The sequence below is a fragment of the Ictalurus punctatus genome, chromosome 5 (assembly GCF_001660625.3).
Source record: "Ictalurus punctatus breed USDA103 chromosome 5, Coco_2.0, whole genome shotgun sequence".
Lineage (NCBI taxonomy): Eukaryota > Metazoa > Chordata > Actinopteri > Siluriformes > Ictaluridae > Ictalurus > Ictalurus punctatus.
The window spans coordinates 16,666,235-16,810,413 of record NC_030420.2 but is presented as its reverse complement, the minus strand read 5'-3'; the positions used below and the strand labels follow the sequence as shown (position 1 = coordinate 16,810,413).

Below are 144,179 nucleotides of genomic sequence, written 5' to 3'. Positions count from 1 at the left end.
ATTAAAGGCTGTGTGTTAAAGTGCCAGTGCACTGTGTGTAAAGGTCTGAAGTGTTGGCATGTGAATGAAGCATGAAGAACATTAGCATGAGTATCATGGCTCTATTTAGCATTAGCACCCAACAGTTTCATGCTCTGCATTCAGAATTATGAATACAATCCTTATCTAACATATAATACAGATTTTGGCCTAATTACAGAACTATCAGCCCAAAGCTTTTGCTGTGTGTTTTTGTGGTGATGAAAGTTGCCTGAAGGTCCTCTCTCATCCACAACAGCATCTAATCTCAAGTGGGTGAATCCACTTCTGCTGACCTCTGACTGTTGCATGTTTTGTCATTTGAGTATGAATCATCTGACAGGGTCTCTACCCTTGGCTCAGATCAAGTCTGTGATCAGACGTACCAAGGAGACACCCAACATCCATCCCATGTACAGGGATGGCATTATTCGCAGGAAGATGGGCCCAGTAATCTTCCACAAAAGTAATTCTCAGGATCGCCTCATAGAAGAGCTTCAGGGCAAGCTGGGAATTGCTCGCAAGGAACGCCCCAAGAAACTACCAGATGATTGGCTGACCGAGGGAGTCATTGTCATGTCAAATCCCAAACGCTCACGAGACGACCACAGCAGGGAGGTGGATAAGGTAGATGTGTGAAACTACTGGCAGTTCAGAGTACACACATTTGCATACATTTTGAATACTCTTCATTGACCTCTCTGTTGACCTGTCACCACTTTTTCATCAGTCTTTCTCTATTGACCTTTTGTCTTTTCCCTCCTGTATTCTTTCTCTGTCTGTTTCTCTTTAGATTATTATTCCCCCTGAGTCTCCTATTCCTCAGAGAAAAGTGATGCCAGCTCCCCAGTCCAGCTCCCCAGCCCCTCGCCTCCCACCCCCGGCCATGGATCCAAAGTCCAGGCCTACACCAAAAGCTGCACCAGTTCCGCCTCCCCCACCTCCTACACACACTCCACCTATTCCTGCCCCCTCTCAACTTCCTAGAGAATCCACACCTCCACCTCAACTCCATGTAGAATTAGAGCCTCCACAAGTTGAAGTTAAGCCCCCTTCTCCTGGGCCAGTAGAGCCTCCTCCACTCCCAGCAAAGCCTGCACCAACACCACCTCAGTCACCTCCACCTGCCCCTGTTGTCCCTCCAAAAGTGCTGGTGTCTGTGGGCTGTCAGACGGAGTACAATCCCTTCTTCTCTGCAATGCAGGTGCAGGCAGGAAGCTCCCACTTCAAGGACCTTAGAAGTGGGGGTGCTGAGGGTGTACCCCCAAATTTCAGTATTAATTTAACTGAAAATAGAGCTGCAACTACTAAAAAATATAGATAATCTCAAAGAAACAGGCTAATACAATTTAAGATTTAGTATTTAGTAGTTTGTGTGTCAGAGGTAGTTTTCCTCATATACCACAGTGATTTGTCATCAGTTAAAATTTTTCATTAATTTATAGTTGGATCCAAGTATTGTCAGGATATTGGCACAATTTTCTGTACTTCTGTACACCACCGCAATGTATTTGAAATGAAGCAATCAAGATGGCATTGAAGTGTAGACTTTCAGGTTTAATATAAAGGGTTTAACAAAATTATTGCATTAACTGTTAAGAAATTAGTCATTTTGTACATAGTCCCTCAATTTTCACAGGCTCAAAAGTAAATGGACAATTGGCTGATAAGCTGTTTCATGGCCAAGTTTGGCCAGTTTCCTCATTATTTCATGGCATATTAAGGAAATAAGTCTAGAGTTCAAGATTCATTCCAAGTGTTGAATTTGCGTTTGGTAGCTGATCATGGGAAATCTCAATATGCGGTTCAAACAGGTGTCGATGCAAGTGAAGGAGGCTTCATTAGTTAGATAGCGATAGAGAGATAGCAAAAACTTTGAGTGGCCAAATCAACAATTTGGTACCAAAGTGGATGATCGCAGAATTCTTTCCTAGGTGAAGAAAAACTTCTTCACGACATCTGCCAAGTCAAGAACGCTCTCGAGGAGGTAGGCGTGTCGTCAAAGCCTACAATCAAGAAACACTTTCATGAATGTAAATATCGAAGATTTCCGGGCATGTATGGCTGCCAGTGGAACTGGGTCACTCATGTTTATTGATGTGACTGCTGATAGAAGTTGCAGAATGAATTCTGAAGTGTATGTTATATTTTCTGCTCAGATTCAGTCAGATTCTACAAAACTGATAGGATGGTACTTCACAGTACAGATGGATAATGACCCAAAACAATACCGCAAAAGCTACCCAAGAGCTTCTTAAGGCAAAGAAATGGAATGTCCTTGAATGGCCAAGTCAGTCACCTGACCTCAGCCCAATTGAGCATGCTTTTCACTTACTGAAGGCAAAACTGAAGGCAGAAAGACCCACAAACAAGCATCAACTGAAGGCGGCTAGAGTAAAAGCCTAGCAAAGCATCTCAAGGGAGGAAACTCTGCATTTAGTGATGGGTCCATGTGTTCCAGACTTCATACAGTCATGGATGCAAATCATTTGCAGTCAAAGTATTTAAAATAGTCCTTATAATTTTTAGTTTGTCCAATTACTGTGAAAATAGAGGGTAAAAATGCAGTATTTTTGTTAAAGCCCTTGAATTAAAGCTGAAAGTCTATACTTCAATTATGTCTTGATTTATTCATTTCAAATCCGTTGTGGTGGTGTTTTCAGCAAAATTCTGAAAACTGTTACTGTCCGAATACTTATGGACCAAAACTCAATAACAGAAAATAACTCGTTATGAAACTTTTTTGTTTGTTTGTTGTTTTTTTATAAACAAAGTGCTGCTACTCATGACTTTCATAAAAGGTTTTTTTTGTTTGTTGTTGTTGTTTTTTTTAATCTCTTAGTAGAAAACTTTTTTTAATCTGTGTTTTATTAGGATTACCTTATGTGGTGCATCTGCCATACAAGTCCCTGAGCTGTTCTTGAAACGATAAACCTATCATTAATATAAACCTAACAGAAACCAGTCATAAATACACAGATCTGTGCTGGTATAGAAGATTAGATAGCTCCTGACTTGAGAAGTCAACTGCACTATGGAAAAATGATTGAAATCAACAGAGAATATCTGTTAAGAAAATTATTTGACTATCATTCAGGTGTGATGTCATAGCTCACATCACATGTATGCTGCTTAAAATTGGGGAAAGATGTAGGAGGATGACCAGCTTAAAACAGACTGTCTTCCCGTGTGGTGCTGTAGATCCAACTTCAGGATAGATTATTTAGACCATTTCCTGTACAAACTGTAATTAAAATGCAAGGTTATGATTTAAAAACAATTATATACACGTATATGGTTGTCCACATTCCAGATGCAAATGAAAAGCTTTGCTACACCAGTTTTGAGTTTCTAGGTAATTTAAAAATGTGTGCTGGTGTGGGAAAACCATCACATGTTGCTGTGGCTGAATTCTGGCAAATAAACAAAAATGATTTATTTATTTTTTTCAGCTGGTTTCAACCAAAATTACCTTTTTTTTTTCCTCCCTATAGCATACTTTGACAGCTCTACTTAAAAACTAAATACTTCTCACTAAAAGGATGTGGAAAAGTTTGTGTTTACTTGCCTAATTACCTTGGCTTGGTGGTATGCCATGAGATCATGCTATGTAAGGAGTCACTTTAGCAAATGCAGCTGTAAATTCAGTCAGTCTGACTAAATATGTCTAAAACCTTGCTCGCTAAGTGTACTCTTCTTATGCAATGAATGTCAGACTTTGATGAAATTGTTGGATAGCTAGAGAAAAACACTTTTACACTTGGCACAACATGGCAATGTTGTAAAATATTTTAATGACTTTAATGATATTTAATAAAATAATTCAACAGAATTCACTGAATTAATGATGTAAATAATGATTTCCCATAACTATAAATGTTTGCCTTTTTATATGGCAAAAGGGATATTATTTCACATGTAATGAATGTTGAATGGCCAGACTTCTGAATAGTTTGTAGGCTATGAATAAAGGCTGGTATAAAGATATAGTTTTCATGGTAATTATAATAATTTGTATATTATTTATTACATATTAAAGAAACAGTAGTTGCTTTTATGTGGTCTGTGTGGTAGTGTCTTTTACAAGAATGGAAATGAAATCATTACATGCAATTTTATCACTTTTGGTGGTAAACAGACTTTAAAATGCTATAACTTTAATTGTGCTTAAGATGCATGCAAAAAGAGATATTTCAATTCAGGAAAGCATGTAATTGTCAGTGTCAGAATTTCACCATGTGAATGTTTTCCCAGGCTGCCACACACATAGATTCATTGCAGGGTGTGTAATGGCATACTGACATTGCTGAATATAGGAAAGCGTTTAAAATGCATCTCTTATTTTTTCCCTGCATATCTGTTTGTTTATTATTAAGCCTATTTCATTTTAATGTGCCAGCTCATTTATGGACTGATCAGATCTCTTTCTTTTCCCTTCTGTTTAGATCATGGCTCAGGGAAAGGGTCCAAACACACAGGTCAATAAACTAGACAACATGCTGGGAAGCCTGCAGTCTGACTTGCATAAGCTGGGTGTAAAGACTGTGGCCAAAGGAGTGTGTGGGGCTTGCTGCAAACCTATTGTTGGCCAGGTGAGAAGTACAGTGGCACTCCATTTCTTTGACTGTAAGGGATGTCAAGAGAAATGCTATACATATACATGATTAGACCATAGTTAGTTCTCTTTATTCCATCATAAAAAGGGAAACAAAAAGTGTCACTTGATGGATCAGCACTAGTTTATCACCAGTATAAAGAGTATAATCACAAGCTATTACCAGTGTATACTACAGAAACATTAGCTGGAGAGTGAGTGTAGAATGTTGTGGCTGCTTCTACAGGTAGTTACCGCCATGGGCCGCACGTGGCACCCAGAGCATTTTGTGTGCTCTCACTGCCAGGAGGAGATCGGTTCTAGAAACTTCTTTGAACGTGATGGACAGCCATACTGTGAGAGGGACTACCATCACCTCTTCTCTCCTCGATGCTACTACTGCAATGGTCCCATTCTGGATGTAAGAACACTTGCTTTAGACTGCACTCTTACAATCTCTAATGCATTGATCTCAAATATTTATTAAATGTATTGCTGTTCTACAGATTTATTTAGAACCATTCTACTATAATTGGAAAGAAAGTGCTTAATGTAGAATATGAGATACAGATGATATAAATGTAGAAAAGTGATGCAAAGAAAATGTTTGCCCTTCCCATCTGCAGAAAGTAGTGACTGCTCTGGATAGGACATGGCATCCTGAACACTTTTTCTGCGCTCAGTGTGGGGCCTTCTTTGGCCCTGAGGGTAAGAAGCTACTGCTGGTGCAGTACTCTCCTCTGTACTCAACTGTGTTTAGTTTTCAACAGTGCTGAGGTCTCTCTCTATGTGTGTTTTTTAGGTTTTCATGAGAAAGATGGGAAGGCGTATTGCCGTAAAGATTACTTTGACCTTTTTGCTCCCAAGTGTGGTGGCTGTGCCCGTGCCATACTGGAAAATTATATATCTGCCCTGAACAGCCTCTGGCACCCTGAGTGCTTTGTTTGTAGGGTATGTGTCTGCTCTGAAATGTGAAGTATATTTTATGCATGAATGATAAACTTACCACACCATAATCTGAGTTGTTAATGTAGAATAGAAGTACTGAATTCTTACAAGATTTTTGTTTCCTGTGTGTTTGTGTACTGTAGGAGTGTTTTACCCCTTTTGTGAATGGCAGTTTCTTTGAGCATGATGGGCAGCCTTACTGTGAGGTTCACTACCATGAGCGGCGTGGCTCTCTCTGCTCCGGCTGCCAGAAGCCCATAACAGGCCGGTGCATCACGGCCATGGGCAAGAAGTTCCATCCTGAGCATTTTGTCTGTGCCTTCTGCCTCAAGCAGCTCAACAAGGGCACCTTCAAGGAGCAGAACGACAAACCATACTGCCATGGTTGCTTTGTTAAACTCTTCAGTTAGACTGAGTCGACATGGTGTGTGCTTGCCTGTCTGTCTGAGTGTATTGGATATGCAGCAAAGTCGGAGTTGAAAAAGCCTTAGGTTAAGGGGGAGGAAAGAGTTTAGATAAGAAATGTAGAGGTTTGAATTTGTTTTTGGGAAATGTGTGCAAATATGTGCTCACTGGTTGAGTGTGAAAGAATCTGTTTTAGGAGTGTGGCTTTGGATCAAGTTTGGATCGGTTGACCTGTGAGAGTCTTTTCACTATGAAACAATGCTTTGTCATGAGAAATAGAAAATGTCACAGTGCCAAATGTGATTATTTGTAATAAATGGATGTCGGGTCAACAGTTTGTCCATTGTATTTAGCATTTGCAAGAAACCATTTATATTACTGTACCCAGTGCCTTGTTTTCTATCAGAAATTATGATACATGAATTATACCAAATATAATAGTTTAGCACTTGATATGTGCATTTGTATGGAGATTGATGTTCTTGGTGTGCCAACAATTACCAGCCAATAACAAGCCAGCCATGATCACCTAAATATATTGAATAAGAGTAGGTTGGTGATGAGAGTAAACTTGTGTAGATATGGAATTATCACACTCATTTAAGAGAGAAGCCAAAGTTTTTGGTCTTTTTATTCAGGGGAGCATAAGCATTATGGAACTATTTACCCTTAAAGTCATGTTGAAATCGCTAAATACAACATCTCAAACATACTTTACTGTATTTAGATAACTTGACCTCATTCTTCTTACTCTTAATATTTTTAATAACCACTTATTCTCTTTGATTACTTCAAGCAAATCAAGGGTTGTTTAAATAGCTGTGACAGTGCTGTGCAATTTATATTCCTTTAACACAGTATATGATTGGTTTACAGATAAGTATGTCTTTCTCTCTGTCTTGGAGACAACTCTGGGCAATGTTAACTGCTGTATTGTTTTATGACATTCTAATGTATTTTTCTCCTTTTTCTCTTTTTGTGCCTGAAAGTCTTAAGTATCACTGAGACATTTTAAAGAATGGGTTATGATTGATGAAACGTTAGAAATGTAACACCAGTTTCAAAATATCCCCCAAAATAAAAGTGGGTATCTCCTTGTATTTTTAGAATTATAGCCTTGACTGCTTGCCAAAAATCCAGAGATCTTGTGTATTGTGAATGTAGGCATGCATGTACAAGATTACCAGCAACTAACAATCTTTTATCTGTATGCATTATCCTCTGGGAATTCATATTTTCATCACTGGTATAAGGATGCATTTCAAACATATGGCCTTCTTTTCTTACATAATGTATATAAAAATCACTTTTAATGGAGATGCTGTGATGATTCAGAGATCTTTCCCATCTCATTCTTCTTGTTGTTCTGAGAGCTAGGTGCCAAGAGGACTCAACAGTCCATATGCCTCAGAGATTATTTATGACACTGGTTTTAACAGTTTTCTCCTTTTTCTTTTAGCATGCAATTTTTGTCATAAAGAGGGCTTCAATTTTTCTTTGTTTAAATTGTTAGTCTATTTTAGTGGCCCTTCATTTACTGTGTCTATTTACCCAATGCCAAACTGCAAGTATATATTATTTTCCATAACTGTCATTTTGTTCTGAGTCATAGTAACTGGCTGAATTCATACTGTTATCAATAAAATGCATTGATGTTTTCATGCACTTTGTTGAATCGTAGCCTTGGTGTTCACTCCATGTATCGGGAGAATTTCAGAAGAAATTTGTCGGTGGATCATGTATAATGTTCTCATTGAAATTGTGTTAGGTTAAATTATCCAATTGAGTTTTCAGCAAAATTTTATCATGAATCAAATCCTCTGAATAGTGTTAATCTGGGGACTTAACCCTTGTGTGTCCTTATGGACATTTTAGTCTTTTTCACTTTTGTTTTTGTTTTTTTATAATTTTGTCTGTATTAATGCAAACAGCATACATTTTGCAAAAGGTGTGTATTTTTATTGGAATTTTAATATTTCACCCTCATTTGCTTTCATAAATCTATTTTAAACTAGATACACAAAATAGTTACACTCAGGACCTTAAGGACAAAAATCTCCCCATTGAAACCTATTCAAACTAAAATTTTGTCGCCGTGACATTTAAACATAAAATCATGCATTCTGTGTTAATAGGCTTTTATTTTGTTGACAAGGTTTTAAAACATTTGATTTTTTTTAAAAACAATTTCTGAAATGTGTACTATTTTCTCAGGTTTAACCTGTGGGGAAAATACAGGTGCATCTAAAAATAAATTTGAATATCGTTCCTTTTTTTCCATAATCTAATTCAAAAGTGGAACTTTCATATATTCTAGATTCACTACACACCAAGTGAAATGTCAAGCCTTTTTTTGTTTTAATCTTGATGATTATGGCTTACAGTTTATAGAAATCAAAAATCCAGTATCTCAAAATATTACAATAAAGAATTTATAATACGGAAATGTCGACCTGAGAAGAGGTCTGATCAGCTAATTAACTCAAAACACCTGCAAAGGTTTCCTGAGCCTTTAATCTCTCAGTCTGAAGAAAGAAGAAAAAGAAATATATCTGCGAGCAGCAATTATTGGGGTTCAAGCATTTTAATTACATGCAAAAAAAGATATGTATTATTTGCAAGCATGTAAGCACAATTGGAGATGAAATAAGGCCATTTTCAGCTATTTTAAGTAACTTACCATAGAAATATAATGGTTTCATTAAAATTTATAACTGTTATAGTGCTAGCTATTGCCTGATCTCTATAGAATTGTACATGCTTCTTTGGAATCATAAGATACATGGGTTTACCTAATTTCATGAAATTCTGGAGGTTTTGTTTAGGAATTATAGGCTTCTGGGTATACTTCTTCATGCAAGTATATTTAAATGACCCTGTTATATCAATCCAAAGAATGAAGTTCAAAATCAGGGAGTCCAGAAAATTGTACTTGTCAAAGTTGAGTGAAATATGTAATACTAGTTCACAAAAGGTTTTTCTTTCTTTTCTTTTCTTTCTTTTTTTTTTTTTTTTTAAATAATCACAAATATTTAATGATTTGTCGCCAGTGGTTCTTGAGGCAAAGTTGTTAAGTATTAGGAGGTCTAATATGTTTTATAAATAACTATACAGCCATTTATACGCATGTAAAACGTCATAGCACCTCCCAGTGGTCGATTTAAAATACAGCCTCTTAACAAACAATTCAAAATGGCTGATGCCCAAAATGGCCGACATTGTAAAATTAGGTATCATTTGACTCTGTATGCCTCACCGAATCTAAAGATACCACTTCCATGATTTTAGGACAAATTATAGAGAAGTTATAAGCAGGGGCATAACCTTGCTTGGGCATTCGGGGCTGTAGCCCTTAAGATTTTTTTCTTTAACCCCAAATAATTCTCCACTTGGAGCAGTTTGTCACTACATAACTGAACATCAGTAAAAGAAGACAGCAGTCTTGTAATTTTGTATCTTCAGTGAATGGAGTGTTGTATTTTGTTTTCAGTGAACGGCTTCAAGACCAATCAGACAGGGTTTACAGGAAAATATGCTGGAATGCTCATGTCTTATTGGCTAACAGGTCTCAATTCTGCTAAACACTAGCTCACACAGTCAGTTAGCATGAGGGAAATGGATATATGGCAGTTTTTTGTTTGTTTGTTGTTGCTTTTTTTGACCAGTAAAAGGGTTTAAACTAAAACAATAACATCTCATTTTGAGCCAGGAAAACAAGGTGTGTAAATGTCTATATGAGTTCCAAGTTATGTGAACATGATATGAGCAGAGCATAAGGACAGCTAATGTACTTTGCATGGCACTGTGCCAGCTACACAATTCCAATGATAGCTTAGTTGTGCCTCCCCTTGGCTAGCAATACCAATCTAGCTTAGTCTCGTGTTAGATAACCAAAATGTTTAATATTTTATCTGTCTGGTAGTCCTGCAAAAGTGATCACTCCTGAGACAAGTTTTATGGTAAATCCAACTTTTTGTCCAGTTTTCACATTTTTTTAAACAATTAGCCCTCACAAACAAGAAAAAAAGGCATGGAAACAGTCTATATATAAGTAAATTTTAAAAAGTTTTTTGATGGAGAAGAATCTGGGCTCAGCCCCAGATGATTAACAGTCCAGCTAATGTCCCTGGTTATAAGCAATACATGTCAATACATCAAAGCTTTGCAGAGATATAACCTTACATCCACTGCAAAAGCAAGCATTTTTGGCCACAACAAACACAAAAAAACTCTGCAAAATCCTGTATGGACTGTCTAATATATTATATGAATAACATGTGTGTGTGAAACATTTCATAAGATGCAATTATTTACACACATGTAAAACCTGATAGCGGTGGCTGATTTAAAGTACAGCATCTTAACACACAATTCAAAATGGCCGATGCCTAAAATGGCCGACACAGTAAAACTGGGTACAATTTGACTTGGTATGCCTCACTGAAACTTAAGATATCACATCAATGAATTTACAACAATCATATAGAAATTATAATCAAAAAGAGCAATTTTTCATATCTTGTGACCAGTAAGTTTTGAAACTGCTCATGACTGGTCAAGTTATAATAAGACACACAGAGTTTTCTGTCAATATGCCAAAGCATTGTGGAGATATACACTCTCATTCATTTTGGCATGATTGCCATATTTGTTGGCGAGTTATATATTGAACAGTTTGGTCTATCAAAAATCTTTTTGGGGGTTCATTGTGTGAAGATGATCTGAGCAAAATTTTGTGACGTACTGGTGAAAAATTTTGGAAGAGTTTGCAAAAGTATTTTTTTTTAAATCACAATGGCAGAAAGTGTTTTGCAGATCAAGGCACATTTGGTATCATTGTTTTCAGCATGATCTATATAATATAAGCAGACTGGGTGCATGACAGCAGCCTAAAGCAGTGGTTCCTAACCTGAGAATGGAGGAGTATTTTTCAATGCCATGTCACTCAGTTCTTGGTATTTGGTGTGCACGGATTTCCAAAAATCTTCCAGTGGCTTCTCTGTGAACTTCTGTGTACAATCGTTTAAAATAAAAGTTTTCCTGCACCCCCAAGCAAGTACACCAAGTTTCATCAGCCTTTGTTAACCTTGTTAAGCTGCTGAAATTTAATTGGCTAATGGTGGGCCATGTATTTTGAGATAAGTGACTGTCATCAGAACCTTTGACTAAGACAATACATGCAAATTTTTAAGTCAATAGGACCAACGTTTCCATAGTTAGAGCCAATTTCATGTTTTTTCATTCCCTTCATGAGTTTTAGGTATTTAAGTACAGCTTATGGTCTCTGAACTGCTGGCGATGTCAAGGTGGTGCTCCAAAAACAATGTGAGCTTTAAAGATAATTGGGGTAGTTTTGAGGGCAAGGCTGGCTTGTTAGGTCGGGGCGGTATCTAGCCCACTCAGGAAGGTGCTGCTCTCATTTCTTGCAGCATAGCATACAGTCTCAGAACAGGCCTAGTTGATCGGTGACAGTCCAGAGCCAAGGCCAAGGAGTAAACAAACATGCTAAACCAAGTCTGCTAGCCGCACTAGTCGTCACCTAGGTTCCACAATATTGAGACTGTGTTTGTTCCCTGAGCTAAACTACAGTGTAGAAATATTCAGGAAGTTTGTTTTAGTAACCTAATGAGCATAAAATTAGATCATACAGAATGCACAGCCAACACCTATGAACTGAAGCTAGGACTATTAAATATTAGATCTCTTGTACCTAAAGCACTTATTGTTAATATAACCATTACTGATCAGGAGTTTAATATAATGTGTTTAACAGAAATATGGATTAAACCAAATGAGTATATAGCATTAAATGAAGCCAGTCCTCCTGGGTACACTTATATACATCAGCCCCATCTAAATGGCAGAGGAGGAGGTTTCTCACTCATTTATAATGATAATCTAGGTGTCACACAAAAACCTACTCATAAATTAAACTTTTGAAGTTCGTTATACTAGTATAACATACAATGGTGTGCACAGACCTCTGCTGGGCCATCGGGAAAGGACCAAAAACGGCACTTTAATGTACATTACTTTAATGTACATAACCAAATGTTTTTTTTGTTTGTTTGTTTGTTTGTTTGTTTTTTACAATATTTAAACATGTAATTATTAAATAAATAGATCACCTGTAGTTATGCAGGTCAGAGAGACTGTCTTCATTACATAGACTTCAAAGTCTGGATTTCACAAGCTTTAACTTAAAATGACCATTCAACTGTAGATATGGTATATACTTTTAGGAGTTGAGAAAGAGAGGGAAAAACAGTCTTGTTTAATGTTAATGTTAATTTTACTGCAAATTGATGAAGTGTTGACTATGAATAGTCTTTTTTTGTAGTCAATATGATAATACCATGATGCAATAATGGGGCACTTAGCTATTTGAATAAGAAGTCAAGAATACTTATATGCGGGGTGCAAAATAAATACAATGGACTATCAATCAGCGGATTATCATTGAGCAGAGATCGGAACATTTGCAGGGAAGAGAAAAAGAAACAAACCATGCTATTTAGTATAGAAAGCAACAGAAAGTATCGTGGATCAAATATATGCTTGCATTTCAGTGTTGTCAAAACATAATCTTATTAAATGTGTCATGAAGTTCTCATCAGTTTTGAACTAGAATATGGCCTGACTTTAGCTGCATTGTGTTGCTACTCATTCATTAAAGTTAGATAAAATTTACATATATATATATATATATATATATATATATACATACACACACACATATACACACACACACACACACACACACACAAATATATATATATATATATATATATATATATATATATATATATATATATATATATATATATATAAATCAGTCTGGGTAATTTTGAATCTTCAAATGATATCTTGTTTATGTGTGTAGGCGGAAGGATTTATTAGCAGTGATCATTTTATTTCGGGTATGTCATCCATGTTGAGGTGGCACTAACCAGCAGTGGAAAAGCAAGCTCAGAAAAGTAAAGCAGTTTGAGTCGAGTCGAGCCTACCATGCAGTGGAAAAGTGGCTCAGCTTTCATGAAAATGCTAAAGTCATTGATGAGACACAGTGTCACCTCCTGATTTGTGATTTCATAGACAGATTTGTTGGCTTGTTACAAGTGAATGATTTTGAAAATCAAAATTCTATTTGATAACTTTTGTGCGGATTGGTCTGAAGATGTTGTGAGCAAGATTTGGTTACATTTGGACATATTTTGTGGGAGGAGTAATGAAAAAACTCAATCCAAAATGGCAGAAAATCTAAATTTTTCTAACTGGAAATTGGCGCCATAGGGTCGATGGAACTGAGCATGATCCAAGGAATCTAGGGATTTAAATTTTGGCCACACGGTTCAAAAGTTATGGGCATAAACATACTTTGAAATTTGGCCAAAATTTTACCTGTTTGTGGTGCTAGAGGTTTGGAAGCTTGGGGCCCTGATTTGGTGTATTTGTAGCTGAATGCGTCCTGAAGTTGTGTGCCAAATTTCACAACTTTTTACCACACGGTTCTATGGGCTGCCATATACAACCTCACCAGAATAATAATAATAATAAGCTGAATCCGTAGAAGAACAATGTGCCTTGCACTGTTGGTGCTCAGCCCCTGAGAAGAAGAAGAAGTAGAAGAATTTTTTCTGTTAACCTTTGCCTTACAGATTTGTTGAACAGGTATTTTAGATTTAAAGCCCAAATAAAGGATGACAGTGTGAAATACAACCATTAATATCGTCTTCTATGTGAGACAATTATGCCATATCGCATAAGCAAGAGTGCTGCTGTCCTGAATATCAGCACAGCTGTGATTTGACATTGGTCATAAGGCAGGTAATCACAGATATGGTAATATTCAGTACAACAGCACTCTTGCTTGTGCTATTTTTTGTTATTTGTCTAGCACAGAATCCCATATTTTAGTTGTATTGCACACGACATCTGAAAGTCTGCAACTTAATGTTGTATGTTAAGAAATAACATACAACGGAGCATCCTGTTATACGAAAATAATGCACGCCTTTATTTTTATTTAATTGGCTTATTATTATTATTCTTATACTATGTGGGCTATCCACTGTACAAGTCCCTGGGTATGAGCTGTTACTATAGAAACAGTAATGTATTTGTTGAAAATAGTGTACACCAATCAGATTTTACCTCAATGTGGTATAAAGTCAATTTTATTTTGTTCATGTATTTATTTTTACCATGGCTGTCAAGGGTGCTGTTGTGGCAGGACAATCAGTTTGTATGAAAACTTGTTTACATAACCAAACTGGCTCGCTGACTGACTAACCCTGCCAAAATGAAGGGGTCCAAGTTGTGTAAGTTGTGTATTATGCAGCTTGTAGGTGTTTATGTGCAATTCTTGACTTAACTTATCCTCATGTGTTTATTTTAACTTTTTTTGTGAAAAGTGAGTTCTTTTCTATCACTTAAAACAAATCTGTAGGATCAACTTACATCCTAAATGACTGAAAATAAGCAACTGTGGGAAAAGTAGGGTTCAACTGCCATCATCGATGGGAAGAAAATTACAGAGTACAACATTTAAGTGACTCTTCAACAATTTAAAACCCCGTAGTAATCCAGTTGTTCATCATCCTCTTGCGAGAAATGCACTCACACTTCTTTTTTTTCTTCTTTCTTTGTTAAACCATATAGAAAGAAGTTCTAGTTTGCCTACAAAAATGTTAGTCTTTGTTATTAGTTATTATGGTAGGCTTGTTATTGTTTGTTGTTGTTTAAGTCACTGAAGCTGACATGTTTTTCAGGGGAATTTGAGAGATAACTAAACGGAAAGCTTTATTTTTATTTTGTAAATTGAAACATAGAGATGTCTGTTTTTTTGCAAGAAATCCATTCAGCCTATAAAGATGAAACTCTCTGGTTGAATCAGTGGGGTGGTAAAGTTCTTTGTTGCATTGTTCTAATTATTTTGTGGGGGTTATGATTTTATTCAATCCCCACTTTAATAATACTGAACTTGAATCACATTAAATGAGGGCTGATGATTTATTGCTGTTATTCAGTTTGGGGGAAACATTTTTATTTTATCCAATGTATATGGCTTTAATAGATCCAATCTTAATATTAACTTTATATATATATATATATATATATATATATATATATATATATATATATATATATATATATATTACAAAACATACTGATGGAATCGGATATAAAACTTCTGAATCTTCCAGTAAGCACCATTGGGGCCATTGTCCGCAAGTGGATGCAACATCACTCAGTCATCAACCGGCCACGAACAGAAGCTCCTCGCAAGATTTCTGACCAGGGAGTCAGAAGAATAGTCAGAAGAGTAGGCCAAGAGCCAAGGACCACTCAGAAAGAGCTCCATGAACACTTGGAGGCAGCAGGTGCCTTCATCACAGAGAAAACAATAGGCAATGCACTCCACTGCTCACGTTCACCCCGCAAGACTCCATTACTAAAGAAAAGGCATGTCGAAGCTCGTTTAAAGTTTGCTACAACTCATTTGGACAAGCCTGTGAAATTCTGTGAGAATGTAGTCTGATCAGATGAGAGCAAAATTTAACTTTTTGGCTGTCATATACATACCATGTTTGGAGAAGAAATGGCACGGCATATCACTCTTAAAACACTATACCAACAGTGAAGTTTGGATGTGGAAGTATCATGGTGTGAGGCTGTTTTTCATCGCATGGTACTAGCAGACTTCATATAATTGAAGGAACAATAAATGGAGCCCTTTACCGGGAGATTCTTGAGAAGAATCTGCTGCTATCCACCAGGATGATGAAGATGAGACGTGTGTGGACCTTCCAGCAGGACAACGATCCAAAGCATACAGCAAAGGAAACTTTCAATTGGTTTCAGAGAAAAGTTGTTAGAATGATGTTAGAATGGCCCATTCAGTCACCTGACTTGAATCCAATTGAACAAGATTTAAAGACAATATGTTTAGAAGAATGGGCCAAAATCACACTTGAATACTGCGGCCCATTAATTTCTTCATACAGGAACCATCTTGAAGCTGTCATTACAAACAAAGGCTTCTCCACTAAGTATTAAATAAATTTCAGTTATTGTGTCCAATACTTTTTTCCTGTATCATTCCACTTTATTACACATAACTTTATTTGTGACTTTAATGTTGTGAATTCTTTATATTTCCAGATTTCTTGAGTTAATACTGATGTCTGGTGAAAATGTAATGTGTATAGCCTCATAGGAAAAATATTTACTGAAAAAAATTTTGACACGTCCAATATTTATTTCCCCCACTGTATATGATATAAACCTAGAATCACAGCAACTGAGAGAACTGCTGACGCAAGTAACTTCATCTTCACCTCAAGACTGCCTGCTCCTTCTATTCATTATACATAACAAGGTGTTTTGAATCTTTTTTCAGGGAGTAGCTCTCTCTCTCTCTCTGCACCTTAATCTAGACCTTCAACAACATCTTCCTGCTTCCTTACACAAGTCTAAATATAATGGACAGATTCACTAGACTTCTTGGCACCCATAAAAGTGCTGTATCTATGGAGTATAATGAAGAATTAAGAAAGTATAATGAAGAAACAGCTAATAGATAAATTATTAACTCATAAAAAAAGAACATGAAATTAAATAACTTTCCATATTCCCTACTCTGGACATATGAATATCCACACATGTAATTTCATACGAATACTAATATTGATATGGCAGATAAGGATAACAGAGTAATACATGCATGCACTAAGAATAATTTCTAACATTACTCGACTTACAGTGGTGCTTTAGATCTGATCACTATAATAGTTGGGCTTGGAATACCTTTTATGCAAAAATGTTAAACAATGATATCAACTGATCCTGTATATTCGATCTTTTGCTTCTTTTCACTACAAATTCTGTAAGCATGGAAAGTAAAATCAGAAAATAATTAGTTCGTCAGTCAACTGAAATGGAACATAAGAATAGGCAAGAAAAATAATTGGTGTGAATATGCAGTGAAATTCAGGAACCCAAATTCTTCCTTTCAATTGCGGAATTGGTCCCCCTCAGTGTGGGGATGCTCTTGATCTTTACTCCCTTGTCGGTTGTCCTCGGTGCTGGAACACTCTTGAGCTTTCACTGGTTGTTGTCAGTTAGACAAGAATGATCAATCTTCCTGCAGTGGGAGGCATGAATCCACGTCTCTCTCTCAGCGACTTGGACAGCAGACGGGGTCGTCAGCATCACCTGCCAGGGTCTGTCCTATCTTCTTAACTCTTCACCACAATCTAATCACTCTCTTTCAGGGAGTGTAGTGGACCCTCAGCACCTGTTGGTAACACCGCCTTGACCTGTGAAGGGATAGACTGCAGAACTTTGTACAATCCACTCATGTATTTTATCATATTACCATCTATTTGCTGTAGAGATCCTTCACCATGCCTGTAAGAAGAAAAGTTAGGGATTCTGGAAAACCACAATGTTTAAAACCACACAACACTTCCACTGGGCTTAATCTTGTTTTGCGATTTTGTCTGCCCCTGATATACATAAGGACAGTTGGCAGTGCTTGCACCCAATTAAGGCCTGTCTCTACCATTACTTTCAACAACTTTTGCTTAATGGTTTGATTCCATTAATTTTCCACAGCCCCTGCAGATTTGGGATGAAAGGCACAATTGTCACAAATCATGACGGAGCAGAGATAAGGCGGATGCAAGTGCAGGATAACAGTTGTTTATTTGTAGAGACAGGCAGGCAGACAAATTCAAAACGTGATCCAAAACGTAATCCATAAACATGCAAGAGGTCAGGCTATTGGCAAACAGGCATACACGGGGCTAGGCAGGAATCTAGGTCGATAACCAAAACAAGACACGAACTAGAACGAGGGACTGGAAGCGGAGAATCCAGCGCGAACTAACTTATGACTATGACTATGACTATGACGCGAACTAAACTAACGCTAAACATTTACTTACTACTTACGACTTACTAATCTTCTGCGTTGTGTGCTGGGAGACGCGCGGTATATATGCCGACATGATCAGCGTCTCAACTGCTATCAGCTGAGAGCAATACAGACCCACGTGAATTCCCAGCCAATGACGGAACAGGGAAGAGACATGACAAACATAAACAAAACACACGTGTCCCAATGTCACTACGGTCGACAACAGAAAAGCAGGTGCTCGCGCATTTGCGCTTAGAGCACACTGCTTCAAGGGGGAATCGTGACAGAACCCCCCCCCCCCAAAGGCACTCCTCCCGGAGTGCCATGAGTCATCCCACTTCATTGGCAGCCCCGGCCCCCTGGGCTGAATGTCCCGAGCAGAGCCAGGAAACTGCACGGTGTTCTTGGCGACGTAGGGAAGCAGAGCGACGACCTCAGCTGGACAGGGAGGCTGAGCGATGACCTCAGCTGGACAGGGAGGCTGAGCGACGACCTCGGCTGGACAAGGGGGCTGAGCGACGACCTCGGCTGGGCATGAGGGCAGAGCGACGTCCTCGGCTGGGCATGAGGGCAGAGCGACGTCCTCGGCGGAGCAGGGAAACAGAGCACTGTACTCGTCGGAGCAGGGAAGCAGGGCGACGTCCTCGTCGGAGCATGAAGGCAGAGCGACGTCCTCAGCGGAGCAGGAAGGCAGAGCGATGTCCTTGGCGGAGCAGGGAAGCAGAGCACTGTACTTGGCAGAGCAGGGAAACAGAGCACTGTACTCGGCGGAGCAAGGAAGCAGGGCGACGTCCTCGTCGGAGCATGAAAGCGGAGTGACGTCCCCAGCTGAACTGGGAGGCAGAGCGAAGTCCCCTGTAAGGCCAGGGAGAGGAGCGTGGGTCTCCTCGAAGCAGAAGGGGGGAACGCTATCTGCCATGGCGCAGGAAGGCTGAGCGACGTCCACAGCTGAACAGGGAGGCTGAGCGACGTCCACAGCTGAACAGGGAGGCTGAGCGACATCCACAGCTGAACAGGGAGGCTGAGCGACGTCCACAGCTGAACAGGGAGGCTGAGCGACGTCCACAGCTGAACAGGGAGGCTGAGCGACGTCCACAGCTGAACAGGGAGGCTGAGCGACGTCCACAGCTGAACAGGGAGGCTGAGGCTCTGAGGTCACTAGGTGAACCTTGGGCATGGCCGGAGCTTGGCTGGCCGTGTCAGCGGACTGGGGCGTGAGCGGAGCTTGGCTGTGCGTGTCAGCAGACTGTGGCGTGAGCAGAACTTGGCGGTGCGTGTCAGCAGACTGTGGCGTGAGCAGAGCTTGGCGGTGCGTGTCAGCAGACTGGGGCGTGAGCAGAAAGGCCAGGGAGAGGAGCGTGGGTCTCCTCGAAGCAGAAGGGGGGAACACTATCTGCCATGGCGCAGGAAGGCTGAGCGACGTCCACAGCTGAACAGGGAGGCTGAGCGACGTCCCCAGCTGAACAGGGAGGCTGAGCAACGTCCACAGCTGAACAGGGAGGCTGAGCGACGTCCACAGCTGAACTGGGAGGCAGAGCGAAGTCCCCTGTAAGGCCAGGGAGAGGAGCGTGGGTCTCCTCGAAGCAGAAGGGGGGAACGCTATCTGCCATGGCGCAGGAAGGCTGAGCGACGTCCACAGCTGAACAGGGAGGCTGAGCGACGTCCCCAGCTGAACAGGGAGGCTGAGCGACGTCCACAGCTGAACAGGGAGGCTGAGCGACGTCCACAGCTGAACAGGGAGGCTGAGCGACGTCCACAGCTGAACAGGGAGGCTGAGCGACGTCCACAGCTGAACAGGGAGGCTGAGCGACGTCCACAGCTGAACAGGGAGGCTGAGCGACGTCCACAACTGAACAGGGAGACTGAGGCTCTGAGGTCACTAGGTGAACCTTGGGCATGGGCGGAGCTTGGCTGGCCGTGTCAGCGGACTGGGGCGTGAGCGGAGCTTGGCTGTGAGTGTCAGCAGACTGTGGCGTGAGCAGAACTTGGCTGTGCGTGTCAGCAGACTGTGGCGTGAGCAGAGCTTGGCGGTGCGTGTCAGCAGACTGTGGCGTGAGCAGAGCTTGGCGGTGCGTGTCAGCAGACTGGGGCGTGAGCAGAAAGGCCAGGGAGAGGAGCGTGGGTCTCCTCGAAGCAGAAGGGGGGAACACTATCTGCCATGGCGCAGGAAGGCTGAGCGACGTCCACAGCTGAACAGGGAGGCTGAGCGACGTCCCCAGCTGAACAGGGAGGCTGAGCAACGTCCACAGCTGAACAGGGAGGCTGAGCGACGTCCACAGCTGAACAGGGAGACTGAGGCTCTGAGGTCACTAGGTGAACCTTGGGCATGGGCGGAGCTTGGCTGGCCGTGTCGGCGGACTGGGGCGTGAGCGGAGCTTGGCTGTGCGTGTCAGCAGACTGTGGCGTGAGCAGAACTTGGCTGTGCGTGTCAGCAGACTGTGGCGTGAGCAGAACTTGGCTGTGCGTGTCAGCAGACTGTGGCATGAGCAGAGCTTGGCGGTGCGTGTCAGCAGACTGTGGCGTGAGCAGAGCTTGGCGGTGCGTGTCAGCAGACTGGGGCGTGAGCAGAGCTTGGCGGTGCGTGTCAGCAGACTGGGGCTTGAGCAGAGCTTGGCTGGGCGTGTCAGCAGACTGGGGCGTGAGCAGAGCTTGGCTGGGCGTGTCAGCAGAGCTTGGCTGGGTGTGTCAGCAGACTGGGACGTGAGCAGAGCTTGGGAAACTGGATCAGCAGGCTTGAACGTGAGCCCAGGGACATGAAACTTGGCTTGAGCGTCAGAGCCTGGAGGCTTGGCTTGGTCGTCAGAGCCTGGAGGCTTGGCTTGGGCGTCAGAGCCTGGAGGCTGGGCTTGGACGTCAGAGCCTGGAGGCTGGGCTTGGACGTCAGAGCCTGGAGGCTGGGCTTGGGCATCAGAGCCTGGAGGCTGGGCTTGGGCTTCAGAGCCTGGAGGCTTGGCTTGGGCTTCAGAGCCTGGAGGCTTGACTTGGACCTCAGGGACGTGAGACTTGACTTGGACTTGGACCTTCCTGACTGGAGGCTTGACTTGGATCTCAGGGACTGGAGGCTTGACTTGGATCTCAGGGACTGGAGGCTTGACTTGGATCTCAGGGACTGGAGGCTTGACTTGGATCTCAGGGACTTGAGGCTTGACTTGGACATCAGGGACTTGAGGCTTGACTTGGACATCAGGGACTGGAGGCTTGACTTGGACATCAGGGACTTGAGGCTTGACTTGGACATCAGGGACTGGAGGCTTGACTTGGACATCAGGGACTGGAGGCTTGACTTGGACTTGGACCTTCCTGACTTGAGACTTGACTGGGACTTGGACCTTCCTGACTTGAGGCTTGACATGGATCTCAGGGACTGGAGGCTTGACTTGGATCTCAGGGACTGGAGGCTTGACGTGGACCTTCCTGACTTGAGGCTTGACTTGGATCTCAGGGACTGGAGGCTTGACTTGGATCTCAGGGACTGGAGGCTTGACTTGGATCTCAGGGACTGAAGGCTTGACTTGGATCTCAGGGACTGGAGGATTGACTTGGATCTCAGGGACTGGAGGCTTGACTTGGATCTCAGGGACTTGAGACTTGACTTGGATCTCAGAGTTGAGCTCTGCATGAAGTTGCCTGTAGTAGTGGGTAAACGGCAGGGCAGGTTCGCCTTCCAGACTTACCCCCCTGAGAAGTTGTTCTAGCTCCTCCTTCCCCGGGACTCCCGAATCGCATCATGAATTCCCCCACAAACTGTTCTACACTGTCCAGGTTCCTACAGTGCTTATCCAGTTTGAGCTGCACCCATTGACGGGCCGGTTCAAAGAACCGGGACCACATGAATCGGAGCCAGTGCTTCTCCTTTGGATTAGGGTCTGACAGGCTGGAGAAATAGAATTGACAATCTACCAGGAAATACTCTGGGGCACCGAAAAATCCATCAAATGGATCAGGAAGCTCCATAATTGTCCATTGTGGGAAGTGGACTGAGTCCATAGCATGGACGGTTGGCGTCGACTTCCGGGTTATGCGTCTCCTCCATTCTCCTGCTGCATCCATGTTTCGGCGGAAGATTCTGTCACAAATCGTGATGGAGCAGAGATAAGGCGGATGCAAGTGCAGGATAACAGTTGTTTATTTGTAGAGACAGGCAGGCAGACAAATCCAAAACGTGATCCAAAACGTAATCCATAAACATGCAAGAGGTCAGGCAATTGGCAAACAGGCATACACGGGGCTAGGCAGGAATCTAGGTCGATAACCAAAACAAGACACGAACTAGAACGAGGGACTGGAAGCGGAGAATCCAGCGCGAACTAACTTATGACTATGACTATGACTATGATTATGACGCGAACTAAACTGACGCTAAACATTTACTTACTACTTACGACTTACTAATCTTCCGCGTTGTGTGCTGGGAGACGCGCGGTATATATGCCGACATGATCAGCGTCTCAACTGCTATCAGCTGAGAGCAATACAGACCCACGTGAATTCCCAGCCAATGACGGAACAGGGAGGAGACATGACAAACATAAACAAAACACACGTGTCCCAATGTCACTACGGTCGACACCGGAAAAGCAGGTGCTCGTGCATTTGCGCTTAGAGCACACTGCTTCAAGGGGGAATCGTGACAACAATGAGTTTTTAGATTAATATCTAATGTACTTCAAAGATGTTGAATTCATTTGTTCACAAAGTGTCCATCGTTGTCTGATGAAATTTTTTTCAGGACACCAAAATGAAGGATCAATTCTCTGAACAAACACTTTGCTACTGGTTGTGCATCCTGCTTCCTTCATGGGAAAGATTCTGGATATTTGCTGAACAAATCAATCACAGTTAGACAGTACTGATAATGCTTACAGGATGTTAATGCAATGAAATGGTCTGAGCACTGACAGGCTGACCCCCCACCCCTTCAACCTCTGCAGCAATGCTGGGAGCACTCATACGTCTATTTCCGTAAGTCAACCTCTGGATATGATGCTGAGTACGAGCACTCAACTTCTTTGGTCGACCATGGCGAGGCCTGTTCTGAGTGGAACCTGTCCTGTTAAACCACTGTGGTCTTTTCCACAATGCTGCAGCTCAGTGTCAGGGTCTTGACAATCTTCTTATAGCCTAGGCCATCTTTATGTACAGCAACAATTATTTTTTTCAGATCCTCAGAGAGTTCTTTGCCATGAGGTGCCATGTTGAACTTCCAGTAACCAGTATGAGGGAGTGTGAGAGCGATGACACCAAATTTAACACACCTGATCCCCATTCACACCTGAGACCTTGTAATACTAACAAGTCACATGACACCAGGGAGGGAAAATGGCTAATTGGGCCCAATTTGGACATTTTCACTTAGGGGTGCACTCAATGTTGTTGCCAGCGGTTTAGACATGGCTGTGTGTTGAGTTATTTTCAGGGGACAGCAAATTTACACTATTACACAAGCTGTACACTCACTACTTTACATTATAACAAAGTGTCATTTCTTCAGTGTTGTCACATGAAAAGATATAATCAAATATTTACAAAAATGTGAGGGGTGTACTCACTTTTGTGAGATACTGTATAAATTTCGCCAAAAAGGGAAAGCACGTAGATGGAAGTGCTGGCTGTGCATCTGAATCACACCAAAGACCTGTTGAGGGATCTTTAATACAATTAGATTTCCAACATTCCAGTTCCCTCATGGTGGCACATTGCTGTAACTTCGCAAGATCATCAGGATTACAAATATCATCATAGTCAGCATTTTCAAGAGCTGTGCACTGGGACTGCAAAGTTGGAAAGAAAGAGTGCATTGCTGTCTTTTTTGCTACTGAATCAGCTTGGGCATTGCATACAAAAACAGGATCATTTGTGTGAGTTATTATACTGTTATTAGTGTGAGCCCTACATTCACACAAAGAAATGGAAAATGGGAGTTTAATTGCATCCAATAAATTAGCAACCAATATAGAATGAGCAATTGGTTTTCATCCAAAGCATGCCTGTGTCATAAGCAACAGAGAAAGCATAAGCACTGTTATTGTAAACTGTGAGAAAATGGCCCTCTGCCAAGATGTCCTTGTGAGTGCAAACAATTCAGGTGCTTGTGCTGACAGATGTGAAGGGAGTCTAAAAGATTCAACTACACCAAAATCATCAACAATTGCATATGCAGTAGAAGGGGCCATCTGTTAACCGCAAGGTTGACCCATCACATAAAACACAAAATCAGCATTCTGATCAGGCTAATCAATTTGCATGTGGTTCAGATACAGTCATGTGAAAAAAAATAAGTACACCCCATGGAAATGGTTGGCTTTTTTACATAATTGGTCAAGCAAACATTTGATCGTCTTTGAAAAAGTGCTTATTAATAAAGTTGATATACTTGAACGAAAACACAGGGAAAATCAGCTTTTCACTAATTTAGACTACGGAAATATCAATAGATGTGATATATCTTCTATGGAAAAAGTAAGTACACCCTTGACCTCAGAAGCTAGTATTGCCCCCTTTAGCTGAAATAACTTCTTGTAGGTATTTTGCATAATTGCCCACCAGTCTCTGACATCAGCTTGCTGAAATTTTTTATTACTCTTCCATGCAATGTTCTTTCAGTTGCATTATGTTTGAAGGTTTTCTTGCATGTACACCCTTTTTCAAATCCCCCCACAACATTTCAATGGGATTCAAATCCGGGCTTTGACTAGGCCATTCCATAATCCTCTGTTTTTTTTTCTTTATGAGCCATTCCTTGGTGGATTTGCTAGTGTGTTTAGGATCATTATCCTACTGAAAGGTCCACTTTCAGCTAAACTTCAACTTTTGGCCAGATGGCCTCTCATTATCTTCAAGCACTCTTTGATATGATGCAGAATTCATAGTTGAATCAATGAATGCAAGCTGTCCAGTCCCTGAGGCAGCAAAGCAACCCCAAACCTTAACATTTCCAACACCATGCTTCAGTTAGTATGAGGTGCTTCTCCTTAAAAGCTGTCTTTGGTCTGCACCAAATATGTCTGCTGTTACTGTGGCCAAACAACTCTTTCTTTGATTCGTCTGTCCAGAGCACATTATTCCAAAAGGCCTGGTCTTTGCCTATATGCTCATTGGCAAACTGTAGTCTTACAAAGGCTTTTTCATGGCACGCTTCCCATGCAGGTCAAATTGGTGCAATCTCTTTCTGATTGTAGAGGCATGCACTTTGACACCAACAGTTGCAAGACAGATCCTGTAATTAAATTTTGGAGTTCTTGGAGACTTCTTTTTGCATCAGACGGTCTGCTCTTGGGCTGAATTTGCTGGGATAGCCAGTCCTAGACAAATTGGCAATCATTTGAAATCTGTAGATTATTTTCCTTACAGTGGAATGATGTTTTTCAAATAATTTGGATATCTTTTTAAATCCCCTGCCAGACTCATAACCATCCACAACATTTTTTCTAAAGGCCTTCCAGAACTCTTTAGATCTTGGCATCATAACACCACACACCTCAATAACAAAGGGAACACCAGAAAGTAGATATGAGAGGGGTATAAATAAGACAGGTTCCACCTGCACTCCCTAAGCAGCTTCTAATCACTGGCACCCAATCTTCACCTGAACACCTGATTCTAATTTCATGGTGTCACCATAAGAAGTTGAGACGGATGCAAGTGCGGAAGTTTTAAACATTTAATAACAAACAAACAAACAAACAAACCAACAAACCACAGAAGACTCTACAACTAAGATACAAAAACACTGTGGCAAGGACAAAACACCGCAGCAGAGACAAAGGTAAAGTTTAACGACATGAGATAAGGAAGCAGTGCAAACAGTGGCTATATATAAGCGTGCTCGTTAACCAGGAAGTGAATACAGGTGCAGGAGGGCATGTGACTGATGAGTATGGTACAGTGGCTGCTGGGAACTGGAGTCCAGAGTTCCTTCCCTGATACATGACACATGGATTTGAAGGTGTTATAAATGTAGGGGTATACTTATTTTTTCCATGTGACTGATCTGTTTTGGTTTTTTTTTTAATTTAAATTGTGAAAATTACTACAAAATGTCAATTTTATGTCATTTGATAGTGTGTATCACCTTTATTAATAGGCACTGTTTCAAAGAGGATCAAATGTTTGCTTGTCCAAATATGTAATAAAAAAAAAGAGTTTCCATGGGGCGTACTTTTTTTCACATGACTGTATAATATCCAAACTGGCATGGGGTATGCCTTCCAGCTCATTTGGTAATAAATTGTCTGGATTCAATGTGTTACAATGATAAATAGTAACACTGGCCAAAGTAAACAAAGTGTTTTGAAATGTTTACACACGAACATTTGACAAATGTCAAAATCTGGTGTACCTCATGTGGTACAAAAACATCCAGATTGTGCATAACTGGATAAGATGGCTTTGTCCATAGCTGCCAATGATCGCACACATGGAGCGTGGCCTCGAATCACAGGATCCACGGGTCTGTTTTTATCTCTGTGCTTCTGCGTCGATACCGCAGACATGAATCCATTATTTTCATTCACAAAAAGCTGAAATGTCTTATCATAAACTGGGTTACCTAGACATGACGTGGAGGAAATCCCTGGTTTTAATCTGTTAAAAGCAGTACTGGCTTCAACTGTCCATTGGACATGGTCATTCAATGTCAAATTATGGCCATGTGCAGGGTGCCATGAAGAGTTTTAAGGGGGTATGCAAGACAGAATTTTGGGCCCCCTTCTTGCACATGAATGTGTGTTTTCTTTTGTGGTTCGGACGAGAAGAACAGTATCACCTGCTGATAGAGTGGAAGGTTAACCTGGACGGCCTGAGATACACCGGACAACAGGTACGGGCTGGGGAACTGATGTGGGGGGCAGACGGAGAGTGAGAGACTGAGACAGAGAGCGAGAGAGGGAGAGAGAAACAGAGTAGTAATGAGAGCGACAGAAGGACAGAGAGAGAAAGAGAAAGAAACTGTGGTGGTGGGCAAACAGGGAGATCAAGACAAAGAGAGAGTCTAAGAGAGGGAGAGAGTGACAGAAGGACAGATAGGGAGATATGGAGAGAGACAGACAGATCCAGAGAGAGAGAGAGAGAGAGAGAGAGAGAGAGAGAGAGAGAAAGTAAGACAGATAGAGAGAGACAGGGTGAGATATGGACACAGAGAGAGAGAGAGAGAGAGAGAGAGAGAGAGAGAGACAAATATAAATAAAGAAATATCTTAATTATATTCTGTTTATTTATCTGCATATTCCCCCTCTCACTTTTTCTATTTTCATCTCTTTCTCTCTCTCTAACTATCTCTATCTATCTATCGATCTCTCTCTATCTGTCTATATAGCTTATACCTTACTCTCGCTAACCCCTAGTCCTGTCTCTCTGAGGTCGTCATTCCTGGTGGTGCTGTTGCTGACTTGAATACTGTGCTTATGTACTGTTTTGTCTCTGTAGATTGTTGCTTTTTTATTGCTAATCTGCTGTCCTGTTTCGCTGATAGTGTCCGCACTGAGGCCGTAACAATTAGCATCTCCAATCTTTCCCTGTCTGTCACTACAATCATCTCCAATATTATGTTTATTCTGATTTGTAAGGACCCAAATTGTAAGGGAAACTTTCATCCTTTTAACATCTTCATTCATACTTTTTTTATGTTTTACGTTTGGGCCCCTAACGTCCTGTACTAATATGGCTGGCATACTCTGCACCCCCTGTAATGTCACCCTGGCCATGTGCAATGTCTTGTAACAGCTGGGAAATTGTCGCAAAATTAATAATTCATTGTCTACAGTAACTAAGCATGCCAAGCCAACTCATAACCTGTCATGTTGTAGTGGGCTTTGGTGAATTGAGGATGCTAACAATCCTATCTGTATCAATTTGTCACCCTTCAGATGTTAGCACATGCCCCAAATATTTGACTTTAGGTTGGATCAACTGCAGTTTTGATTTAGAACATTTATGGCCATTTTCAGCTAAGACGGTTAACAGTGCTTTCGTGTCCAGCTCACATTGTTCCCTACTCTCAGAGCAAAGAAGCAGATCAGCTGTGTAGCTGGTGGCTGAAGTTTCTTTGTTACTCTTGAGAGAAGAAAGTTGGAGAATCCCTACCACTCCACTGGTAGCGTCTGCCATTAAAGGTAAAAGCACACCAGTAGTGGCTGTCTTTGTGAATTGGGATACTGAAAAATGCATTTGCCAAATCAATAACAGAGAAAAAATTAAATTTGGAGGCATATTTGACAAAATGTTAGAAGGATTTGGAACAATTGGAGCTGAAGGATGTACAGCAGAATTTACTCCCCTTAAGTCAGAATTTACTCCCCTTAAGATGGCAGCAAAGGTTAGACTATCTGTTTGTAAGAAGTGGGCTGTTCACTGGGCTATCTTCACAGGGGACAACTGCACCTCTTTCAGTCAAAGAAGTGACAATGTCATCCAATCCCTGCTCCACTTCCGAAGAAGTAGGATATTGGGCGGAGGGATGACTTTGTATGTACTTCTAATGGCTTAGCATTCTTCATACAGCCAAAGTCATATAAAAGAGACATTTCTGTTCTGAGGTCAAGGAAACTTAAACAGCACAAAATTGATAATCATAGTAAATGTTATAAAGAGAACTAGTTTGTCTCTGGCCAAAGAAACCATTCTGTTTCAAAAACTGGGTCTACATGCCTTGGGGAAAAGTATAGAATCAGAATAGATTTCATTGTACACTTTATCAGTGGTCACAATTCAACTTTCTTTCCACATACATGCACAGAAAGCATTGGATTTTGATCAAGTTTGCAAGAAACTTTTAGGAATTGACGACATCCTACCTCCTCCCCTGCCTGCATTCATACTGCATCTGCAGTTGTGTTCTCTTCGTCTTCTGCCACGCCAACTCATCTGTCTCCCCCAGCCTCCTTGCCACTGAAGTCCTTCAAAATATATGAGCTTATCACACTGAAAAGCTGAGTAAGACACGTTCAGCATGTTTGCCATGAGCCACCAACTCAATGTATTATTTGTTGATGCAAGATTGCCATTTTTGTGATCTCTTTATACTGTCCAGTAGCAACATACCCTCTGAACATATTATCCCAGCCTTCACCGGACTGCATACCAATGCGATTGTTCATCACAACACGCAAACATTCAACAAAGTTCTCAACTGTTTCTCCTTTTTCCTGTGTGTCATTATTCACTTTAGTCCAATCGCAGTGAGCTGGAAAAGCAACTTTCAACTGATCAATGAGCAAATTCCACAGCATGCTCCATTGCTGGCTTGTTCTTTCCATGTTTTTGATTGTCAAAGAGTTGAATTTACACAATTTGCATAAGATGGTATTCCACTCTGGACCTGTTGGCCAATACATATTGTCCAGCTGTCTAATATCCTGTACACACTGCACAATATTAATAGGTCTGTGATCTCATTTGCTGTACTGTTCATTTCAGACATTTCAAAAGGATGATAAACATCAACATTTCCATTTGGGCCAGGAAAAGCCACCATGGGCATCGGCAAAGGCTATGATTCATCCACTTTTCCGTTTGCCTTTCGAGGTCTAGTCATAATCCGATTCGATGAAACTGTCCAGAATGTTCATAATCCTGCAATTTCAGAGACTCGAGTTCCTTTAGCACCTCTTCTTTGAAAATTTTAACAATTTGTTGTTGAAGTTCATCTGTGCTTATAGCTGTGAATATGTCTGAGCCGCTGGTTGCACCCGGGTCTGAAAGATCAAGATCAGGTGGTGGTGGGGCCTGTGTTTGGTTGGCAGGCCTTGAGACAGCAGACCTGAAACCAGACGATGAGAGGTTGGGCCTTTTGAAGAACAGAAGGCAGAGGAGCTATGTTATCAGCAGCCACTGCATCTACCGCAGGAGCCATTGGAGGAGGCCGGTCCCACGCACTCTGATTCAACACAGCAGCGGCCTCAACATCCTGTAACAATTTCTTATATACATAAGTAACTTTTTATTTTCCCCCAATTATGACATTTTCAATCTTTTTTTCTGCTCCTATTTCCCACTGTCTAAACTCATACCAAATAATTTTCTTTCCCTACTTACTGTTTACCTTTGTTCCAACATGCTTCTACATTCCACCAACACTTTTACACTTAACTTGCCACCTTTAAGAAAAACACCACAGGTTATTTCATGCCAGATATGCAGATGTTGCAGATCTAATTTTCCCCATGACTTATGCATTTCATTAACTTGTCCCAGACATCATGGAGTGCTGTGAGAGCTGATAAGTGCATAAAACCAAAGTCTAATCACACTATACCAACTCTGCTTCAGACAGACATCGGGGATAAAAAATTTTAATAGTATATATATTAGAAAGATCTTAACCAAAGAAAAAAGTGTCTTTTCTAATGCTGCTGTGAAGTGGAAACATGATCATCCGTCTCTTTCTTTTCAATAACTGGTTAGATATCAATAAATATGTCATTCCAAACAAAGTCAAAGAAATTCAGTATAAAATAATAAATCGATATTATCTTTGCAGTGACTTTATTAGTAAGTCCTAGGAAGGGGTTTCCCCCCATTATGTTGTTTCTGTAAAGAGGAATCAGAAACAATATTACATTTATTTTTCAATTGTGTTTTAAAAATTATTTTGGTCTCAGGTTTTGCTAATTATTTTCACTTTATTATTCAAACTGATACAATGTTCTTGTTTATGGATTGTGATACTAGTTTGCTGGAGATTGACAATACAATTAAAATTTGTGACCTTTCTGAGAAATACCACGTTCGCAAAGCAAACAATATGTCAACTGTACCAAAGATTAGACTGTTTCCACTGACTTAATCTCTTCAAAGAAAAATAACAAAGCTGATAAGACATCTCTGGTGTTGAAGAAGATAATTGACATAGCAGTTATATGATTGACTTTTGTTGTAAGGTGAAAGAGGTATAATTTTCTGATGAATTTTTATTTTGGATGTATGTGTTTTGTATTTCTGTATTCCCCTGTTGAAACATCAATTTAACAAAACAAAACAAAACGCCAAAATACGACACTACATCATGACATCATATTCAAAGTACTGTTTTGGCCATACCAAATGTGCCCTATAGGGGTCAGCCTATAGACTCAGCAGGCAAAGAGAATGACGTAATGACACGGAAGTGAGGACATTTTTTTAATAGCTCGAGACCGGCAAGATGGCAGCGGACACGCAGGTTTGTGTGCGATTCGTGGCATGAATAGTGCTTTGCTGTTGAGTGTTTTCAATAATCTTTTTTTTAAATATAGCTCTCTTAAACAGACATATTTTAAAGTAGGACAGTGATCTGGTGGCTGTTTTATGACTGTTCTAACAAATTCGTATAGATACATTACGACAAAGTTAAGTTACTAGTGCAGACCCAACCAATGGCTAAGCTAATTTAGCCTAATTGCTATCACTTTTCCAGCCATATCACTGGCAGGCTCACAAAGACATTTAGAGGGAACACATCGAGAACACACAGAATTAGCGGTCATGGCTATTTAAAATGCAGATTTCAATTCGCTTAAATTCATTTTCATATAAAGTGCACGTTGTAGTTACCGTTGAGGCAAAAATGTTACATACTTTGCTAAAAATATTCAATCAAAATTTTCACAATGCTACACGTTTCATGTTACCATACATTTCTAAAGGCAAGTAAGTTAGGTCATCGACTTTGCTCACATAACAGGTAAATTTAAGGGAGTTGGAGACAGATTTATTCCAGCTTTAATTCACTACATCAGAATTCCAGTGGATCATCACTGGAACTGTTACACCAGGTTGACGGTCTCTTTAAAAAGACTGGAAGATTCCAGAAATTGATGAGATTACTTTCTGAGGCTTCTGATTGGCTAGTTATCATAACAGAGTTAATTGGGGGTTAAAGGGCCTATCTTTCGAGCCAGTGCCTTTGCCCCTGATACCATGGGAAAATCCAACCAACTCAACCAAGACCTTACAAAAAAAATTGTGAACCTCCACAAGTCTGGCTCCTCTTTAGGAGTGATTTCCAAACAATTGAAGGAAAAACAAGCATCTGTACAAACAATTTTATGCAAATATAAAAATCCTGAGACCAAATAGACACTATGTTGTCTAGGGAAGAGGCACAAAATAAATCCCAGGGATGACGGAACTTAGGTCTGAAAGGAGCAATTGAAACCCAAGACAGCAACAAAGGAACTGTTGATGGAATTGGAGGCAGCAGATACTGAAGTACATCCACTATTAAGAGGGTCCTACATCACTATGGCCTGAAAGGTCGTTGCACAATGAAAAAGCTCCTACTCCAAGACCAGCATAAAACAGTTAGACAAGTTTACAGGTTATAACCAGTCATTTGGTGGCGTGTTCTCGGTTTAGATGAAACTAAAAATAAATTGTTTGAAAAACACTCTAACATCCTGATGCCAACCCTATGATTCACAGTTGAAATGGCGTTCTTCTGATTAAAATCCTCACTCTTTTTCCTACATAAATGTTGATCATTATGATCACCGCTATGTATGGAGGCAAAAGAGTGAAGAATGGTTTCTTCACTAGTTGTCTTGTTATACAGCATAGTGTTGAATACTTGGATCACTAAGGGTTATTTTCTAACCCTAAAGTGTACAATATAGTAGAGCTGCAACAACTAATCGATAAAACCGATAATAATCGATTATGAAAATCGTTGTCATCCAATGTCATTATCGATTAGTTGGTCTGCGCGCGGCACATTTATGCATTATGTTACTTCTGTTCCGAAAACACGATTCGCAGAGTAAATACTAAAGTTGTGTCCCAAATGACGTACTATACACTTACAATATGCACTACCGTCTAGTGCAGTGTTTCGCAACTGGTGGTCCGCAGACCCATAGTGGTCAGTGGTGTAATTGCAGGGGGTCCGTAGGAAAGTTTTTAAAATGTTTAAATAATAGGGCTGCAATTAACGATTACTTTCATAATCGATTAGTTGGCCAATTATTTTTTCGGTTAATCAGATGGGGCGAGGCAAACCTTCAGTACCATTTTTTTTAGTTTATTTAAAATTAAATCCTCAAACTGGGTGTTACCAATATAAACTTCAGACTTAAACTTTACACAACTGTTTGTCTAATTATATAAGACTGAAAAGAACCCAATACACACACACCAGAATATATATTATTAATTTAGGACTGTAGTTTAATTCAGTGCCATAAAAAAAATGCTTAAATCCTTGTGTGTGTGTGTGTGTATGTATGTGTGTGTGTGTGTGTGTGTGTATATATATATATATATATATACACACACACACAAATATGTAATATAAGAGTATATATGCATTACTTTTTATGGATACACAAAAAGCACTGAATTAAACTACAGTCCTAAATTAATAATAAATACGCTTTCATTGCACCTTGTGGTTCCTGTTACTCATTGCCTTTAGACATATTATTTTACTTGTGTTTAATTTTGATCATAATGATTTAATTAGACATTACAGATCTTACTCATGCTCCCACACTGTATCAGCGCACGTAAGGAGCAATGCAGCCTCGTTACTAATAGATCACTTCTGTTATAATAAAAAACACTGTTACACTGATACAGCATATAAGGTCAATGAACTTAAATTAAACTAAACCTTTTAAGCAACTCGTGACAGCATCACTGTCGTGCTGGTGTTACACAAACTCCGCTTTTTAAAATGTATAAATCTTCTCCGTGGTGTTTAATATAAAATGCTTCACTCCCTTAGAGGACTTGGAGGTCGCACATTTTCTTCCTCAGTCATTTGACTATTTCGCCTCTGATGGTCATTGAGAGAAAAGAAAGTCATGTATGGTGACTCTGGGTATTAGTCTAAAGCTAGCGCCGTCGCAGTACGTGCTGTGATGTCATGTAGGAAGCAGCATATACTTCCGGTTAGAAAAAAACCCCTCCATTTTAGATGATATTACTTTTCTAAAATCCACACACTAGACGGTAATGCAGAGTGCATAGTGTAATTGTACAGTATTTCATTTGGGACACAACTTAAGTATTTACTCTCCGTGTGTTTTCTGAACAGAAGTAACGTAATGAGTAAATCTCCCCCGTGCCGCGTGCAGACCAACTAATCAATAATGAGATTCGTTGACAACAATTTCATAATCAATTATTATCGATTTTATTGATTAGTTGTTGCAGCTCTATTAAATAATATTATTTATATATTTTTTGTTAAATGTATCGAAACATATTCAAATGAGATGTTTTAAAAGTAATCAGTTTGGTTATTCGCAAATATCACGTTAGCTGAGCTGATGATCGTTCACTGATATCATTTCATTTGTAAATAAATTTAATTTGCAAAAACTTACGAAAAACCTAGACAAGTTCAAGTGTTGCATTGATGAATAAAATAAACAAAAGATAATTCAGAAAGTCAAATTAAATGTCACACAAACAATAAAATGTAAAAAAAAATAAAAAAATCTTGAATTCTTTTGATTAAATTTTAAAGTTTATATTATTAATGTTAAATATTAATAAAATAAAGCACCATATATAGAAATGACTGTTTAATATATAGACTATAGTTGTTGTGGAGTGAAGAGGTCCTTGTGGATTGTTCGAAATATGCTAGGGGTCCAAAGCTCCCAAAAGGTTGAGAACCATTGGTCTAGTGTATGAATTTTAGAAAGGTAATATCGTCTCAAATGGCACACATTAGTTTGTTACTAACTTGAAAGTTTGCCCCCCAACCGATTAATCGAAAAAATAATCGGCCAACTAATCAATTATATATATATATATATATATATATATATATATATATATATATATATATATATATATATATATATAAAATCGTTACTTGCAGCCCTACAATATAGTAACCTTCATTCTATAAGACTGTTGTTTACAAGAAACAGCAATGGTCATATGATGACCAAAAATCCCCCTCTCTAGTCCTTTTTTGTGTTTTTATTTATTTATGTATTTTTAACTACATTATGGCCTGTTTGTTTTTCTTTCTGTCATTGCAGGTTTCAGATACTCTGAAGAAGTTTGCTGTGAAAGTGACTACATCGAGTGTTAAGGAGCGGAAAGAAATTTTAGGAGAACTGAAGGAATGCATAAATGGAAAGAGTGAGTTGTGAATTAAAAGTGCATGTCTTGCAGCAGTATTATTTACGCTCCCATGTCTCGAATAAGAGTTCTGTGTTCCCATGTTCCTTCAGATCTGCCTGAACCAGCTATCAAAGGTCTATGCAAGCTCTTTTGTCTTACCCTTCATCGATACAGGTGAGGGAAATAAAATGTCCTTTTCATGAAAGCAAACACTTTTCAAAAAAAGTGTTCCCCCTGTCATTGGGATATCATGAGTTTGAAGTTCAATCTCGATGATGAAGCATGACCATGTTGAATATCTTATCAAAGCTGAATGCAATTGTTGGTTTTGCCTCAGGGATGCAGCCTCTCGCCGTGCTGTGCTCTCTGTTATTGACTTACTGGCCCAATCACAGCCTGATGCCATTGCTACCCACCTGCCTTCTGGTCTGCTCACCTGTGGAGTTGTCAGTAAGGGTATAATGCCAGGGTACGATTATAAAATTCCCCTGCATGCTTTGTTATAACTCTTTTATATTGGGAATATCACCATATCAAGCATCCACCCTGTAATAATTTAACCCTAATGTGTTTGTTGATCTCTTTGTCTGTGCAAGCTGTGTACAATTTATATTGCACACATTTGGTTGTAATTGTTGTCAACAGTTGCTGCATCTGATTTTCACTTCCACTGGTATCAAACTCAGTCATGTCATGTTTGATGAGTCTGACTTTTTTATTGATGGGCTAATTCTCGTCTGTTGATACAGGAAGAGCACAGCATCGGCTTCTTGTTGTGCCCTGCCATGGACTTGCTTAATAGTGCGTGTAGTCTTCCCCACGCTAGAGAACAGAGTGGATCCTCAATGGAAAAAACTGGTAAATTTATTTTGTTGTTCTTTTGAAAATGGCATACAGTTCTAAAAGAAATTATATTCAAGATTCACTATTTTTTCAATTCAATTCAATTTTATTTGTATAGCGCTTTTTACAATAGACATTGTCTCAAAGCAGCTTTACAGAAATATCAACATGGTATACAGATATTAAAGGTGTGAATTTATCCCAACTGAGCAAGCCACTGAGTGGTGACGGTGGCAAGGAAAAACTCCCTAAGATGTTTTAAGAGGAAGAAACCTTGAGAGGAACCCGACTCAGAAGGGAACCCATCCTCATCTGGGTAACAACTGATAATGTGAAAAAGTTCATTATGGATTTATATGAAGTCTGTATGGCCTTAGGAGCCACCGTAGTCCCAGCAGTCTGGAATTAGAGAAGATTTGAGCTCCATCCAGAGGCAGAAAGGATCTGGATCTCTAGTATCTCCATAAATTCGTGTGGGGCTCGGCGAAAGGAGAGAGGGAGAAAAAAGATTATTATGACTGCGAAGTAGTAGAACAGAATCTAGTCAGGGTAGGCTTGACTAAATAAATACGTTTTAAGCCTAGACTTAAACACTGAGACTGTGTCTGAGTCCTGAACACTAATAGGAAGACTGTTCCATAACTGTGGGGCTCTATAAGCGAAAGCTCTCCCCTCTGCTGTAGCCTTTACTATTCGAGGTACCGTCAAATAGCCTGCATCTTTTGATCTAAGTAGGCGTGGCGGATCATATAAAACCAAAAGGTTGCTTAGATATTGTGGCGCAAGACCGTTTAGTGCTTTATAGGTTAATAAAAGTATTTTATAGTTAATGCGAGATTTTACTGGGAGCCAATGCAGTATTGATAATATCGGTGTGATATGGTCGTATCTTCTAGTTCTAGTTAGGACTCTAGTGGCTGCATTCTGGACTAACTGGAGCTTATTTATATTCCTACTGGAACATCCAGACAGTAAGGCATTACAGTAATCTAATCTAGAGGTGACGAATGCATGAACTAGTATTTCTGCATCATGTAGTGACAATATGTTTCTTATTTTAGAAATATTTCTGAGATGAAAGAAAGCTATCCTAGTAATATTATCTACATGAGCATCAAATGATAGGCTGGAGTCAATAATCACTCCAAGGTCTTTAACTGCTGTACATGATGAAACAGAAAGACCATCCAGAGTAACCATGTGATCAGAAAGATTACTTCTAGCTACACATGGGCCTAATAAAAGTATTTCTATTTTATCAGAATTAAGTAGAAGGAAATTAGTTAACATCCAATGTCTAATGTCCTTTACACAATCCTCAACTTTACTAAGCTTCTGTCTGTCCTCTGGCTTCGCTGAAACATATGACTGTGTATCATCAGCATAACAGTGGAAGCTAATTCCATGTTTACGAATAATTTGACCTAGGGGTAGCATATATAAAGTAAAGAGCAGTGGGCCTAAAACAGAACCCTGTGGAACTCCAAAAGTAACTTCAGTACGCATGGAGAAATCACCATTTACATCTACGAACTGATAACGATCGGTCAGATAAGACCTGAGCCAGGAGAGGACTGTTCCCTTAATACCAACAACATTTTCTAATCTATCAAGGAGAATAGTGTGATCTATAGTATCAAAAGCTGCACTAAGGTCGAGTAACACAAGCAGCGAGACACAACCCTGATCGTAGGTCAGTAGAAGGTCATTTACTACTTTAACTAACGCTGTCTCTGTGCTATGATGAGGTCTAAATCCTGACTGATACATTTCATGAATGTTATTCCTATCTAAGTACGAGCATAACTGCTTTGCTACAACCTTTTCTAAAATCTTAGAGATGAAGGGGAGATTTGATATTGGTCTATAGCTGGACAATTGAGACGGGTCAAGATCAGGTTTTTTAATCAAGGGTTTAATAACTGCTAATTTAAGTGATTTAGGTACATAGCCAGTGCTTAGGGAAGAATTGATTATATTTAAAAGTGGTTCAATTACTCCTGGACAGATCTGTTTAAACAAACATGTAGGTACGGGATCTAGTATGCAAGTTGATGAATTGGCTGAAGAGATTAATGTAGCTAGTTCGGTCTCTCTAAGCGGAGCAAAACACTCTAAACATTGATCTGATATTGCTACATTGTCATGTAATGGGTTTGTTATAGTACTGTCTGGTTTTAATTTAATGGCCTGTATTTCACGTCTAATATTTTCAACCTTATCAATGAAAAATTTCATGAAATCTTCACTGCTATGTAATGATTGAGTGTTTCTCTCTGTAGTGGTTTTATTCCTAGTTAATTTTGCTACTGTGTTGAAAAGGAATCTAGAATTGTTTTTGTTGTCTCCTATTAAGGTAGAGAAATAGATTTTTCTAGCATCGCCAAGAGATTTCCTATATTTCAGTAGGCTCTCCTTCCATGCTGTTTGAAATATCACCAGTTTGGTTTGACGCCATTTACGTTCTAATTGTCGAGTTGTCCGTTTTAAGGTTCGCGTTTGATCGTTATACCAGGGTGCTAATTTTTTTTTCTCTAATTATTTTCCTTTTGAGTGGAGCCACTCTATCTAGCGTGTAGCGGAGTGTTGACTCCAAGCTTTCAGTCGCATGATCGAGTTCTATGGGATCTGACTGTGATCCAAATCTAATTGATGTTTCTGCGAGGTTATTTATGAAGCTCGCTGCAGTAGCTGATGTCTAGGTACGTTTTACGCGGTAGCGAGGCGAGGTGGAAATATTATGATCAATACGTATTATGAACGAGATAAGATTATGGTCTGAGACAACTTCAGACAGCAGAAAAATTATAATATTTTCTGTACTTAGTCCGTATGTTAGTATGAGGTCAAGAGTGTGACCACCATTATGAGTAGGCCCGATTACGTTCTGATTAATCCCTATTGCATCTAAGATGGACACAACCGCTAATCTTAGAGGGTCTTCCAGGTTATCAAAATGAATATTAAAGTCTCCGACGATTAATGCTTTATCTACAGACACAACCAGGTTTGAGACAAAGTCTGCAAATTCACTAAGAAATTCAGTATATGGCCCTGGGGGTCTGTAAATAATAATTAGAGGAATTGACTTATTTTTTGTGGCTACATAACTTATACTGGTATAAAGAATTTCAAAAGAATTAAATTTATGCTTAGGTTTTTGTGTGACGACTAGATTTTTACTATGGATGAGACCAACACCTCCTCCTCTACCAGTTGAATGAGGCTGATGTACATAACTGTATCCAGGAGGACTGGCTTCATTTAATGCTATGTACTTGTTTGGTTTAATCCAAGTTTCTGTTAAACACATTAAATTACATTCCTGATCAGTAATGATGTCGTTAACAATAAGAGCCTTAGACGCAAGAGATCTAATGTTTAATAGTCCTAGCCTCAGATCAAATGTGCTGGCTGTGCATTCAATATGATTTAATTTTATGTTAATTAGGTTGCGAAGATAGACTTTCCGAGATTTTCTATATATTTGTATAGCTTGGGGAACAGACACAGTCTCTATAGTATGTATTACCGGTGCCAGATTTTTAATTGAACATTGATTATACTGAATGTTGTTATTATTGGAAGATGTACTTACGGTAGGCAGTCACTTGGTGTGTAGCGCCTTCGAGATGATGTCTGACAGCAGTTCCGCTCCAAGGCTGCTGGGGTGCAGGCCATCAGGACGAAACAACCTAGGATGCTCCCAGAACAGATTCCAGTTATTGACAAACACCAGATTCTGCTCATTACACCAAGAGACTAACCAATCATTTAATGCTAGAAGTCTACTGAACTTTTCTGCTCCACGTCTGTATGTGGGAAGAGGTCCAGAGACGATGATCTTCGCGGTGGGTGATCTGCCCCGTACTGTCTCGATCAGGCTGGAGAAGTCCCTCTTCAGAACCTCCGTCTGCCGCAGCCTAGTGTCGTTCGTCCCCGCGTGCAGCACAACCGCTCCAATGCGCTCGTCCTTCTTCAGGATCCCGGATACCTGTGCAGCGACATCAAGGACACAAGCACCAGAAAAAGAGTGTGTGCGCACCTTACCTTTAGATGAGGCTACACGGATGTTCCGCACAATGGAGTCCCTGACGATCACAGCGTTGGGTCTGGTCTGACGGAGAGGGGCGAAGCGGTTCCTGGTTGGAATCTCAAACACCGGAGGTGGAGAGGGTCCAGCCCGTGCCTTCCGCCGCTGGTTCACCCAAGGCCCGAGGTGTGTTGGCGCCGGCATGACGGAGACCATGGCTGGGAAAGTCCTAGGTGCGCGGTCCCTGTACAGAGAAACACACGGTGTAGAGGGGCTGGGAGTGGAAATACCACACTGTGTGCTTACCTTGGATATGTGGGCAGAGGCACAAGATGTTTCCAGCGCAGTTTGTCGCTCCAGCAGCTGGGCCTGCTTGTCGAGTAGGCCGCGGATCTGCTTCTCCACATCCTCCAGTTCCAGCCGCACTATGTGAAGCTTGAGCGAGTCCTCATCTGCACTCAAAACCGGAGAGACAGCAGACATATTTGTTTTTTAAACAGAACAGCGGTAAATGAGAAATGTGAAACGTGAACAAGGCTAGCGGTAGGTGATGCTAGCGGGCTACGGGCTACAAGCTAGTCTCGGATGTTTGTAATTCAAATTTAGCGACAGCGCAACGTTACGATTGTTTTATCTAAAATAGTGTCAGTTATACTTGTATAACGTAAGGTAAATAATTTTAAAGTATAGAGATTAGAAGAAATTAATGTAATAGCGTTAGCTCGAAGGGTGCTGCTTCCTCAGTGACACTTCAGGTTGCCAGATGTACACTAAAGAGTAAATAGTCAGATGTTAGAAGACAGGAAAATTCTAAAATGGCAGTGCCGGATACATATGTGAGCCACATTGCAACAAACACAAATTGTGAGCACACACAATTAACACTCTATAGTCTGAGGCCTTTCAGACACCTTTGAGGTAGTCTGACATGCCTTTACATTTTAATATATTTCACCTATTTAAAAACATTCATCCAAAAATGCTACATATGCTTATATTTACTACAAACTCACCAACACTAATTTGAGAGCAGTACGAATGTCATGAATATAGGTTTTGTTTAAATTAACTGTAAAGTTACACTTTTCAAAAACCTATTTTCAGTGGTGGTTGGGATACTGTGTTAAACACATTATAAACATTATTGACAGGACTTTTGAGCTCTGAACCTTGTAAGCATAGGTGTTGGCTACATGTAGGTGATTAAATCATGCTGAAATGTCATGTGGTCTGACTACAAAAGTTGTAGAACTTTGAAGTGACACTATTTTTTTTCAAAGCCAGTGGCTTACACAATGAATATTGATGAGATAGGTGTCAACACCTGTAATAGTTCCCCTCCCTATTGTCAAAGGTAATTGCCCATTGGGATGTCATTGTGTCTCCCACACCCATCCGGTCAGTGTGAATTGTAAGGATAGCAGAGACAATAAAATCCTTTTTACAGTTTATTGAAAATACTGTGTTCAACCCCACACATGCAATGGAATACTACAAAATAAGATGAATAAAAGAACAATGAATTGTCAGTCCTGATGCCAAGTTTCAAAACAGTTTCTGTCTTGTTGAAGGCAAAGGAAGACATCACATGCTTTGCACTTCCAATGGATTTTTGTTTGGGAGCAAACACTATGAATGAAAAACTTTATTTATAGCTTATGGGTAATTAGTTGACCTTTCTGGTTGCTATGATACGTTTTTCTAATCTGTTACGTAGACAGAGAAGTTTTAGCAACGCAAGCTGCTTTACATATGTTTTATCTAGAAAAGTGATAGATATGGTATGCATAGTTGACGGAGGCAAAATAATTCACTCAACTCTGAACATGTATGTACTATGAAAGGCATGAATTGCAGTGCTAAGCATGTAATCATAATCATTCCATGACAAAAGCTAGTCAACAAAACTTACTCATCACAAACATCCTCTGCCGGATCAAATTGAAGTTCAAAATGGCAACGTTCGTCCTCACTGACCTGATTTTTGGGTAAAATGAGCACTAGGCGCTGTGTTTCCCCGGAGATGTGCCTGCTTTTTGGGTAACACGTGCTCTTGTTTATATGAGTAAATTTGGGCGTTGTCACATGTTTTCTTGCCTCATAATTACCCAATAACGACTGCTGATTTACCATAATGTTATTATATGAATAGCTCTCGTTGCTAATGGGTGGGACATCAAGAGCTGTTTTCTGAAACATGCATGCTGTTCATTTTATCCTCCTCACAAAGCTCTAAAAATATGTGTAGTTTCTATATACATTTGGACAGTAGACTGTTCAAAGTTTCTGGGGATGTCAGTTTTATGTTTGTAGGACAAAAACCCGTGGAGATTTTGATGCGGAAGTGCGAACATTCTATTTTCTCTCGCAGGCAGGAGAGCCGACAGTAAAGGGTTAAAAAAAAAAATGTCACCATCTATCTTAGCCTTCTCTCAGAGTCCACCACTGGCATCAACAATAAAAAAAAAATCAATTAGCATCTTGTTATAGTGCATTATATCATGGATTTACAGTTTTATTTGGATAATTGCTACTTGCATACAATTGTGCTCATAAATTTACAAAACCCTTGCAGAATATGCAAAATGTTAATACAAATTTTTTAATATTTTTTTTGTTTTTTTAATTTTGTTTATTTAATACTGCCCCAAATAAACTATTTCACATAACATGTGTTTACATATAGTCCACAAGACACAATAATAACTGAATTTACGCATATGAACCCATTCAAAATGGGTCGTTTATCATCCAGGTAACGAGACACAGTATTAAGAACCAAGCTTATGTGAACTTTTGAATGGGTTCATATGTGTAAATTCAGTTATTATTGTCTTATGGACTATATGTAAACATCTGTTATGAGAGAGCTTATTTGGGGCAGTATTAAATTTAAAAACATTTAATTCAAAAACTAATATTTTTTTTATGATCCTTTTTTTTTTTAATTATTAACTTTTGCAGATTCTGCAAGGGGTATGTAAATTTATGAGCACAACTTTAACATTGTGTAGCATATTATTTTTGTTATTTCAGTAATACTTCCATTTAGTCTTAGTGTATTTGTTGTTTTGAAATTTATTGTTGTCTGTTTTTGTTTTTTTACTATTTTATTACATTTTTAAAAATATTAATTTGTATGTTGTGTTTTTGTGAAAAGGGAAACTGAAAAAGCATATTCTTTACTATGATTATTTGCTTATTATGCATATTTTGTTATCACAACAGCACTAATGGAGGTATATTTGAACACCAGAAGTGTACAACACTGATATGAAATTCTAGAGTTGTATTAATAGATGTAATGGGCCTAAATAAGCTGTGTTGGAATGTTCATTAAAATCTGTGTATGTGTCTGTGTGAGAACAGGTGGAGGTGCAGAGTCTGCTCCTTGCTGAGGTCATGGGTGGAGCCTCCAAAAATGCAATCAAGTCTGTCACTAAGCGGCTTAACAAGTTGTGGAAAGATGTGAGACCATCAGCAGCAGAATTACATATTGGTCATATTTCTTTTTATGTCCGGGGGTCTCCTTTATAAAACCTTAGACACTGGAAAACTCAAGGCTTACAGTCAAAACATACGAAACATGGAGTTTCTGATTTAATGCACCCAATTTAGAACTGCTGTGTCTCTAATTCATAGGGCAAACCACTGCAGTCATTAAAGACACAGCAGGTTAATTGTAATGGCAGCCTGCATACCTGGACACAAGTGGGGCCAGAACTAATTAATCTGGAGCCAGAGCCATATCAACCTCCAGTTCTCATCTGTTGTCCCATTGAAACTAAGCAGGGTTGTGCCTGGCTAGCACCTGGATGGGAGACCTCCTGCGGGAAACTAAGGTTGCTGCTGGAAGTGGTATTGAGATGTTAAATTGAGGTCTCTCTCTGGTAGTTTAAAAAAAAGACCCAGGGTATAACCTAGTGAAATTCCCCCACTGGCCCTTCTCTATCATTCTCTACCCCCTAATAATCCTCATCTCTGAATTGATAGCTGCTGTTGCATCATCCAGGTGGATGCTACACACTAGTGCTTGTTGAGGAGATTCCCTTCCCATACTATGTAAAGCTCTTTGAGTGTCTAGAAAAGCACTATATCCAGTGCATCCAGAAAGTATTCACAGCGCTTCACTTTTTCCAGATTTTGAAATGGATCAAAATTTTCCTTAAAATTCTACAAACAATGCCCCATAATGACAACGTGAAAGAAGTTTGTTTGAAATCTTTTCAAATGTATTAACAATAAAAACACATTTACAAAAGTATTCACAGCCTTTGCCATGACACTCAAAATTGAGCTCAGGTGCATCCTGTTTCCACTGATCATCCTTGAGATGTTTGTACAACTTGATTGGAGTCCACCTGTGGTAAATTCAGTTGATTGGACACGATTTGGAAAGGCAAACACCTGTCTATATAAGGTCCCACAGTTAACAATGCATGTCAGAGCACAAACCAAGCCATGAAGTTCAAGTAATTGTCTGTAGACCTCCGAGACAGGATTGTATTGAGGCACAGATCTGGGGAAGGGTACAGAGACATTTCTGCAGCATTGAAGGTCCCAATGAGCACAGTGGCCTCCATCATCCATAAATGGAAGAAGTTTGGAACCAGCAGGACTCTTCCTAGAGCTGGCCACCCGGCCAAACTGAGTGATCGGGGGAGAAGGGCCTTAGTCAAGGAGGTGACCAAAAACTTGATGGTCACTGTGACAGAGCTCCAGCGTGTCTCTGTGAAGAGAGGAGAACCTTCCAGAAGAACAACCATCTCTGCAGCACTCCACCAATCAGGCCTGTATGGTAGAGTGGCCAGATGGAAGCCACTCCTCAGTAAAAGGCACATGAAAGCCCGCCTGGAGTTTGCCAAAAGGCACCTGAAGGACTCTCAGACCAAAGATTGAACACTTTGGCCTGAATGGCAAGCGTCATGTCTGGAGGAAACCACTCATCACCTGGCCAATACCATCCATACAGTGAAGCATGGTGGTGGCAGCATCATGCTGTGGGGGCTGTGGGGATGTTTTTCAGCGGCAGGAACTGGGAGAGTAGTCAGGATTGAGGGAAAGATGAATGCAACAATGTACAGAGACGTCCTTGATGAAAACCTGCTCCAGAGCGCTCTGGACCTCAGACTAGGGCGAAGGTTCATCTTCCAACAGGACAACAACCCTAAGCACACAGCCAAGATAACAAAGGAGTGGCTACAGGACAACTCTGTGAACGTCCTTGAGTGGCCCAGCCACAGCCCAGACTTGAACCCGATTGAACATCTCTGGAGAGATCTGAAAATGGCTGTGCACCGACGCTCCCCATCCAACCTGATAGAGCTTGAGAGGTCCTGCAAAGAAGAATGGGAGAAACTGCCCCAAAATTGGTGTGCCAAGCTTGTAGCATCATACTCAAAAAGACTTGAGGCTGTAATTGGTGCCAAAGGTGCTTCAACAAAGAATTGAGCAAAGGCTGTGAATACTTATGTAAATGTGCTTTTTTGTTTATTATTTTTAATAAATTTGCAAAGATTTCAAACAAACAACTTTCACGTTGTCATTATGGGGTATTGTTTGTAGAATTTTGTGGAAAATAATTTAATCCATTTTGGAATAAGGCTGTAACATAACAAAATGTGGAAAAAGTGGAGCGCTGTGAATACTTTCCAGATACACTGTAAATGTAACTGTGTGTATGTCTGAACCTGGCCCTTTATAGTACCTGGGCAAGAATGGTAAATATATACAGCACAGTACAGACTGTCCTAAAGTAAAGTACAGTCATGCCACATAATCTGGTGTAAAAGAACTAATATATACTTATAAATGGGACTCCTGGCTGCCAGTTTAACATGTAATTATAACCTAAATTGAAAGCTTTACAACTGCAGTTTATTTTTCATTTTATTTTATTTCTTTTATTTATCTCCAGAGCCCAGGGTTGGTTGATCAGTACATGAGCACCCTGTTGAGCTTGGACCAGAGTCCCTCCTCTCTGCCTCTGCTGGCAGAGTGTGTGGACTTCTGCACCTCTCAGAAAGACATGGCCACCATCAACAAGCACAAGGTGGGTTTCTCCTATAATACACAGCTTCACTGCATTTGCTCACATATCCATAATTTTCCAGGCTTGTTTTCAAACACATGTTCTTTCAGGCCGCTATCTTAGATCTGTACTTGAAGACTGTACTAATGAGCAAAACCAGACCACTCCAGCACATTCTGGTGAGTGGGACCGGAACTTTTTGGACAAGGACACATTCTTTTATGAGCATTTTGCATTATCTTGAAAAAAACCCCCTTTTTTTTTCAGGCTAAAAGTAGTTCTCTGCTTTGCCATGTTTCTCACTCTGAGTTCAAGGAGCAGCTCTTGCCCACTCTACAGAAAGCCCTGCTGCGTAGCCCTGAAAACTCCATACAGAGTAGGATACACACTAATACACATTCTACACTAGAATTGATATTGCTGAAGTTTGGCTCATATTCCTCTCTCTCTCTGTCTCCCTCGCTCTCTCTCATATTTAGCCATCTCTTCGATGCTGGCTTCACTTACTCTTGATCTCAGCCAGTATGCTTTGGACATTGGGAAAGGCCTTGCCAGTAAGTTTAATACTAACAGTTAAAGTAAATAGAAATGTTTGCCATTATATTTTAATTGTGTTTGTGTGTGTGTTTTTCAGGCCAGCTGAAGGCGAGTAACATGGAATTAATGGAACATGCAGTTCAGGCCATGCAAAATTTGGCCCAGCAGTGTAGTGACCCAACTGCCATCCAGGATCTAGTAACACACCTCTTTGGCATTCTTGGAGGTGACCGATTTTATATGCATACATTTGTATTTGTGGTGGGCAGTATACCAGCATAAGAGACACTGCAGGAGTGGATAAATCACCAGCCAGGCACCCAAGCAGAAAAAAACCCTGCTTATTATAGTCTTTTGCAAAACAAAAGCTTTTTTTTTTAAGTACATACTTTTACATACTTTTTACTTTTTTTTTTATACAATATTTATGTATTGTATATATCTATTGAATTATAAATGATGATTTTTTTTTTTTCTTGTCTTATGTATGGCTCTTGTTGCTTGCAGGTTCAGAGGGGAAACTCACTGTAGTGGGCCAAAAAATGAATGTGCTTTCAGGTATGATTGTATGGAGTTAATTTTGTGCCAAATGTTTCAAATAAAAATCTTAAAATCCTATTAATATCAAAATGTAAAAAAAAAAATATTTCACACGTAAATAATGAATCAAATCCAAATAAATCTTTCAAAAGGATTACTTCTAATTTATACTGATTCATTTTGCTTTAATTCTTTTCTATTTGCAGATTTTTCTCATGCTGTCTTTTTCTTCCGCAATCACTTTTTGCTTCGAGTCCTCAGCAGCAGGGTATTGCATTAAAAATAATATGGTTACCTACTGAATTGTTTGTAGATTCCTTCACACAGATTTCTTTGTCATAGTGTCTTCATTCCATTCAGTTAAGTATCAGTTTATAAAGATATCTAGGGTATGAGGCTGAAGCTATCTTCTTATTCACCAGCTTCTTATTCTGATTTTTTTGTTTCTACTTTCTGACTAATTCTGATACCATTATCTCATTATGAAAATGTCTCAAAAACTTGATACATCTGCATTAAACTAAATATAATATATTTTCAAAATATTCAAAATGAAGAAATTTACTGCAGAGGGTTTTTAATAATGACCCTGTAAATTTGGAATCTGAGACAATTTTAAATGTCAAATAACTTTCATATAAAATTGTCAGGTTTCTGGGATGTTTTGAGAATGAGTATATAGTAGTGTACGGAATTGTATATGATATTAGTGCTCTTCATAGCGCCATCTACAGCCACTAGATTGGATGACCTGAGCCTTCTTAGGCGGTAATTGGAAAATCCTTATAAGAAACGAACTTCAGCCTCATCACCTAACTAATGTTATCTGTTTAACTGGATGGAAAGAAGACACTTGTATGAAAAATATTTGTGAATGCATCTACAAACAATTCAGAAGCTACTCATATTATTTTATCAATCTTAATGCAACTAAAATACAGCTTTCTTGCTGCTGAGCACTCTGCTCCGTTTGTTCTGATATGTCAGGATGTTACACCTTTAATGGGATGGCTAACTTTCAGAGCACTTTCCACTCCAAAATCAGTTGACCCATCTAAGACCCACCCCCAGTAAAATGTGCCAGAAGACAGAACCCAAAAAGTTTGCAAAAGAGTGATTCCAGGAGCAAAAAAATAGCATGAGAAAAATCTGCAATTAGAAAAAATTTTAAGCAAAATGAGAGTATGAATCAGAAGTAATCTTTTTGATAAATTTATTGATTTGATTCTCATTACTTGCATTTGAGGTATACATGTGCATATCAAAAAATTTTAAAAGCATGGAAAAGAACATTTTTCCCATAATTTAATTAAACAAGTGGAACTTTCCTATATTCTAGATTCATTACACATAAAGTGAAATATTTCAAGCCTTTTTTTTTTGTTTTAATCTTGATGAATATGGCTTACAGCTCATTGAAATAAAAAATCCAGTATTTCAAAAATGAATATTTTCAAAATATTAGAATAAAGAACTTATAATACAGAAATGTCGCAGTGTCACATTCCTAGTGTCAAGCCACTCCTGAACCAGAGACAACATCAGAAGCATCTTACCTGGGCTAAGGAGAAAAAGAACTGAACCGTTGCTCCATGGTCCAAAGTAATCTTTTCAGATGAAAGTAAATTTTGCATTTCATTTGGAAATCAAGGTCCCAGAGTCTGGAGGAAGAGTGGAGAGGCACAGAATCCAAGTTGCTTGAAGTCCAGTGTGAAGTTTCCACAGTCAGTGATGATTTGGGGTGCCATGTCATCTGCTGGTGTTGGTCCACTGTGTTTTCTCAAGTCGAGAGTCAATGCAGCGTCTACCAGGAGATTTTAGAGCACTTCATGCTTCCATCTGCTGGCCATCTGCTGGCCATCCAACTCACCTGACCTGAACCCCATAGAGAATCTAACAGAGACACCAGACCTAACAATACAGATGAGCCGAAGGCCGCTATCAAAGCAACCTGGGCTTCCAGAACACCTCAGCAGTGCCACAGGCTAATTGCCTCCATGCCATGCTGCATTGATGCAGTAATATGTGCAAAAGGATCCCCGACCAAGTACTGAGTGCATAAATTAACTTGCTTTTCAGAAGTTCTACATTTCTGCGTTATAAATTCTTTATTGTAATATTTTGAGATACTGGATTTTTGATTTCATGATCTGTAAGGCGTAATCACCAAGATAAAAAAAAAGGGTTGAAATATTTCACTTTATGTGTAATGAATCTAAAATAATTAAAAGTTAAACTTTTTGAATTAAATTATGGAGAAAAAAAAAAACTTTTCCATGATATTCAAATATTAGTGAATATTTTACATTTTGATAATATTTTGCTTGTGGTTTTATATAATTTATTTGAAAATTTTGGCACAATATTAACGAATGAGTTTTACTTTGCCCTTGGCTTTTCCTTTTACCAGCGTCATTGATTTCAAGGTATGATTTCAATGTTTGTATATTCCATGTGCAGGGATAAAAAGCTGTAGCCATCATGCAGTCTCTGGCTTCTCCAGCCAGTCACTCAGCTCCAGTGTGGCACTGCAGTTTATCCCATTTCTGCAGCAAGAAGGTGAGCAACATTTCCTCCACTGGTCCTCAGGAGTAGTGAAGCATGAATAATCACATGGTTGTGAATATTTTGCTGATTTTGTGTTTGTGTGTGATAGTACATGAGGGGACACTGGTGCATGCTGTGTCTGTGATGTCTCTTTGGATGGCACGTTTGAATGTGGAGGTTCCAGCTGCTCTGAGAGACTGGCTTAAGAAAGCCTTCACACTGAAGTCCTCCACCTCCTCTGTCCGCCACGCCTACCTGCAGGCCATGCTCAGAGCCTTCAAAGGTCATCAACTGTGCTTATTTATTTATTTAAATTGAATTATTTCTAGGTCAGTTTGTTCATAATTTTTTGTTTAGTGGTTTGTGTGTGTATTTTCCTTTTAATGGATTTTGAACTGACTTTATCCCAGTTCTAGATGCAGCATGTGTACTTAATTTTTTACACTTTACCCGCTCTGTATTCCTCTGTTGTTTATAGGAGACACCTTGAGCCAGGCTCTGGATCTCATTCCTCTCCTCATCCAGACGGTAGAGAAAGCGGCTGCTCAGAGCTCTCAGCATGCCCTTCTCTCTGAGGCCCTGGCAGCTTCAGTGCTGCTATGTCATCTCTCCATACTGGACTCAGTTCCTGGTGAGGCATTCTGAGTTTTATAACAGTTTTGTTTAATGGTCTTTTTGATGAAGGTGCAGTCATAATCTCACTTCAACTGTAAAACGTTATAATCTTGAAATAAATTATTTGAGCAGTATAGTTTGAATAAGTGTTTTTTGTTACCTGTTGATTTGATTATTTCTGACTTTGGATATTTAAATGGTTTGATGTTTCTGTAGAATCTAAACTGACCTCCTTTTGGAACCTGATTTTGGATGAGAAAAAACCTCTCTTTACCACAGAGAAATTTCTCGTTCAGACCAGTGAGGAAGGTTGGTGTCTCTCACAGTTACCCACTGATAATTTTGACTGGCACTTCGGTATATTCAAACTGATTTTTGTTTCTTTTCTTTTTTTCCTCAGCACTGTGCACTGTACTGCAGCTGTGTGAGAGACTATTCCTGGACCACCCGCAGAGGCTCAACAACAACAAGGCTCAGTCAGTTGTACCCCATTTCTTCTAAAATCATGCCACATGTCTTGATGGAAAGGCATCAGTATTTTCAGCATTCCCTTGCCTTTCTCTCTGCCTCTAGTTGGCTTTCCATCCATCTTTGTGAACTTTAGTACAATTTATGTTTCAGTAGTTAATGTCACTTTCTCTGTTTGAAATAGGTGCACTTCAAAAATGCATGCTTTAATACAAAATAGTCAACATTGTACATATGCACTCACCGTCCACTTTAAAAGAAACACCTGTAGATCTACTCATTTATGAAATTATTTAATCAGTCATTTATGTGCCAGTAGCATAATGCATAAAATCATGCAGATACAGGTAAAAAGCTTAAGTTTATGTTCACATCAAACATCAGCAGCGAGAAAAATGTGGTCACAATGACTTTGGCCATCGCATTGTTCTTGGTGTCCGGCAAGCTGGTTTGAGTATTTCAGAAACTACTGATCTCCAGGGATTTTCACACTCAATGGCTCTAATTTATCAGACTTTTAGTAAAATTTTGTGTAAATGTTTGCATAAGCCAAAACAAACTTTCCACCAGATTTACAAAATGCTGATTGTGATTTTGTTCGTTAGGCTCCCATAAAGTGCAAAGCATGTTCCCAACATAGCTCATTTCCATTTAGTGATGCCCACAAAACTCCATAAAAGGTAAAGCTCAGAAAGGGCTGGAAACACAAAATGACTACTACATGGTGAAAGAAAAGGCAGATGTGGAATTTATTTTGACTTATTATGACTTAAAAATACTAAATCTAGAGACAAGTGAAATTGGGTGTTAATTAAGTGAGGTGACAAGAGCATGGCGGGACAATGAAGGAGAAAAAAAAAAAGATATACACCACCCTGGTGATCATGCACACCAAGTGCGTCACACAAATAGTTTTAGGTGTCTTGGCTGATAAACTTTTTTAATGCAGAGCATTAAAAGAAGTTTTTGTGGCAAATGCAGATGATATATAAGCCAGCTTTCTTCCTCTAAATTTTTTTTTTCATTATTTAAACATCCTAGTGGACTAGTATGAGGATATGTTTTTTACAGAGATTACAAAGCACTTCTGTAAGAAGTTTTGGGTAAGGGTGTCTTCTAAATGCTGTAAATAAACAAGCTATTTAAACTCAACAGTGTAATTCATATATAGCCATATATCTGAATCTGAATATATATATTCATCCATGAATTATATGATTTGAAATCAGTCATGTCGAGGTTTACATTAGTTAGTTTTCTTTTGTGTACATTTGCACACAATTGGAGCACAAGTAGGATATGAACATTTTCCCCCCTGAAATTATTGGATTTTCATGAATACCTTGAATTTCTTGTGGAAATAGTAAGTGTAAACCCTGTGATTTATAAATGAATTCCTTCATATCCAGCTTGATAAATGAGGCCCGTTGTTGTGGGAGGCCCGTTGCAGTTCTGTGGGTAAAGTACTTTGTTGAGGAGAATGACAGGTTTGAGTTGACAGGAAGGCTACAGTAACTTAGATAACCATATGCTGCAACCACAGTGAGCAGAAAAGCATCTTATAATGCATATTTTTAACCTTGTGGTGGATGGGTTACAACAGCAGAAGGGCATACTGGGTTCAGGGCACACTCCTGTTTGCCAAAAACAGGAATCTGAGGCTACAATGGTCACAGGTTTGCTAAAATTATACAGTTGAGATGGTGAAAGCATTCCACAGTGTTTTTCCAATCTTTACCTCCCTAGCTTCGGTGAGCCTGTGCCCACTGTAGCCTCAGATTTCTGGAATTTTTTGTTTTTTTCACCATTCTGTGTAATTCTGTGTAATCCCAGGAGATTAAAGTTTTCTGAAATGCTCAAACCAGCCTGTTTGGTACCAAAAGCCATGCCATGGTGAAAGTCAGATATCAAATTTTTTTCTCATTCTGATGATATGAACATTAACTGAGCTCTTGTCCTGGATTTGTATGGGATTATGCATTGCTCCACTGCCACATGATTGGCAGATTTCATAGTTGCATGAATGAGCAGGTTTACATGTGTTCATAATAAAGTGGCTGGTTAGTGTAAATAGTATATGTAGTTTGATATACTACGGAATATATATGTATATATATATGTGTGTATGTATTTATGTATAATATTTTATTTCATCCACAGTCATTGGCTAGTAGTCATGGTAAACAAAATGTGCTTCAAACATTTTGATGTAAACATATCTTCTGCCACACTCTTTCTAGGATGTACCATCGGGCCATGGTGGCTGTGCTCCTTTGTCGAGCGTATCAGGTACGGAAGCGTGCCCATCAGAGCGTAAAGAAACTTCTTTCTTCACTGGGAAGCCCTAGCCTTGCCCACGGCCTTCTGGGAGAACTGTGTGTCGTCATACACAAACATAAGGTCAGAGATTAGCAGAAGGGAACATAATTTTTGTCAATGAGATTACTACCTTCTAATTTTTTATATTTAAATTTATTATTTTTGTTATTGTTAATCTTTCTGTCTTAGGTTTTGCCTCCAGAGGTTCTTCAGACTGAGACAGGAGAGTGGACTGAGCTGGGCCGCTTATATATCCCTCCGTGGATCCTCTTAGAGGCTCTGAGGGTGTTGTGCACAACAGCAGGCCAGTGGAATGACTCCAGCGAGGCTGAGAAACTGGCCCTAGATATTATCATCGTGGCTCACCACCCCTCCATTGGTTTGTTAAAAAAAATTCCCGTTACTTACTCTTTTCTTATGTTTTATGTAGTATATTGGTATTTGATTTTTCTAGTAGATATATAGTAGATATGTGTGTGTATGTGTGTATATATATATATATATATATGTGTGTGTGTGTGTATATATATATATATATATATATATATACACACACACACATAAAAGAGTTCACTTTCAAACATTCGCTCTGTATCTCACTATGTGAAACGCCTCGGGTGTGACCGCTTGCGGAAGCACCAATTACACTATGTCTGTCAGTTGACAGACCAAATGGTGACAGTGATGCGGGAGCCCCACCTCCCTCATATATATTGCTGCAAGTGGTCCCCAGTTCATTCTTGTTCTCTTCTCCGTGAGATCCTTATAGGGAAGCTATCCTCAACAGATTCTTGCAGGGAGTGGCCGCTAAACAGTTCACTTGACGAGCTGGTGTTTTTAGCTACATCTCCAAACACGGCTATTTTTCCCTTATTCCTCCGAGGGAATATTTACTGTAAAAGTGAATATTTTTTCTTCTGCTGTCTTTTTTTGGTGGGCACTAACCCGTTGAGGCAAGTTCTCATTTTTCTCAAGCCATTACAGCTCATTTTTCCTTTTCCCCCATGTTGAGTGGTGTATGGAGTTAATATCTCTGTGTTCGCATCTCTGTTATGGCGACTGTGAACCCAACCAGCAGCGCAGAAAAGAGTAAAGATCTCTCGCGCGTACGCTTGCGGGTCAATGATTTCATCCATAGACTCATCCCTCTATGCATTGCGTGTCTGGGAGTTAGACACGCACAGGCCATGCTCGCTAACCCTGAGTGCTGCCCACATTGCTCTCTTTTCCCTTTAAGGATATTAGAGCGCAGAACGCGAGTTGTAGCTGCGAATAATGGGGAAGTTTTTCTGCGCCATCCACTGAGAAAGACGGGACTGCTCAGCAAACCCAGTATAGCTGAACTCCCGAAATTACCCCCTCTTTGAAACAGACCCTTAGGCGGGGGTAAAGAAGAGGAGGAAGGATGATTGCTCGTCTCTTGGAAGAGGATCTGGAGGAAGATGAAAAGAATCAATTCTCCCTCCTAATCTCGCTTCCAGACCTAGCAGTGCGAAAGGTGAGTCTCCCTCCCCCATACAGGGAGACTTGGACCTTATCAAAATATGTAGGTTGAGCAGCGGCTAAACTCTCTATCCACTGGCCGTCACAACAGGAAGGCCAGGGTACAGAGAGGGGTTTATATGATGGGAAGAGGCTGCCGTCGCACACTTCCCCAGCCAAACAGCTGATTCCAGCCGTCCCCGCTTGCGTTGCAGAGATGCGCCGTTTTTGAGACAAGCCTTTCTCTCATAGAGTGCCGGTTAGAGGTTTCTCTAGAGTGGATGTACTTGATATGGAGGAACGTAATGCCCCCATTTTGATTGTCCCCTCTCCACCCGCGGGGTTATGCAAGAGAGGACGAGGTTTGGCAAAGTCAGCAGTGTGGGAAACAAATAAAAATGTTCCCTGTGCATCCCGGCAGTGGGCCAAGGGCACAGACACGTGAAAATAAAAACAAAAATGTCCAAGTCAGAGCTGCAACCCCCAGCTCCGCCACTTGAGTCAGCAAGAGCTGCAGCTGTCCGCTCGCTGCTCACGCGTAGAATTTGCGTGCATTCGCAGTACACCCTTGGGGTTTATCCACAATAAAACGGGGTTATTGTCTGCAGTTTGCTGTAAAACCACCACTTTTCAACATTGTGTTAATGTCAACAGCAGAAGGAGAGACGGCTCAGATTTTAGAAGAATGAAGAAATAACCTCTTTATTGAGCAAAAGAGCAATTCAGGTTGTGCCGCCGGAGGACAGTCATCACAACTTTTACTCCCAGAACTTTGTCGTTCCCAAAAGGGGTTGGGGGGTGGGGGTGTTCTCTGTCCCATTCTGGATTTATGGCTCCTCAACAAAAATACAAGTTCAAAATGTTGACGTTAAAGATGTTATCACAATTTATTCGTCCCAAAGACTGGCTTACGTCAGTAGATCTGAAGGATAAATATTTTCAAATAAGCATCTAATCGGCACACAGAAAATTGGGCACAGCCTATGAATTTTTGACAGTTCCTTCCGGGCTCTCTTTAGCCTCGAGGGTGTTCAGCAGTTCTGCAGTGCTCACACCACTGAGAATAATGGGTCTCAGAGTGTCAGCTCAATTTGGATGATCTGCTACTGTGTGCTCCATCATGACAGCAGGCAGAAACATAGGCAAAAATGCTCATGTCTCATTTAGAGAACTTGGGGCTCAAAATAAGTGAGACGAAGAGCTGCTTGGTGCCCACACCAGAGATAATCTATCTGGGTCTCTGACTGATCTCAGGCCTGTATGAAGCGTTTCTGTCAGCGGAGCACATCAAGTAAATTCATGGTTATTTATTCCTTTTTCAGAAAGGGAAGAAGGTCCCATTCAGACTATATTTACGTCTGCTAGGACTGATGGCCTCAACAGTCTCGGTTATTCCACTGGGGTTGTTGCGAATGAGAGAGTTTCAACACTGGACGGCAGCGCTGCGCTTGTGTCCAAAATGGAACCTCAACCGCAAAGTGATAGTATCACCACTCTGCATGCGCACTCTCCGTCACTGGAGGGGTCTTGCGTTTCTCGAGTCAGGGATTCCGATGGGGGTCAGTTTCTCTGAGAGAGGTGGTTACAATGGACGCGTCACTCAGGTTGGGGTGCAGTGTGCGAGGGAAGGATACCCAAAGAGAGATGACCCATCTCGCTACAGAAAGCACACAGAAACTTCCTAGAATTGTTAACAGTGTTTCTGGCAGTTTTGTGCAGTTCCTAAGGAACCACCACATTTTGATCAGGTCAGACAACACAACGGTGGTGGCATATGTAAATCGCCAGGGAAGCACACATTCTCCTCAGCTTCACAGTCTGGCACAAAAGCGGATTATGTGGGGCAGAAAGCATTTTCATTCGTTACGGGCAACACATGTCCCGGGAATGATGAATGTGGGGGCAGAGCTCCTGTCCTGGGGGAACCCTCTGTTCGGAGTGTACCCCGCATCATCAGGTAGTGAGCCAATTGCGGGAGAGGTTCGGCCGAGCTGCCGTAGATCTCTTCGCCTCGCACGAAAACACTCATTGCCCTCTATTCTTCTCTCTGTCGAGAGGTGATGAGTCTATCGGGGTGGATTCTCTGATGCACCTGTGGCCAAATGCACTATTGTACACCTTTCCTCCACTGAGTCTGATTGTACCGACACTAAAAAGAGTAAGGGAATGTGGTCACTCACTCATACTAATCGCCCCGAACTGGCCAGAGAAATTGTGTCTGACGGAGATAACTCTTTTTTCACCCGGCCCCAGACAAAGTGGCTCTTTGGACCTGGCCATGAGAGGCTGAACGTGAGTGTTATGGGTTTGCCTGTGAGGGTGATTGAGACTATTCAGAATGCAAGAATGGCTTCAATGCGCTCTGCATGTGATCATAAATGGAATGTGTTTGAGCGATGGTGCGCACACAGACACATCGTCCCTTTTCTGTTGCGGATGTGTTATGTTTTCTGCAGGAACTTTTGGATAAGGGCAAAGCCTTTTCGGCTCTTAAGGTTTATCTTGCAGCAATTTCTGCATGTCGTGTGGGGATTGACAGGAATACCATAGATCAACACCTGCACGTATGCAGGTTTATGAGAGGTGCGCAGCAGTTGCACAGGGTGTTAAAGCCACTGATTCGGCTGCGGGATCTGTCTATGGTCCTTAGAGGCTTTTGAGCCTATACATAGTATTGATTTAAAGCTATTGTCGCTAAAGGCTGCTTTGTTATTGGCTCTTTCAACCGTGAAGTGGGTTAGTGAACTTCGCTTTGTCGATTCATAACTCCTGTACGTGGTTCGCTATGGATTACTCGAGATTAACGCTCAAAACTAATCCAGTGTTTGTGCCTAAAGTGAGTGAATCAGCTCTCACATGTAAACAGATGGATTTACTGGCTTTCCATCCACAGCCTTTTTCCTCATCAGAGGATGCGTGTCTTCATTGCTTGTGCCCTGTCTGTGTGCTGCGTCACTATGTGGACAGAACAAAAGCACTAAGTAAGAGTAAACAATTATGTGTTTCATGGGCTGACCCTCATAAGGGTAAACCTATTTCACTGTCCCACTATTGGAAGCTATTATATTAGGTTATAATAGCACGGGACTTGTTCCTCTGGAAGGGCTGAGGACTCATTCTACAAGAGGTATGGCTACCTCATGGGCACTATTTAAGGGCGTTTCAGTTCAGGACATATGTGCGGAAGCAAGTTGGACTACGCTTCACACATTTGTCCGATTTTATAGACTGGATGTCACAGATCCATCACTGGCTCATTCCGTCCTAAGTGTGTAAAAAAACAAACAAACAAAAAAACACCTGTTCATGAGATGCTTTTTGTTCACATATATTCCTGTTCTATTCGGAGAAGAGTTATGAGTGTTGTGTTTGTTACATGCATCACTGGGTTGGTTGACATGCCTGCTTCGGACAGCATATCTGCAATATGAGAGTTGTTTATATCCCATAGTGAGATACCGAGCGAATGTTTGAAAGAGAACTTGTGTAACCCCGGTTCTCTGATGACATGAGTGAGGTATCTCATGACTGTTTCCTCCTTGCAGTGGCACGGAGAAGAGATATGCTGAGAATGAAGTGGGGACCGCTTGCTGCGATATTATATATATATATATATATATATATATATATATATATATATATATATATATATATATATACATACAATATAAGGTTTCTGTCTGTGCAAATATTTTTTTCTCAAATGCTTCTCCTGTAACATGTACTCTGATTTGCTCACATTATTAACCACACACGTGCGCGCATACGCGCACACTCACACACAAGTGCGCTTGCAAACACGTCTTTGTGCTGGCCATCTCTCTTGCTCACTCGCTACGGGACGCACTGAAAGCACAGACACACACAAATAAACTCGGCCTTATCCAGCACAGGTCAGAATCACACGTTAACCAGTGCCGCCAACTCTCCCGAGACAAATAAGCAACTGCAGCTTCAAAAACAAGCCCAATATAATTATTGCCTGTTATGGCCTCAATTTAAACAGACTCAATAAATGAGCCTGCAACATATTAAACTAAAACCACTCAGTTTGAAAACCAAAAACAGAATTTATTTAATGAAAAATCATCAAACGGCAACAAAGCTTATAGGAAGTAAAGGCGCTATCCACTCATCTCTGATCACCTGCTAGCAGAATATGATTGGAGAGATGGAAAAGGAGATTTCATTAGAACAGGGTTTGTACAAAGTGCTTGAATTGGGCTTTTTGAATTTTAAGTACTGGAAAACCTTGAAAATAGGCATTTTTATCTAGTGGTGCTTAAAAAGTGCTTGAATTATAAAAAGTCAATAAATACGAAATCGCCAAAAACTTTTGTGTTTATTTTCGATAGAACACGACTACAATGAATGCATGCTTTCACTCAAAATATGACTCCCCGCTGCAGCCGCTCTTTCTCCCGCTGTTCACTCACTTATTTTGACCGAGACGGCGCCGGTCCACTTTTTAGACCCCTTTAGCGACTTTTTTTGCGTTCTTTCAAAAAAGCATCTAGCAACAAATGTAGCGACTTTTGGGGCAAACCTTCGCAACTTTCCATATAAGAGAGTCGTCATTACTGCCCCGCAAGCACATGGTCTTGCTTTCCTGCCGCACGTACACCTCTCTCTGTATCTACTCTGGAGCAGCACAACTTTCTCACGGAGGGATCACAGCACACCCTTTGTCTCTAACTTATGTGGATAGTGATATTGTCAGACGATGTTGCGGTTATAAAATCAGGATTTTAGCAGTGCAGAGCAGCAGCTTGGAAATGACTTGGAAGTGACTGATGGTTAAAATGTAGTTTTAAAGGGGTCGTGTTTCTGTCACTATTTCATACTCATTCCATTGTCTGACAACAGAGACAAAAAAATATATAAATGAGAACAGCTTTATTGGGAATTCAGCTGTATTAAAATACAGAATTTGAGCACAGAGATTAGGAAAGAAGCAAACAGCTCACATACTTTTTTGTTTTAGGAATAAAAAAATAGAATGTTTTAATGACATCTCTTGTATAGTCCTTGGGGAAAAAAATAGTGCTTGAAAAGTCCTTGAAAGTCCTGGAATTTCATTAAGCTTCTACTATTAGTATATCTGAGTATGTTATGCTTGTTGTTTTCTTTTTTTTTTTTTCTTTTTTTTTTTTCCTTTTTGTACAACCTGTAATAATTGTGGGAAGGGAAAATACTCTATAGCACTGATGATATTGTGAGGCTATGAGCAGGCAATGTGAATACATTGGGGAAAATAGTGAACATAAATGTAAAAAACTAAATTCAAAAACAAAGATGTCAGATTTTCCTAACAAGCAACCATATTTTTTAAAACAAGCCCAAAAACTTCAACATTTGACCCGTGATTTTTTTCAAGCGTATTATAAGCAGACTTGGCAAACGTCTGGAGTTACCTGCTGATTCAGTCTACCTCCTCTCCATCCGCAGCTGGAGCTCGACCACGCCCCTGTGGCCAAAATTGCATATATATAGTCCAGAACATTATAGTGCGAAGAAATAAACACAGAAATGAGATGACCGGATTTTTTCCACTTTGTCCGATAAACTTTAGAATTCCTGGACACGTTGGCCGGTGCACGCACACATGGTCATGTGAAAATATAAGTACACCTCACGGAAATTTTTTATTTTTTATTATTATTATTTTTGGACATATTTGTACAAGCAAACATTTGATCCTCTTTGAAACAGTACCTATTAATAAAGGTGATGCACAAAATTAACAATTTGTGCTAATAATCACAATTTAAATAAAAATAAAACTGTCACATGGAAAGTAAGTACACACCTTCAAATCCATGAAATTAGAATCAGGTGTTTAGGTGAAGATTGGGTGCCAGTGATTAGAACCTGCTTAGGGAGTGCAGGTGGAACCTGTCTTATTTATACCTGTCTTATATCTAGTGTCTGGTGTTCCCTTTGTTATTGAGGTGTGTGGTGTTATGATGCCAAGAGCTAAAGAGTTCTGGAAGGCCTTCAGAAAAAAGGTTGTGGATGCCTATGAGTCTGGCAAGGGATTTTAATAGATCTCCAAATTATTTGAAATGCATCATTCCACTGTAAGGAAAATTTGCAAGCGGCGCAGATTTCAAACTCAGACCAAGAGCAGACCGTCTGATGCCAAAATAAGTCTCTAAGAACCCCAAAATTTAATTACAGGATCTGTCTTGCAACTGTTGGTGTCAAAGTGCATGCCTCTACAATCAGAAAGAGATTGCACCAATTTGACCTGCATGGGAAGCGTGCCATGAAAAAGCCTTTGTAAGACTACAGTTTGCCAATGAGCATATAGGCAAAGACCAGGCCTTTTGGAATAATGTGCTCTGGACAGACGAATCAAAGAAAGAGTTGTTTGGCCACAGTAACAGCAGACATGTTTGGAGCAGACCAAAGACAACTTTTAAGGAGAAGCACCTTGTACTAACTAGGAAGCACGGTGGTGGAAACGTTATGGTTTTGGGTTGCTCCACTGCCGCAGGGACTGGACAGCTTGCATTCATTGATTGAACTATGAATTTTGCATCATTTCAAAGACTGCTTGAAGATGATGTGAGGCCTTCTCTCTGAAAGTTGAAGTTGAACTAAATGTGGACCTTTCAACAGGATAATGATCCTAAACACACTAGCAAATCCACCAAGGAATGGCTCAAAAAGAAGAAATGGAGGTTTATGAAGTGGCCTAGTCAAAGCCTGGATTTGAATCCCATTGAAATGTTGTGGGGGGATTTTGAACGAGCAAAATATAGTTTTGTTTTATAAGCTTATTATTATTATTATTATTATTATTAAAACTTAAAACATGCTACAACATGCTAAGTCATGCTAGCAAAATGCTAATTCATGTGTTTTAAAACATGCTAATTCATGCTAGCAACATGCTAAATCATGCTAGTAACATGCTAAATCCTACTAGCAACATGCTAATTCATGTTAGCAGTGTGTTAAAACATGCTAATTCATGTTAGCAACGTACTGATTCATGTTAACAATGTGCTAATTCAGGCTAGCGATGTGCTTATTCATGCTAGCAAAATGCTAAATCAGGTTAGTAACATGCTAATTCATGTTAGCAGTGTGTTAAAACATGCGAAATCATGCTAGCAGCATGCTAATTCATGTTAGCAATATGCTGAAATGTTAACATGCTAACTCATTTTAGCAATGTGTTAAAACATGCTAATTCATTCTAGCAACATCCTAATCCATGGTAGCAACATGCTAATTAATGCTAGCACTGTGCTAAAACATTCTAGCAACATGCAAAATCGCGTTAGCAACATGCTAATTCATGTTAGCAGTGTGGCTAAACCATGCTTTCAACGTGCTAAGTCATGTTAGCAGTGTGTTAAAACATGTTAATTCACCCTAGCAACCGCCTAGAAACCATTCAGAACACTCTAGCAACCACCCAGAAAACCCTAGCAATCATTTAGAGCACCCTAGCAACTGTATATCATCTTCAATAAGCCATATTTCACCTTTATTGCAGTCATTTGCATCACTGTAGCGATTGCCCAGTGCCGAGTTTTACCACGGCAAGCACCAATCACATTTTCTTCAGGAAATGTATGTGTCTAGTTATTATTCTGAGACCCAAAAAATTTAATTGTTACTCCTTCCATCGCTTTCAAGCGACATGCACGAAACTCAGCACCAACCTTCAGCCTGTTCTGGTTCGAGTTGCTATGACTTTTCTAAGTGATCAGAATTCCCAGTAAAGAAGCTCAAAGTGACCAAAATTTCCACTGACTTGCATTGAACATTTCTCACTGTTATAACTCGTTGAGCTTTCAAGCTACTTCCACCAGGCCGATCACATGGGTCAGGCTCCATTTTTCCAAACTGATTGGACGCCCGGTATTCCCATTGCATATGATGAACATTCCCCAAAACTCCTATTCACTTACACTGAGGGAATGATCAGAGCCTGTCAAAACTCACACACATCTGAGTGCACACGGCCTGAAGCCTAAAACTATTTGAACGCTAACATGCTAGCAACATGCTCATTCATGCTAGCCGCATGCTAATTAATGCTAGCAATGTGCTGCAACATGCTAATGAATGGTAGCAGCATGCTAAATTATCCTAGCAACATGTTAATTCATGTTAGTAATGTGCCAAAACATGCTGGCAATATGCTAATTCATGTTAGCTGTGTGTTAAAACATGCTATTTCGTGGTAGCAACATTCTAATTCATGGCAGCAACATGTTAATTCATGCCAGCAGTATGCTAATCCTTGCTTGCAAAGTGCTAATTCATGCCAGAAGTGTGCTAAACATTGCTAGCAATATGCTAATCCATGCTTGCAACATATTAATTCATGCTAGCTGTGTGCTAAAACATGGTAGCATCATGCTATTTGATGTTAGCAGTGTGTTAAAACATGCTAATTCACCCTAGCAACCGCCCATAACACCCTAGCAACTGCCTAGCAACCCCCTAGCAACTGCCTAGCAACCACCCAGAACACCCTAGCAACCGCATAGTAACTGCCTAGCAATCACCCAGAATACCGTAACAACCGCATGGGAACCACTTAGAACAGAGGTTCTCAACCTTTTGAAACTAAAGCCCACCAAACCTCACCTACCTTGTGGCTCCCCCCCATCCCCCCAGTATTGGAGGAGACCAGGTATAATGATTATCTATTCTATATAATATTCTATTTATAACCTACCTATAATCTGTTTTGATAGATAGATTTTTTTGCTTTTGTGTTTTTGTATTTTATTAAGGGTAAAATAATTTTTATGACTTTTATAAAACTATATAATGGACAGGTATGGAACATGAATGATCAAAAATGTTTCTGAACACTACAACTACTTTGAACAAGAGAACTAGGTTGTAATAACGTGTACTATTTCACATGTAAAACATGTTGCAGCTACGTTCGTCTTGCATTCTAAAAACATTCACATACGAATTATGCAAATTGGGACGAAGGATGTGTCTCATTATCTATGACACTGTTAAATCTCTGGCTCTCAGCCTCTCACTGAACAGAGCAGACGCAGAGAGAGGTGGGAGTGCAGTGGGAAAGCGAGGTCCTGCTTGCAGGACAGTACTGGCGACATTTGGAAAGTTGCTAGATTTGTTGTTAGGCACTTTATTACAAAAAAAAGTTGCTAAAGGGGTCTGAAAAGACGCTAAGTTGGCAACACAGGTCTGCAGTGACAGCTAGATAAAAGGCAGGCTAAGCTCCACCTCTCCACAGCAAAAAGAAAATACAGAGGGAGAGAGAACATGGGGTTTCCATTTATGCACATTCTATTTGAAAAGCAATAAAAATGCACAGAGTACCTAAATGATTCCCTGTCTGTTTTTTTTCCTGAAAACAATTTGCACCCCCCCATGTTGAGAACCACTGACTTAGGACATTCTAGCAACCCCATAACACCCTGTCAAATGCCTAGAAATGCCCCTGCAGCCAGACAGAATGCCCTACCAACCATATAGCAATCTTATCTTTCTGCGAGACAAAATCTTCAGACTTTGAGCTTTTAACATGTCATAAAAGTTTACATTTAACAAGTCATAAAAGTTATTTTACTCTTAATAAAATACAAAAACACTACTTCAAACTTAATACTGCTTTAAAATCTATCTATAATTGTTTCTTGTCTGTCTATCTAATCAACTCTATAACTATTGGCACTTATGTATCTTTCTGACTTGCTTTCTCAAGCTAAAATAAAAGTTTGTCATGACAAACTTTACCTATCTAATTTTCCTTGTGCTTTTGTTCAAGTATATCAACTTTATTAATAGGCAGTGTTTCAAAGATGATCAAATGCTCGCTTGCCCATATATGACAGAAAGCCAACGGTTTCCGTGTGTGTGTGTGTGTATATATACATACATACATACATATAAAGTGGCGGTCTGAAGTTTACATACACATCATGAACATGAATGTCATGTCAATATTGGGCTTTCAATAATTTCTTTGAACTGTTCTTTTTCTGTGGTAGAATGATTGTATAACATACATCTTTAATAAAAAACAAACAAGAATTTGGTTCACAAGTTTTAATTTGTGGATTTCTGTAGTCAACACAAGGTCAAAAATATACATACAGCACAGCTAATATTTAATTGAATAGCAAGTTTCATCTCAAGCAGACGCTTTTGGTAGCCATCCACCAGCTTCTGGAAGAATTCTGGTTGGATATTTGATAGGGATGCACCGAATGTTCGGCAACCGAAATTATTCGGCCGAAAGTAGCAAAAAAAGCACTTTCAGTGTTCGTAATAAGTGAAAAGGCCGAATAAATTTGAGTGAACAATAACGTGTTTGATGACGCGACAAAATAGCCTAGCAACCAGAGTCAGACACGCGAATGTCACGACCTCGATGAGGGGGCGCACGCATGCATAAGCTACGTGCTCTTCGGATGTTTACTGTGGACATGTGTGTTTGTTTTGTTTCTGTTCCGGAGCATGTTTCTGTCACGTCGCGAGACGTAAGGGAGTAGAGTACAGAAGCAGGTAAAGACGTATTTATTTAAGGGCAGGCAGACAAAACGTAATCCAAAAAACTTAGTCAAGACAGGCAAAGGGTTATCGGCCGATAGGCAAACAGGTATAAACGGGGCAAAGCAGGAATCATAGTCGCGGTCACAGAAAACAGGGTCGAAACACAAAACAAGAAACATGAACTAGTACTATGGACTGGGAGCGGAAAAACCAGCGGGGACTAAATGAACTAATCTATAGTTTAAACTAACTAAATCTGTCAAGGAACATAACATTAACAACGTATCTAACTATACTATATCTACTATAATACTCCGCGAGGTGTACAGGGATGTGAGCGGTATATATCCCCAATATAATCAGCCGTATAGAACCGAATAGAACCATTTTTTGCACTCTTGTTAATGCATTTTTTAATGCACGTTTTTGTTGTAGGCTACAGAGTGTTACATTCTTTCAGCAGTCAGTTATAGGCCTAACATCGGCTATTCAAGGGGGGCTCAAAGACGACCACATAAAAATATTTTTATTTTAGTAATTTATTTATTTAAAGTTATATTGTGTCTTGTTGGTAGCCTATGCTTGCTGGAATGAAAAAAAAAATGTTCAGTGTTAAATAAATATTTTGAAATTGTAGTTTTTGTAATATATTTTTTTCTTTGAAAAGCAAGACAAAATAGTAAAAAGCACATTTTGACTAATTTATGCAATGGTGAAAAAAATGGCAAAATGGAAAAACCGTGAAAAAACGTGTTCAGTATTTGGCCTTCAGCCAAGTTTTTCATTATATTCCGCTTCGGCCAAGAATTTTCATTTCGGTGCAACCATAAAATTTGACCACTCTTCTTGGCAGAATTGGTAAAGTTCAATAATAGATTATGCTGAATAATTCTAAGGTACTCCTTCTTGATTATTCCATCCACTTTGTGCAATGCACCAGTTCCACTGGCGTCAAAACAGCCCCAGAGCGTAATGCTACCACCACCATGCTTAACAGTTTGTACAGTGTTCTTTACTCCTCCAAACATACCTTTGGTCATTGTGGCCAAACAACTCAATCTTTGTCTCATCTGACTCTAAAAATTTCCTCCAGAAAGCTTTTTCTTTGTTCATATGATCAGCTGCAAACGTTAGACTGACTTGAAGGTGTCGATTTTAGAGCAGGGGCTTCTTTCTTGGACGGTAGCCTTTCAATCCATGGCGATGTAAAACTCGCTTGACTGCAGACAATGACACGTTAGCAGCTTCCAGTTCATGGCAGGCCTGTGCCTTGGTGGTTCCTGGGTTTTTCCTGCCCATTTCCTCTCAGCTGAGGATGACCGTTTGGGTCTTCTTCCAGACCTTGGTAACGTGGCTACACTTCCCAATAACTTGTACTTATGTACAATTGTTTGAACTGATGAGCTTGGAATCTGCAATTGTTTAGAAATGTCTCCAAGAGACATTCCTGACTTGTGTAAATCCACTATCCTCTTTTTAAGATCTGCACTGTGCTCCTTGGACTTTCCTATAGTACTATGTGTTGGTCAATCCAATGAGTGCTGTCAAACAAACCCTTTTTATGTTGGCACAGAGAAACTGCCAGCTGTAGTCAATCATGATCACTAACAGGAAATTAAGAAGCCTTGGTCTTGGCAAATTAAAGGGCATTTTGGAACTTTCAGCACCAATGAATTAATAATCTAAGTGTTTGTATGTATATTTTTGGACTCTGTATGTATAGTTTTGGTCCTGTGTTGATTACAGAAAACCCCAAATGAATTAAAACTTGTGAACCAAGTTCCAGGTTTTTTTTTAAATTTTTTTATTAAAGATGTATGTTGTACAGTTCTGCCCAGGGAAAAAGTTCAAAGAAATTATTGAAAGCGCAATATTGCCATGACATGAGTATACGAACTTCAGATCCTAACTGTGTGTGTAGGTGTGTGTGTGTATATGTGTGTATATGCGAAGAAAACAATTTCACTGTGCCCTACTGTATATGTGACCAATAAAGACTCATTATCATTATATATATATATATATATATATATATATATATATATATATATATATATATATATATATATATATATGTATATGTATGTATGTATGTATGTATGTATGTGTGTGTGTATATATATATATATATATATATATATATATATACATACACAGTGAGGGAAAAAAGTATTTGATCCCCTGCTGATTTTGTACGTTTGCCCACTGACAAAGAAATGATCAGTCTATAATTTTAATGGTAGTTGTATTTGAACAGTGAGAGACAGAATAACAACAAAAAAATCCAGAAAAACGCATGTCAAAAATTTTATAAATTAATTTGCATTTTAATGAGGGAAATAAGTATTTGACCCCTCTGCAAAACATGACTTAGTACTTGGTTTAAAAACCCTTGTTGGCAATCACAGAGGTCAGACGTTTCTTGTAGTTGGCCACCAGGTTTGCACACATCTCAGGAGCGATTTTGTCCCACTCCTCTTTGCAGATCTTCTCCAAATCATTAAGGTTTCGAGGCTGACGTTTGGCAACTCGAACCTTCAGCTCTCTCCACAGATTTTCTATGGGATTAAGGTCTGGAGACTGGCTAGGTCACTCCAGGACCTTAATGTGCTTCTTCTTGAGCCACTCCTTTGTTGCCTTGGCCGTGTGTTTTGGGTCATTGTCATGCTGGAATACCCATCCACGACCCATTTTCAATGCCCTGGCTGAGGGAAGGAGGTTTTCACCCAAGATTTGACGGTACATGGCCCCGTCCATCGTCCCTTTGATGCGGTGAAGTTGTCCTGTCCCCTTAGCAGAAAAAAACCCCCAAAGCATAATGTTTCCACCTCCATGTTTGACGGTGAGGATGGTGTTCTTGGGGTCATAGGCAGCATTCCTCCTCCTCCAAACACGGCGAGTTGAGTTGATGCCAAAGAGCTCCATTTTGGTCTCATCTGATCTCAACACTTTCACCCAGTTGTCCTCTGAATCATTCAGATGTTCATTGGCAAACTTCAGACGGGCATGTATATGTGCTTTCTTGAGCAGCGGACCTTGCGCGCGCTGCAGAATTTCAGTCCTTCACGGCGTAGTGTGTTACCAATTGTTTTCTTGGTGACTATGGTCCCAGCTGCCTTGAGATCATTGACAAGATCCTCCCGTGTAGTTCTGGGCTGATTCCTCACTGTTCTCATGATCAATGCAACTCCACGAGGTGAGATCTTGCATGGAGCCCCAGGCCGAGGGAGATCGACAGTTCTTTTGTGCTTCTTCCATTTGCGAATAATCGCACCAACTGTTGTCCCCTTCTCACCAAGCTGCTTGGCAATGGTCTTGTAGCCCATTCCAGACTTGTGTAGGTCTACAATCTTGTCCCTGACATCCTTGGAGAGCTCTTTGGTCTTGGCCATGGTGGAGAGTTTGGAATCTGATTGATTGATTGCTTCTGTGGACAGGTGTCTTTTATACAGGTAACAAACTGATATTAGGAGCACTCCCTTTAAGAGTGTGCTCCTAATCTCAGCTCGTTACCTGTATAAAAGACACCTGGGAGCCAGAAATCTTTCTGATTGAGAGGGGGTCAAATACTTTTTTTCCCTCATTAAAATGCAAATTAATTTATAAAATTTTTGACATGCGTTTTTCTGGATTTTTTTGTTGTTATTCTGTCTCTCACTGTTCAAATACAACTACCATTAAAATTATAGACTGATCATTTCTTTGTCAGTGGGCAAACGTACAAAATCAGCAAGGGATCAAATACTTTTTTCCCTCACTATATATATGCGTGTGTATGTGTGTGTGTGTGTATATATATATATATATATATATATATATATATATATATATATATATATATATATATATATATATATATATATATATATATATGTGTGTGTGTGTATATATATATGTGTGTATGTGTATATATGTGCATATATATATATATATATATATATATATATATATATATATATATATATAAAATGTATGTATATATAAATATATACATACAGTATCTCACAAAAGTGAGTACAGCCCTCACATTTTTGTAAATATTTGATTGTATCTTCTCATGTGACAACACTGAAGAAATGACACTTTGCTACAATGTAAAGTAGTGAGTGTACAGCTTGAGTAACAGTGTAAACAGTGTAAAACAGTGCTGTCCCCTCAAAATAACTCAACACACAGCCATTGATGTCTAAACTGCTGGCAACAAGAGTACACCCCTAAGTGAAAATGTCCAAATTGGGCACAATTAGCCATTTTCCCTCGCCGGTGTCATATGACTTGTTAGTGTTACAAGGTCTCAGGTGTGCATGAGGAGCAGGTGTGTTAAATTTGGTGTCATCGCCATCACACTCCCTCATACTGGTCACTGGAAGTTCAACATGGCACCTCATGGCAAAGAACTCTCTGAGGATCTGAAAAATATAATTGTTGCTCTACATAAAGATGGCCTAGGCTATAAGAAGATTGCCAAGACTCTGACACTGAGCTGCAGCACGGTGGCCAAGACCATACAGCAGTTTAACAGGACAGGTTCCACTCAGAACAGGCCTCGCCATGGTCGACCAAAGAAGTTGAGTGGTCACGTGCTCAGTGTCATATCCAGAGGTTGTCTTAGGGAAATAGACGTATGAGTGCTGCCAGCATTGCTGCAGAGGTTGAAGGGGTGGGGGGTCAGCCTGTCAGTGCTCAGACCATACGCCACACACTGCATCAAATTGGTCTGCATGGCTGTCATCCCAGAAGGAAGCCTCTTCTAAAGATGATGCACAAGAAAGCCTACAAACTGTTTGCTGAAGACAAGCAGACAAAGGACATGGATGACTGGAACCATGTCCTGTGGTCTGATGAGACCAAGATAAACTTATTTGGTTTAGATGGTGTCAAGTGTGTGTGGCGGCAAACAGGTGAGGAGTACAAAGACAAGTGTGTCTTGCCTACAGTCAAGCATGGTGGTGGGAGTGTCATGGTCTGGGGCTGCATGAGTGCTGCCGGCACTGGGGAGCTACAGTTCATTGAAGGAACCATGAATGCCAACATGTACTGTGACATACTGAAGCAGATTATGATCCCCACCCTTCGAAGACTGGGCCGCAGGGCGGTATTCCAGCATGATAACGTCTTTTGCCTTGCTAAAGAAGCCAAGGGTGAAGCTTATGGACTGGCCAAACATGTCTCCAGACCTAAACCCTATTGAGCATCTGTGGGGCATCCTCAAATGAAGGTGGAGGAGCACAAGGTCTCTAACATCCACCAGCTCCGTGATGTCGTCATGGAGGAGTGGAAGAGGACTCCACTGGCAACCTGTGAAGCTCTGGTGAACTCCATGCCCACGAGGGTTAAGGCAGTGCTGGAAAATAATGGTGGCCACACAAAATATTGACATTTTGGGCCCAATTTGGACATTTTCACTTAGGGGTGTACTCACTTTTGTTGCCAGTGGTTTAGACATTAATGGCTGTATGTTGAGTTATTTTGAGGGGACAGCAAATTTACACTGTTACACAAGCTATACACTCACTACTTTACATTGTAGCAAAGTGTCATTTCTTCAGTGTTGTCACATGAAAAGATATAATTAAATATTTACAAAAATGTGAGGGGTGTACTCGCTTTTGTGAGAGACTGTATATGTGTATGTATGTATGTATGTATGTATGTATGTATAATGAGATGCACTGATACTTAATTTCTCAGCCGATACAGATAACCGATTATTCAGAATGATATCGGCAGATACTGATAGTTCTGCTTTTTATGCCTTCTTATAAAATTCAAATAAAAACTTTATTCTCTCCATTTCAACAAGTTGTTTCACAGTAACTGGACTCATAAACAGAAAACACATTACTCTAATTAACATGAATACATTAACTAAATTCTGAAGATTAAAGTAAAATTTATATATTAACTTGGCCATTGATGAAAGGATGGTAGCCACAAAGTCTCGTATTGGCCTGAAACAATACATGAAGGAAAAACCCACAAAGTGGGGTTTCAAATTGTTTGTCCTGGCCGATTCGAGGCTGCACCTCAAATTTCAGCATCTACCAGTGAAGAGGTCAGTCCCATTCTGGAAAGGGCCTGAGCTACAATGCTGTTATGGACCTGTTGACATCCTCCTCACGTGGCACAGGGTACCATATATATACGTAGACAATTTTTACACTAGTACCACTCTCTTTCAGGATTTTCACAGGAATCAGTATGGGGCTTGTGGTACCATCCAGGAAAACAGAATTGGTTTTCCAAAGACACAAATCTATGTTCTTCCTAAGAAATTCACCAGGGGGGACATTAGATGGTACAGAAAAGGCCCACACCTGTATGTCAAGTGGATGGACGCACACGAGGTCACGGTCTGTTCAGCAGTCCACAAGGCATATAGTGGAGACACAGATCAGCGTTGGGTCAAGAAACCAGATGGCACTTGGTCTTCACAAGCCATCCCTGTTCCTAAAGCAGTGAAGGCATACAATAAGTACATGGGGGGAGTTGACCTCTCGGATGCTCTCATTAAACACTGTGTCAAATAAGACAATGAAGTGGTGCAGGAAACGGTTTCTGCATTTTATTGATATAGCTGTGGTTAATAGTTATATTATTCATAAAGAGCAAACGCAAGATTGACAGCAGAAACCTCTCACGCAGAAGAAATTCAGAGAGGTCCTGTGCCAGCAGCTTGTTGATTTTGGGAGTGCTGAAGCCACAAGTTCGGACGGAGCCCCTGAGCCAGTGGAGGCTGCAGCTGTTGGTAAAGTGTTGCAGGTGGCAGAGAGCAGGCCATGCTACCCAGTAACCATCGTGGACGCCTTTGCCTCTGCTAAGAAAGATAAAGCTTCAGCTGGGAGGAGACACTGTGTACTCTGCCTTCAAAGGAAGAAGTACGGCAAAACAATTTATAAGTGCTAGTCTTGTGATGTCCCTCTCTACATTATACCGGACCGTCTTTGTTTCACTGAGTGGAACGATCTCAAGGACAGCCAAACTCTGTGAGCTCAACTGTTCAGAGCGATTTTCAAACAGTCTTTACTTGTTCAAATGTTTTGTACTTCTATTCATTTTCTCCGTTTCTAGTTCAAATTTTAAATTTTTCTGCTTTTTTACATATATATATTTTTTTTGCCTCCTAACATATATGCGACTAGAATATTATGTGACAGTGCTGGCTAATGGGGCTCTGGTGCTATTTTTAATAAACATTGTATTTTATGAGTATGTTTCAGACTTTTTTGTGTGTGTGAAATTACACATTGTGTAACAGACTTCATGCTACTGCCATTTGTTTTCATATTTTCATATTGGAGATGAACTACCATTTGGAGTGGTTATGTTGCACCTTTTTTTTTTTTTTTTTTAGAAATGTTTGCTCTTTCTCTGCAATTTTTAAAGGCTTTGTGCCATTTTTATAAGCTTTGTACCATTTAGAGAGGTTTTGGGCCATTTGGAGACGTTTGGTGCCATTTGGAGAGGTTATTTTGTGCATTTTTAAAAAAGAATGTTTGCTATTTATAGAGGTCTGCAATTTATAAAGGCTTTGTGCCATTTTTATAAGCTTCGTGCCATTTAGAGAGGTTTTATGTCATTTGGAGACGTTTTAGAAGACCTCTGTAGAGACGGGATAACCTATTGAAAGGACAAACATTTCAGAAATAATCCATCAGTAAATTTGTTCAAGTGGTTTGACGGAAGCCACTCCTGAGTAAAAGGCATATGGAAAGCACTTCAAGGACTTTCAGGGCATGAGGAAAAGATTTTTTGGTGTGGTCTGGCAAAAATTGAACTCTGTATATGTGCTATGTCTGGCAAAAACCAGCCATTGTTTATCAAGCAGCTGATACCATCCCTACAGTGAAGCAGGATCACTGCAGCATAATTCTATAGGGGTATTTCTCAGCAGCAGGGATGGGGAGAATTAAGGAAAAGATGAATGCAGCCAAATAAAGAGCGGTCCTTGAAGATCACCTGCTTCAGGTGCACTTGACATCAAACTGGTTCATCTTTGAGCATGACAACAAACTGAAGCATACAGCCAAGGCAACACTCGAGTGGCTTCGGGATAAGTCTCTGAATGTCCTTGAGTGCCAGTCCAGACTTGAAACACATAGAACATCTGTAGAGAGACCTGAAGATGCCAGTTCAGACACTCTCTGTCCAATCTGATTGAGTTTGAATGGATCTGCCAGGGAGAAACTTCCCAAATCCAGGTGTGCAAAGCTTGTAGAGCCTTGCCCAAGAAGATTTGAAAATAAAGTGTCTGAATACTTATTTAAATGAGAGAATCAATGTTTGATTTTTACTATTGGTGCAAAAATATCTTCTTTTTTTGTGTTGTGTTATGTGTACTTGATAAAAAAGTCAATTTAATCCATTTTAAATTAAAACTATAACACAGAAAAGTATACAAAATGTGAAGGGGTCTGAATACTTTTCGAATCCACTGTATATACTCCTATTAATCTGTTTGTTAATTTATTGGTCTATAAATCCTGTCTACATTGTAATAGTACAATATCTTTTCTTTTACAAAGCGGCTGCCAAATCAGAATTGTGGCCTTTGCTGTTGTCCAGCATGAAGATGGATGCTGCTGTTTTTATTGACCAACATTTGCAGACAATCCTCCCTCTGCTGCTGGAGGGAAATACTGACAACCAGGTGTGACTGCCATTTTATTTATATTATCTCACAAAAAACAGCAAATGTTTTGCTGTTGCTTGTCAATGATATATTGATATATCTGTGGGGAAAATAAAGAAAATGCCTAATTAAGTCTCTCACTCTCTCTGTGTGTGTTTCTAGGCTGTAAGAAATGCCATTGGGGAGTTGTCAGTCCTTTCTCCTGGGAAACTGCTCCCTTGTATAATGGACCGTGTGATCCAGAGGCTGTCCAATCCAGCACTGAAGCAGGTGACACGTCGGGAATATGCCATTATGAAGACACCGGAGGGAGAGCTGTACGACAAGAGCATCATCATGAGGTATGATATGGGAAACTCTTAAGCGCAGAGCAGAGATCGGTGTGGTTATCATTTTCTGTATGTTATTTGATTTCATTATTTACTATTTATACCTTTGCTGCTTATAATGTCAGCTCAAAATTTGTCCCTTGTGTTTGGTACAGTATTAATTTTTATATTAAGCCTACACTTCCTATTATGCTCCTTCAGTGCCCAGCAAGAGAGCACTAAAAAGGGCAACATGAAAAGAGAGAATAAGGCATACTCCTTTAAAGAACAGATAATTGAACTTGAGTTACAGGAGGTAAGATATTTTGGACTTAATATCAATAACTTCCTAGCTTTTTTCTTCTTCTCTTTTCTTCATTAACTTTTACTTATTCTTACTTTGTTTTCAGGAAATCAAAAAGAAGAAAGGAATTAAAGATGAGGTACAGCTAACCAGCAAACAAAGGGAGATGATGCAGAACCAGCTGGAGAAGGAGTCCTCTATCCGGAAGAAACTGCAAGGGGTGATAACAATTAGGACCGGGCAACATTGCATTTCATAATAAACGTTTGTCAGATATCATGGGAATTATTAACACTTTCATTTCTAATTGTGGAATGAGACCTTCGAGTATATTTTTTAATTAATTGTAGGATTTTATAAATCCTTTACTGAAGTTTTGCAGGCTGTAGTAAGGCGAAACCTAAATATCATGCCATATATAGTATCACACAGAAATGTCTGTGATATCATGGTATGATATTTTTCGATATTGCCCAATTCTTCATCCCACAGTCAGAATGTCTTTAGTATAACTAGTACTTTTGGATGATTTGTTTTTGGACCCCTGAGGCATACCAGTGTAGTGAATAACTGACGAAAACACACACAAGCATTCCAAATTCCATATCTCAAAATGTATGGGTTTTAAGCACTGTCACAATCAATACCAGATGCCATGGCTGCAACGATCTTAAATGACACATTTTGATAAAATACTAACACTAAAGGCAGCTTTAAATTATCATCTCCATTTACTCACTTAATCTCAAGTTTCCAGGAATAAGAATGAATCAAATCCAAGATCATAATCTCCTTCGGCGTTACCTAGCCAGCTGTTTTTCAGGACAGATATTTATGGCTAATATACAGTTTTTTCCATTCATCATGGGGAATTCTTCTACAAGATTTTCTAAAGAATATCACTGCATGTTTCAAAATATATCCAAGTGTTACTTTCGGTGCATACTACACTCACTCTCCACTTTATAAAGAGCACACGTGCACCTGTTCAGTTATCCCAATCAACGAATTATGTGGCAAGAGCACAATGCATATAATCATGCAGATACAGGTCAAAAGCTTTAGTTAATGTTCACATCAAACATTAGAATGGGGAAAATATGATCTTTGGGACTTTAACCATGGCATGGGGAATTTCTCACACAGCAGCCTCACACAGAATGGTGCGAAAAATAAAAAAAACATCCAGTGTGCAGAGGGCCTGAAGGCCGAATCACCTTCAGCTGAAACACATCAGAGAAGAATGACCAGATTGGTCTGAGCTGACAGGAACTCTACAGTAACTCAAATTAGCACTCTTTACAACTGGGGTGAGCAGAGAAGCATCTCATATTGCACAACACATCAAACCTTGAGGTGAAAGGGTTACAACAGCAGAGGATCACATCAGGTTCCACTCCTGTCAGCTGACAACTAGAATCTGAGGCTATCATGGGCACAGACTTACCAAAATAGACAGTTGAAGACTGGAAAACGACCAGGTTTAAGTGAGTCTGTGCTCGCTGTAGCCTCAGATTCCTGTTCTTGGCTGACAGGAGTGGATGCAGTCTTCTGCTGTTGTAGCCCACCTCATGGTTCAATGTTTTGTGCATGCTTTTCGCTCACCATGGTTTTAAGAGTGATTATATGAGTTACTATATCCTTCCTGGCAGCTCAAACCAATCTGGCCATGTTCCTCGGACCTATCTTATCAACAAGGCATTTCCACCCACAAAACTGTGACTCATTCAATGTTTTTTGCATCATTCTGTGTAAACTATAGAGTGTGTTGTGTGTGGAAATCCCAGGAGATCAGCAGTTTATGAAATAATCAAACCAGCCCTTCTGGTACCAACATCCATGTCACAATCAAAGTCACGGAGATCACACTTTTTCTTCATTCAGATGTTTGATGTGAGCATTGACTGAAGCTCTTGACCTGTATGTGCATTTGCAGATGTTATTTTTGTTTTTGTTATATGCATTGTGCTGCTGCCACATGATTGGCTGATTAGATGAACTGCATGAATGTGCAAGTGCACAGGTGTTCCTAGTAAAGTGGATGGTGAGTGTAGATTATGCTTTCTCTAAGTTAGTTTCTGAGCTCATTTCTCTCTTCAGTTGGATATGGAGTTGCAATGCACAGTGGGGCTTTTGGAGGCCATTATGGCTCGTCACCCTCCTCAGATTTCTCACCACATTCCTGGAGTCCTTCATGTGCTCCTGCCCCTACTACACTCACCATTAGCTGCTCCCCATGTGCACCAAACCTTCCTCGATATTGGCACATGCGTCCTGCAAAAGCAGCTGCACTTCCTGGGTAAGAGCTCCCATAATAGTTTTGTTGTAGTTTATTAGCATTGCATAGCTTATTTTTGTTGGTCAAGTGGTAACTTTTAATCTAAGTTTTAAACTTCTACATTCAGTCTTCTAAGTTACATTGTTTGTGAAGTTGTGTGTTCCTGCTGGTAGTCTTGCTGTTTTTGTGACTGTCTAGCTCTTCTTGTGGGTCATGTGACCTTGCGTCTGTTGAAGCCGGAATGTGAGCTGGACCCAGCTTGGTCTCAGGAGGACCTGAACACAGCTACACATCGGACCATCCAACTGCTGCACACACACACAGTGCCACATAGAGAGGGCAAGACTGGTGAGACCACACACTCTAACTAGGAAAGAGTGTTTCATTTCATTCATGAAATAATCTACAACAATATAAGTGCTATGTATTCTTACATTTGTTTATTTTTATTTTTTTTGCAGATGCCCGGCCTCTGTCTGCACCGGGTTTCTCTTTCTGTTTCCCACTGCTACAGGCCATCCTCAGCAGAAATAGTGGCACATCTGAGGAGGTGGAGCTCATGCTGACACATGTACTACAGATCATTCACACACACTCTCAGTTGCGCTCCAGCAGTGATGCCACTGATGAACTCATCGATGAGGTAGACACACTAGCAAGAGTAGGCAGATAATGGTTGATGTTTTTTTTTAAAGGTGTGACAGTACAGTACTTTTTAAATAATGAAAAATGAATGAATAACATATCTCTGCACTGTTTTGACAAACTTTTTGATTATTCTTCTTTGAGGCTTCTCTAGCAAAATAATATAACACTTGTCCATTATTGCAGAGCTACATAATTTACTGTCATTTTTTTCGGAATTTTGACATTATGCAGCTATCATGGTGTATTTTCTTCTGTTCTGCTTCTACTGTTTATGTTGATTGTAGATGTAATTATGAATGTTTGCCTGGTTTTCAGAATGGTCCAGAGCTCCTCCCCCGTGTGAACATGTTATTGCTGCTCACCAAAGTGATTGGTACCTCCACACCACAACTGCAGGTATAAAGTGGTGTTGGTGACATATGGATATATTTGTTTTTATGTAAATCCTCGGTCTGGTGTGTTAATGTATGTGTTTATATGAACATGTTTATAGGTGCTGGCTTCAGGCTGCCTCACAGCTCTTTGTTTGAGTGCTGGAGGGCAGGACAGCTGTGCATTGGCTGAACAAGCTGAGATTGATGTGCTTCTAGAAGCCCTGCTCTCTCCCTGTTTTTCTGTTAGAGATGCAGCCCTCAGGGTGTGTTTACTCTTATTATTTTCTTATATCATTTCTCTGCTCTGGAAGTAAATACCTGCACCTAAACTCTGTAAAATAAATATTATTACAGGAATTCAGTATGTTAACATTGTTTAGTAGAGAAATTGAGCTAAGTATATAGTTTAAGTGTTTTTACTTTTTGTAAAAAAGAAAAAACACCAAAGTTTAACTTAATATATATGACTTGAATATAAATAAAGCTTGGCTGTTATATTTTTTTGGTTTGAATTATTTTAGTAGTATTGTGTGTGTGTGTGTTACCCGCAGGGTCTTTTGGAGCTGGAGCTGGCTTTGCCCACAGACAGTGCCGAGCCTAATGGGCTCAATGTGCTCAGGAGACTGTGGGTGGCCAAATTTGATGTGGAGGAGGAAGGCAAAGCGCTAGCTGACAAGTTAGTCAAGACTTCACAATTTTACAGCAAATTCAAATTTTGTTTGTCACACACACAACCATAAACAGTACGACGTGTAGTGAAATGATTTTACGACTGTATGGGACGTAGAACTTACTCATATACAGTTAGAAAAAGGAAAAGTATTTTTTTTAAAGTATTTAAAAAATATATATATAATGTAAGGATATAAAGATGGGTGGCAGCAACAGTGACTATAATTGGGATAAAATGCAGATATGTGTAGTTGTTGTGCAGTATAATGCTGTGTAACATTAAACTGAGGTAATTGTATTGAAATTGTCCACATAGATAATACCTATTTATAAATACATGGTAATACAGATTAAAGTGGTTGCTGAAGATGAATTAAAGGAATTTAGGTGGTATGGGTGTTGTGTAAGCAAGTCCAAGCTCTAGTCCTTGGTGTTGTCATGGTTGAGGGCATGAATGGCCTGTGGGAGGAAGCTCCTCCTCAATCTCTCTGTGTTGGCCTTCAGGGAGTGCTTCCCTGACCACAACAGAAAGAAGAGCCAATTGTTCAGTTGGATGTGATCCTTCACTATCTTTCTGGCCTTGGTCCTTCACTTCTTGCTGAAAATAGACTGCAGGTCAGGGAGCTCAGTGCGGATGGTGTGCTCAGCTGATCGCACTACCCTCTGGAGAGCCCATCAATCCTGCTGGTTGCTTTTCCTGAACCAGGCAGTGATGCTTCCTGTCAGGATGCTTTAGATGGTGCAGGTGTAAAAGTTCCTTAGCACATTAGAGGGCAGTTTAAAGTCTTTTAAGCATCTAAGGTGGTAAAGATGCCACCCTGCCTTCTTCACCAGGGTGTTGATGCGACAGGACCATGAAAGGTCCTGTGTGATGTGAACCCCAAGGTACCGAAAACTGTCCACTCTCTTCATTGGGGGCGGTAGGTCCTCTCCTGCTTTGTGCTGAAGTTCACTATCAACTCCTTTGTCTTGCTGAAGTTCAGGTGGAGGTTGTTCTTCTGGCACCATCTCTCCTGACTTTTAATCAGCTCCAGTAGGCCTTTTTGTCATTATCAGAGATCAGGCAAACAACTACAGTGTCATCAACAATCTTGACAGTAGTGGTAGAGTTGAAAGTGCCTGCACAGTCATAAGTGTATAATGAGTATAGCAGAGATGGAAACTCGAGCCTGTGATTTGGACTTGAGTCGTATTTAAGTTGCAAGAAAAAAAAGCACTTGCAACTTGAATTGGACTCGTGAACAACTGACTCAAGACTCTTGAGTTCATCTCTAAACACAACGCAGCATTATTATATACACAGATCTGAAGGTGAGTGTTCATCACCCATTGGAAAAGTGCTGTTATATAAATGAACAACAAACAAGCTCAATATATAAAAATATAATATAAAAATATAAAAATATAGCCAAGTCTTACCTTATGATGATCTTTGTGTCATTTAATTTGAAAAGCAATCGATTAATCCAAAGGGAAGCTGCTGTGTTACATAGTTTTCAGGGGCTTACAGGCTGTCCATTTTCAAGAAGTACAAATGTTTACATGTCCTTTTCATGGCGCTACCATATGCATATAATATCCAAGTTTACCAAGTTAAATACATTCTATGCATGATCGCTTCCGCGTTTTGTCTCAGCCAGCTCAGTTACATTCGGTGCCGTACGAGAAGCCACTTTTGTTATTGGCGATAATTATGAAGATGGCGCAAGAGAGTATGACTTATTACACTCGCTGTTTACAGAGCTTCCCCAGATTCATCGTATTGTGAGGCAGTCAGCTCACCCAGCAGTAAGAAGGAGAAGGGCTTCAAATTATATATTTCGAGTTACATTACTTAATGATGTATATAATACTAATAATACTATAATAATAACAGTAGTAGTAATAATAATTGTTTAATCTTGTAAAATGAATTTACCGGAAATATGCAAGCAGTGTTCATGTATAGTTTATTGCATCTATACATGTGGGGTTTGCTACCACTGGCGCTCACTGGAAGACTACCTTACCCATCATTGCTTATGAATTACAGCAAACTATGGTAATTCAAATATTTTGCTCTAAATGATTAAAAAAATTAATATCTTTCCTGAATTTTCTATGAATGTTCTTTTTTCTTGTAATTATAGGGCGAACTATTGGATCGAATGTAATAGTTTGAAAGTAATGTTTTTTTGATTAATGATTTCATTTTGAATTAATGATTTAAGTAAAACCTTGTGTGCTTTATTAGACAATTTTGAATAAATGAACAAGACATTCTGTAGAAGTAATCAGTTTTAATATTTCAAAATGGATTTAGCCTCGTACACTGTTAATAACAATAGCTGAAAGAACTATTGCTTAAAATAGAACAAAAACTTGACTTGGACCTCAGGGACTTGTGAACATGTCTGGAGTATAGAAGGGGGCTCAGAACAACCCTGGGGAGCTGCAGTGCTGAGAGTGAGGGAGGGTGAGACATGTCTGCCCACCCATACTGCTTGAGGTCTGTCTGCCAAGAAGCTGGAGATTCACTGATACAGGGATAGCTATGTCCCAGGTCTTCCAACTTGATCTTGAGTTTGGAGGGAATTATTGTGTTATTTATTAAATGCTAAACTGTAGTCAACAGACAGTATTTTAACATAATTTCCCTTCCTGGTGTCCAAATGGCTCAGGGCTGTGTGTAGAAGCTGAGTGATGGTGTCCTTGGTAGAGCGATTGGGATGATAGCGAATTGTAATGGGTCCAGGGTGCAAATTTTTGTTGCATTTATTGTAAATGTTCCTTAGGGGCGTTAATACGTTTGAGCCATATAATTCTGATAAAAATACTTTCTTCATAGTTAGAAAGAGTTTCTTCTGTTGTTTGAGTGGTACACCCAATAACATTATTTGAATAGTTCTGAGTTTATATTATACAATCATTTTTGCTTAATTTTATGAGGGTTCCAACAATAATCCTGGACGGCACTGTATAATCTGCATTGGAACTACATGTACATCAGTAATGAATGTAGAGCTTGTAATATATCTACAAATTTTGAAGATCTACTGGTTTCACCTTCTACACTTTCATAAGCACTTGTTTGAAACTCCCTGTCACTCAGAAACTTGTTTATTGTTTATTATGAATAACTAACTTTTTGAGTGTCAAATTGAATGATTTCAGTACTTGTCAGTAATGCAAGTTCTGTAAAGTTGTCATGCAGCATAGCAAATGCCCTACAAGCTATATAATTTTACAGTTCAACACAGGGAAACTGTGTTCTTAAGTCATATCTTCTGAGGTTGTTGTCAATCAGACAGTAACTCTTCAGTCTTTCTTCTTCTTTTAATGGCTTTTTGTAGTGGTTCTTGCTCTGTGGTATTATGTATATTCCTACTTCCTAGGCTGTGGCAGACTCTACGTCTGGAGTTGGTTCCTGAGCTGTGTCCACTACTGATCAAAGATGTGACACACCATGAGGAAACAGTGAGGGTGGCGGTAGCTGAGGCTTTATCCAGTGCTGTGAGTCAATACAAGGAGGAATCAGCTACGGTTCTGTCCCAGCTTACAGAGCTCTACCAGCAGAAACTTTATGTGAGTCTCTCTCTTTGCAAGTCCTGCCTGAAAATTATCCAGTCAATAACAGTACATTTAATGTTTCTGCCATTTTTTTTGTGTGACCGTGTGTGCAACCTTGTGTCCATATGTGAGTTCATCCATGTATCCATGCATTTTGTTGGAGCGATATCTCAAGAATGAGTGGTTGAATGATTTTAGGATTTATAGGGAATTATCATTGTAACCAGCAGACAAACTGATTGGATTTTGCAGTTGGTAAAAACAGGGACAAGTTCACAGAAAAGTCAAATGTCTGACATTATATGGCCAAAAGTTTGTGGACACCTGACCATCACACCCATATGTGGGCCTTCCCCAAACTGTTGCAACAAACTTGGAAGCGCACAAATCTGTAGTATGTTTTTGTTTGCTGTAGCATTCAAATTTATCTTCAGTGGAACTGAGAGCCCATACCTGTTCCAGAATGACGGTGTCCCTGTGTACAAAATGAGGTCCAAGAAGACAGAGTTTGCCAGAGTTGAAGTGGAAGAACTTTGAAGTGCACAGAGCCACCTCAACTCCACTGAACACTTTTTGAATGAATTAGAATGCCAACTGCACCCCAGTTCTCCTCAGGGGACTAAATCAGGAATGGGATGTTCAAAAACACATTGAGTGTTATGGTCAGGTGTCTACAAACTTCTATCCATATAGTGTAGTCTTTCTTCAATAGTTTCCTTCCTTCCTTCAAAAATATATGTTTGAAGTATACTTAAGGGTATTTGAGGCATGCAAATATTAACAAGAAGAACTAGTCTTGTTTGCAAAGGAGGAATCTCCAATATGCAGGACTTTTTTGAGCATTAGAATCAGCCACTGAAGACACAGACAATAATGGGGTGATGCCCATGTTGATATTTACATACATGGATAGCATGTTGTAGATGGCCAGAGCTACAATGGATATGAAAAGTTTACACACCCCTCTTAAAATGGCAGTTTTTTGTGATGTAAAAAATTAAACCAAGATAAATCATTTCAGAACTTTTTCCACCCTCAAGTTGAAATGACATCATAAAAATTAAGTGAAAAACAATCAGAAACATTTTAGGGAACAATATGAAAAATAAAGTTACAATAACCTGGTTACATAAGTGTGCACACCCTTTTATAATCTCGGGGTGTGGCTGTGTTCTGAATTAAATTTAAACAATCATGTTCAAAAGTAAATATCATACAGCTGTCATCAGTGAAATTATTCTGATTAACCCCAAATAAAGATCAGCTGTTTCTGTGGGATTTTCTTCACATCATCTTGGTTTCATCCAACTGCTGAAGCCATGGTCTGCAAAGAGCTTAGAAAGCATGCATGGTATCTCACTTGTTGAAAGGTATTGATCAGGAGAGGGGTATAAATGTATTTCCAAAACATTAGATGTAATATGGAATACCGTGAAGGCCATCATCAATAAATAGAGAAAAAGGAGCGCCACAGTGACATCATCAAGAACAGGAAGTCCCTCCAAAATGTGTAAAAGGACAAGACAAAAACTGCAGGAATATCTGCCAAGTACTGATTACTCTCTGCATGTGACAACAATCTCTTGTATTCTTCACATATCTGGGCTATGGGGTAGGGTGGCTAGATGGATGCCCTTTCTCACAAAAAGATCTGAGCCCAACTAAATCACCCCAAACCATGTGGCAAAATGTGTTATCGTCTGATGAGACCAATTTCAAAAGATATAATAATTAGAGATGCACCGATGTATCGGCCGATAAAGGCAATTTTTCACGCATCAGATGTTTTTAAAAACATCCGATATTCAGGGCCGATTATATCCTGTCAATAAAAATAGTGGGGGAAAACACATCGATTTCGTGCTGTGTGTAAAGAAGATGTCTCTTGTGAGGAATGACACCAAAACTGCAGTTTGTAATCTCTGCACCACTAAAATTTTACACCGGACATGAGCAGAAGTGAAGCGGGAGTTTCGGCGTCGAGTCTATTTTCTTTGCCGCGGTGCTTGAGCTGCTCATGCTGAATTAAAGGGCCAGTACACCGTTGAAAGATTTAAATGAATATGAGTTGACAAAAAAAAAATATTGCACAGAAAAATATATTTGTTGAGTAATACATTTCATATCCAGTTAATGTTAGAGTTAATATCATCAAAAAATTTATATTATAGGCCTGTATATTACCAGTTTGATATTCAATGATGTAGTAGAAATGCTTTTGTTTGTGGTGAGTGAATGTGAGCCTAACAGGAGGTTTTTTACAATTCAGTCAATGTTAATATGAATTAACAACATTCATTAAGTTAAGAAATCTTACTTTAATCTTCAGAATTTAGTTAATGTGTTCATGTTAATTTGACTCATAATGTGTTTTCTGTTTATGATACCAGTTACTATGAAACAACTTGTTGAAATGGAGAGAATAAAATTTTTATTTGTATTTTTTTTTCAGAATTGTGGAATTAATTATTAATTTAAAAGAAGGCAGAACTATCGGTATCGGCTGAGAAATTTAGTATCCGTGCATCTCTAATAATACTTCCATAATTCTAGAAGGTTTGTTGGGTGCAAAAAAAAGGCACATCACCAAAAGAACACCATACCGATGTTGAAGCATGGTGGTGGAAGCATCATGCTTTATGGCTGTTTTTCTTCAGCCAGAACTTGGGCTTTTTTTGTGGAGGGAATCATGAATAGCCAGTTAATTTTAGTGCAAAATCTTCAGTGGTCTCCTAGTAAGCTGAAGATTACATTTCAGCATGACAATGAACCAAAGCATACATCCAAATCAACAAAGGAATGGCTTAACCAAAAGATTAATGTTTTTTGAATGACTTAGCCAGAGACCAGGCCTGGGTCCAACTAAAAATCTGTGAGGTGACCTGAAGCAGGCTGTGCAATGGTGATACCCTCAAAATCTGATGGATCTAGAATGCTTTTGCAAGTAAGAGTAGGAAAATATTGCCAAATCAAGGTGTGCCATGCTGATAGACTCGTATCCAAAAAGACTGAGTGGTGTAATAAAATCAAAAGGTGCTTCAACAAAGTATTAGTTTAGGGGTGTGCACACATACAAGAAGGTTATTGTACGTTTTTTTCTTTCTTTTTTTTTCCCTGTAAATGTTTCTGTAAAAGGTTTTGACATGATTTATCTTAGTTTACATTTTTTACTTCACAAAAGCTTGCCATTTTAACAGGGGTGTGTAGACTTTTTATAGCCACTGTATGTCTTAATTACTCTAGTGTAGATCACATTGGTCCAATCTTAAAAACTCATACACCTTATAAATTGCAGAGACCACCACCAGTCCTGGATGCTTTGGGAAGAGTAATCTCAGAAGCACCTCCTGACCAGTGGGAAGCAAGGTAAAGCCCCTGCTTATTGAGTAATACTACTCCTGTCTGCAAAGCTGAGTACTGGAGTGACGTGTTTCCTGTCCACAGGTGTGGGATAGCACTGGCTCTTAATAAGCTCTCTCAGTGGCTAAGGGAGGATCAGGTGACTCCCATCTTTCAGTTTTTCGTACCTGACGCTCTGAACGACAGGCACAGTGAGGTGCGACGCTGCATGCTGGATGCTGCATTGTCTGTCCTCAACACCCATGGCAAGGTATCTCACCACCCAAAATCCCCGCTTCACTTCCTCCAGTCCTTTTTATCCAAATTTTACATCAGTGCGTTCAACAAACTAGATGTAGTAAAGAGTGATAGAATTCTCAAATAAATTCTAACATACATGCTGCCTTTATGTAATTTTTGAAAACATACCTAACATTGTATACATGTAAAGCTCTAAATTATTTAAATTCTTACTGTGGTGAAGGGCTGTGTGAATGTACATGCTATACTTGCTAAGAATGCACATGATTTATTTACTAGACTATAACTAGCTTTCAAATACTCTTAATGCAGAAAATTTTAATGTTGTAAAAATGTGTTTGGATTTGTACATATTATAGGACAATGTGAACTCTCTGCTGCCTGTATTTGAGGAGTTCCTGAAGAACGCTCCTCAGGATGCCAGCTATGACTCAGTGCGTCAGAGTGTGGTCATCCTCATGGGCTCACTGGCCAAACATCTGGACAAGAGCGACCCCAAAGTCAAGCCCATAGTTGCCAAGCTCATCACTGCTCTCTCCACTCCCTCTCAGCAGGTAAACACTGTCCTTTTGTTCAGTTACAGCTCTAAAGCACAAGTAAATCTTATGCTTGATTGATAGATAGATCTTTATTGTCTTTGCACAGTACAGGTACTTGGCAGTGAAATGCAGTTCCAGAGAAGTGCAAATAATAGCATTGTGCAAATTAACAAAGTCGTGTGTGTGTATGTGTGTGTTTGTGTGTATATGTGTGTATACACACACACACACGCATCCTGTCTGGCTAAAAAAAAGGTTGCTATTTGCATTTAAAAAAGCAAGTACTTAAGAGGCTATGATTGGATCATTAATGCAGTGATTTATATGTTTCAACTGGCAACAATTCTTTTAACTCTAACTGATGCAGTGTGTGGCTTCACATTTCTGAAACAACCATGTCAGAAGACCTATCCTGTGGTCGTGGAAAAGATGTTACTGCGTTTCAGAAGGGGCAAATTTTTGGCCTGCATCAAGCAAAGGAAACAACTAAGAAGATTCCTGAAATCACTGGAATTGGTTTAAGAACTGTCCAACGCATTATTAAAACCTGGAAGGATAGTGGTGAACTGCCAAATTTGTGGAAGAAATGTGGTTGGGAAAAACTCTTGAATGATCTTGATCGGAAATCTTTAAAACACTTGGCAAAATCACATTGTAAAAAATCAACAGTGGAACTCACGGCTATGCTTAATAGTGAAAGTAAAAGCATTTCCACATGCACAATGCAACGAGAACTTACAGTGAGGGGAAAAAAGTATTTGATCCCCTGCTGATTTTGTACGTTTGCCCCTTGACAAAGAAATGATCAGTCTATAATTTTAATGGTAGATTTTTTTGAACAGTGAGAGACAGAATAACAACAAAAAAAATCCAGAAAAACATATGTCAAAAATGTTATAAACTGATTTGCATTTTAATGAGGGAAATATGTATTTGACCCCTCTGCAAAACATGACTTAGTACTTGGTGGAAAAACCCTTGTTGGCAATCACAGAGGTCAGACGTTTCTTGTAGTTGGCCACCAGGTTTCTGACCACAACACTTTCACCCAGTTGTCCTCTGAATCATTCAGATGTTCATTGGCAAACTTCAGACGGGCATGTATATGTGCTTTCTTGATCAGGGGGACCTTGCAGGCGCTGCAGGATTTCAGTCCTTCACGGCGTAGTGTGTTACCAATTGTTTTCTTGGTGACTATGGTCCCAGCTGCCTTGAGATCATTGACAAGATCCTCCCGTGTAGTTCTGGGCTGATTCCTCACTGTTCTCATGATCATTGCAACTCCACGAGGTGAGATCTTGCATGGAGCCCCAGGCCGCCAACTGTTGTCACCTTCTCACCAAGCTGCTTGGCAATGGTCTTGTAGCCCATTCCAGACTTGTGTAGGTCTACAATCTTGTCCCTGACATCCTTTGAGAGCTCTTTGTTCTTGGCCATGGTGGAGAGTTTGGAATCTGATTGATTGATTGCTTCTGTGGACAGGTGTCTTTTATACAGGTAACGAGCTGAGATTAGGAGCACTCCCTTTAAGAGTGTGCTCCTAATCTCAGCTCGTTACCTGTATAAAAGACACCTGTTTGCCAGAAATCTTTCTGATTGAGAGGGGGTCAAATACTTATTTCCCTCATTAAAATGCAAATCAATTTATAACATTTTTGACATGCGTTTTTCTGGATTTTCTTGTTGTTATTCTGTCTCTCACTGTTCAAATAAATCTACCATTAAAATTATAGACTGATCAATTCTTTGTCAGTGGGCAAACGTGCAAAATCTGCAAATCCATGGATCAAATACTTCTTTCCCTCACTGTACAGGATTGGGACTAAACAGCTGTGTGGCCTAATCAGTTTGAGGCTATCAGAGAAAAACAACTTCAATTTGCTACAGAGCATAAAGATTGGACTGTGGAGCAATGGAAAAAGGTCATGTGGTCATGAGTCCAGTTTTACCCTATTCCAAAGCAATGGGCACATCAGGTTGAAAAGGCATGCGCATGAAGCAATGCACCCATCATGCATACTGCCTACGGTTCAAGACTCTGGAGGAAGTGTTATGATCTGAGGTTGCTTCAGTTGCTCAGATCTAGGCTCAGCAACATTATGCGGGGGAAAAAAATTAAGTCAGCTGAGTACCCGAATGTACTGAATGACCAGATTATCCCAGCAATGTGTTTTTTCTTCCCTGATGGCACATGCATATTCTAGGATGACAGTGCCAAGATTCATTAGGTTCAAATTGTGGAAGAGTGGTTCAGGGAGCATGAGGAATCATCACACATGAATTGGTTCAACTCTCCTGGCCTGAATACAAGATCTTCGCCAAAAATGAATGCCACCCTGGACTGAAATAAATATGATGTTGCATAAGGTTGTCTAAACAATGCAACAAACTATTAGAGTGTGACTTTTTATGGCCAGTCAGTGAGAGACAGATTGTGTGTGTGTGTGTGTGTGTGTGTGTGTGTATTTATATATAAAATCACAGCAGCATACACCCCACTCCTACAGGTCCAGGAGTCAGTGGCCGGTTGCTTGCCTCCTCTTGTGCCCGCTATAAAGGAGGATGCAGGTGACATGGTACGGAAGCTGCTGCAGCTGCTGCTGGAGAGTGACAAGTATGCAGAGAGGAAAGGTGCTGCCTACGGCTTAGCCGGCTTAGTAAAGGGCCTGGGCATCCTCTCACTCAAACAGCAAGACATCATGACCACGCTCACTGATGCCATTCAGGACAAAAAGAACGCCAGACGCAGAGAGGGTCAGTGTTTGTTGGGTAGATTTATTATGATATTGTAGGGCTGAGCGGTACAGCTAAAAATATTTCACGATATAATGTTTCATGTCATTCAGTATCAATAATTATTGATACATTTTTAATCTTTTTTAAACAAAGACCAGTAGAAAAAAAAGGTTTGATAAATATCAAAAGGTTTTGCAAATATCTTCTCTTATCTTGTATGGAGATTAAATAAATAAGTGTTAAAGAAACTCTTGAACTTAATCAATAAAATGTTACAAAATGTGTGCAATGTAAAAGTGTAAACGTAGAACAATCAAAGCAAACTTTAAGGTAGATCAGCATCACATTATAGCGCAGAATGTGACTCCTGGTGCTCTGGTTTGTGCTCAGCCTGTTAGCATTGTTAGCCTAGCCTCGTATATAACTTGCAATTTAACACTTACTTCTGGATATCACTGTGGTGATGTCTGCGTCTGACGAGTTGAGCTTCTGTTCTGAGGACACTCACTGTCCTCCCCAGAGCCGACATTTTAACAGAAAACACAAAAAGCAGCAAAATGTCACCTTTCTTCCTTGCCCGCTGAGTCACACGTACTGTACATGTGTGGAGCACAGCGCAAGTCTCTCACAGCTTGTTTCTCCATACTTGGCCAGGACGTGTTTTTTTGTTTGTTTGTTGTTTTATTTTTGCAAAGCTCACACACAACAGTGTTCAGATGTTGGATCAGACGAAAAGAAACCAAAAGAAACTGCCACACTGGCAAGCTGACGTCCTTTTTTATTCACATTTCCTTGGCAGGCTTTGAACTAATTTTTGCTTGTGTTAGTATGTTCGATGTGTTCTGTTATTGGCTGTTAGCTTGTCAATCGTAGTACACTCCTTTATCAAGGCATATGACTGTTTATGATCCAGGGACGGCGCACGCTTGAGGGTTGTTAATGCAACCAAACTCCATGTCTGTTTGCATTTTATTTGAGCATTATACCGAACATTTTTTCTATCGTTACAGATAAAGGTGTACTGTCGATAAATACCGATACCGTTTTATCGCCCAGCCCTATGATATAGTTCTTTTATTTAGCTTTCAAGCCTATAGTCATTATGCAAAATAAAGTAAAGAAATTAAGCACAAATAATCTTAAAAGTTGACCTTTATAATGAGGTCAGTAAGAACTGTACTGACTCTAGTATTTATTTTTATTACTGGTAATTTTGGGTGTTACAGTAGGCTACATGATTAGTTAAGCAGACATGCTATACATTTTTCCCCCCACATACCCTATAAGAGTCATAGATTTGCACACACAGTTATTTTCTCTCTCTCTATGCCAGGTGCCCTGTTTGCTTTTGAAATGCTGTGCAACATGTTGGGGAAACTGTTTGAGCCATATGTGGTACATGTGCTGCCCCATCTTCTCCTCTGCTTTGGAGACGGGAACCAGTATGTCAGAGAGGTATACACAAACTTTATTTCTTTCACTGGTCTCACTCTCTGTGTCCTTTTTCCAGTTTATACCTGTTCTTGTATTTTCTTTACTTCTCTCTCTCTCAGGCAGCAGATGACTGTGCCAAAGCTGTAATGCGCAATCTAAGTGCTCATGGGGTGAAGTTAGTTTTGCCCTCTCTCCTTGTAGCCCTAGAGGAAGAGTCCTGGAGAACCAAAGCAGGTCAGCATTCACTCACCACTTGTACTTTTTATGTTACTGAAGCAACTTGTAGTCCCTGAAAGTATTGGAACAGCTAGGCCAATTCTTTTGTTTGCTGTACACTGAAGACATTTGGGTTTGAGGACAAAAGCTGAATGAGATGATAGATCAGAATTTCAGCTTTCTTTTCCTGATATTTACATTTAGCTTAGAACATGTCACCTTTTGTTTGAACCCACACATTCTTCATTTGATCAGAAATATTGGAACATGTGACTGACAGGTGTTTCTTGTTGCCCAGGTGTACCCAGTTACATTGATTGTTGAAACAATTAATAGCTCTGAATGTCTACTCTTGGTTTGAACCCTGGGCATCTGTCGTTAAAAAGGATAAACCAACCTGAAGACATGTAGCTGTCTGTGAGAAAAAAGCAAGTCTTTTTGAGCTGAGGAAAGAGGGAATGTTGATCAGGGCCATTGCAAAAGCATTGGGCATAGCCAATACAATTTGGAATGTCCTCAAAAAGAAAGAAACCACTGTTTTACTAACAATCAGACATCGAACAGGTCGGCCAAGGAAAACAAAAGCAGTTGACAATCACTGAGAGCTGTGAAGAAAAATCAGTGACATTAGCAGCAACCTCCACAGGCAGGGTGAAGGTATCACAATCCACCAATCAAAGAAGACTTCTAGAGCAGAATTATTGAAGCCATACCGCAAGATATGAACCACTCCTCTGTTGGTGCCACGTGATGATGTTGAGCTGAGAGGAACAGATTTGTATTTCTTCTGGACTATACCACCAAAATGTAATAATATTTCATAGGCCTAGACCAAGCTTTATTAACAAAGAGTGTATGGGCAACAAGAGTTTCACCTAACCTGGCAGGGAAAATGGCTAAAAGAGAAAGAAGGGACAAATGAGCTGCAGTGGTCCCTGACCAAGATGGCGACAGTGCAGGCAGCAGTGGTATGAATGAATAATTAACAACATAACGGCTGACATCCCCACGGTAAGGGACCAAAAGTCAGTTTGCTGCAACTCTCGAATCAATTGCAATGAAATATCAAGACAACAGTACTCGACTTATGTAGGTAGAAACTCATGTTTCCAAAATGGAGGACATTCTACCTTCTACCGATGACCAGTTAGCTGCCTGCATGAAATATGTAGAAGAAATGATGTCTGCGTTGGACAACCAGGAGAATCGGTGCAGACAGGACGCTGCAATTCTAACAAACTTACTGGAAGTGGTTGATGGGCGACAACCTGTCGACTATTTTGAAGTATTTTTCCACAATTCCTTGGACCTGCCTAGGGAAATAATCACCTAAAGGTCGGACTAAGCACATCGATTCAGTCCCAATTCAGAACAGCAGCTGCGTCCAGTCATCATTAAATCCCACAGCTTTCGTGATTATGTCAAAGTGCTGTCTGCTGCTAAAGTTAAGAAGCACCTGCCGTGTGTTCATTTAGCTTGATTTTTCTGCTTATGTGCAACAGAAATGCGGAGGCTACAGCCATGATTGCAACACAATCCAGCAGCGTGGGATACCATGCCGTGCCCGGCATCTCTCTGAGTTTTCTTAGATGCATTTTCTTCTATGCTTAAATGAGGCACAAGACAAGGCTTGAGCCCCTTGCAATCTCTTCGATTAGGTGCACAGATTAATGGGATAAAAGTAGGTGAAACCATGCCATAGCTTTGTATGTAGATGAGATATTGCTGTTTGAAATCTGTTCCGGCATTACTTCTAAGGTTATAAGATTAATTGTGACAACTCCAAAGCAGCCTCACTTGGGAAGTTCAGGAAGGCCATGCCATCCTTTCCCTATAAATTGTCTATGAACAGATTTAACTATGTTGGAATAACATTTTCTCCTAATTTAAAAAGCTAGATATCCTCAACTTCTATCCTGTATTAAAGGTGGTTAAAGTGGACTTGGAACGGTGGATGGTTTCAGTGATAGGCAATGTAAACTTAATGAAAATGAATATACTTCTAAGACTACTATACCCTCTACAGATGATCCCACTTAATATCACAAAGAAAGTTATTGCTGACCTGGAGAGGCATTTTAGTAAATTTATTTGGAACAAGAGAAAACCCAGAATCAGACTGTTAACGCTTCAGCTTCCAAAAGACAAAGGTTGGCTAGCTTTCCCCCACCATATGCCTTTATAATTGAGCATGTCATATAAGAGTCATTGTTAATTGGTTAATGCAAGAACCAGATATAGGTTTAGAATATTGGTTTGCTCATCCCATCTGTTTACAAAGTAACCCATAGACAAAAAAGGCTATACCCTCTGAAGTTAAAAATAATTTTCTCATTCACAGTACTTTAAAAACTATAACAGCTTCTTTCAGTTGTTGTTTGTTTTGGGGGGGTTCTCCCTTCAGTCTCCTCTTCAGGCAGGAAGTGAAATGCATGTGCAGTTGGGTTAAGGTCTGGTGATGGCCAGTCTAAAACCGTCCACTTTTTCCCCCGATGAAACCTTTTGTTGTGTGCTTTTTGGGTTATTGTCATGCAGCCTGATGAAGTTCCTCCAAATTAGATTGGATGTATTTCTGTTAATTGGTTGACAGATTTTGTTTCTATAGACTATCTGAATTTATTCTTCTGCTACCATCATGAGTTACATCAATAAAGATTAATGAGCCCATTCCAGAAGCAGCCATGCAAGCCCAAGCCATGACAGTACCTCCATCGTGCTTCACTGATGAGCTTCTATGTTTTGAATCATGACTAGATTAATTTTTTCTCCACACTTTGGCCTTCCAGTCACTTTGATAGAGGTTAATCTTGGTTCCAGAATGTTTGTGGCTCATCTGTGTATTTCTTTGCTAATTCCAATCTGGCCTTCTGATTTTTACTGCTGCTGAGTGGATTGCATCTTATGTCTATAGATTGGCCTGTATATTTCTGCACTTGAAGTCTTCTTTGAAGAGTGGATTGTGATACCTTCACCCTTGCCCTGTGATGGTTGTTGGTGAAGTCACTAACTGTTTTTTGGCTTTTTTTCACAGCTCTCACAATGTTTCTGGCATCAACTGCTGTTTTTTCCTTGGCCAACCTGTTTCATGTATGGTTGTTAGTATGTCGGTGTTTTCTTTCTTTTGCACGACATTCCAAATTGTTGTATTATCCATGCCTAGTGCTTTTGCATTGGCTGTGATAGATTTTCCACTTTCTAAGCTTCAAAATGGCTTGCTTTTTTCCCATAGGCAGCTTACTGGTCTTCATGTTGGTTTATCCTTTTTAAGAACAAATGCAGGTGAAACATAGGGGTCAAAAAAAGAGTAGACATTCAGAGCTATTCTTTAATTCTTTAAACAATAAATTTAACAGGGCATACCTGGGCAATAAGAAACACCTATCAATCACATGTTCCAGTATTTTTGATCGCTTGAAAAAATGGGTGGGTTCAAACAAAAGGTGCCATGTTCTAAGATATTTAACACATCTAGTTGTAAATATGAGGAAATTAATGCTGATATTCTATCGTCTCATACATATTTTGATCTCAAACCCAAATGTCTTCAATGTATAGAGAAAACAGTAGAATTGACCTTGCTGTTCCAATACATTCGGAGAGGACTGTATTAATTTGGTATGAATGACAGTCATATGTGTCACACCTGGTGGTTACTCTGTATTTAAGCACATCAGTTTCCACTGTAAAAGGACTGTTAAAAAAAAAAAAAGTACTGCAGGCCCCAGTAGTTGTTTGGTTAAACACAATAACATAGAGAGTTGTTGCGGTCTGCAAATGGGATGGAATGGCTTTCAAAGTCTAGTTTTATTTTTGTATATAATTTTGTATATGTAATTGAAAAGCTTAATCTAATCATCTGACCAGACGTCAACATAGTATAGACACATTTATAAATAATAACTCTGTGATTACGCCATTCTCCAGACAAGCCCAGATTTAATCTTCAAATATTTGTGGTAAGAAAAAAATGTGAACACTCAACACACAAAACACCTGTTGCTTTTTTTACAGCTCCCATAACAGAGTTTTTCTATGCTTTGCAGGCTCAGTGGAGTTGCTCGGTGCCATGGCATTTTGTGCCCCTAAACAGCTATCATCATGTCTGCCCAGCATTGTGCCCAAGCTGACTGAGGTTCTTACCGACTCACACGTCAAAGTACAGAAAGCTGGACAGCAGGCACTGCGTCAGATTGGCTCAGTAATTCGCAACCCTGAGATCCAGGGTAAGAGCGAGGAAAAAAAATATTATCACTTAACTGCAGTGGTGCTTGAAAGTTTGTGAAACCTTTAGAATGTTCGATATATCTGCATAACTTTGACCTAAAAAAAAGTCCTGAAAGTACACAAAGACAACACAATTAAACAAATGAGACAAAAATATTTTACTTGGTCATTTATTTATTGAGGAAAAGTATCCAATATTACATATTGTGAGTTGCAAAAGTATGTGATCCTCTATGATTAGCAGTTAATTTGAAGGTGAAATTAGAGTCAGGTGTTTTTGATGACAGTCAGGTTTAAGTGAGCACCATATTTTATTTAAACAACAGGGCTCTATGAAAGTCTGATCTTCACAACACGTTTGTGGAAGGGTATCATGGCACGAACAAAATGAGGACCTCAGAAAAAAAAGAGTTGTTGATGCTCATCAGACTGGAAAAGGTTACAAAACAAGCTTTAAAGAGTTTGGACTCCACCAATCCACAGTTAGCCAGATGGAGGAAATTCAAGACTATTGTTACCCTCTCTAGGAGTGGTCGACCAACAAAGATCACCCCAAGAGCAATATGTGTAATAGTCTGCAAGGTCACAAAGGAACCCAGTGTAACTTCTAAGGAACTTGAGGCCTCTCTCACATTGGCTAATATTCCTGAGAACACTGAACAACAATGTTGTTTATGTCAAGGTTTCAAGGAGAAAGCCACTGCTCTCCAAAAAGAACATTGCTGCCCATCTGCAGTCCAAGATCACATGGACAAGCCAGAAGGCTATTGTAAAAATGTTCTGTGGACAGATGAGATCAAAATAGAACTTTCTGTTTTAAGAAAACACTGCATAAGAACCTTATCCCATCTGTGAAACATGGTGGTTGTAGAATCATGGTTTGGGCTTGTTTTGCTGCATCAGGACGACTTGCCATCATTGATGGAACAATGAATTCTGAATTATACCAGCGAATGCTGAAGGAAAATGAACTGAATCTCAAGAGAAACTGGGTCATGCAGCAAGACAACGACCCTAAGCACACAAGTCGTTCTACCAAAAAATGTTTTGGCCAAGCCAATGTCCTGACCTTAATCCAATAGAAATGTTGTGGAAGGACCTGCAGCAAGCAGTTCGTGTGAGGAAACCCACCAGCATCCCAGAGTTGAAGCTGTTTTTTATTGAGAAGGGGCTAAAATTCTTCCAAGCCGATGTGCAGAACTGATCAACAGAAACGTTTAGTTGCCGTTATTGTTACACAAGGGTGTCACACCAGATACTGAAAACAATGGTTCACCTACTTTTGCCACTCTCACACATGTAATATTGGATCATTTTTCTCAATAAATAAATGAGCAAGTATAAAATTTAAGATAAGATATATATATATATATATATATATATATATATATATATATATATATATATATATATATATATATATATATATTTATAAGATAACCAGGTTTATCTACTTTTAGGACTGTGAAAATCTGATAATGTTTTAGGGCATAGTTATGCAAAAATATAGTAAATTCTAAAGGGTTCACATACTTTCAAGCACCACTTTAAATCCTAGGCTATAGCTTGTGGAAGGGTGGTTTCTGCTGTTCCATTTTAGCCTGCATCACCATATTGATATATTTCGTCTAACATTTTGGTTTCGGTAATGATACAAAATCAGGAATACAATACAAAATCTGAATGAGGAATGATTCATATTTGGAAAGGAGAAGTGGGAAGCACTTATCTTTTCCAAATATGCATCATTCCTCATTCAGATTTTGTATTGTTACAAAACAAACTACATAATGTATACAATACTGTGCAAATGTCTTAGGCATATGCAAAGAAATGCTGTAGAGCAAAGATGCCTTCAAAAATAATGAAATTAAATGTTTCTCCATAAAAAAAAAAATATGATGAATAGCAGTAAACAGTAATAAATGAATACAAAGGAAATATTTGGTGTGAAAACCCTTTGCTTTAAATAATTTTTTTTTTTTTTAAAAAAGTAGTCTCCGGTAGAATTAGTGCAGTTTTATAAGAAAATGAACTGTACGTTTTACTGAGAATCTTGCAGAACCAGCCACAGTTCTTCTGGAGACTTTCACTGTCACACTTGCTTCTTATTTTTGCAGGAAAATCCAGCAGCCATCATTATGTGTTTTGTCTGAAAAGTGGTCTATTACCACTTAATATGCTGCTTTCTTTACTAACATACAAACATTTTTCTGTAACATTTTTGTGCTGGAAATCTAAAAATATTTTTGTACTGACTTGATAATGTAGAAGTGATAAAATAAAAATCTTTAACAAAGAAAAAAAAAATAGGATGCCTAAGACTTTTTCACAGTATAGGTATGTATACATATATAAAGGGGGAAACAAGCATTATAAAATGAGTTAACTGGACTTGAATCATGCAAAATAGTTCATTATTTGAACTAAGGGGTGAATTTTTTTTTTTTTTTGTTCATTTATTTTCTTGGACTCTTAGCCATCACTCCCATTCTATTGGATGCTCTTACGGACCCGTCACACAAGACTCAGCACTGTCTGCACACTCTGCTTGAGACCAAATTTGTGCACTTTATTGATGCTCCCTCACTGGCTCTCATCATGCCCATTGTCCAGAGGGCCTTCCAGGACCGGTCCACAGACACACGCAAAATGGCTGCACAGATCATCGGCAACATGTACTCCCTAACTGACCAGAAGGTGTGCTCATGACCTCTAATAACATTACATTTACTATGTGCTGTTCAAAATGTGCTGGCTCTTTGATGAAAATTTGCATCATCTTTCTTCTCTTGTTGATTTGTCAAACATGTATAAAGCAAAAAAATTATTGTTTCCTTTTTTATTGCATTGTTGTTACAACACCTATAAAACTACAAAAGTTATTTTGTGTTTGATGCAGGATCTGTCTCCATACCTGCCTAGTGTGATTCCGGGACTCAAAACTTCCCTACTGGATCCTGTACCAGAGGTTGTCCATACTTAATTGATTTATGTGGACTCCCAATACATTCAGTCTATCATGTGTATATTGTTATTTTATAATTTAAAAAAACTTCCATACCTTTATATTAGTTTGGAAGTCACTAGACAACACAAGTTAAGAGTGCATATTCTCTGGGCTTGGCAGGTACGGACAGTTTCGGCGAAAGCTCTTGGAGCTATGGTCAAGGGCATGGGTGAGTCCTGCTTCGATAATCTGCTACCCTGGCTGATGGAGACTCTAGCCTCTGAGCAGAGCTCTGTGGATCGCTCTGGAGCTGCTCAGGGTGAGAACAACAAACCCTTTGATCACTGCAACAACAGTGACTTTTTCTGAGCAAAATGTGATCACTGTGTTGAAAGAAAGTTTGTATTGTTCCATCTTTTGCATTAATGATTTCCTCATCTTTGGTGAGTCATTGTTAACCATATTGCTCCAGTTTGCTGCATTTTATTTTCACCTTGATGACACACATCATCATTGTTGGTCGTTTGTAATAGCTATCAAATGAAAGTTGGTTCTGGCCACAGTGGGTGATGAAAACTACCACACCTTCTAGAAATAGCTACTTTGTGAAACTAGTCTATATAATAATATCTGATGCTAATCCTTCTTATTGGCATGTTTTTTTTCCCCAATGCATTTGATTGTCATGTCCATATTTCAGTATTTCTGTTAAGCTGTCTAAGTTAATATGTTGTTTTTAATGATATTTTAAAGCGAAAGTGGGTGTAATAAAGAAGCTTATACATTAAACTATCCCCCCCTTCATTTCTTGAAGGTCTGGCAGAGGTGATGGCTGGGTTAGGTGTCGAGAAGCTGGACAAACTGATGCCCGATGTTGTTCAGACGGCCAGCAAAGTGGACATTGCTTCTCATGTGCGCGACGGCTACATCATGATGTTCATCTATCTCCCACTTACCTTTGGTGAACGGTTCACTCCCTATGTGGGCCCGATTATTCCCTGTATCCTCAAGGTATTGAGTTATATTCCCTCAACTGTCCCAATCTAGCTCACTTTGACCTAAAGCTCTCCCAAGAGAATTATCTTTATTACAATGGAAAACAAAAACATCTGCACTCTTAGGTTTCGCCTCTAAATTTTGTTCCACTTTACAGTATATTCTAAAGAGTTTTTTTCTAAGAAGACATTATTATCCTTAAGAGTGTGTAAAACTGAACATACTTGGACAGTCAGCCAAATTCTATTCACAAAAGGCATGAGAGCTGCTCATGAAAGTGTCCTAATTCCACTCTATCATAAACATAATGTCTTGTATAATGATGTACAGCAAGCATACTGTGTGGTGATAAAAGGTTTTTAATAGGGATGTCACGATGCCAAAAATCTAGTAGTCGGTACCGATACCACCAAAAGCACACGATACTTGATACCAAAGTCGATACCACGGTATGGTATAAAATTAAAACTCTCCTGGAGGACATCCTCCTCTGGCTGACACTGGCAAAAAGAGAGAGAGATAGATATTTTAGTTATCAAACACTGTCTGACAATGACTACTAAAACAGTGGAGGCTACAAGTGCTAAGGTGCACTCTTAAATACACACACACCTCTGAATGCAAGCATTAGTTTAAATTCACTGATATGGTGACAGGCCAAAAAGATTTATTAAAACCATTAACATTTGAATAATTATTAGTGACATTAGGCTACATTTTGCTGACAGGACACGGGCTGAATGGCGATGCATGCTGGCCCAGTTTATAACACTGCAATGCGTTAGCATTGTTAACAAATAACTGTCTATCGCAAACATTACATGGAACGAAGTATCGGTTCTCGTGACATCCCTAGTTTTTAAAGGGTCTAAGACAGATTTTTTTCTGTAGTTTACTAGCTATACAGATATTCAGAGATAAAGAGAACTATTTCCTAATTATTTTATTTGAATGCACTAACAATTTCTACAGGGACCACTAAAAAAAGCAAAATAGAAGGATATATCATTTTGGTAAAGAAAAATACTAGTGTCTCTTAAAACTGTTACAGCAATTTTGCGGTAGATGTTACAACAGAATGCTTTTTCTTTCTCTCCCTCTGCTTTTTGTGTATTTAGGCTCTGGCCGATGAAAATGAATATGTAAGAGACACAGCACTGAGAGCAGGCCAGCGCATCATCAGTATGTATGCAGAGACAGCCATTGCCCTGCTTCTGCCTGAGCTGGAACAAGGCTTGTTTGATGACCTCTGGAGGATCAGGTGGGGGACACAGCTGTCTTCACTAATGTAAAACTGTTAAATATAATAAAAATATAAGGCCCAATTTAATTATATCTTTATTGTTTCCATTACAGTACCTCAGTTCTTTTAAATCACGATTCGTTTTTAAATACACATTATTTGAGGGCTTTAGAGTCTTAGATTTAAATTTAAAACGAGTAGAAAATATACTACTATATAAGACAGAAAAGAAGCCCAGCTACCCCAGGCTAGGGGTGTAGTGATATGCCGTATTGTAGCATATTAGCATACTATCTAGTATTAGCTCAAAAGAAAAGCACTTTGGCTTTTCAGTAAGTTACTATTCTAATGGCCAGGGTGTGGTGAACAAAAATATTACTGAATTTGCTGAATACATACAATAGACTGGTGCTGCTGTCACAGACATACAGCTAATTTGGCTACTTTGGCAGCACAGCAAGCTAACAGCAGAATAAGAAAAGCCCTGTACTTCAGACATGCCCACCTGTGAGTCACACCAGTGAAAGTTGGCCATGTTTAATTTTGTCTTAAGCTTTTGTTTTGTTGTATGCTGCTAAGAATCTGAATGAATCACGGAAACACTGTCATTAAGGTTCAGTTATTGTAGTTTTATAATGTTGAACGTTTTAATCAATTGAAAATGGATGGCAATGCATTTTAAGTTTTTTTTATTGCCAAATATGCCGATATGCTACACATGCTAAATATCTCTGCCCTCAGGTTTAGCTCAGTGCAGTTGCTAGGAGACCTGCTCTTCCACATCTCAGGGGTTTCAGGGAAGATGACAACAGAGACCGCTTCTGAGGATGACAACTTCGGCACAGCACAGTCCAACAAGGTACATGCACCATGTCTAATAATTCAAAATTTTGGTTTTTTTTTGACCAACACATTCTGTAGTTTAAACAATAACAAAACAATTGTCTGAAATACAGTCGTGTGAAAAAATAAGTACACCCCATGGAAATTGTTGGCATTTTTGACATATTTGGACAAGCAAACATTTGATCCTCTTTCAAACAGTGCCTATTAATAAAATTAATATACTTGAAGAAAACAAGGAATAAGGAACAATAGCCTTTTCAGTAATTTATTCGACAGAAATATCAATAGATGTGATATTCTTCTGTGGAAAAAGTAAGTACACCCTTGGCATCAGAAGCTAGTATTGCTTCCTTTAGCAGAAATAACTTCTTGTAGGCGTTTTTGCATAATTGTCCACAAGGCTTGCTGGAATTATTGACCACTCTTGCATGCAATATTCTTTCAGTTGTAAGATGTTTGAGGGTTTTCTTGCATGTACTGCCCTTGCATTTCTTGCATGTTTCAAATCCCCCGACAAAATTTCAATGGGATTCAAATTCAGGCTTTGACTAGGCCGTTCCATAACCCTCCATTTCTTCTTTTTGAGCCATTCCTTGACGGATTTGCTAGTGTGAGTAGGATCATTTATCCTGTTGAAAGCCCACTTTCAGTTCAACTTTTGGACAGATGGCCTCACATTATCTTCAAGCACTCTTGAAGATATAATGCAGAATTCATAGTTGAATCAACGCAAGCTGTCCAGTCCCTGAACCAACGAAGCAACCCCAAAGCTTAACATTTCTACCATCGTGCTTCACAGTTAGTATGAGGTGCTTCTCCTGAAAAGCTGCCTTTGGTCAGCGCCAAACATGTCTGCTGTTACTGTGGAAAACAACTATTACGTTTGATTTGTCTGTCCAGTGCACATTGTTCAAAAAGGCCTGGTATTTGCCTATATGCACCTTGGCAAACTGTAGTCTTGCGCTAATGTTTTTTTCCTGGCACGCCTCCCATGGAGGTAATATTTGTGCAATTTCTTCCTGATTGTAGAAGCATGCACTTTCACACCAGCAGTTGCAAGACTTACTAGCATATCCTGTGATGCAATTTTGGGGTTCTTGGAGTCTTCTTTTTGCATCAGACAGTCTTCTCTCGGGTTGAATTTGCTGGAATGGCTGGTCGTTTGAATTCGGCACCACTTTTTAAATAATTTGGAGGTTTTTTAAATCCCTTGCCAGACTCATAGGCATCCACAACCTTTTTTCTGAAGAACTTCCAGAACTCTTTAGATCTTGACATGATGACACAACACACCTCAATAACAAAGGGAACACCAGACACTAGATGCGAGAGATTTAAATAAGACACTCCCTAAGCAGGTTCTAATCACTGGAACCCAATCTTGAACACCTGATTCTAATTTTATGGATTTGTAGGTGTGATAAATGTAGGGGTGTACTTACTTTTTTTCCATGTGAGTGATTTTTTTTTTGTGAATTTAAATTGTAAAAATTACTACAAAATGTCAATTTTATGTAATTTGTTAGAGTATATCACCTTTATTAATAGAAACTGTTTCAAAGCGGATCAAATGTTTGCTTGTCCAAATACATGTTTAAAAAGAAAAAAAAAAACAACAACAGTTATTTCCATAGGGTGTATTTATTTTTTCACATGACTGTATATACCCTATTAGGGATTTAGCTTCACTTTTTATACAGTGTTTTGTCTCTGTTCCGTATCTGTCAATTATGGAAGCCCTAAGCGGCCATGGATTATTTGTTTTCTTTCTTGTTTTCTTGTGATCTTGACTTAATTTTCTCATGATCTTGACATAAAAAAAAGAGTTGTTTTCTCATGATCGCAACTTAATTTTTCTGTGTACTTGACTCAACTGTGTGTGTGTGTATGTATATATGTGTGTGTGAGAGAGAGAAGATAGTTTGTATATATTGTAACCCTAGTTTTGACAGGTATAGGTCAAAGGTCAAAAAGATACACATTCTAACTCTCTATATCTAGATCAAAGGTCATGATCATAAAAATATGAATAGTTATGTTAAATCTGGATCACATCCATTCGTGACCATATATGGTGCTGCCATGTGTGTTTTTCCGCCCCACACGTTGCGCACACCTGGTACATCTTTTCACATAGAATATGAAACTCTCTGTGGTAGGACATAAAAATATATATAGTTTTGTTAAATCTGGTTCACATCCAAATCGTGACCATACCTGGTACGACCATTTGTTCCCCCCACCTCACCCCACACACAGACACAAATTGCATAGTCATGTTTTTCTCACACTCTGTGGTAGGTCATCGGCCATGTGTCGTCGTCCCCCCCCCCCCCCCCCCCCCCCCCCCCACACACACACACACAGACAAAAGTTGCATACTCATGTTTTTACTCTTCACATAGAATATGAAGCTCTCTGTGGTAGGTCATAAGAATATATATAGTTTTGTTAAATCTGGTTCACATCCAAATCGTGACCATACCTGGTACGACCATTTGTTCCCCCACCCCACCCCAACCCCTCCCCACACAGACAAAAGTTGCATACTCATGATTTTACTCTTCACATAGAATATGAAGCTCTCTGTGGTAGGTCATAAGAATATATATAGTTTTGTTAAATCTGGTTCACATCCAAATCGTGACCATACCTGGTACGACCATGTGTATCCCACATCCAAACAAAAATATGACGCACACAAACGCACTTTATTTTCACATTATTTAAAAGGAATTTAAGTGTTATGTACTAAATTACCATAATTATGAGCACAAGTTGTTAAGTTGACAATCATTTTTAAAATTACGTTTCTCCATTTAGATTGTCTGCAGTAGAATGCAGTCTTTTAATCCAGGAAAAATGACTGCCTTTAAGTTTTATAACAATAGTAAGTAAAATCCAGCGTGATTTACATTACAAATCTCATACGTAACATCTCTGCAGGATTTATAGACGTTAAAGCACTGAATGAAATGAACAATATAGACAAAAAATAAACACTCTGTGTCTACTACTTTTATCTCTCATAGAACTATCCACAGTCCAAAGGCTGTGGAGCTAGAAGGCTACGCGTGCGAATGACAAAAGATTTTTAAAAATAAAATAAAAAATGTATCAATACATGAAATTAGATTACACAATGTAGTTGAGGTTTACATGAATAAGCAGAAATGTAATCATGCTTATCTTTCCTATAGCACAATTGAAAAGCCCTCTCTAGATGAGCAGATTTGTCAAATGAAATTTTTCCTTCTTTTCCACTGCTACGGTAAACTAAAGAGTGGATATTCAAATGACACTGCTAAATATGACTAGCATTAGCTACGTGTACTAGTGCAAAATAGTCCATCAAATGTATTAGCCGGTGTAGCCTATACACGAGTCCACTATCGGTCATATCGCAACTGAGAACATGCCCCAAATTCATTGCTTTAGTAGAATTTAATGGTGAAATGATGTGAAATGATAATCACATTGTAATGTCCTTAGTATTTGTTCAGTCTACAGGTCCTCTAACACTCTGTTAAATGAATAAATGTAAATGTACTACAACGTAAATTTTGTTTTAAATCAATTAACGCAGAAATTACACACAATATTAAGTTGATGTAATTATCAACATTATTATGTCAACACCACTCATCAAAATAATGTGTACAACTTTAAATATTTAATTAATTCAATAAATTAGAATTTTTATCTTGCAACCTGACATCAAATTTAGATTGTGGGGGTTTGTTTTGTATAGCTCCGCTGTTAGAAAATACACGATGGTTGAATGTGAACATAAATGAGCAGAATGTAAGCTTGTGAAATAAATTAAACTTTTTTGATTGCACTTTTTGAGAAAATGACATGACTTTGAATAAAACTTTACTGAAATAAATACTCTAAAACATTGATATACCCGAAGAAATGTAAAAAAGAAAAATAATAAAAAAAATACTTTTTACATACCTTCTAAATAGGTCCCTTTAGGAGGTAAGCGTTTTAAAGACGGTGTTTTATAAGAAACGCGCGTATTACATGCCTTCTAAACCTAACCCTTTAGGATGTAAAATGCTGCTTAAAAGAATCGAGAGTTTTGTTTAAACTAGAAGACACATTTTCCGGGGAATGTCTTGTAGGCCTATACACAGTGTCCTACACATCTGAAGTGTGTGTGTGTATGTGGGTGTGGGAGGTGTGCGTGCGTGTGTGTGGTTGTGTTAGAGAGAGAGAGTCGAGTGTTTCCTGGGGGTTTGCTGACCAGACTGCTTACAGTGTGTTTATGTTAATGAATCAAGGGACGAGTCGTGTGTTTTAGGGTTTAACGATCCCTACCAATGTGTACATTTGTGGTTTAAGTGAATCTTTGTTTCTGAAATTACTTCTGTGGTAATTATCAGTTTGTGTAACTAATCTATCAGAAAATACTAGACCTGGTGACTGAATGTGGTAGATGTATTAGAATTTTGGACATGTTATGCATGTGTAGCTCCCTATGTGTATGATCTATGTGTAATCCTTCTGTCAAGAAATGAGCAGACTGAGGTTTGTGAAATAATTGAACTATTTATTGGCTACGTTGTTGAGAAAAACACTGTGATGTGTAAAACATTTCTACAGTCCTTCAAGGATGTATGATGTCGTTGTTCTCTTTTACTGAAAGAAAGGTCAAAACCATCGGTGTTATTCGTTGTGAAGACTGAAGTGACAATATGTCTGAAGAAAATGAAAATATGTATTACATATCCTACCTGCTAACCAGGTTATTTTAAGGGTGAAAAAACCTTTTTTTTTTTTTAAAGACGGTGTTTTAAAAGAGTCGTGCATTTTGTTTAAATTATAAACGAGATTTCAGAAAATGGTCCGCCAACGAGCATACTTACACAGAACTGTCGCTAAATACATAAGCTTTCGTCTATGCTTGGACATCCCATGTCCCAGCAGTACATTTATGACCTCTGGTGACCATGTGGGTGTGCGGGGGTGGGTGTGTGAGAGAGAGACACAGGTGTTCTTTCGGGGGTTTTGCTGACCAGAATTCTTACAAATGTGTTTGTTAACGAATTAAAGGGAGTCGTGTCTCAGTGTTAAAATAGTGGTTAAGACGTCGTAGTGGGTGTGGGGGTGTGCGTGCGTGTGTGTGGGTGTGCTAGAGAGAGAGAGAGAGAGAGAGAGAGTCGAGTGTTTCCTGGGGGTTTGCTGACCAGACTGCTTACAGTGTGTTTATGTTAATGAATTAAGGTACGAGTCGTGTGTTTTAGGGTTTAACGATCCCTACCAATGTGTACATTTGTGGTTTAAGTGAATCTTTGTTTCTGAAATTACTTCTGTGGTAATTATCAGTTTGTGTAACTAATCTATCAGAAAATACTAGACCTGGTGACTGAATGTGGTAGATGTATTAGAATTTTGGACATGTTATGCATGTGTAGCTCCCTATGTGTATGATCTATGTGTAATCCTTCTGTCAAGAAATGAACAGACTGAGGTTTGTGAAATAATTGAACTGTTTATTGGCTACGTTGTTGAGAAAAACACTGTGATGTGTAAAACATTTCTACAGTCCTTCAAGGCTGTATGATATCGTTGTTCTCTTTTACTGAAAGAAAGGTCAAAACCATCGGTGTTATTCGTTGTGGAGACTGAAGTGACAATATGTCTGAAGAAAATGAAAATATGTATTACATATCCTACCTGCTAACCAGGTTATTTTAAGGGTGAAAAAACCTTTTTTTAAAGACGGTGTTTTAAAAGAGTCGTGCATTTTGTTTAAACTATAAACGAGATTTCAGAAAATGGTCCGCCAACGAGGATACTTACACAGAACTATCGCTAAATACATAAGCTTTCGTCTATGCTTGGACATCCCATGTCCCAGCAGTACATTTATGACCTCTGGTGACCATGTGGGTGTGCGGGGGTGGGTGTGAGAGAGACACACACAGGTGTTCTTTCGGGGGTTTTGCTGACCAGAATTCTTACAAATGTGTTTGTTAACGAATTAAAGGGAGTCATCTGTCTCAGTGTTAAAATAATGGTTAAGACGTCGTAGTTAAAACACAGAAGAAACTCTGCAACTATCTGTTACTATGTCTGCTCCGAGAAATCCTAATACCCTTAGAAGATTGCTGTGTATTCACCAACAAGAGGACCTGTTGAAATGAGAGAGGACCTGACTTTTGCTCCAAATTTTTTTTTTTTTAAAAAGCAAGAGGTTAGATTGACAATTTATTAATGAAGGTAATGTAAATACGTTGTTGTTTAACCCTGAGCAGGGCGTCAACAGCTCCAGAGATCCTGTCTTAAGTCCGAGGGTTTAGTTAGGAGGTAGAAAAACATTTAAAGATGACGTTTTAAAAGAAACAAGTGTTTCATCCTTAATGGTAAAAAAGAAAAATGGCTGTACTCCAATATGAAATAAAACGGCGGAGACACACTGAGTACACTTCTGTTCCACAGTCTATAAGGATCCCCAAACTTCATGTAGTATGAAAATGAATCAAGACAGATCTAAATAAACAATAAAGTTCCAATGAACAGTAAATCTACATTTTCTCCTCCTCTAACTTGTTCAGTACTCGTAATACAGATTAAATACGCGTGGGACAGATGCTGTAAACTATGGATCTGATCCAATGTTATTTGGGAACAAAGATCAATCTGTATTCTCTCAACATAAAAGTTGTGTGTGTAGTTTGTTATCAGACTGTCTAGACGTACATCGCACATCTGATGAACGAGATTTCCTCTCCCGTGCTGTAATGATGGCTGGACACTAGGACTTAATGGCATATACTGTAGAAAGGTCATAGAGAACATAGAGAAATCTCATTGGGAATTAAGGAACCTTTCACGTTGCCTTTTATTATGATCACAACCAGACAGTTATATTGTTTCTGAGTTTAATAATAAGATTAATGTTTAGACTTTTTTTATGCTGAAGAAGCAAAAATCTAAGTAACCCTTAACCTTCAGACTGATGATTTGCAATGTCTGAACACGATGCTTGAAAAGAAAAATGTATAACGAACTTGAAAAGTTGGAAAGGGGTTCTATGAATTAGTAAATGGGTATCTCTCTCTCTTTATATCGCCATTACAGCAGTGTTTAAACAGATACATAGCAGACAAATATACATATAGACAGTTTTATTTTGTACACGCATACCAACTTAATCTTCACCTATCATCGTTCCCTGTTAATGAAATCGGTCCATACATAATAAAACAGTTTAAGTCACTAACCAAAGTAAGTATACAAACTGAAGCTATGATAAAAGAACGAAAACAGTGAACCTTTCTCAAAGAAATTCCTAAATCCTCTGACCAAGTATATGGCTGTACCATCTGTCTATTAAATAAATGCCGGTCCTTCGTTGCTGAAAAAGAAGGATCCGAATATAATACCAGTAGTTTGGCACTGTGACTCAAAAAGTTGTTTTATATCTGACATCTGAAAGCTAACTACTGTTCCCCAACTGCCGTACAATACTGATGATGCTCTTACAGTTAAGAGGGCTGCACGGTAGACCTTGTTAAATAATATTTTATGTTTCTTCCTCATAATGTGTTATATTTTATAAATATATTCTAATACATCTTATATTACATTTTGCCTTTTCTTATACGTTGAAATGGGAGAAGAGGGGTCCGATGCTGGTGCGAAGGTGATCCTGCACAAGGACACGTCTTTGTAACTGTAAGGGACGAGTCAACGTAATCCTTCACATGGTATTCATAAGGTGCCATAGGTTTCTGCTTCTCTATGGGTCATGCTGAAGTTTGAACAAAATGGTTTGACTTAATATCCGCAGCAGTAGTGCACAAGTCATTTCTTCCTAATTTTTTATTAACTTTTATTGTATGCCTAATTGCAATAAAAGTTATTTGCCAGATTCAGATGCTCCTAAACAAATTATTATAAAGTATGAGTTGGTAACTGATCAACAAAGACTGTACTATCATTTCTAATATAATGCAATAAATATGGACCACTATTTTCACTGAAATATTTCAGAGATTTTTTTTTCACTAGTTTACACTAAATGTCTAATATTCTGTTCTGTTGGAAATATGCCTGAACTGTTATCCCCATCCCACCCACCCCCCAGATCAGTAGTGGGTAAAGACAGACTGGTGATCTGATCTATATTATATATACGTGTACCATAGATAACGCCTCTCTGAACGCCATGGTGGGACGTTCCCGAGCTGAAGTACTGTACAAGTCCTAAGCATTAGATCACCCCAATTACTCTTGTATACTCTTTCCATACCGTCGTGATCTTTGCCTGACGAAACCATACACAAACATATTTGACATTTGGGGCCTAATTCTAAAATCACCACATACCAAATGCACAACCGTTTTGTCTTGCTGCCATCACAAAATAAAAATGTTTAAACCATAAGTAACGTAGTCACGGAGGGTGTATATATTTTTCCACACTACATGAAGTTTGGGGATCCTTATAGACTGTGGAACAGAAATGTACTCAGTGTGTCTCTGCCGTTTTATTTCATATTGGAGTACAACCATTTTTCTTTTTTACCATTAAGGATGAAACTCTTGTTTCTTTTAAAACGTCGTCTTTAAATGTTTTTCTACCTCCTAACTAAACCCTCCGACTTAAGACAGGATCTTTGGAGCTGTTGACGCCCTGCTCAGGGTTAAACAACAACGTATTTACATTACCTTCATTAATAAATTGTCAAACTAACCTCTTGGTTTTTAAAAAAATAAAAAAAATTTGGAGCAAAAGTCAGGTCCTCTCTCATTTCAACAGGTCCTCTTGTTGGTGAATACACAGCAATCTTCTAAGGGTATTAGGATTTCTCGGAGCAGACATTGTAACAGATTGTTGCAGAGTTTCTTCTGTGTTTTAACTACGACGTCTTAACCACTATTTTAACACTGAGACACACGACTCCCTTTAATTCGTTAACAAACACATTTGTAAGAATTCTGGTCAGCAAAACCCCCGAAAGAACACCTGTGTCTCTCTCTCTCACACCCACCCCCGCACACCCACATGGTCACCAGAGGTCATAAATGTACTGCTGGGACATGGGATGTCAAAGCATAGACGAAAGCTTATGTATTTAGCGATAGTTCTGTGTAAGTATCCTCGTTGGCGGACCATTTTCTGAAATCTCGTTTATAGTTTAAACAAAATGCACGACTCTTTTAAAACACCGTCTTTAAAAAAAGGTTTTTTCACCCTTAAAATAACCTGGTTAGCAGGTAGGATATGTAATACATATTTTCATTTTCTTCAGACATATTGTCACTTCAGTCTCCACAACGAATAACACCGATGGTTTTGACCTTTCTTTCAGTAAAAGAGAACAACGATATCATACAGCCTTGAAGGACTGTAGAAATGTTTTACACATCACAGTGTTTTTCTCAACAACGTAGCCAATAAACAGTTCAATTATTTCACAAACCTCAGTCTGTTCATTTCTTGACAGAAGGATTACACATAGATCATACACATAGGGAGCTACACATGCATAACATGTCCAAAATTCTAATACATCTACCACATTCAGTCACCAGGTCTAGTATTTTCTGATAGATTAGTTACACAAACTGATAATTACCACAGAAGTAATTTCAGAAACAAAGATTCACTTAAACCACAAATGTACACATTGGTAGGGATCGTTAAACCCTAAAACACACGACTCGTCCCTTGATTCATTAACATAAACACACTGTAAGCAGTCTGGTCAGCAAACCCCCAGGAAACACTCGACTCTCTCTCTTTAACACACCCACACACACGCACGCACACCCCCCACACCCACTACGACGTCTTAACCACTATTTTAACACTGAGACACACGACTCCCTTTAATTCGTTAACAAACACATTTGTAAGAATTCTGGTCAGCAAAACCCCCGAAAGAACACCTGTGTCTCTCTCTCTCACACCCACCCCCCGCACACCCACATGGTCATCAGAGGTCATAAATGTACTGCTGGGACACGGGATGTCAAAGCATAGACGAAAGCTTATGTATTTAGCGACAGTTCTGTGTAAGTATCCTCGTTGGCGGACCATTTTCTGAAATCTTGTTTATAGTTTAAACAAAATGCACGACTCTTTTAAAACACCGTCTTTAAATGTTTTTCTGCCTCCTAACCCTTGAAGGACTGTAGAAATGTTTTACACATCACAGTGTTTTTCTCAACAACGTAGCCAATAAACAGTTCAATTATTTCACAAACCTCAGTCTGCTCATTTCTTGACAGAAGGATTACACATAGATCATACACATAGGGAGCTACACATGCATAACATGTCCAAAATTCTAATACATCTACCACATTCAGTCACCAGGTCTAGTATTTTCTGATAGATTAGTTACACAAACTGATATTTACCACAGAAGTAATTTCAGAAACAAAGATTCACTTAAACCATAAATGTACACATTGGTAGGGATCGTTAAACCCTAAAACACACGACTCGTCCCTTGATTCATTAACATAAACACACTGTAAGCAGTCTGGTCAGCAAACCCCCAGGAAACACTCGACTCTCTCTCTCTCTCTCTCTCTCTCTCTCTAACACACCCACACACACGCACGCACACCCCCCCACACCCACATACACACACACACCTCAGATGTGTAGGACACTGTGTATAGGCCTACAAGACATTCCCCGGAAATTGTGTCTTCTAGTTTAAACAAAACTCTCGATTCTTTTAAGCAGCATTTTACATCCTAAAGGGTGTAATACGCGCGTTTCTTATAAAACACCGTCTTTAAAACGTTTACCTCCTAAAGGGACCTATTTAGAAGGTATGTAAAAAGTTTTTTTTAATTATTTTTTCTTTTTTACATTTCTTCGGGTATATCAATGTTTTAGAGTATTTATTTCAGTAAAGTTTTATTCAAAGTCATGTCATTTTCTCAAAAAGTGCAATCAATAAAGCTGAATTTATTTCACAAGCTTACATTCTGCTCATTTATGTTCACATTCAACCATCGTGTATTTTCTAACAGCGGAGCTATACAAAACAAACCCCCACAATCTAAATTTAATGTGTGTTTGCAAGATAAAAATTCTAATTTATTGAATTAATTAAATATTTAAAGTTGTACACATTATTTTGATGAGTGGTGTTGACATAATAATGTTGATAATTACATCAACTTAATATTGTGTGTAATTTCTGCGTTAATTGATTTAAAACAAAATTTACGTTGTAGTACATTTACATTTATTCATTTAACAGAGTGTTAGAGGACCTGTAGACTGAACAAATACTAAGTACATTACAATGTGATTATCATTTCACTTACCATTAAATTCTACTAAAGCAGTGAATTTGGGGCATGTTCTCAGTTGCGATATGACCGATAGTGGACTCGTGTATAGGCTACACCGGCTAATACATTTGATGGACTATTTTGCACTAGTACACGTAGCTAATGCTAGTCATATTTAGCAGTGTCATTTGAATATCCACTCTTTAGTTTACCGTAGCAGTGGAAAAGAAGGAAAAAGTTTCATTTGACAAATCTGTTCATCTAGAGAGGGCTTTTCAATTGTGCTATAGGAAAGATAAGCATGATTACATTTCTGCTTATTCATGTAAACCTCAACTACATTGTGTAATCTAATTTCATGTATTGATACATTTTTTATTTTATTTTTAAAAATCTTTTGTCATTCGCACGCGTAGCCTTCTAGCTCCACAGCCTTTGGACTGTGGATAGTTCTATGAGAGATAAAAGTAGTAGACACAGAGTGTTTATTTTTTGTCTATATTGTTCATTTCATTCAGTGCTTTAACGTCTATAAATCCTGCAGAGATGTTACGTATGAGATTTGTAATGTAAATCACGCTGGATTTTACTTACTATTGTTATAAAACTTAAAGGCAGTCATTTTTCCTGGATTAAAAGACTGCATTCTACTGCAGACAATCTAAATGGAGAAACGTAATTTTAAAAATGATTGTCAACTTAACAACTTGTGCTCATAATTATGGTAATTTAGTACATAACACTTAAATTCCTTTTAAATAATGTGAAAATAAAGTGCGTTTGTGTGCGTCATATTTTTGTTTGGATGTGGGATACACATGGTCGTACCAGGTATGGTCACGATTTGGATGTGAACCAGATTTAACAAAACTATATATATTCTTATGACCTACCACAGAGAGCTTCATATTCTATGTGAAGAGGAAAAACATGAGTATGCAACTTTTGTCTGTGTGTCTGTGTGTGTGTGTGTGGGGGGGGGGGGGGGACAAATGGTCGTACCAGGTATGGTCACGATTTGGATGTGAACCAGATTTAACAAAACTATATATATTTTTATGTCCTACCACAGAGAGTTTCATATTCTATGTGAAAAGATGTACCAGGTGTGCGCAACGTGTGGGGCGGAAAAACACACATGGCAGCACCATATATGGTCACGAATGGATGTGATCCAGATTTAACATAACTATTCATATTTTTATGATCATGACCTTTGATCTAGATATAGAGAGTTAGAATGTGTATCTTTTTGACCTTTGACCTATACCTGTCAAAACTACGGTTACAATATATACAAACTATCTTCTCTCTTGTGTGTGTGTGTGTGTGTATATATATATATATATATATATATATATATATATATATATATATATATATATATATATATATATATATATACACACACACACACACACACACACACATACACACACATAATAATAATTATTATTATTTTTGTTATATACATATACTTGTTTCTATTGCTCAGAAATTGATATCTGTAATATTCCTGTCAATGTGCATGTAGTTGGTGAATTTGTTCCCCATTAAGATACAGTACATTTAAGAGACATTTAGTATGTTCACCAGTCATTATGTAAGGAATAATGCATTTTGGTATGTGCTGCTGGCATTACTATTCCCACCATACCACAACAGTACACCCCTAAGTGTACAGTTAATAGTTCCTGTTGTCACTTACATTATAGCACTTATAAGTCATTTCCCCTCCAGACAAAAGACACAGCTTTTGTATTACTGAAAAACCGCAACACCTTCCTTCCTTTATGATGACTTTTCCATATCTGAAAGCTTAAAGAAACACCTTGTTGACTACTACGAAACACTGATCTGGGAAACTCCTTTCAAAAAATTCTAAGTAAACATTTCCTATCTTGTCAATGATTACACATGTCTAGAAGATAACTATCTTTATCAGATAACTGCCATCACCAGTGTTACAATGTTGTTTTCAGTTATTTAGAAATATTTCCTTGATTGGCCATTCACAATCGAGTATTTTGCATATCCATGTAGTAAGTATTTAGTAAAATGTTTATTGTGCACCTCAGGCCATTATTGGTGCACTTGGGGTGGACCGAAGGAACCGTGTGCTCTCTGGCCTCTATATGGGCCGCTCAGACACACAGCTTGTGGTAAGACAGGCCTCCCTGCACGTCTGGAAGATTGTGGTGTCCAACACTCCGCGTACACTTCGAGAAATCCTGCCTACACTTTTCACCCTACTGCTGGGCTTTCTGGCCTCTACCTTCCCTGACAAGAGAACGGTACACACACAGGATTATATATTTGTAATAGTATACAATGATGGTACTTGATAGTTTTTGGCTCAAAAATGTAAAATTATATTTAGTTAATTTTACAAATATCAGTATTTTAATGAAAGTGCTATAGTACATAAATGCCCACATAAATAAAACTATAAATTACTTGCTTGTCCTAGTACTTCAAAGATGCACTTTGTCCTTGGCCAGATTGCAGCTCGTACTCTGGGGGATTTGGTGAGGAAGCTGGGGGAGAAGATCCTTCCGGAAATCATCCCCATCCTGGAGGAGGGTCTGCGCTCTGAGAAGAGCGATGAGAGGCAGGGTGTGTGCATCGGTCTCAGCGAAATTATGAAATCCACCAGCAAAGATGCTGTATGTTGCTCACTGCCCTTCTGATTTTTAAGATTTTATCTTGTTTATTTTGAACTGCGTTGCTTAGCTGTATTTCATCTGTGTCTTTGTGTGTTCAACAGGTGCTGGTGTTCTCTGAGTCCCTAGTGCCTACAGTGCGTAAAGCTCTGTGTGACCCACTCGAGGAGGTGCGTGAGGCTGCAGCTAAAACCTTTGAACAGCTACACGCCACTATTGGCCACCAAGCACTGGAGGACATCCTACCGGCACTGCTTAAACAACTGGTGAGCCAATCACTTGCTCATTTATGTGAGAGTGCTCAGTTGTCCTATGATATAGCATGAGCAGCATTTTGAAAAAGACGAAGTGGCTGTCTTCATTTATCTTGGCAGAAGCACATGCTAGTCTTGACCGTCCCCGGTTAGTAGTTGCCATGTGATAGGGGAGAGCTAGCTAGTGGATGAGAAATGCAAATTTGTAACTAGACACTTGTAACTAAATTTTCTAGTTTCTGTTTTTTTCCTCATATTGTTCAGCACTTACTTAGAATTTCATCCTGCATAAGAAAGACACTCTACCTTGATAAGAGTTATTAAATACTGTTGTTTGGTTTGCAGGAAGATGAGGAAACTGCTGAGTTTGCTCTGGATGGACTGAAGCAAGTTATGGCTGTGAAGAGTCGATCAGTGCTGCCTTACCTAGTGCCCAAGGTTGTCTCTCCCTCCCAGAATATTCCTTCATATATATTGTTTCTTGATTAATCATTCCTTAGCACCATCTATCATAAAACCAGATTGACTTCTCTGGTAACAGTAACAAAAAATAATAATGTGCTTTATCATGCCTGCTTAGCATTCTCTCCTTAATTCAGTTTTTGTTGTCTTTGCTAACTCTTTTCTTCTTTGTAGCTCACTGCTCCTCCAGTGAATACACGTGTATTGGCCTTCCTGTCTGCTGTGACGGGTGATGCTCTGACACGTCACCTGGGCGTGATTCTGCCTGCTTTGCTCTCATCCCTCAAAGAGAAGCTGGGCACTGAGGAGGGGCCTCAGGTACCCTCACTACCAATTACACTAAAACCAATTGAAACACAAGAATATTTTCACTGTTATGTAGCAAAATCAGTTATTGTTGCTTTATTGTAATATTATCAAAAACAGAAGTATAAATATTCCTGTAGTTTAATGTGTTAATAAAGATGGTATTTATTACTACATCAAGGTAAAAACTAACCTGCTGAATGACAGTTTCTAGTCTAACATGTAAGAAATGTTGAATGGAATTGAAAATCATCACCCAGTATTCTTACCGATATTTTGTTCATAACAATTACATCTGGATTTCATAAAGCTGAATAACATGTAAATAACTTTGTAATAAGGCCGAATTATTGCTGCATTCACTCCTGTGCAGGAGTTAAGCAGCTGCCAGACTGTGATTTTGTCCGTTGAAGACGAAGTGGGTCAGCGGATCATCATCGAGGACCTGCTGGAGGCGACACGTGGTGCAGATGCTGGACTCAGGGAGGCTTCTGTTACCATCTTAAATGCATACTTCTCCCGAACACGGCTTGACTACAGCACTCATACACGCACACTGCTTTCCGGCCTTGTGCGCCTGCTTAATGACCCCAACCCTGAGGTGCTTCATCAGAGCTGGGACACCATCAATTCTATTACCAAGGTGCAAAAAAATATATAGCCAGGGGTTCCTTCCTCATGTCTTTTTATAATAACCAGTTGCTATGTCCATGCTCAGAAATTTCCCGAGGACAGGCAAATGGAAATTAGAGCATTTTGTTATTCATAATATTTCAAAGGCTGTAGCTTGAAAATTGTTTCCAAGATGAACATTAGTTTGAAGCAGAAGTACTGACCACACAACATTCTTAAAGGTGGTTGGAATAAATCAAAGATGTCTACCTGATGTACACATGTGCACACACACACATTTATTTGTTTTATGCAGAAGTTGGATGCTGGGAGTCAGCTGGCTCTGATCGATGACTTGCACAGAGATATACGTTCAGCAGCAGCTGAAGTCAGGGGTGAACATCTGCCTGGCTTCTGTCTGCCCAAAAAGGTACAGACAATATACTTATATTTTGAATCATGTTTTAAGTTTCCACTTTTGGAGTCTCACTGTTTTTCTTTCCTGTCACAGGGAGTGACATGTATTCTGCCTGTTCTGAGGGAGGGAGTGCTGACAGGAACCCCAGAACAAAAGGAGGAAGCAGCACGTGCGTTAGGTGCTGTCATCAAGTTGACTTCCGCTGAGGCTCTGCGGCCTTCTGTAATCAATATCACTGGGCCGCTCATCCGTATACTCGGAGATCGTTTCGCCTGGACTGTGAAGACAGCTCTACTTGAGACCTTGACCCTTCTGCTTCGCAAGGTAATTACTTTGTTTTTATGTTGCAGTTCCATGCACCTGTATTCCATTGAGGAATTTCTAACATGAAATTTTCTAACAGTAAATTTAGTCAGATGTTGCAAACGGTGAGCACTGCATGATCCGAAATACATAACAGAAGAAAGTTAGCAGAGTCCGTTAAAGTCAGCCTGTGACTTTGCTATCATCAACTTGGTATGGTTACTTGGTAACCATACTAATGTGCTGTAGACTGCACTGAAAGTGACCAGCTTGTTTCACAAGTTTGAATCCAATGGCAAAGTGTGCTGTAACTTAGAGAGCGAAAAAAATCACAAAAACATACAGGTGATCGAAGTGGCACTAATTGTACAGTGGCAACATTCTTTATATGTCTTTTATTTTCTTTTTAAATTTTACCATATAAAGCTGCACAAAAAGAATTAGGTGATTTGTGTCAGTGTCTGTTGTTCAAATCACTATATAAATGAAATGATTTGAATTGAATTGTGGCATCACTGGCATTTAAACATCGATAGTAGCACACTGTGAGCACCTCTATGATGAGGTATTGTACAGTTTTACCAATTTTGTATTGCAGTTTTCACCATCCCATTGAGATTGCATTGTGCAGTGTGATCAACAATCAGATGGCAAGATTTCTCTCATTGTACAGTGTCAGGCTGGGTTTACTTGTCCTTTGCTATGAAGGATACATAAGGTGTTGCCTCTCCATTTCCTAATATATCTTTTGCATCCTGCCGTATTGTATGCAGACATGTAGCTTATCATTTCCATATCATTGTCATATGTTAATAACATTTGTGGAAGCTTTACATGGCAAAAATTATTACGATTGGTTATGAAACCGCTGTAAAATGGAGAGAAAGCCAAGCTTTGAGATTTTAAAAATTTCACTCTGCATTTGTGTTATAACTTCCTGAGATTTTATCATACAAACACAAAAAGAATGTTTACAGAGGCTGTAGAATTTTGACTTAAACATGCACTTGCAAACAGAACATAAGGATTTAAAAAATGGATTAGTTATACAAACTTCAGTTTGTATGTCTTATTCAGAAAAACAAAGCATAATGATATTTTCCTCATATGTTGCTCTCTGTAGGTGGGAATAGCACTGAAGCCGTTCCTTCCACAGCTCCAGACTACATTCCTGAAGGCCCTACAGGACACGAGCAGACCTGTGAGGCTCAAGGCAGCCGAGGCTCTGGGACAGCTTGTTTCCATACATACAAAAGTGGACCCACTATTTACAGAGCAGCTCTCAGCCATTCGCAATGCTGAGGACTCAGGTGTCAGGTGCACTGCAGTCTACTCTTAACTCTGCTTAGCAAGGAGTTTTACCAATATATAGGTATCATTATAGCAAATTATCAAATTCCACTGTTAAGATGAGGAAGTTTAGCTTAGTAATTAAACATGTTAATAAAGCTGCATTTTTTGGATTGGCAGGCAGTCCTAGTTTCATGTAGAAAGTGTGTTAGAAACTGTTCCCTTCCTAATGGTCTGTCATATGATGCAGGGAGACCATGCTGCAAGCCCTGAGGTTTGTCATTCAAGGTGCTGGAGCTAAAGTTGACCCTGCCATCAAGAAGAGTATTACTACCACATTGCTAGGCATGCTGGGACATGATGAGGTATGATAACCTGCTGTAGTCTTTAGTCAGGGTATCATCACTGATTTTACTCCATTTAGATGACTTTGCTAACAAGAAACATATTCAGGTGAATAAACAATCTACTTTTGTTACAAGTAGCCACAACTGCATGCACTTTATGATGTATTCTCAAGCAGCACACAAATATATCATACTAAAAACTATCATCTGGCAATGTTTTCCCTTAATTACACTGGGGGAAATAAGTATTGAAGACGTCAACTTTTTTCAGTAAATATATTTCCCATGAGGCTATTCACATGAAATTTTTACCAGACATCAGTATTAACTCAAGAAATCAGGAAATATAAAGAATTCACAACATTAAAGTCCAAAAATGAAGTTATGTGTAATTAAGAGGAATGACACGAAAAAAGTATTGAACAGGTTAACTGAAATTTATTTAATACTTAGTGGAGAAGCGTTTGTTTGTAATGACAGCTTCAAGATGCTTCCTGTATGAAGAAGTCAATCGGCCGCAATATGGTGGATTTTTGGGGGAAGTGGTGGCTTGTCGGTTAAGGCTCTGGTTTACTGATCGGAAAGTTGGGGGTTCAAGCCCTAGCACTGCCAGTTGCTTCTGTTGGGCCCTTGAACAAGGCCCTTAACCCTCTCTGCCCCAGGGGCACTGTATCATGGTTGACCCCAGCTTGCTGACATGCTGGAGTATGCGAAGAAAAGAATTTCACTGTGCATATGTATATGTGATCAATAAAGGCTCATTATCATTTTGGCCCATTCTTCTAAAAATATTGTCTTTAAAGCTTGTTCAGTTGGATCCAAGTCAGGTGATTGACTGGGTCATTCTAACACCTTGACTTTTTTCCTTTAAACCAATTGAGAGTTTCCTTTGTTGTATGCTTTTCATCGTTGTCCTGCTGGAAGGTCCACCCATGTCTCATCTTCATCATCCTGGTGGATGGCAGCAGATTCTTCTCAAGAATCTTTCAGTAAAGGGCTCCATTCATCGTTCCTTCAATTATATGAAGTCTGCCAGTACCATGCGATGATAAACAGCCCCACACCATTATGCTTCCACCTCCAAACTTCACTGTTAGTATAGTGTTTTAAGGGTGATGTGCAGTACCATTTCTTCTCCAAACATGGTGTTTTGGTGTATGATGGCCAAAAAGTTCAATTTTGCTCTCGTCTGACCAGACTACACTCTCCCAGTATTTCACAGGCTTGTTCAAATAAGTTGTAGGAAACTTTAAACAAGCTTCGACATGCCTTTTCTTTAGTAATGGAGTCTTGCGGGGTGAGTGTCAGCAGTGGAGTGCATTGCCTATTGTTTTCTCTGTGACGATGGTAACAAGTGTTTCTGGAGCTCTTTCTGGGTGGTCCTTGGCTCTTGGGTTACTCATCTGACGATTCTTCTGACTCCCTGGTCAAAAATCTTGCAAGGAGCTCCTATGCATGGCCGGTTGATGACAGAGTGATGTTGCTTCCACTTCCGGATAATGGCCCCAGTGGTGCTTACTGGAGGATTCAGAAGTTTTGAAATCCATCTGTATCCGAGTCCATCAATATGTTTTGCAACAATAAGGTTACGAAGGTCTTGGGAGAGCTCTTTGGTTTTACCCATCATGAGATGTTTCTTGTGTGACACCGTGTAGCAACAAAAGCATTTTTATAGACCATCAATTTACTAACCCAGCTTATATTAATTTGCACAGATAGGGGGTATAATTACTTTCTAAGTACTTAATGATTTCAGCTGGTTCCTTGCATTTCCTTGCTTTGGAGAGCTGCTTTTTGTTAGCGTGTTCAATACTTTTTTCCTGTGTTATTCCACTTTATTACACATAACTTTATTTATGGACTTTAATGTTGTGAATTCTTTATATTTCCGGATTTCTTGAGTTAATACTGATGTCTGGTGAAAATTTCATGTGAATAACCTTATTGGAAATATATTTACTGAAAAAATGTTGACACAATAATAATATCCAGAATAATAGTTTGCTTGTACTGGTAATATGGTTAAAATTCTAAACTTAAAGCACTTTTTCAGCACAATAGTTCACAAACCTCTGTGTATACATTTCACTCTAAATCTAAAATTAGGTGTGGTAACTGCATGAATTATTTTGTTTAGAAAAAGGTCAATTTGCTGTAGCCTCATTCTGCAAATTGCTACTCAGTGTGGTGATAAATGTTCCTAAAGATTGACTTGTAGCAAAATTGTACAGACCAAACCACACTGTTAGTTTTAGCATGCAGGTCGGAATAAAATCAGGGGTAGAAAAAGTACAGATAAATTATACTTGCGTGAAAGTATATATAATGTGTCAAAATCTTACTCAGTTAAAAGTGGAAGTATCCAGCCAAAACTGAAGTGAAAGTCAAAAAGGTGCTGCTCTTAAATGTACTCAAGTATTAAACAGTAGAAATTACTGTTATTTCGTGATGAACATAAGTAGGTCACAGCAGATGATGAGTTTGAAGGATTATTGATTATTTTAATTGATTACGTTCAAGTAAATTTCTGTTTTTTAAAGACATGCATAAAAGCAAAACCAATGAAAAGCATATATATACACCTGTAGATAGGTGACAAATTAAAGGGAAAGCCTGAATAAATGAGTGGAGAAACATATGTCTTCCAGACAGGTGTAGTACATGATACATTTAAGCAATTAAAAAGTGCTACCATGTTCAGTGGCATGTTAAAAATGTGCAGGTCCAGTGAGCCTTGGACTTTGAAAGAGGCAATTTATTGGGACAAGAAAATGTCTGTGTAAGACATGATTAGGCTTTTAGCAAGAACAGTCCATCACCAACTTAACTCAGCAAAAAAAGAAACGTCCTCTCATATTCAACTGCTTTTTTTTGTATTTGTATTAACATAAAAGCGTTCAACACCTGGAAGTTAAACTGAACAAGTTTCACAGACATTTGTTGAACAGAAATGCAATGATGAGTCCTTGAACAAAGGGGGGTCAATGTCAAAAGTAACAGTCAGTATCTGGTGTCCACCAGCTGCTTTAAGTACTACAGTGCATCTCATCCTCATGGACTGCACCAGATTTGTCAGTTCTTGCTGTAAGATGTTACCCCACTCTTCCAACAAGGCATTTGCAAGTTCTTGATCACGTCTGGAGGGGACAAAAGGTTACATGTAATTTTCCACTGCAACAACAATCAGCTGTCCTTCCTGTCTCCCTTTAGCACGGTCTTAGGCATCTTACATTACAGACAATGCAGTTTATTTCTCTGGCCACGTCTGCAGTGCTCATGCCTCCCTATAGCAGGTCTATGGCATGTTCAGGCATGTAAGCAGGCACCCTAGGCATCTTTCTTCTGGTGTTTTTCAGAGTCAGTAGAGAGGTCTCTTTAGTGTCCTAAGTTATTGTAACTGTGACCTTAATTGCCTACCGAATGTAAACTGTTAGTGTCTTAAGGACTGTTCCACAGGTGCATGTGCAATAATTGTTTGTTTCATTGAACAAGCATGAAAAACATTGTTTAAACTAGAGATGCATTTCACCAAGTTGTTTCACAGCAACTGGTCTCATAAACAGAAAACACATTACTCAAATTAGCATTAACACATTAATTAAATTCTGAAGATTAAAGTAAGCTATCTTAACTTATTGAATGTTGTTAATTCATATTAACAGAATTAATTGACTGAATTCTAAAAAACCTCCTCTTAGGCTCACATTCTCTCACCACAAACAAAGGCATTTCTGCTTTATCATTGAACATCAAACTGGTAATATATAATATAAACTTTTCAATATACAGGATTTTACAGTGCAACCATTTCACTCGCATTTGTGACTGAAAAGTACTTTGTGTGACTATGAATAAATATTTATTTGCACCAGTGAAGGGGACCTGTTCGGAGTTGTATAATACAATCGGAATGAAAAGTAAAACTCCAAAATGCATCTACACCGCGCAACAGTTACTTTCACACTGCTTTTCATCACCTCAGTCAACCAAACAAGTGTGTAAATACTGCAAAGGAGCCTTTATGATGACAAGAGTAACACTGTACATTATCTGCTTCTCTCAACTTCCCGATCTCACAACTGCCATCTTTTATTGATCACGCAAAAACTTGCGACTGTGACATGATTGTGTAGACACAGCGGTAAATTAATAATAATGTAAAGACATAAAATGTGCTTAGTTATGAATAAATCATTTAATATAAAAATAGATATTATAATAACTTCATAAAATATAAATAAAATGAGAAATGAAATAATGTTTAATTACTATGGGTTGCACTTAATATCAGTTTGACATTAATCTTAGTTCGCTATTTCCTTAGAAGGCTATTAGCCTTTTTCCTAATATGGATCATGCTTGTGTTAGTCTATTTTTAATTAGGACTCTTTATTGTTTAGGATTTAAAAATAAATATTTTATGTTTGTTTATCAATTAACCAACAGTATCTCATTGCTATTATTTTAATTCAATTATCAGTGACCATGAGCAGGGACCTTACATTTAACTGTTTATGACAGACCTCCTGATTAAAGCTTAAACAAAAAAAGATTATCTGGATCAGTGTTGGCTGTAAAAATCCACATCGGTGCATCCCTAACGGACACCATTAAACTAAAGCGCTGTGCATCTGACGGGTAAATGAACTCACCCAGTCACATCCTATGAGATTATTCAGATACACAATATACGCAGAGCGGTTCGAGAACTGGCTCCAGGCCAGAACCATGACGGTGGAAAATGTCTAATAGTGTAGCTTTAAATATATTTAAGAGGAGCAGACTTCAAACACTGAACATTGAGGTTTATTGTATTTTAGTTTACAAGGTGGAACAGGTTCATGGTTGTTGTTTTTTTGCATACAGTCTGTAAAATCAACTGAAAATATTAAATTTAGTTTATCAGAAGGTAAATTAATGAGTCATGGCTCACACTATGTTCCTAAATTCTGTCATAATTGACAAGCTCAAGTTTTCTCATGCCTACTTGTGTGTTATATTGTGGCACATTAACATTACCATTTCTAAAAAATAAACTTCAACTGTGCTCCTAAATTTTTGTAATTAGGAGCACAAGTGCTTCTATCAAAATGAAAACATCATCAAAATGAAAACAAAAAAGGCTTGAAATATTTCACTTCATGTGTAATGAATCTAGAATATATTAAAGTTCCACTTGTTTAATTAAATTACGGGGGAAAATGAACTTTTCCACGATATTGTATTTTTTTTTAAATGCACCTGTAAGCATTGTTTTTAATACTTGGATGCAAATACTTTGCAGTCAATGACTGCCTGAAATCTGGAACATTACATTACATGGACATTACGAAATGCTGTTTCCTCCCTTGAGATGCTTGACTGGCATCAAGTGTAGCTACCTTCAGTTACTGCTTGTTTGTCTGTCTTTTTGTCTTCAGTAAGTGAAAAGCATGCTCAATTGGGTTGAGGTCAGGTGACTGATTTGGCCATATAAGAACATCCTGTTTCTTTGCTTTGGGTTACTTTTTGTGGTGTATTTTGTGTCATTATCCATCTGTACTTTGAAATGCTGTCCTATTATGGAATTAAATTTGTGCCAAAAGTATTAACTTTCCAAGAAACGAACATAAATATACAATGAGAGAAAAAATACACTCAAAGTGAAAACGGTGAACTCAGTGTCAAAAATTTAACATGATCTTCAAATAAACAGCATTCTTTCTTAATGTAATTTACATCTTACTTGCAAAGTGGTGTCCTGTGCCTAATGATGGTACTAAAGGAACTTGTCTTCTTATTATGGTACTAAATGTTTTGCAAGCACATTTCTTCCCTTGGTATGCAGGGACATATTCACGTATATGAGGAGAGAAAATTGTGTTTAATATTTATTGCATTCTTTTTGTGGTGGAAAACCACTCAGGATGTGGTTGGGCGTTACTTTAGTTTCAACGTTAAATTCTTTTGTATGCATGTGTTTGTGTGTGTGTGTGTGTAGGATGCCACACGAATGGCCTCTGCTGGGTGTGTTGGTATGTTATGTGCCTTCCTGTCTGAAGAAGAGCTGAGGACTGTTCTACAACAGCATGTCCTTGGTAACCACAGACACACAAAATGTTCCTGTATAATGCAACCTGAGTAGTTGTATAGTAATTACATCCTGTTTGCACCTGTGTACTTGTGAATAGTTTTTGTGTTAGAGATGTGTTCAGAAATAATTTTACAAAACACTGCAGTCAGTAACTTTTTCGTTCCTATATCACAGATGTATTCAAACATTTTCTGCATGAGCCCCACTTCCCAGTTTTTTTTTTTTTTTTTTTTTTTTTTTTTTTTTTTTTTTTTTTTTTTTTGAGAAAAACTAGACTAAAACCTAAAACAAAACTAAAAAATTCCTAAAAACCCCAACCCTTTTGCTTTTTTGGCCATATAATTCCTGTTTTTAAAATGGGAAGCTCCTATGCAAAATGTATAAAGGTTGGCGGTTCTGAAATGGTCAAAAAAATATATTTTTTTCGTACTTTCCATTTTACCCACACCCCCTGGAATTCCTTCGAGCCCCATTGTTTGTAACCAGGTGCATTGATTTACCTTTTCTGACCATCAGCAGGATCAAACATACAGATTAGATTTGCAGGAAGGAAGGTAATTTGACCAAATATGTCAGGTAATTTGTTGAGTATGTCAGAATAAATGTTGCAGTTAATGCAAAATTAAGCTAAGTTTGAGCGTCACTTTACTGCTAACATAAATCTTTATGTTAGACATTTGTATTGATTGATGTGAAATCTTCCATAGCGGATGTGTCAGGAGTGGACTGGATGGTGCGCCATGGCCGGAGCATGGCTCTTGCTATAGCTGTGAAGTCTGCACCCAAACAGCTGTGTGCTCCAGAGTACAGCTCCACCGTGATGGATGTTGTTTTATCCAACACCACTGCAGACAGAGTAATGTCGTCCTGCTAAAAATTCCCTTCTGCATGGCGTATTATTTAGTCATGCTCTTAAATCTACATACCCCTTGCAGAATCTGCAAAATGTTCATAATTAAAAAATAAGGGGGATCATAAAAATGGTTGCATTTTGTTTTTTATTTAGGAAAACAGTTTATATAACAGTTGTAAAACACAACAGTTGTGTATGTAAAATATGTTTACATACACTACTACTGTATTTTAAAAAGTGCAAACATTCACTGATGCTCAAGAAGGCATCATGATACATTAAGAGCCAGGGGGATGTAAACTTTTAACAGTATGATCTTTGTAAATTGTTATTTTGTCTTCTGGGAAGCATGTAAATATATTTTGTAACTTCTGAAGGGCAGTATGAAATGTAAGAAAAAAAAAAGATCTTGAAACAAAATAACAATTTATAAAGATCATCCTGTGTTGCCTTCTTGAGCATCAGAGAATGCTTGCACCTTTTGCAGTACAGTAGTTGTGTTTGAGTCCCTCAATTGTCCGAAGTGTGAAAAGATTTATCTCAACATTATGTAGCCACTGTTGGAAAGGGTTCAAACTGCTCAGGACAAGCAAGGGACTCATGAACAACTTTCACAAAACATAAAAACAGTCGTTGATCATCCAGGTAACAACACACATTATTAAGAATCAAGGGTATGTAAACTTTGAACTGGTTAATTTGTGTAAATTCGGTTATTATTGTGTCTTGAGGACAATATGTAACCACATGTTCTGTGAAATAGCTTATTCAGGGCAGTACTAAATTAAAAACAAAATTATGATCCCTCATTTAAAATAAAAACATTTTGCAGATTCTGCAAGGGGTATGTAAATTTATGAGCACAACTGTATAGAAATTATACAAATATATGATGCTGAAAAGAATATCCATCTTGACAATAATACAGAAGGTTAGATGAACATCCACTGGTGATTTTATTTATATTGTTTATTGAAAACTGATACCATATTTTATTATTATTATTATTATTATTATTATTATTATTATTCAGTAATACATTATTTGCCATTTGAAATTACCTTGCCTGAAATATATATATAAAAAAAACTTTAATTTCCACACGCCACTTGCATTGTTTAATTAAAATAACAATGGAGTACATTTGATTCAATAACTAACATGCGTTTTTCTGCCTTTATGTTAATACAGTACGTTATATGTTAATTGTTATATTTTAATGTTTGGTATTCATTATTATCCTTGCTACTGCCTTGAGTAAATTTATTTTTACATGAATAGTATTAGTTTCTCATAACTAATGAAATAAGTTTGAAAATAATGCTAGTCTGACTTCTGGACTCTACTGTATTTGACAGTATAATGTTCACTGACACATGTGGCACATTTTTATGTTCTTCCTTTTTGTTCTCTGCCCCTTTTTCTTCCCTTGTGTGGGGTGGTACTGTAGATTCCCATAGCTTGCAGTGGCATCAGGGCAATGGGATACCTCATGAGACACCAACTCAGATCAGCTGGAGAAGATGCTGTCTCACCTCGTATTATCACTCAGTTAGTCAAGGTTAGTGCTAAAGTCTGCATTGGTAATAAAACAACAGTGATCTGTAAATGGTCAGCAGTTAATTCAGCAATATTCATTATTGATAATACCTATCCTGGTATTATACGCAGTTTGTTGATTAATGTAATGTGATTCTGAGCAGTGTGACTGGTGTCAAGTGCTTCTTTAAAATAAAAAAATCTAGATCACAGAATTTTGCATAGTTTATCAGCACAGGAAAGTCCTCAGAACAGAGGAGTTTATGCTGTTTGTTTTCTCGGTAAAATGACAAGCAGCATTTTTTGAGGGAGAAAGAAAAGAGAGAGGTTGGTGAGGGAATGGCTGCTTATCGAGACTATAAAGTAAGTGAAAACAACTAACTTGTCTCTCATATGTTCCACAACATACATTAAATCTAAACCATTAAAATGCACAACATGTCATTCATTAATAAAGTAAAAATTGTAATCTTTCCATTTAAATGTTTCCATTGTAATCTGAAAAATCTCTGTGGTATAAGCGAAATAACCCTACAGTCCATGCTGTTATACAAAAAAAATGCATTTCACTTGTGTGTTGTGTGGCATCAAGGACAATTTAAGGCACATAATACATCTGTGTGCACGTCAGGACATTTATGGTCAAACAGGGTGAAAGTATTCATACTTGCATGTAATGTGAATGTGTCCTGTAGAGAGGCGCTGTAGCATAAACCAAGCCGGAATTTACTTATTTACACAATGAAGAACAGCTGAAAAATAATGTGGGTTCCATGTTTCACTGTAGGACTAACTAAAAGATAACATGGGCATAAATTTGTTTTGTAATGTACTGGGGGTAAAAAACAAACCTTGCATGATTTAATTATAAACCAAGTGAATAGTCAGTGAAAGTGTTTTTACTCATCTGTATTCAGTAGTATGAGTGGCTCTTGCATCGAAGAACTTCAGTTTAGTGTTTTAATCCAAATACTGCCAATCACGGAGTGACAATGCTTTAGATTTTTTTTTTATTGAGTTGCTGTGTTTTACATCACCTTTACCTGATCTCTACTGTAAAGAGGAAGTTATGTGTGCAATCCTGCATGATCAAACTGGCCATTATAATGAACTACAGCCATTATAGGGCCTTGCAGTTTATATAATATATTAACACAGGGGTCAGTATAGGCACGCCGACCAGTCTGCGGCTACGCAGCCGCATACGCAACAAGCTGCGATGCACTGTGTTCTGACACCTTTCTATCATAGCCAGCATGAACTTTTTCAGTAATTTGTGCTACAGTAGACCTCTGTGTGGGATTGGACGAGATGCGCTAGCCTTCGCTCCTCATGCACATCAGTGAGCCTTAGCCCTTAGTGAGCCCATGACCCTGTCACCGGTTCACCGGTTGTCCTTCATTAGACCACTTTTGATAGGTACTAACCACTGCATACTGGGAACACCAAACAAGACCTGACGTTTTGGAGATGCTCTGACCTATTGTCTACCCATCACAATTTGGCCCTTGTCAGTGTCGCTCAGACCCTTACGTTTGCCCATTTTTCCTGCTTTCAACACATCAACTATGAGAACTGACTGTTCTCTTGATATGTTATGTCCCCTAAGTTGGCCTAAAGGGTTATGAGGGAGACGTAGACATAAAATTGAAAGACAACTTTCCAGGTTTGAATATTATCACACTGAAAACCCGCTGCCAGTGACGTTAAGTAATTGCTGGAAAAGTGTTACAATTTATTTAGTTCAAAGAAGAAATACAAAGGGAAAATAAATATGCATGCAATATTTACAAGGTAGTAACTCCAACTAAATGGAACACAGGGAAAAGGAACATGAGTGGTGCTAAATCAACGAAAGTAACAAAACTAAAACACGCTAACTATTTCCCTCCTCCTCTCCGTAATCTAACTGGAAATGAAAGAAAATAACCAAACATCTTCAGCGTGCAACACGCCCTGACTACCACTACTCTCGCTACCAAACCAAAATTGCATGGGGTGGCACCCGCTCCTTACCTATTGTGTTTAGCATCATCAGAATCTACATGTAATATGTAAGTCACGTGACGTACGTCCCTGGTCTGATGTAGCACAAACTACAGGCAAAACGTCCACCAACTCCACACATGAAGGGAAATATCAGGAAAAAAAACAAAACAAGCCAGTAAAAAAAAAAAAAACAAATGGCCAAAGCCAATACATTTTACAAAAGTTACTAATCAACAAATAAACACATGAAAATGAAAACAAGCCACCCACAGAGTAAACGAAAGAGAATAGCGATCTAGCAACAGGATCAACAACCAGGTTATTGGCTGGATGTCATTGGCTGTTTCCGTCAATGTCATGGATGATGGACAGCCTGATCGACCCTAATAAGCAGCAGAGATAGAGAGGCAGGGCAGTGACCAATAGAAAAGAAAAGGAAGAGGAGAGAAAGCGAAAGAAAAACACCACACAATCTTCCCACAATAACGGGGCACGTAACACTATCTCGTTCCAGTGGCACCTGGGTGGGATACATTAGACAGTCAATGTTATTCACTTCAGCTGTCAACGGTTTTAATTTTATGGCTGATCGGTACACGCACTCACTCACTCACTATCCACTTTATTAGGAACACTTGTACACCTGCACATTCATGCAGTTATCTAATCAATAAATCATGTGGCAGCAGTGCAACGCAAAAAAAAATCCTGTGTATACAGGACAACAGCTCAGTTAATGTTTATATCAAACATCAGAATGAAGAAAAAGTGTGATCTTTGTGACTTTGATCATGGCATGGATATTGGTACCAGATGGGCTGGTTTCAGTATTTCAGATATTGCTGATCTCCTGTAAATTTTATTGAATTTTTTCATATAGCAGATGCTTTTATCCAAAGCAACTTGCAAGCAAAAATTTCACGCACAACAGTCTCTAGAGTTTACATAGAATGGTGCAAAAAAAAAAAACCACTGAGTGAGAGACAGTTCTGTAGGTGGAAACGCCTTGTTGATAGGTCAGAGGAAAATGGCCAGATTTGTTTGAGCTGCCATGAAGGATATAGTAACTCATATAATAACTCTTTACAACGATGGTGAGCAGAAAAGCATTTCATCATGCACAAAACATCAAACTTTGCTGTGGATGGGCTACAACAACAGAAAAACACTTCAGGTTCCACTCCTGTCAGCCAAGAACAGGAATCTGAGTCTATCATGGGCACAGGCGCATGCAAACTGGACAGCTGAAGATTAGGGGGGAAAAAAATCACCTGGTCTTTTTCCTGTCTTCAACTGTACAGTTTCGGTGAATCTGTCAATGATGCCATAGCTTTTTAAGAGTCCAAGAGAGCAAAATTAGCCATGAAGAGAAGAATGGGATAAAAAGTACTTACAATCAGGTATTTTCAGATTGTTGAAAACGTTATAAACAGAAAGCTATAAATATGAGCTCTCTGCAATATTTTGTCCTCCAGAGTCTGCAGAATCAGTCGAGTGATATCCGTCTGGTGACAGAGCGAGTGCTGTGGTGGGTGTGGAAGGAAGCGGACACCCCAGTGCTGGAGCCCAGTCTGATTAAACCAATCATCAAAGCCCTGCTGGACAACACCAAAGACAAGAACACCAGTGTTCGCGCTCAGAGCGAACACACAATTGTCAACTTGCTACGACTCCGCCAAGGAGATTCTGTCATGCAGGTACATTCCCTAAGCACGACTGTAGTGGGGTTTTAATCCACTCATTTTAATGCATATTTTTTTTAACAAGGACACCTTGTATGCAAATTTCACAAATGCAAAAAATATGCTTAAACTGATGAGATTTTCAAATGACAATGTATCACATAAGTATTTCAGTCTTTTCAAGGCTACAAAATATTCTGAAATCACTTACACTAACATGAAAATTAATTTAGCTGTGACAGCTTTTTGACAACCTTTTCACCTGCTGAAATTAGGGTTTTTAACTAGCTAGCTACTGTTATTTGCTAAATAGTATGCATCCCATTGGTGTACATACCATTTAGTACACTGGTATGCAGTTGAAGCTGTAGTTCATGGCCATGATTTCTAACAGTAATTTAATTAACAGTTTTCATTAAGACAAAATATTGTTTATGCTTTGCATCAATAAAAATGTATCCTTGTAACATATCTATGCATGTTTATTTCAGAATATCAGTGCCATCTTAGACACTGCCAGTAATGAGCTGTTGTCTGAGTGTTACCGTCGATCGCTGAAGAAGATCTCAGGTCTGCCTGACTCCAGTGAAGAAATCGATGATACAATCCTCACGTGATCTGCCCAAATCAGCTCTCCAACATAGTCCATCAGTCCATTCTGATTTAATAGAGGATATGATAGCTTCACTGACAATTATGAAAAGAGAAAACACCCTTAAAAAATAATTTCTGATTCTTCCAAAAATTCAACCTGTTGCAGTTACAAAGCAAAAAATTTGTTTCTCATTTAAGCCAGTTCTAGCCAAATGTTAATGTATTTCTGATGCCCAGTTTAGATTTTTATTTGATTAAGCACCAGTATTAATTTTATCCTGTATTTTCAGTATGGTAATGTCATTCACTGAGTGTGCAAGTTGAGAGTGGGGCAACCTAAAGGATGAGACACTGATTTTTTTAATCAGTGGTATATCCTTTGATAGAGGTTATATAAATAAAAGAAGAGAAAAACCACAAATAAAACATTAGTAGTAGTAGTATTTGTTTTTACAAATTAAGCTATTTATTATTCTTACACATTTTGTACATCTTCACAATGTACAAAGATAATCTTCACAAATGAACACAACTTTTATGCATTTAGAAGCCTTAATACTATTGTCAGAAGTAAAAAGCTGAAGTTAGGCTATAAACAAACTCCACCACGGTGGCATGACTTAAATGTCACTACCACTAAGCTTTCAACAACTCTTTCAATGTGTATTTACAAAACAGTTGGAAAATACTATAAACTGATAAATCTATAAGTTGGAAAGTTTGAGTTGGAATAGTTTGCTACAGCAAGGCTGTATTCGATTTTTTTAAATTAAAGAAAACCAATGTAACAACAAGATGGCATTCAAATTACAATCAACTTTTTTTTTTTTTTTTTTTAAATCTGCATTTGTGGATAAAATGATTAGCCAATAAGATAGTTATTTACAGTATATTTATACCTTTTATGGCCTTCTTCTTTATAGATTCCATACTTAATATCTATAAAAGACCAACTTAAATACCTTTTCTCAGTTAAGCAAATTTGCGCTCTATCTCAAAAGGCACAAGAGAATTTACATGAGAAAAAAAATGTACTCTGTATTCTTGGTAGAGGAATTACAGAATCTACATAGTGCACTTTCAATGATAAACTTAGCACTAAGGAACTCATTTGAAGGATAGATAGCAGTCAATATTTTAAAGTGAGTCTCTTTTATTTTGGATTAAAATAAGAGGTTCTAATATATTTAAGAGTTTGCCTATAAACAGAGAGATCTTTTTCAGACTGAACTGGGCAAAAAAATTATTAAGAATTTGCCTAATATATTAGAACATTTCTCACTTTTAAACTTAAAGTGGGTCCAAGGTATATTTAAAAAAAAAAAAGGTAGAGTTGGAGTGATTTGCCCATATAATAAATAACCTTTAATTAATATTTTAACATTTTGAAAAAAAGATGCTGGAACTGTAAACCAGAAACTATCCATGTTACATAAGAAACCTTGTAGCCATTTCAATTTTATTGTTCCATTCATCTATTCAAAATCTATTATATTTAATCCACCTGTTTCATAAGATTTAACTATATCAGTTTTCTTAATAACGTGAGTTTTCTTCTTCCATAAAAATTGTGCAAGGGTTGATTTATTAACTTGATCACTGAAGAAGAAGGGGCTAACTCAACTGACGGATAAATGGCCCTCAGCAAAACTTTTGTTTTATTTTGGTTGGTAGAGCTCTGCCAAAACCAGAAATGCTTCTTTGTAACCAATTATTTTTGCCTTTTTTAACTTGTTTACAAAATTAACTTCCATGCTTCTGCAAGGCTGTAGTAGATTGTTTCTTAAAATGAAAACAAACAAATTATCAAATCAAACATTAACAATAGGCAGACATTAGACATAATCATACAACATGAGTGACAATAAATTAAAAAAATAAAATAAATAAAGTAAATATAAATAATAATGAATAAAAAGATAACTAAATAAATCAGTAATGTAAACGAAGTGATAGGTTTACATAAGGGGCAAAAAGAGAACTACAGCGCACTCAAGTTACTTAGTGCATTCGTTAATGTAATGACTTTAAGAAATTTGTTTAAGAAAAGGTGAGGGACAAAGCAAGTATTTCAGCTTCATTCACAAAATGAGCAAAGGATGGAGGGGTTTTCAAGAATCTACACGTGTGGATAAAAAACTTAGCAATTATAAGGATGATGTTGGCCAGTTAGTGTTGTGTGCGATCTTTCTTTAGTACACCAAATCTGACTTGCTTAGAATTAATGCCTCACATTGATATTCATATAAACCCCATTTTGTTGTGCAATTGAGTCCAAAATAGTTTATAGAGTAGTTACAGTCAAAGAAAACATGTTCAGTGGATTCGATGTCAGTCCCACAAAATTTACAAGAGTTTTCTTCAATACCAAACTTTGATCGAAAAAAATCCTTAGATGGATAAATATCGTTCATTATTTTAAAGTGAAATTCTTTCATTTTTGGAAATATTGGGAACGTAAGGTAGTTCTTTCTAATCACTTCTCTGATTCAAACTCTTTGAAGATGTAATGACTTTTTATCCGACTTGGATGAAGTCTATTAATGAAAACGAGGCTGTAGTAGATGGGTTTTCCTGTTAGGTGTGATTACGTTTAATGTCCCCGACAACAGTTGTTGTTTAGCCACTTGTTAGCAACCGTCTTTTTCAAGAAAGGTAAAAGCTTTTTTTTTTTTTAAAAATCACGAGTGGGTTATTACTGATGTATTTTATGTCGAACAATAAAACGTGAAAATATCTTGCACTTGTGTTAACCACAGATCGTATTTCAGTCATTTTCCTCAGCTCCTGATTGGTCAACTTCAGGTAGATTGCCAAATCGGCTCGCTCAACCATAGACATACCTAGACGCCGATTTGGCCCTTTGCTGCGAAAAAGTCAACGTGACTGCCATATTGATCTGGGCAAGAGTGCCCTTTAAACAAATTCAAGTAAACGGGGAAGCTACGGTTTTTCTGGATAAAAATGCACAATACCGCTTACATTTCTCAAACGATTTCAATGGTTTATGATCTACGTTGAGTACAAAACAGTTCTGTCTCCAGTTACTTAGAAGCTTGATAGTTAGACTTGGAAAATTATTCATTGTCATGAGGAATTGTGAAAACTCACGCTTGTCAAGCATAGATTTAGCTTATTTTTCTTGGTTAATAAATGCTGAGACGTCGCTAATGTAATATAATTTAATATACATGAAATGTGCATAAAGATTTTTTCATTGTGGTAATAGATTTTTCTTCGATCCCATATTTTAGCTTTTCTTGTACTCCAGGTTAGAATTCTGTTAACAAAGCTCATTCATTTTTAAATTCTGAAAAAAATTTAAATAATGCATGTTTAAGTAATAATTGACCATCATTGTACCAAAATGGAACAAAATCAGCAAATACAAACCAAATAGTGAGACACTGGCAGTCAGTCTGTTTTCTGTATTTTATTAGCAATAAAAGGATACGGATATTCTCCAAAATAGACAGTTACAAAGATAATAATTATAAGCTTATCCTTTATGGATACAGTAAAACATTTACAGTGGTAAAAACATTCATGTGATGATGATGATAATAAATTTGTAATAGCTAATAATAATAATAATAATAATAGCTAATAATAATAACAATAATAATAAATTTGTAATTGGTAATAATAATAATAGCTAATAATAACAGTAATCATAAATTTGTAATAGCTAATAATAATAATAACAATAATAATTTGTAAAAGCTAATAATAAAGAAGTAGTAAGATACAGTAAGATTCACAATATGTCAGTCGCTCAGCCGAAACGAGGAGCTTGTCATAAAAGACGGTTTGGTGAAAAATGGCAGTATAGATGAAAATCTCGATAATGGCAATTTAGTTATAATTATAAACTATATAGAAAAAGTAGGCTATCATATAAATATTACTTATAGTTATAACTTGGGCTATATATAAGCTGAGACTTATTCCTGTTACCCGGACCAATACGGCGGCGACGTTGACATACGATCCAGTGGCCAATGCAGCGTCTAGTTATATGTTTATGCGCTCAACTGCACACACCACGCACATTCAAGCCGACAGCACCCGAATTTTTTCGACATGTTTAGAAATGTTAGGAAGGTCGTTAACTGCTTGTGAGGGGCTCGACTCTGCTCATAATACGTCTCACATGATGCGAGCCACGACTACACGAGCACCAAAGATTTCTACATGATTTCTTCCGACAGAAAAGAATGCGATCAGGAGTTGGAATGACACTGACTCGCCCGCCCAAACTGTGAATCGCATGGAATCACAAGATCACTATCAACAGAGCATGGACAACAATGTTCAAGTCTACATAACACTTATTTGTTAATTCATTGTTGATGCTGATGTGTAGTCATATATTCCTTTCTGACTGGATGATTTTTTTTTTTTTTAAAGAAGTTGGATGAGTGCCTCATGGTTAATAAAATTTGTATGAATGATAATTTCCTGCAGCTGAACCCTTTCATGCATAAATGATTTAAATGCATATACAGATTTTCCATGTACAGTAGCCTACATTAATTTTGATTGTCTAAATATCAAATATTAAAAAGTAACTGGTTGTAAAAAAATTTTTTTTAAAAAGATCGCATTTTGAATTTTAAAAAATTTACCAATGTCTAAAATTTGTAGCATTCAGGTCTAAAATATGTAATGAAAAAACTACATTTTTTAGAAAATATCATTTCTGAACATAAAATGTACACAGTTTGAGACTGCTGCATGATGCACAGATAATACATACATTTATTTTATTTTTTTTTAAATTTCACGTAGAAATCGAAGATTGGAATCATCAAATAGTCTTGAGAACTACAGAAATTTGTTAATTTACAGTAATGATTTGCAGTAATGAAAGTGATTTCTGTATGATTTACATCTTATATTTTCCTAAAATGTGAAAAAAATGAATTTACTGCCCATGACTATGGACACTATTCATGTACTATGCATTTTAATGAAAATAAGTCAACAGTTAAACTCCTTGTAACTTCAAAAGTGACCAGCACTTCTGGGGGAATCTTGGTCACCTTATACCTTTTTGCACCATCTAATGCAAGAATTTCAGAGTGATCTTTGATTCTGAACTTAAATTTGAGATATTCTTGGTGATTATATTGTAGGTTATTTAAAAAAAAAAAAATTGTAAGTTTTTTATTATGATGCTTGAGACCAACTGTTAATCTTACTGTACATTTTTTAAAAAAAAATTAACAAGGATGTCCTTGGCAGCTAACAATGCTTTTGCTTATTTTTTCCACATACACTCACTGAACACTTTATTAGGAACACCTGTACACCTATTCATGCAATGATCTCATCAGCCAATCGTGTGGCAGCAGAGCAATGCATAAAATCATGCAGATACAGGCGAACAGTTTCAGGTAATGTTCATATCAACCATCAGAATTGGGAAAAAATGTGATCTCAGTTATTCTGACCATGGCATGATTGTTAGTGCCAGACGGGCTGGGTTGAATATTTCTATAATTGCTGATCTCCTGGGATTTTCATGCACAACAGTTTCTAGAGTTTACTCAGAATGGCGTAATAAAGAAAAAACACCCAGTAAGTGGCAGTTCTGCAGATGGAAATGCCTTGCGGATGAGAGAGGTCAATGGAGATTGGTTTGATATAACAGAAAGGCTACAGTAATTCGGATAACCTCTCTGCACAATTGTGGTGAGCAGAAAAGCATCTCAGAATGACAATGTCGAACGTTGAGGCAGATGGGCTACAGACAGCAGACCATGTCATGTTCCACTTTTGTCAGCCAAGAACAAAAAGCTGAGGCTGTGGGCACAGGCTCACCAAAACTGGACAGTTGAAAACTGGAAAAACATAGCCTGGTCTGATGAATCTTGATTTCTGTGGAGGCACACAGATGATAGGGTTAGAATTTGGCACGAACAGCATGAATCCATGGACCCACCCTGCCTTGTATCAACAGCCCTTTTTGGTGGAGGTTGTGTAATGGTGTGGGGAATGTTTTCTTGGCAGACTTTGGGCTTGTTAATAACAATTAATCATAATTTTAACAGTGTTCCATGGTGCATCTAATGTTTTGGAATTTTTTTTGTACCCCTCTCCTTTTGACAGTGAGACCCTGTACAGTCTTTGTCAGCTCTTTGCATACCGTGGCTTCATCAGTCAGATGAAACCAAGAAGATGTGAAGATAATCCTATAGATACCGTTGGTCTTTATTTGGGGTTAATCAGAATAATATCATGATCATGATTGTGTGATGCTCAAACACTCATCGTCTTCGAGCATTTCTGAGATTCCTCTGGAAAATCCAGACATGATTTTGTTTACAGATGATTCAGCTCAAGTCCTGCATGGATGCAGGGATGCTGGATGGGCTGTTTGCTCATCACACAGAGTGATAGCTCAGGGTCGCCTCCCTAATCACTTCTCCACCCAGGTTGTCGAACTTGTGGCCTTGACTAATGCCTGCGTCCTAGCTACTGGTTGTACTGCTACAATCTACACAGATTCACAATATGTCTTTAGTATTGTACATGATTTTGGTAGTATCTGGTGGTGATGTGCCTTTTTAACAGCTGCATGCACACCCATCAAACATGCCTTGTTTGTGTCTGATCTTTTGTCGGCGTGTGAACATCCAACACGTTTGCTTGTGGTCAAGGTTAAGGTGCATTGTTCCCCTGACACTATTGAAGCTCAAAGTAATACTATGGCTGATGCTGCAGCCAAATCGGTGTGCAGTCTTCCCTGAGTCTCAATTTCACCTGCCACAACCTCAAACCTTACAAACTCAGATGAGGTTAAGCATGTTACACAGCAGATACTGTCCTCCCTAATAGACATGTATGCTAATGCTCCTGCATTAGAGGTGTGGTCATGGATGGACAAGGGTGCAAGCCTAGATTCTGCTTATGTACATACGAAAGGGGGAAGATAAGCATTGTTGCCATACTTAGCTCAACAGATCCACAGTCTAGGACATATGGGTGTCCAGAGTGTGGTTCACCGATTTTCTTCTACATGGTGGAACCCTAAATTCCGTGCACATGCATTTGACGTTGTGCGATGGTGTGTTCTGTGTCAGGCTAACAACAATGCAACTGGGGTGCCAACACCTGCAGCTCACAGGTGTTCACAGGCCCCTGCAGGCCGACTACATCACCCTTCCTCCGTGTCAAGGTAAACGGGCCCTACCAGGGACAATTGATTGGAGACAAGCAGATGTGCATCTTACATCTGATGTGCTAATGAAATATTGTGAAGAGCTCACAGAAGCTGTTAGCTCTGCGCAAAAGCATGTCCCAGAAACGTGGACTTTACCGCAAAAAGGGGAACACACTATTGTGCCAGGACAATGGGTAATGGTCAAAAACCACACAGCTGGTCCGTTAGAGGCAAAATGGAAAGGTCCAAGACCATTTAGTGACTGATTCGTCAGTGTTGTGTCAGGGACTCAAGACATGGACACGTCTCACACTGTAAAGTGGTATTACTGCCTAAATAGGGTCAACTTGGCTGGCTCTGAGAAGAGAACTTTGAGAGGATCAGATGGCGTTTAGGCCAAGGGGGTCAAACTCGAAGTGAAGACTCCCTTTCCCCCAACATGTGATTAGTGCTCCAGCCTCTTCACAGTGGACAGGACCAAAGTTGGGCAGGGAGAGAGATGGTAACCCATTACAGTTGTAATAACATTTTTTTTTTTAAATATCTTGGAAAAGTCCATGTTAAATCCTGGAGAGAGAGAAGGAAAAAGTTGTTTTCCAAGTCTGTCACAAGATACTTTCACATTTGTATTTTGCAGGAAAAACCGAGTGAGGCGTATCTGAAGTTGGTGCGGGTGCTACGAGAGAGCCAAGAGACTACTGTTGGATACATTGGGTTCCCTCTGATTCCCAGTTGGCCCCATTCTGCACCTCAACGTTTGACGTCTGTGCGTGCTGTGCTGAAGCAAGACCCATTCTTGCTCTCCATCATCACAACACAAGCATCTGCCTTTGATTCTATACCTCAAACAGAGACTTCAGACAGTATCACTGATTACAAATTAATCACAGTAACTGGTTTCACATTGTACAATAAGGCATACATGGCCACTGGGCCTCGAGGTTGTTTGATCAGATATTTTAAGGAGACTAAGTCCCCTACAGTGTGGGGAACATGTGTAAAACCTGTAACTTGTTCAGTTCATGCTTTAACAACTTATGCACTTCCCACAGTTTAAATCCAAGAGTTAGAGACATCAGTTAAATTCTCATATTTAGATTAAAAAAAATCTTAAAATATATCATGGGGAAGTTGAGATTTGGGATACTTCTACTCAGAATAACTTCTGATGATAAGGGAAACACTTTCCAAACTTTGTTTACATTAACTCAGAACACTCTGTTCCCAGGCTGCAAGGTTTTCATTCCTCCGGTTTATGGAGTAATGACTACATTTAATCTGATTTTACGTTTAATCTAACATGCTTGGTAAGCGGATAAATGGGTGCGACCTATCCCTCTTTTAGGATATGTACATGGATAATAACCGGGCCAGTGGTTATAGTACGTAGAATAATATAAAAATTATTATTAATCTTAATTATTATTATTAATCTTGCTTAATGGATGATTATAGGGTCATCCAAAGGGGGGAATTGTGAAATATTTTCCTTATTTTCCATGATTATGATTCAATCGTTTAAGATCAGATCAATGTGATTTTTGCTTTCTCATGGTCTCATAATGTTTTTGGGTTTCTGTCCTTGATTATGTTCTTGTCAAGATGTTTTGTCTTTTGTTTTATGTTTCCTTAACTAGCCTTGGGTATGTTGCTTGGACATACATATAACAGCCAACTGTATCTAACTTATGTTTAGTCTAAGTTTAAGACTACGAAACGCTGAAGTGCCCAGTATTTTGATCATCCAGAAAAGATTTACATCAGTTCACTGGAATTTTTGTCCACTCCTCCATGCAATATTCTTTCAGTTGCAAGAGGTTTGAGGGTTTTCTTGCATGTGCTGACCGTTTCAAATCTCCCCACAAAATTTCAATGGGATTCATATCCGGGCTTTACTAGGTCATTTCATAAATCTCAATTTCTTCTTTTTGAGCCATTCCTTGGTGGATTTGCTAGTGTGCTTAGGATCATTATCCTGTTTGTGGCGCACAGGAAACAAAGACTGCTGGGGTGGCGCTGAAGAGACCGCTCCGCTTCAGTGCCACCAATGTTTTGGACGGCCGGAGAGCACACTGCGGCGGGGCGGGGCTGCCGACACACCCACGGCTCGTGAATGATGCACCGCACGGAAGAATTCCACCATCCAGCAGGCGAAGTGAGAGTATAAAAGGGCGATATTCCACTTGCAAGGGAGAGAGAAGTATCTCCATGCATGTGCGCAAATCTCTGACATGTTTTAGGCGATTTTTGCGATGAGTGCATGTCTGCTAATCGTTGTTGTGTGTTTTTTTTTTTTTTTTTTTTTCAGATACTCCGACGCGAGTGAAGTCTCCACCCCCGGCTGTAACCGCAGACGGCTGAGACCCTCACCGCCCGATCGCACTTCAATACACACACACGTGCACCCGCACTCCCCTCACAGACCTTTTAAATAAAGATTTCTCCATGAATAACACAAATGAAAAGCCCTCTCTAGATGAGCAGATTTGTCAAATGAAACTTTTCTAAAGAGTAAACTAAAGAGTAGATATTCAAATTACACTGCTAAATATGACTAGCATTAGCTACGTGTAGTAGTGCAAAATAGTCCATCAAATGTATTAGCAGGTGTAGCCTATACACGAGTCCACTATTGGTCATATCACAATTGAGAACATGCCCCAAATTCACTGCTTTAGTAGAATTTAATTGTAAGTGAAATGATACTCACATTGTAATGTCCTTAGTATTTGTTCAGTCTACAGGTCCTCTAACAATCTGTTAAATGAATAAATGTAAATGTACTACAACGTAAATTTTGTTTTAAATCAATTAATGCAGAAATTACACACAATATTAAGTTGATGTAATTATCAACATTATTATGTCAACACAACTCATCAAAATAATGTGTACAACTTTAAATATTTAATTAATTCAATAAATTAGAATTTTTATCTTGCAACCACACATTAAATTTAGATTGTGGGGGTTTGTTTTGTATAGCTCTGCTGTTAGAAAATACATGATGGTTGAATGTGAACATAAATGAGCAGAATGTAAGCTTGTGAAATAAAATGAAACTTTATTGATTGCACTTTTGATAAAATGGCATGACTTTGAATAAAATTTACTGAAATAAATACTCTAAAACATTGATATACCCGAAGAAAAAAAAAAAGAAAAAAAAAGTTTTTACATACCTTCTATATAGGTCCCTTTAGGAGGTAAACGTTTTAAAGACGGTGTTTTATAAGAAACGCGCGTATTACATGTCTTCTAAACCTAACCCTTTAGGATGTAAAATGTTTAAAGTGTTGCTTAAAAGAATCGAGAGTTTTGTTTAAACTAGAAGACACATTTTCCGGGCGATGTCTTGTAGGCCTATACACACTGTCCTACACATGTGTTTTCCCGGGGTGACAGTTCTGTAGATAGTGTAAATTTTACATTTATGAGCTCTGGTGACAGTGTCTGAAGTGTGTGTGTGTATGTGGGTGTGTGGGTGTGCGTGCGTGTGTATGGGTGTGTTAGAGACAGAGAGAGAGTCATGTGTTTCTTGGGGGTTTGCTGACCAGAATGCTTACAGTGTGTTTATGTTAAAGAATTAAGGGACAAGTCGTGTGTTTCAGGGTTTTACGATCCCTACCAATGTGTACATTTGTGGTTTAAGTTAATCTTTGTTTCTGAAATTACTTCTGTGGTAATTATCAGTTTGTGTAACTAATCTATCAGAAAATACTAGACCTGGTGACTGAATGTGGTAGATGTATTAGAATTTTGGACATGTTATGCATGTGTAACTCCCTATGTGTATGGTCTATGTGTAATCCTTCTGTCAAGAAATGAACAGACTGAGGTTTGTGAAATAATTGAACTATTTATTGGCTACGTTGTTGAGAAAAACATTGTGATGTGTAAGACATTTCTACAGGCCTTCAAGGCTGTATGATGTCGTTGTTCTCTTTTACTGAAAGAAAGGTCAAAACCATCGGTGTTATTCGTTGTGGAGACTGAAGTGACAATATGTATGAAGAAAATGAAAATATGTATTACACATCCTACCTTCTAACCAGATTATTTTAAGGGTGAAAAAACCTTTTTTAAAGACGGTGTTTTAAAAGAGTCGTGCATTTTGTTTAAACTATAAACAAAATTTCAGAAAATGGTTCGCCAACGAGGATACTTACACAGAGCTGTCGCTAAATACATAAGCTTTTGTCTATGCTTTGACATCCCATGTCCCAGCAGTACATTTATGACCTCTGGTGACCATGTGGGTGTGTGGGGGTGGGTGTGTTAGAGAGAGAGAGAGACACAGGTGTTCTTTTGGGGTTTACAAATGTGTTTGTTAACGAATTAAAGGGAGTCGTGTGTCTCAGTGTTAAAGTAATGGTTAAGATGTCATAGTTAAGACACAGAAGAAACTCTGCAACTATCTGTTACAATGTCTGCTCCGAGAAATCCTAATACCCTTAGATGATTGCTGTGTATTCACCAACAAGAGGACCTGTTGAAATGAGAGAGGACCTGACTTTTGCTCAAAAAAAATAGAATAAAAAAAACCAAGAGGTTAGTTTGACAATTTATTAATGAAGGTGATGTAAAGACATTGTTGTTTAACCCTGAGCAGGACGTCAACAACTCCAAAGATCGTGTCTTAAGTCCGAGGGTTTAGTTAGGAGGTAGAAAAACATTTAAAGATGATGTTTTAAAAGAAACGGGTGTTTCATCCTTAATGGTAAAAAAGAAAAATGGTTGTACTCCAATATGAAATAAAACGGCGGAGACACACTGAGTACATTTCTGTTCCACAGTCTATAAGGATCCCCAAACTTCATGTAGTGTGAAAAATATATACACCCTCCGTGACTACGTTACTTAAGGTTTAAACATTTTAATTTTGTGATGGCAGCAAGATGAGGTTATGGTCTGAATTACCAAGTGGGGTAGTGTAGTAACTCTGAGAGCTACAGTACATTAATGAGTTTATCTATATTTACTCAAACCCCTATACAGGAATAGTAAATTGGTGTATGATTTTATGAAAAGAAAAGTAGGCTCTGTGTGCAGAAACAGAGAAAGACCATTTTCTGAAAAGAGTCGCATGGTGAAAATCCATGTTCCTACATTCATACGTTATGTTAGATGCCAGACTTTTTATGATGTAATAATAAAATGTATTTTAAAAAAAATTTGAATATGAAAATGAATCAAGACAAATCTAAATAAACAATAAAGTTCCAATGACCAGTAAATCTACACTTTCTCCTCCTCTAACTTGTTCAGTACTCGTAATACAGATTAAATACGTGTGGGACAGATGCTGTAAACTATGGATCTGATCCAATGTTATTTAGGAACAAAGATCAAGCTGAATTTTCTCAACAAATTTGTTGTGTGTAGTTTGTTATCAGATTGTCTAGATGTACATCACACATCTGATAAACGAGATTTCCGGGGAATAACGGTTCGGGGGGAGGGGGGTGGGGGGTGGGGGTGGGAATAACAGTCAAGCATATTTCCAACAGAACAGAATATTAGTCATTTAGTGTAAACTAGTGTAAAAAAAAAAAAACTCAAACATTTCAGTGAAAATAGTCGTCCATATTTAATGCATTATATTAGAAATGATAGTACAGTCTTTGTTGATCAGTTACCAACTCATACTTTATAATAATTTGTTTAGGAGCATCTGAATCTGGCAAATAACTTTTATTGCATTTAGGCATACAATAAAAGTTAATAAAAAATTAGGAAGAAATGACTTGTGCACTACTGCTGCGGATATTAAATCAAACCATTTTGTTCAAACTTCAGCATGACCCATAGAGAAGCAGAAACTTATGGCACCTTATGAATACCACATGAAGGATTAAGTTGACTCGTCCCTTACAGTTACAAAGACATGTCCTTGTACAGGATCACCTTCACACCAGCATTGATCCCATTTCAAC

General features: G+C 38.8%; 2 protein-coding genes across 6 annotated transcripts in view; both read left to right on the top strand.

Annotated features, from left to right (window-relative positions):
- pxnb (paxillin b) overlaps positions 1 to 7,630 on the top strand; it is a 59,017-nt gene extending 51,387 nt beyond the window's left edge. For 2 of the 4 annotated variants that reach the window (XM_053680253.1, XM_053680254.1), the window contains 7 exons: positions 382 to 645; positions 812 to 1,222; positions 4,464 to 4,610; positions 4,860 to 5,033; positions 5,239 to 5,320; positions 5,415 to 5,563; positions 5,704 to 7,630. In XM_053680253.1, coding sequence (XP_053536228.1) covers positions 382 to 645; positions 812 to 1,222; positions 4,464 to 4,610; positions 4,860 to 5,033; positions 5,239 to 5,320; positions 5,415 to 5,563; positions 5,704 to 5,970 — 1,494 coding nt within the window. In that variant the 3' untranslated portion in view covers positions 5,971 to 7,630. The remainder of the gene's footprint in view (positions 1 to 381; positions 646 to 811; positions 1,223 to 4,463; positions 4,611 to 4,859; positions 5,034 to 5,238; positions 5,321 to 5,414; positions 5,564 to 5,703) is intronic. The other 2 variants (XM_053680256.1, XM_053680255.1) reach the window with 1 other exon arrangement.
- Positions 7,631 to 30,975: 23,345 nt separating this feature from the next.
- gcn1 (GCN1 activator of EIF2AK4) lies at positions 30,976 to 133,818 on the top strand. 2 transcript variants are annotated; one of them, XM_017468034.3, is made up of 58 exons: positions 30,976 to 31,044; positions 34,859 to 34,961; positions 35,054 to 35,117; positions 35,281 to 35,412; positions 35,693 to 35,801; positions 43,189 to 43,287; positions 45,737 to 45,871; positions 45,961 to 46,029; positions 46,118 to 46,226; positions 46,330 to 46,404; positions 46,485 to 46,613; positions 46,895 to 46,945; positions 49,388 to 49,486; positions 49,584 to 49,757; positions 49,953 to 50,105; positions 50,306 to 50,398; positions 50,490 to 50,565; positions 52,798 to 52,957; positions 53,066 to 53,255; positions 73,390 to 73,514; positions 73,659 to 73,837; positions 74,027 to 74,120; positions 74,215 to 74,328; positions 76,209 to 76,407; positions 76,585 to 76,734; positions 76,848 to 77,029; positions 77,350 to 77,430; positions 77,528 to 77,671; positions 77,960 to 78,084; positions 81,455 to 81,644; positions 84,925 to 84,995; positions 85,074 to 85,239; positions 85,589 to 85,783; positions 88,276 to 88,522; positions 89,838 to 89,959; positions 90,058 to 90,172; positions 94,198 to 94,377; positions 96,858 to 97,078; positions 97,281 to 97,349; positions 97,509 to 97,647; positions 98,143 to 98,339; positions 99,443 to 99,585; positions 100,309 to 100,426; positions 113,769 to 113,984; positions 114,192 to 114,356; positions 114,458 to 114,619; positions 114,953 to 115,045; positions 115,244 to 115,387; positions 115,749 to 116,018; positions 116,304 to 116,417; positions 116,499 to 116,729; positions 117,832 to 118,025; positions 118,249 to 118,363; positions 124,326 to 124,422; positions 125,126 to 125,274; positions 126,722 to 126,832; positions 130,275 to 130,496; positions 130,973 to 133,818. In XM_017468034.3, the coding sequence occupies exons 1-58, from the start codon at positions 31,027 to 31,029 to the stop codon at positions 131,096 to 131,098; spliced, it is 8,013 nt and encodes a 2,670-aa protein (XP_017323523.1). In that variant the 5' UTR covers positions 30,976 to 31,026; the 3' UTR covers positions 131,099 to 133,818. The 2 variants fall into 2 exon arrangements, 1 of the variants encoding a protein (XP_017323523.1); XR_006982528.2 differs by lacking the exons at positions 125,126 to 125,274; positions 126,722 to 126,832; positions 130,275 to 130,496; positions 130,973 to 133,818 and having other exon boundaries at positions 117,832 to 118,018.
- The last annotated feature ends 10,361 nt before the right edge of the window (positions 133,819 to 144,179 follow it).

Bases quoted from the DNA above. Each gene is read 5' to 3' on its own strand.
- gcn1 (XM_017468034.3), top strand. The intron at 49,487-49,583 runs GTGAGCAACATT...TGTGTGTGATAG, and splicing joins CCCATTTCTGCAGCAAGAAG to TACATGAGGGGACACTGGTG. The intron at 126,833-130,274 runs GTTAGTGCTAAA...TTTGTCCTCCAG, and splicing joins TTATCACTCAGTTAGTCAAG to AGTCTGCAGAATCAGTCGAG.